The following is a 119,292-nucleotide window of genomic DNA, read 5'->3' as shown; positions in this document are numbered from 1 at the left end:
TGCTTCCATAGACACTCTCTTAAGGGTCTTCTTTTAGGCTGACTCCAGCCAGTCCACGCACAGAGAAATAAATCACAGAAGAAGATTTATAACTTTGGGAAAAATCACATGGTCTTTCTCAGACACTGTAGAGGCCATTATGATGGCAGAGCCAACAAAGTGACAGCTGGACTCTATAGGTCTCTACATCGCAGTTCAAAGTTCATCCTTTCATCTCCTTGCTAAGTAGTGATCCTGTGTCGCTAGTTTTCTTTGAGCCTCTTTGAGTAAGAGACACATACATCAGGAAATCTGTCGGGGCATTGTTATCCTACAATGCCACGCTGAATTAATCATGTCATTCTATTTACACATGTAATTCCCTTTGACCAGAAATTGAAATTGCTTTTCTTATTTGCTACTGCTCAACGTGGACCTCTCATTTCATAACTGCTGTGACCTGTGTAGCGAAAGACTCCATGTGCCTTGGATGTGTTTTGTTTGATCTGTTACACCAACAATGTTTAAAAGAGCAGTTTAACTTGTAGGTGTTATACTTAGGTACAATACAAGTACCATGAAGTAGCATGAAGTTCTTTCATCCTACCTATCTCTGGCGTTTATTTTAAATGCACACCTTCTGCAGATATTTGGTTTGTGACCCTTACCCTAAAGTGTTAAGATCAACAACGAAAGCACATACGTAATACAAAAGTAGGCTAACAGAGGAAAAGATGAGCTAACGCGTGGTGGGCATGGGAAGGAGGAATAGTTTATCAAAACCTCCCTACATTTTACAGAACAAAAATGAATTTGCCATTTTTCCAGGTAGACCTGGCAGAGGAAAGTACACAATAAAAGGCATAACATGAATGAATGAAGCATTTTCAAGGATGTATAGGTAGTAAGGTGTTAATGGTATAAAATGTTTGCAGGCAGTAAAGAAGCACCCTGAATGCCATGGTAAGGGTTTTGGGATTTCCTTAGACAGAAGGGAGTGAGGAAAGTATTTGATGCCACAGAAGAAAATGATCATTCCTTTTAAAAAGAGCTCCTTGGCAGCATTATAGATCATGGATTTGAAGGAAGTAAAGCCAGAAGAACTATTAGGTCATTTTCCATGGCATTCATGTCGACACAGATTCGAAATCTACGCTACTAGTGAAACCTTGATCTCTGAAATCATTTACTATAACTGCCTGCTCTTTAAGTCTCCCAGTAAACACACCCTCATTATTTTTTAGGACTAATAGCCCCTTAATCTTTCTTCCTTGTCTAAGCCTATTCTCCCTTCTTGGCTTCACTCCTATCCCTATTCAGCCTGCAATGTAGGGATCAACGTTTTTGTCTGCACTCTCACCAACACTTCTGATTCCTTTCGCCCCTCGACCTGAGCCCAACATTTACCTTCCAGTCCTCTTACTCACTCTTAGTTAACTTCCTCTCTCTGTGGTTTCTAGTTTCCCACAGCTGGAAGCTAGAAAAATCTCTCTAGACACCTGTTAAAAATTTTAGAACCTCAACCCAGGCCCAGAGAAACAATCGCCAATGAAAACTGGCTTTTAAAATAATATTCTAGTTGATTCTTTTAATCTGGTAAGTTTAGAAAACAATGCATAGATAAGTCCATAATTCCCCAGTAGCAACTCCTCTGAATTTATTCCAGAGCCTTAAAGCTGCAGCTCAGCTCTCCTCCCTAATTTGCCTAAATTTAATGCCGAAAGAATGAAACAACTTAATTATTCTTTATTCTCTTGCAAGGATTCTTTACCCTTCCTGTCCCTCTTATTTCACAGCCTAACCCATCTGTTATAAACTGAACGTTTGTGTTCCTCCCCCCACGTCCCATCCCCCAATCCATATGTTGAAGCCCTAGCTACCAATGTGACTGTATCTGGAGACATGACCTTTATAAATGTAATTAAGGTTAAATGAGGTCATAAGGCTGAGTCCCTGATCTGTTAAAATTAATGTTTTCCTAAGAAGAGACATCAGAGAGGGATCTCTGAATCTCTGAGAGACTCCCCTCACCCCGACCCTGGCTTCTGTCTCTTTCCAAAGAAAGGCCAAGTGAGCACACAGCAAGATGGCAACTGCCTACAAGCCTGAAAAAGAGCTCTTACCAGAACCTGACCATACTGGCACCCTGAGCTCAGACTTCCAGCCTCCAGAACTGTGAGAAAGTAAATTTCTGCTGTCTAAGGCCTCCAGTCTTTGTACTCTGTTATGGCAACCTGAGCAGTCTCATAGACCATCCTTTCCTTATTTATGACCCAGGCCCCTCTTATCTCCTCTGAGACAAGCATCTATTTAATTCCTACTAAGTGCACAGCAAGATAAATTTGGTTCTTGTCCTCATGAAGCTGAGCCTGGGTGGAGAGGATAAGATATTACAAGGTTAACTCTTCCTTTTAGTACTTCTCTTTCTCTCTCTCTCTTTCCTATATTTAATCTCTCTCCCTCCATCTGTCTTCCTTCTCCTCTCTCTCTCTCTCACTCCTCCATGCACAACTCCCTCTTTTTTGGTAGTACTCCCTTCTCCTTGATCCCTGGGCCCTCTCTCTCTCTCCCTTTGAACTCATTCTCAGAAAAAAAAAAGAATAAAAAGGAAAAAGAATCTCTCCCTCTTTTTAACCTCTCAAGTTACTTGTCGATTCCCTTCTTCCTACAATATTCAGGATACTAAAAGAATTAGTGATCCTATCTTAATATAATCATGTATTTATATTGTAATTTTGCAAATATTTTCAGTAAAATAAACATTTATCTGAGCTGTACACACACACACAGAAAGAATAGTCTTCAAAATACATTCACCTTCCTCACTGGCTCTGTCATAAAGAAAGATCTTATACTCTTATTGTTTTTGTCTTGTTTCATAACCTATTGAAATGTTGACCTCTCCCCACTTGGGTTCATTTCCCTCAGTTCTGATCACTACTCTCCACTCCCTACCAGATAAAGTCTCAAGTCGGACTCCAATTGGCACCTTCCACCATTTCTATCTCAAACCAAGGAATTCACTGTCATCTTTCATACTGTCTGCTTTCCTTTGACCTGACATGCTTTTCCCACCTCTGTTTCCACATGAAAAAGAAACTCTTGCTAACCTATAAGACCAAGCTGACAAATCACCCTTTTGGAGAAGCCTTACTTGGCCCTTCCATGGCTTATCTCCTCTTGGGTTCCCAAAACACTGGAAATAATTGTAATGACATGTTTATAGGTTTAGTAGACAGGCAGTCCCCTGGTTTTTATATTCCTAGTTCCAGGTACTTATTTAATATTTACTAAATATCTAATGAATGAATAAATTAAAACAAGCTACCTTTTCAGTTCTATCTTGTACCATATAATCCTGTGTTCCATTCAAATCAAACTAGCATTAACGTTTTTTTCTTAATACTTTCCCAAATTCATCCTGGAACATACTGACCCCCTCCCCCACCCTGAGACTTGCTTGCCTAACTCCAAAGGCAGCACCGTCTTTACCTATTAAATGAAATTTAAAATGAATATTTTTGCTGTGACAGATAATGCTGTTTTACTGAACCTAAATCACCAGTGCTGGATTTAAAGGTAGAAGTGGTAGAAAGATGTAAAATCAGAATTAAAATGTGTCTACATTTCAACTTCAACACTACTGTTGAACAACAACAATTTTTTTGAACCATTAGTATAACACCAAACACTATTATAACTGTTTTTCATGTGTCACTAATTTCATCTTCAAAAAAACTCTATGAAGTAGAAATTATTATCATTTTACAGATCAGGAAATTAAGAGACAGATGCTCAATAACTTGTGTAGTAAAATGATCTAGGCTCTTGAAAACTAAGATTTGGATCCAGACATCCTAATTCTAGAGCCTGAGTTTTTGACCAGGAAGATTTATTCCATCACCATTTGCTCAGTCTGTATAATCAAATTTCATACATAATCAAACTGCCCTCAAGCAATATAAAATGTTAATTTAATGAGATGTCATCTGATAACTGTAAGACAGGACTGTCTTATTCACTTAAAGATCAGTATTATGGCGAATATTAAATGCATTGAAATATAGTATCTTATCTGATGATTGCTGGGATAGAGAACATAAAAATTATTTTTTGCCACATTACTTATAGGTGAAGTAATTCTGCAAGATGTTTACAGAGCATGATGGAGGAAAAATATAGATGGTTTCCTGAAATGAGTTGTTTTGCACAAAGAAGTGGCTACAAACCAACAAATTACCAATTACAATAAAAATAGAGTCTGATTGCCATGGAGTCTGTCCTACCATGTGTTCTGTAATGACTCAATTATCCTCCCACTTTTCTTTACTTGAACTACAGTAAGTCCCCTACATACGGACCTTCAAGGTGCAAACTTTCAAAGATGCGATCGTGAGTTCACATGTCCAATCACGTAAGTTAGTTCACGTGTCTGGCATACATTGTCACGTTCGTGCATCCTCTACAAGTGGTTGTACTTTTGTGTACTTTACTGTGCAGTACTGCATAGAGTACAATATCTTTATTTCGAGCCCAGGATGTCCGGAAGCAAGCATAAAAGCAGCGGTGATGTATTTGGTACTGCTAAGGAGTGCCAAGCAACAACAACGAAAACAAAAGCGAAGATAATTGAGAGGGTAGAACGAGGTGAAAAAGAGGTAGATGTCACTCGTTCATATAACATGAATCATTCAACCATCGGCATAGTTCTAAAGAACAAGGACAAGATCATGGAACATGTGAAGTCTGCTGTGCCAATGATGTCGACAATAAAACTGAAGAAGCATGGAAAAGTGATGAAGGAGATGGAGAAACTTCTCAGTGTGTGGATGCAAGATCAGCATCAGCGTCAGGTTCCGCTCAACTTAATGCTGATTCAAGAGAAAGGTAAAAGCCTTTATGAAGACCTGAAGTAGAAACACGGTGAAGAATCAGAGGGCGCATCTTTTAATGCCAGCCATGGCTGGTTTAATCAGATCAAGGCTAGAGCCAACCTTCACAATGTAAAAGTAAGTGGTGAGGCAGTGAGTACAAATAAGGTAGCTGCCTGGGAATTTCCTGAAATGCATTGAGAAATTATTGATGCAGGTGCCTATTTACCCTAGCAGGGTTTTAATGTGGATGAGACAGGATTGTACTGGAAGAGGATGCCAGACTGAAGTTATATCAGTAAAGAGGAAAAGTTGATGCCAGGCTATAAAGCAACAAATGATAGCCTAACTCTGTTGTTTTGTGGCAATGCTTCCAGCGATATGAAGCTGAAGCCTCTCTTAGTTGATCATCCAGAGAACCCAAGAGCCCTTATAAATGTAACCAAGGGCTCTTCCTGTTGTGTGGAAGAGTAACCCCAAAGCCTGGGTTACACAGGCCATTTTCCAGGACTGGTTTTTCCACCACTTTATCCCTGAGGTACAGAAATACTGCTTAGAGAAGGATGTCCCATTCAACATTCTTTTGCTGCTCGACAGTGCTCCGGGCCACCCTCCATTCATGGACAACTTTCATCCCAACGTCAAAGTACTGCATCTACCACCGAATACTAATGTCGCCCATCCAACCTATGGACCAGGGAGTTATAGTGATTTTCAAGAAATATTATTTATGTCACACTTTTCATCAGGCAGTAAAGGTGAGTGACGAATCTGGAACAACCTTGTGACAATTTTGGAAGCACTATAACATCTACGAGGCCATAAAAAACGTTGACTTTGCTTGGCGTGAAGTTACGGCCATCGTCATGAATAGGGTTTGGAAGAACTTTTGCCCGCAGTTTGTTCACGATTTTCATGGATTTGAGAAGGTGGAAGAGGAGTCCAAAGAGGTCTTCAGCAACTTAGTGACCCTCAGCGAGAAGCTGAAGCTAGACCTGCAAGAAGACGACTTCATTGAACTTCTTGCTGTGCAACACGAGGAGCTGACTAATGAAGACCTGATAGAATTGGAGGCCCAGAGACAGGATGAAGAGAGACAAGAGGAAGAAGAAGTAACTGAAGAAGTGAAGAGATTCATGACGCAGGAAATGACAAGGGGATTTTCTTTATTTGAGGAGACACTGTTAGTTTTTGAGGCAAAGGACCTGAAGGTAGAACCGTACACGAGGGTTGCAGCAGCCGTTCAGAATGCAATCCAGTGCTACCATGTCATCTATGATGAGAAAAAAGAGCTACTACCCAGACATCACTGGATCGTTTTTCCAAGAGGGTAGATAGAATTGAATCCAGCAAGGAACCAGAACCTGTGCCATCCACGTCAGGTGTGAGTGAAACTGCAGCTTGCCCTCCGTCTCCTGTTGCTGACGATCCTTCAGTTCTACCATCTCCCACGTCTTCTCCCTCCTCCAGTCAGTAACTCTTCTTGCCTGTTCACTCAGTGCCAGCCCCTGTATGCCAGCTGTTGTACTGTCCTACTATACTTTTCAAGGTACTGTACTGTAAGATTAAACATGTTCTGTTTATTTTTCGTGTTTGTTTTTTATGTATTATTTGTGTGAAAAATATTATAAACCTATTACAGTACAGTACTATAGAGCCAATTATGTTAGTTGGGTACCTAGGCTAACTCTGTTGTACTTACAAACAAATTGGACTTATGAACGTGCTCTTGGAACAGAACTCATTTGTATGTAGGGGACTTACTGTACTGCAAAACTTTCCTTCCTATAGCATCCTGTGCTGTTATTTGGGCTTTATTTGATGAGAACACACCTCTGAACACAGCAGAAATGTGAGCACTAGGATAAAAGGTTGTCTTCCAAAAGCTACACAATGCACTCAAATTAATTTTAGTTTCTCACAGAGAATTCTAGGATGCCAAAGAATACATACCAGTTGGAGAGATTCTGGCCTAAATGAAAAACAGGCCATTTCCAGGAACACATACCCTGTTCATGAGATCTTACCATCACAGAGGCTACAGTAGAAGATGAGCAGAAATAAGGAAACAAGGGTCAAAAGAAAGTGAAATCTCCTTAAAGACTAGAACACAGCTTAATAAATTGCTCATGTATTTATCTTCCTGACTCAGGCCTTGCTCTTACCCCTAAAAGACTCAAGGGAATGGAAAGATAGAAAACCTATTGAAAGGGCACAACACAAAGACTTTTAAAGCCTTCTGAATCACAGCCAAAGCTCCATCCTCCTAGCAGACTAGTGTTTGTTTTTTTACTCTTCAGAGGTGAAGGAGAAGGAGTGTTAGATCCCCCCTAAATTACTAGAGTTTAGACTGCTTGTCTAAAGGTGAGTTAGGAAACACAATGTGGGGGGCAGTTAAGAGTCCTGGGCTTCAATTCGGGAGGCATGGAAACCAGGCATTAACTCCTGGTGTTGACTGGAGGCAAATTATTTCATTTCTTTGTTCATCATTTTCCTTTTCTTTCAAACTTGGCAGTTGGACTAGACCAGAGGTCTCTGTTGTCTAGTTCAGATTTGAGGTCTTATGATTCTGTGAGATGGTTGCAGAACATGATGGAGGAAATCACAGTCAGGATTTCATGGGACGTCCCTGTGGCGCAGTGGTTAAGAATCCGCCTGCCAATGCAGGGAACACGGGTTCGAGCCCTGGTCCAGGAAGATCCCACATGCCACGGAGCAACTAAGCCCGTGCACCACAACTACTGAGCCTGTGCTCTAGAGCCCGCATACCACAACTACTGAGCCCGTGAGCCACAACTACTGAAGCCCCCGTGCCTAGAGCCCATGCTCCACAACAAGAGAAGCCACCACAATGAGAAGCCCATGCACCGCAACAAAGAGTAGCCCCCGCTCGCCACAACTAGAGAAAGCCCGCACGCAGCAACGAAGACCCAACGCAGCCAAAAATAAATAAATAAATAAAATAAATTTATTAAAAAAAAAAAAGATTTCATCGACTCAAGCCACAGTGCTACCCTGATGTCTGAGTTGTAGGATATCGTTGAGGTATTTTAATAAGTAACCTTCTGCCCTCTTGGGTACAGTTTAAGACATACCCTCTGGTCTGCTGTACTCAGTGGGACATACATTGTGTTTCAGTTTAAGTTTTTGGAAGGTGGGTGGAATCTTTTCTTCTTGGGCGCAAGTTGTTCCACTTTGACGTCTAAAGGGCTTCGTGGAAATGAATGTTAAGTTTAAATCAGGAAAAGCAATTTTAACACCACACCCTAAAAAAAAAAAATCATCTTTCAGGGAGGTAATGTTTCATCACGTTAGTCAAAAAGCAAATCTTATTAAGATAATAACTTGTCATCTGTGTGTTTAGTCCTTATTTCACAATATGAGGGTAAAAATGCTACAGTGTGTGTGTGTGTGTGTGTGTGTGTGTGTGTGTGTGCATTTAATGCAGTTGTCAGTGAAAACTAAAAGTAGGCATTTTGACCCAGGAAATGTCAGAATCATCAATCCCAAATTATTGTCATTCAAGATGCTCATCTGAAGTTCTACAAACCTGCCTGATGATTAGGGAACTTTGGGGAACTTTGTGAAGCAGATCATTCCTGGCTTTGTCTCCTAGGGCAGTCTTTCCCAACTTCTCATGCTCTGCAGAAGCACCTGGGGAACATTTAAAGCTCCAGATATCCAGGCCATGTGATAAAATCTCTAGGGCTTGGCCTGGGTGTGAGTATTTTTTTGTACTTATTTCTGAAATATAATTGACATATAACATTATATTAGTTTCAGGTGTACAATGTAATGGTTCGGTATTTGTATATACTGTGACTTGATAACCACAGTAGGTCTAGTTAACAACCATCACCATGCATGGTTAACAAATGATGTTTTTCTTGTGAGGAGAACTTGTAAGATCTACGCTCTCAGCAGCTTTCAAACATACAATAGAGTACTAGTAACCATAGACACCATGCTCTATGTTACATTCCCATGACTTATTTTATAACTGGAAGTTTGTACCTTTTGACCTGCTTCACCTATTTCGCCTCACCCCCTACCCTCGCCTCTGACCTCAGGCAACCACCAATCTGTTCTTTATAGCTATGAGCTCTTTTGTGTTTGTTTGTCGTTTAGATTCCACATATAAGTGACATCATATGGCATTTGCCTTTTTCTGTCTGACTTATTTCAAGGGCATGAGTATTTTTTAAAGCTCCCCAGTGATTTCGATGTGCAGCCAAGGTTGGAGTGATTAGAGAATGATCCCAGAAATCAAGGGTCAAAGTCCTGACCAAGAATCAGTATTTTTAGCAATAGCTTACAGGTAATTCTTATGAACACAAAGTTTGGAAGTTATTAAATTTGATATACAAGGATATATTTCAAGTTATTTAAAGAAATAACTATCCACATTTGACTAACTTTAAAATATATAGTTCGTAATATATATAATATAAAGTTTCTCTTATTTGGGATAAGAGATGTTTTCAGAACCCATGTGGGGTTTAATTGACATTATGTTCCGGATCCTGACCCCATATCACACCTGTCTTCTGGTTCACTCTCACTCTGGTGCACCTAATTAATATTCTAAGCAATGATTCTGTTACATCAGAGCTTCCCAACTGGCAGTTGTTCTTGAAAATGCAGTGAGCCACACCCTAGACCTTTTGAGTGGGAATCTCTGAAGGTGGTGTTCAAAAATGTGCATTTCTAACCATTCAGAAATTTGTATTTCTAAGCCTCCTGGGTGGTACCTGGGTACAGCAAAAGTTACAGACTACGAGAGCCAGAGAAGACAATGAATGGTGCGAGCACAGGAGGCAGATGCTAATATCCTGCTCTCACTTCCTCCAGGCAGGGCACCTTTCATAGAGGCAAACTAAGCCACTCTGTGGTAACACTAAAGGAAGCTTTTGAAAGTGTTTGGCTTGTGGACCATGAGCACTGTACATATGAAAGGTAAATATGACTCACAAGTCAATGAAATCGCACCTTGTTACTCCACAAACATACTTAACTCTGTGTAGACATTTAAGTGGGAACATGGCCTAAAATTAGGGCAAGTAGGGTTATCAATACACACTCACTTTGTAGCTCCTTGTTCTTGCGAGGTTTCTGTGTAGCGCAGACTTGAGATAATAAATTCATTTTCTAGAAAAAAAATCTTAAAATTTTGATTATCATCATCCGGTTGTATATTGTGGTATTTTCTTATGTTCACCAAAGATGCCCCCCCAAAAAAAAACCCCTCAGGAATAAGTGACCTAAAGTTAAATACTTTTTATAAAATACCCACTTGTTTAACATGTCTACCCCCCTAGAATGTGAGGCAGTGCAGGAACTGTATATTCTGTCTTGTGTGCCATTGTGTAACTAGCCCTTGGCGCTCTACCTAGCGTATACGTGATTAAAAGATTTGATTATTTGAAGAGCAAATGAAGGCTATATATATCACTTGTTGAAAATTCTCCAAATAAGACAAGTTTGTAAAAAATTTTCACTTAAACTTATAACTAGAATGGTGTGGAAAACAATAACAGCAGCAGCAGTGACAATCTAGTAACTTTAAACTTGGAAATACAAAGTAAACTCACAGATTTCCTTATGGTATATATTCTGGATAGGAAGTACAGACATTCTAATTATCTATTTTAGATGGGAAAAGTGATGATTCTTAACTCCCTCAGCAAACATCTCAAAGCCCAAATTAGGAGTTGGACTAGTTGCTATTTTTATCTTTATATTAGCTATGTAAGTAATATTAGTTTTTTGTTTTTGTTTTTTGTGGTACGTGGGCCTCTCACTTGTTGTGGCCTCTTCTGTTGCGGAGCACAGGCTCCAGACGCGCAGGCTCAGCGGCCATGGCTCATGGGCCCAGCCGCTTCGCAGCATGTGGGATCTTCCCGGACCGGGGCACAAACCCGTGTCCCCTGCAACTGATGCAAGAAGCATAGTGATAAGTGTTGCATGGTAGATAAGAGGAGACTGGTAGGTTGCCCTAATTTAGTTCCGGACCTCATCACTTAATAGCTATGTGATCTTTGGTTACTTATACTTGATAAAATTAATTTGCCCTAGATATAAAATAGGAAGAGTGTTAACATCTTGGAGTTGTTGTGAGAAGTGAATTCAATAATGAGGTAAACTGCTTATCATACAGGCACAGATGAGTGTGTGGCAAATGTGAGCTAGTATAAATTTTATTTGCATTATATAGCAAGATAGTACCTTGATATATTTTGAGTAAAAACTGCTGACTTACATAACAGATCAGTGGTTTTCAACTTATGAGTCTTCAGTACCTGGGAAGGCTTGGATTTATAGTAACATTCCTGGAAATTAATATGTATATTTCAAGCAGTAAGATTCTGAAAGTATAACTACAGTCATTCATTAATTCGTAATCTTCCCATTATGTTCTGTGTCCCTGTCATTGTAGCATTTACAGTTTAGCAGAAGATAGAGACAACGGAACAATTACAATAAAGTAGTATAAAGGCCAGGATAGGGAAAGTATAGGGGTATAACAGAGATGGGCAACCAGCCTCGACAAGGGCTCATAGGACATTTTCCAAGGAAGAGAAGCTTGAGACCCGAGTAGCCTAGCCAGGCAAAGTTTGCAGAGAACACAGGCACTCCACATACTTTATAAAATTAAAAATAAAGAATTTATAAGCAAAAGGTTTTGCACCACTAGTGACAATGGAAAAGCTAGCATTCAAGGAACATATTAAGATCTTCAGATTGTACAGTGAGAATGTTTAATCCTATTTCTTGAAAGGTTTAAGACAATGTCATATAATATCTTCAATCCTTCTAGAGAATTCAGTGGAGTGCTGAGTAGATAAAGCTCAATAGATATTTGTTGGAAAGTACAGGTCTATAGTTTTGTACTGTTATGGCTCAGGGTCTGTCTGGTGAGATTGGTATCCATCATACACTGGGGTTATCAGCTGAGTGCCCTGACATTTTAGAACAGAGATTACAAAGTGGGGAAGGAAGTGAATTGTGTTCTATTAATCCATTTAATAATAATCCAGTTTATATACCATATATACATAATTTCAGAATTTTATATATATATATATGAATAGCTCTGAACTCTTAACACACAACAGTAGTGGGGTGATGTTTCCAAGGCTGTTGCATCACATTTTTTCCCCTCTTTGTCCCTGGTTTTGATTGTACATCCATGTGTTATAGAGATCAAAGAATTATTGCTGCGAACATCTTGGTGGAGTTATTGTTTCAGTGTGAAATGACTCTAGATGTTCCTGACGTCTTTTTATCGTTGAAATAACAACTTGACTATACAAGATAATTTTTTGTATTCAGTTTTCATATATGACGTTATTTGTTGTACAATACCATTGGCCAGAAAACCTAGATGTCTCAATTCAGTTGCAGATCTGCCTTTAATGATCTCTTATTCTCTGAGCTAATAAGTCATACCTTGCGTTAGACCATTATTTCTTTGTAAAATACATGTGATATTTATCACCAGCCTACCTCCAAGAATTCTACAAATGATTAGTGAGACAATAATTTCAAAGCTGTCTGGTGTTCTCTGGGGAAAATACATTGCATGAAATTAGCATTAAATAGAAGAGTGCATCGATATACAAATGAGAAATAATGATAATCCTTTACCTTTTATGTACTCTTAAACCTTATTAAGAAGTCAACTGACTATTTTTATAATGTTCTCTATCGAGAGGGAAAAAATGATGAAATAGAAATGTGTCTACATATGTGTGTATATATGTTTTGAGCAGAAACTAGCTTGGGGGAGAATAATTGGAAAACACAGAGATTCTTGACGCCTTAATTTCTGTAGAGACAGTACACACATGCAAAGTGGGACTAATCATAGGATACACAGAATAACCATAAATTGTTCGGTAATCAAATGAGGAAAAAGACTCAGAAAGGGAAAGTTATTTTTCCAAAGTCACACAAATAGAGAGATGGCCAAGAGAGGATACTTTGCTCCCCTTCCACATTAAATCAGTAAATAATAAGCACGTGCCAAGCATCCTTTTCGGGAAATGTAGGAGTGAGGTACAGTTCCTCAGGAATATACAGTTTAGTATGGTTTCCAGCTCTTCATACATTTATATTGTATTAAGAGAAGCAATTTGAAGAAAGGCATGAATGAACTGGGGGTCCTTGTGATAAAAATACATCATTTTGAGACATCCAGAGTGATGTGTTTTATATATTAATATACATATTATATATATTATGTATATAATATATAATATTCCTATATAAATTGGAAAGTTAACTCTTTTGGGAGAACAAAGTAGGGAAATGCAACAGGTTAAAGGTGAACAAAATCTGTTGTGAAGAATTTTTGCACTAAGAATAAATATTCATCAAATTAATACAAGCACAGTACACCAAGATACCATGTCAGTTACACTTTCAAAACAACTGACCATCTTTCACTATTCTATATTTGTCTGCTTTTACAATGTACTAAGTTAAAGATAGGAGTAGCTCTGCATCTAGAGGGCACACTCACCTATACTAATATATCCCTTTCTTTGTGGACTAAATTTCCCTTTTCACAGGTGTAGTTAAAATTAAGCCCAGTCATTTTGTTAGATAAACTAGTTACTGCTACTTCCAGGTAATTTCCATAAAGTACTGGTAAGACATAATTCGATACCTAAAGTTCTAAATGACTTAGTGGTCTAATTGCTTATCTTAGTGCTTAAGACATCTACAGGGGAGAGCAAAGCCTTTAAACCATTAGGGCTGTGTCAACTACTTTACTCACTTATTTTGTAATGTTTTAATGGTTGCGATCTCTATTACAGGCCAAATCCACGGTCAGATTTGCAATCCTGATCTATGTAATCTCTATTGCTTCTAAAACCCTAGGCACTTATTCTATATTACGAAGCTTCTCTCACAGGAATGTGTTTTTAAATATGAAAGTAGTAGGCAGAATGAAAAATATAGGTTCTATTATGATACAGTTAAGTAAGCTATTCTTCTATAAGCTCACTTTCTAAATACTCTGTGTCAATAGTAAGACTACGTTTACTACCAGATAATAATCACAAAATCATAATTTAAAAAACTACCATTTCCAAATGGTAGTTTCCAAACAGATTTGGCTAAAATTGAAAGAGGGTTCAGGAGAAGAGAAAAAGTCAGGGTCTTATACAGACAAAAGCCACACGATTAAGGTTGTCTGGCAAGAATTGTGATCGACTCTGACCACGAGTCAGGAAATATTTCTCCTTAAGGCATCATGAGGAATTTTAGGATAAGGATCTGAAAGTATCTCGAGTTTCTGGCAGATGTTCTGGATGCCTTCATTAGGAAAATAAGTGGTCAAAAGTCAGATTCTGAGATGTGCGTAAGTCACCCTTTCTCAGTGGCCTCCCGACTCCATTTTAAGAGAACTCTCCTAGCAATACCAACTTCATTTTGATTTTCCCTTTACATAAGAAGTTTCTTAGTAGTCATGTTATTTTTTATTTTTTACCGAAATATGACTTTACCATCTTGACTTGACCCAGTTCACCAGGTTTGCTTGGCTCAGAATAGCATTTATTTCCAACAAGCAAATTCATTCACAAAAGACAAAGATTTCTCATCATTGAAAATGCTCCTGAGAATTGTGCCACAGGCCCTGATGGCAACTTTTCAAGATTAGTTCTAGCTTTCCTTGACTAATGGCTACTGTAGACAGTTTCCCAAGGTAAGGGCTTGGTAGGAAATGATTTATTTGGATGTCTAAGTTCTGGTATTTTTGTTTAAACAACCTGTTTCATTAATTTATGTTACTTGATTAGGCATTGTGAGTTAATGATTTTCTCTGCTATTTATGGTTATTTACAGATCTTATAAACTAACACAGCTCTTATTGCCACTTCACTCCAGCTTTGAAGGGATCATTTGAAACTCAATAATGAAGCATTAAAGGATTTTCAGGTATTTTTATTAATTAATGAAAACCAAGGCTAACAAATATCTCGTACCTATGTCTTAATGATCTTGGGTGATATTACAGACACTAATGGTTTCCTTTGCAAGAGTTAGTTAATGGTCTTATGCCTTTATTAACAGAATCCCTCTCTTCTATGAAACGACCAGAAAGTGGGTGTGAAGAAAGGTGGAATACTTTAAGGAAATACTTAAGGGTAGGAGACTAAAAGAGAAAAGAGGACGCAAGAAAGAATTTCTTATTGTTTTAAGAATGCATGCTTCTCATTAACTTTATGTACACTGCATGAATGCTAGCATGGTGCAGGAAAAAATATTTCCGGAACAAACTTTAATACTATTAATGGGAGCTGATTCTGCAGTCCATTCCATTTTTCATTACCATTTTAATGGTTTTAAAAATAAGCATTTGTTTCATTTGAATAATTCTGAAGGCTCTGGGGCAAAGGACCTGTCCCTACTTGTTACCCTGGGGAGAGTAGGCCTGGTGCATAGTGACAAGGGAATGTGGGAGCCTGATAACAGAAGTGGGCATAATTTGTCCTTAATCAGCTGCTCAGGAATGAAAACTGACCAGACTCTAGCCAGGACCTCCAAACTGGGTCAAGGCTATGCTTTAAAAATTTTAAATATAATTTTAATTATATTACAGTAGTAGATGCTTAATACATATTTATTGAATGAGTTGTTTAAAGTTGAATATTATTTACGGTGCATTTTTGAAATTGAACATTTTTTCATGTTTTATATGTTCTAGGACATAAATACAGCTTTATACATATGATTAGATTGAACATCGGCACAACTCTGTACAATACACTTACAGGTTATTGGATATTCTCCTATGTCCACTCTTTCTGATGGACTTTAAAATAATTTTCTTGAGTACCAACAGTCCTAAAAAAAAATAAGCATTTGTTGTAATTAGCTACAATTATTATATGGCTATTTTTCAGTTATAACTACAGAATCCAAATCAGGGTTAATTCTAAGATATTTCAAAGAAACCTGTAATCATAATTTACACCAATCATAATTTTAACACTTCTATTATCTCTAAAAATTATTAGAACTACACAAATGCTTACAATCAAATTGCCTCAGTTTTCTCACCTATAATATAAAAGAGTAAAACAATTGATTAATTCTGAAATCTGGCTGATCAAAATAAAATTGGGAGCTTTTATTTTTAATGATTTTTTAAATTTTTGAATAATTTTAGACTTACAAAAAACTTGCTAAAATAGTACATCGAGGTTTCGTACACCGCACATCCATTTTTCCATAGTATTAACATCTCATATTAATATGGTACATTTGTTACAAATAATGAACCAATACTAATACATGATTATTAACTAAAGTCCATGCTTTATTCAGATTTTCTTATTTTTTATCTAATGTCCTTTTTCTGTTTCAGGACCCCATCCAGCATACATTACATTTAGTCATTATGTCTCCATAGGCTCCTGTCTGCTGTAGTAGTTTCTTAGACTTTATTTTTCCAAGACCTTTACGCTTTTGAGAAATACCAAGTACTTTGTAGAAGGTCCCTCTATTGGAGGTTACCTGATGCTTTTTTCATGATTAGACTAGGGTTATAAGCTTTGAAGAAGAATACTGGAGATTTTTAAAAATATACATTTCTGTATTTCTAATTTTGTGGATCTAGGATGGGGCCTGAGAATTTAAAATTTTTCAAAGTCTCCTCAGGGTTCAATCATTACTTCTGGTGGGTGCTATTTGCTCTGTCTAGTAACAACCAGACAGTTAAGGATTAAGATCTGAGAATCTAATCTTTCTTCAGTTCTGAAAAATTCTCAGCTATCAAAATTTCTTTTGATATTTCATCCTTTTCTTCTGAAACTCCAGTTACATGTATAATTGAGGTAATGCATTCTCTAGGTCTCTTAATGTTGGTGCGCACGTATATGTGTATGTTTTTCTCTCCTCCATCCTGAATGAATTTCTCAGAACAATCTTCAGAGCTACTAATTTCTCTTCACAGATGTATAGAATTTATTCTTTACAATGAATTTTTAAGATTTCTATTTCCTTTTGCATGTCCAAACTTTTCTTGAGATGTTTTTGCCTTATAAATTCAGAATGAATTTTTAATTTTGGTTTTTAATAGATGCTGTTTCTTTACTAAGTGTATTTTAAAGTCATTGTCAAATGATTCCATAAATTAATATAATTTACAAAGAATTCATGCTTGGAGCAAAGCAGTTTTTGTTTGCCTTTTTTTAACCTTAGAGTTCTTCGTTTGTCTTTGGATTTTAGTATAAATTTTATCCTGACTGGAGAGGGACAACTTTTTTCTCCTGGTCTGGCCTTTCTCATCTAATAGTTTTCAGGTGCCTGTGATTGCCTTCACCTGGCACTCCTGAGCCACCAATTCAGAACCAAGTTTTATAACGGCATTTTAAGTCTCCTGCTCTGGGGAGATATTGAAGACACCAAAGGTCCGTGCAACTAGAGTCGGCTAGCAACTTGATTTGATTCCTAGTTTTCGGTCCTCACCCCCCCTGTAACCACTGTTTTCTATGTAGCTAGGTTTCTAGCCTTTTTATTCAGACTCCATTCACATTTGTGGGAGTTCTGGTCCAGCCCTTAGTTCCTCTTCCTGTATGGAGTACTGAATTAGTTATCTATTGCTATATCACACATTACCACAAACCCAGCAGACTGAAACAAGACACATTTATCATCTCACAGTCATGGGTCAGGAATATGAGCATCGGTTACCTGGGTCTTATAACCAGGGATTCTCAAGGCTACATGCCAGGTGTTGGCCAGGTTGCCTTTTGACTGGGGAAGAATATACTTTAAAGCTCATTCAGTTGTTTGCAGAATTCATTCCCCTGCAGCTGTATGACTCAGGACCCCAACTTCTTGCTGGCTGTTGCTCGGAAGCCACTCTTAGGGCCTAGAAGCTGCTCTCAGTTCTTTGCCACGAGGACTTACCCCACATGGCCGCTTATTTCCTCAAGCCTGCAAGGAGAGTTTCTCTTCTCAAGAAGGACCCTCTTCTTTTAAGGGCTTTCACCTGATACCCTTAAAGTCCTACCCACACAGAATAATTTACCTTTTGATTAATCCTACATTACCTGATTTGGGGCCTTAACTACATAAAGGCCATATTCTAGTGGCCAGAAGCAAGTCAAGGTCCCCCACACACACAAAGGGAGGGAATTACAGAGAGCATGATGTCAGGAGGTGAGAATCATGGGGTTACCCTGGGGTCTGTCTGCTACAAGCACCTTTAGTCCCCAAACCACCATCGATGCATCAGTATCTAGTCCCAGAAGACACAACTCTTGGCCCCAGCTTGGCCTCCTGCTTTGCATTTCTGTTCTATTACTAGTTCAGGAAGATGTTTACCTTGTTTCTCACTTCCTCTATGTCTATCTAATTGGTGTGTTTTAGCCTTTTATATTTTATCAGGCATAAATTTGTGTTTGAAACAGAAAGGTTTTGTAAAAGCATGAACATATGAAGCCATCTTACTCCATCAAAAAATTTCTACCTTATCAGGATTAGGACAAGTTTCTGAAACCCTGGGTATGTTTTAATGGTAAAGAAGTATTTATCCAAATGGTTTGGGGAAGATGGATTGGTAGAGAGGATTATTTTTGGTGTGAAAGGATAGGGAATTGGTCAATATAACTGAGGCACTTAAAAATTAGCCACCACATTTTAAAAAACAATTGTAAAAGTAGTCTACATCTGCTTTACAGCAAGAACCTCAACTTCTAATTATACCCTGGAAAGACCCACTCAATCTTGATGTCCTCACACTACAGAAATAGTGCTGTCACTGACTAGGTTTTTTCCTACCTGGCTTGCCCTTTGTATGGGATATTCCATCAGACAGTTCTTTATGACACAAAAGTAAGGGAGCCAGTGAATGAAAAACAAGGCAAGAAAAGAGATACTCAAAACAGGATTCCAACCATAAAATCAAATACACACAGGTAACATAATGATGTGAACACTAGGGTCAAAGTCCTTAGTGTTTATTGTTTTTCACTGATACAGAAACCTACTTTCTTTGCACACCTTGGGAGGGTCAGGCTTAGGCCTGACACTTATGAACAGAAATATACTTAATAGTTTCATCTGGGAGTTAAAGCCTGACCTGAGAAAGTGACTATTTAAGCACCATGATTTTAAGATAACCATATGAAATGAGTCACAAAATATTGCTAATACCAATCTGCCAGGGCAAGTCCTTTATTTCTTTTCTGAAAATAATACAATTAGTTCTTTATGTTAAAAGGCAGAGTGTATAATTCTAAAAAAAAATGTGGATTCTGGGGGTCTTCTTTAACTTTCCGAATAAATGCAAGTTGACTAGGCAGATAAATTAACATTTACTTAGGGAAGCACACAGACCATGATACCAGGGGGATGTAATCTAGGTCATAAAGTTTTGATATTTTAGAATTATGTTCAGTGGATCTTAGAGCCACTGTACAAGGGCGATTAATTAAAAAAATGGATGAAGATTAGTATCTATGAAAGTATAAAGCAGATATGGTAAACATGACCTCATTCACCTAGTGCTGGAATATTAGAATTAGTTGGTATTGCCTTGAGTTTGCAGGGTATTAAGGGCAAATAAATTATGATGCTATAATTGTAATATATTATGAAGCTCTTTATTCCCAGGAAGCACCACAGGCTGAACACAGAAAGGCTGTACTATGTAACACCCACGAAATGGGTGGGAAAGGAAGCTGTTGCGGACCCAGGCTTAGCTATGTATGATGTCATGTAGTACCACTTGTTCTCTTTTAAAATCTTGGCTGTTATCACTGACAGAGACTCAACATAGGGCTACATAAGAATCCAGGATAGCAAACTTTCCAGTTCTAAAAGGCCAAAGGCCTTAAGACAGATATTCTATCTCCATAGTTTCCCACAACTAACTCTGAGCAGGGTTCATCATGAAGTTTTAGAAATTATTTTAAAAGATTTAACTTACTGGGTACTAGATTCGAGAGTAAAGTTTTATTGATGACATTTTCTAATCATGAAAAGAAATATTGCTTTAGAAGGACATATAGAATAAGCTAGTGATGTCTAAGCTAGTGATGTCTATAATCATGTAACCAAAATTATTAAAAGTACAAGTGTTTTTTTTTTTTTGGCTTGCCCTTTATATCAGGTATTCCTTTAGACAATTCAAAAAATGTATCTTTTGATGAGAATCGAGTAGTTATCCATCACTTCCACAATTCTAGAAATCCCTCTTTGTTTCTCCAATCCTTCTGTTACAATTTGATCCATAGATCAACATTTTCTAAAGAAATCTATAATGCATAATAAAACAGAATTAAGATGAAAAATGAAAAAAACTGCATATATTAAAACTTATGAAAATATTTGCACGTATTAAAAAAACGGGATATGGCACTAAGTAGAGTGTATAGTTGAAACTGAAAGCAAGAAGCTGATGTCTGCAAGAAAATAAGAGATGATGGAAAAGGAAAAAGAGCCAAAAGGAGAAGGTGAAGAGGAAGTGAAGGTGAAGGTGAAGATAATCTGCCTGTTTTTATCTTATGGATTTTGTGTATGATTTTCATTCTGTTTGCCCTCAGGTTTGGTGTTCTTACAGTAAGTCAGAGTCTATAGGAAACAGGAATTAAACAAAATAATTGCAACAATTTTAAACTGGATACACAGAAAATTAAGCCCCTCTCATCACTGTGACTTGCCTATTTAGCAGCTGTTCTGGGGGGTAAAAGAGGAGACACAGCAAGGCAGACTGGGTTTATGTGCTTTTTGAATTCCAAGGGTTCCCCAAATAGTCAGGGTGGATTTATGTACTTCAACATTTTCTCTGACCAAGACTTGAACTCCACTAGTCTGGGTGGACTAGTGGATCTAGTCTGAATAGACTAGTGGCTCAGGGTGTGATCTTTGACTCAGAATTCAATTCAGTTCCCAGTTTTGCCACTTTCCAGTTTGACTCCACAAACTTCTGCTACTCTGTCTTCAACAGGAAAAAATAATAGTACCTACCTACCTCCAGGATGTTTAGGAAGATTAAATGAGATCACTCATTAACTTAGCATTGTGCCTGGAATTACACTTTGAAAACTCAAGTAGGAGCTGTAATAATCATTATTATTATTATGGAGAGCAGCATCAAATTAGGCCTAAAGACTTTTTGTGAGCATTTAGACTCTCTATGCTCCTCAGAGGTCCAAAGTAGATAATCACATTTCTTGGGAACTAAGCAGAGCTCAAAGGCCTAGTTTGTGAAGCCAGTGATGTTTCCAGTCATAAGGTACCGCACTGCAATATATTCAGATATTTGGGACTATTAGCAAAAGGGTATTGGAATGTACAGCCACCCATATTTCTCCCCATGATTAAACTTAAATTCATTCCGCTGTATTCTATACTATATGGTCTATATTACAAGGCAAATGATATAAAACTGTACCATTTATAACTGATTAAAGTCCCAGAGTCCATGGTTAATAATCACCAGGCTGAGCTAGTATTTCTCATAAGTCATTGTTATCTCCCGATAAAATCATATGGGCCCAAACTGACTAAAGAACCAAAAGCATTTTTTTTAATTAAACATTTTTAAATTAATTTTTTTAAATTAAAAATTTAAAAATTATCAGTATACTGATACACTTGGTCTACCGAAATAATGAGGGAATTTTAATATCACATTTCACATTGGCTAGGAACTTCCTTACTACAGATATGCTGTTCAATTCAACATTCTATAAACTAAAGCTGATAGGCAGAATTCTGTGTGAATCTGGATGGGAGCTTGGAAGATGGATTAAATATGAAAAATACACACTCTACCTTCAAGAGAAGGAGGAAATGCTTTCATTATTTACTTTATCCAGCCATTCAGTCAATAATATGAAGTGCTAAGTGCTGGTAGATTTTTTAAAAAAGAGAGAGACACTCACCAATTTTCTTTATACTTTCAAGCTCCCAAAATGCAATTCAACTATTTATACAATAACTGACTTAACTTGTTTTAAATTATGCGGTGTCCTCTGTGTGCAGAGCTGTGAGAACTCGATAATCATTATATAAAGAAAGTGGGAGACAACAGAGAAACCAAAGAAACAACAGACATGGACATATCCACACATAATAGAGCAATGCATTTTCTTCCCAAAAGTCTGCCAAAATCTTATACAATGGTCAGTTTACATGGCTTTATAAGCAAAGAAATGTGACACAGATTTTTAAAAATTTTTCACACAATAAAATTTAACGTTTTCACTTAATTTCTAGTAATCTTTTTTGACCATGAATTTACAAATGCATTATGCAACAAACAGCTTGCAATTGCTTGAACAAGTGCTTGAAGCTTGACACTTGAGAGAACAGAGCTTTCAAAGTAAATGCTTAAATTCTCTTATGTCAGATTGTTACCTATGTTCACATTTTAGGTTTTTCTAATGAAATTAAAAAATAGAGGACAGTAATCTCCTTGGATTAGGTACAAAGGCTGAAAAAATATCCCCTGTGCTTTTCACAATATTTCAAATTTCTGATCTGCAAAGAAAGTAAGCACATTCTTTTCTGAAATCCACATCTGGAAGTCTATCGGTGAACATTCTTTAGTATATGGACTTCGGACCCTGCACTTATTAAACACAGAGTCATAAGTAAAATGAGAATAACAGTGTATGTTAGATTTTTCCCCCATTTAACATTAAGTAATACTATACACAATAAAACATAATTTCCGTTTCCTTTTCTAGGAGTACAAAGTCCCAATCTACTTTTGAAATTCGGTTTGGAGCAAGAAAAGGATGGTCTGACGGCATTTTTCCCAATTCCAATGATTAAACGTATAACGTTCACGTGCAGTGGCAGCATCTTAGCTTCTGGAGCTTACACCCGACATGATTTTTGCTTTTCTTAAAGTTATGTCGTATATATATTTATCGAATACATTACCAATCATGCTCAAAGGAAAAGCCAACAACACTATTCGATTTTCCTGGTTTCCAGGAAGCTCGCACCCTAGGGTCGGACTCTTCAAGGCGCTTGGGCTCTCGGGTCCGAGGCGCCACGGGAAGGGTCGCTCCAGCAGGCCTGGGTACGCAAAGGTGCTTCCTGGCTGGGACGCCAACTTGGCAAGGATCTGCTGTTGGCAAACACAGATTAGTCAGGATAAAGTCGCCACAGACTCAACCAAGCAAAGCATAAATGGCCCTTTCAGCACAAGCCTGCGAGGAGGGATGTTACCGAGCGCAGCAACCCAATTTCTTTTCTCCGGGATCCCCAAACTCGTGTTTTCGAACGCTTTCCGATTCACGAGGCAGGTGGCTTGATCACCTAAGTGCCCCTCACCCCCTTTCCTTCGCGTATTTCCTCCACCTCCTAGCCCAAGTTTGACTTTTTAATGGATTCGGGAGGACTGAGGCAGACTAGGAGGCTGGGAAGGGAGAGAAAGCGCACTACCACCACACCACGCGGATTCGCGCGGTGCTGGTGCGATGAAAAAAGGCGGGCACGGGGACCAGACGGGAGGTTTAAGAGAGGGCACAGGGCACGCCTCGCTGGGGGAACAGGGGGCGGGGCCACGTGCCAGTTCCAGGGTTCCGAGCTCGAGCACCGGAGGGCTCGCAAGCGTCCCAGCCTGTCCGCCGACCGCCGCTCCGCCCGCGAGCATCCCAGTCCCAGGACTCTTAAGCCCTCGCTCAGCCCGCGAGCGCGTGGCACGAAGGCGCGTCCGCATCCATGCCCCAGCCGAAGGAGCAGGAGGTGCTCGCAGCCCCAGGCGTCTGATGCGAGGCTGAGCACGTGGCTGCCCGCGTCGTGCCCCGCTGAGCCAGGCGCGACAGGAGAGGGGCGCGCTCCAGCTCTGCTAGCCGCGCGCTAGGCGAGGCGGGGCGGGGCGGGGCGGGGCCGGGGGGGCGCGGCCGCCCGCGGAGAGCCGCGGAAGAGCAGGCGCGCCGCGGCCGTGAGGGAGGACACGGTTCAAGCTTTGCAGTCAACTGTGAGTCCCGAGAGCCAGTCCTAAGCTAACACACTAACTCTGCAGCCTTCCTCACGACCCCAAGCCACCGAAGGCGGCGACACCTGATCCAGCACACAAACGGGTCCCTTCTGTCCCCGGATACAATTTCGCGGCGGAGACGCACTCAAACTCACGCGCAGCTGCCAAGAGCGGAGGTAAGCGGACGGACCACGCCGCTCCAGCGGGCGGAAGCGGGGCGGGGCGGCAAGAGGAGAGGGGCGTTGTTTGCTCCCTGAGGTGAGTGCCGGGCGGATGGCTGCGACCCAGGGGTGGGGGGTAGGGATCCGAAAGTGCAGATGGGGTTGGACTGAGGGGGTAAGGGGTTGGGGGTGGGTAGGGTGTGGGGCGGAGGTGTGTAAAGGAGATCTTTCCTTGCTGCCTCGCTCGCGCCCGTGCTCCTTTCCCGGCCGTATGGCGCCCGTTTGAGGGTCCTCTCGCGTTTCGTGCGTGCAGGCTGAGAGAGGGGATCACCCGGCGTGGATCTGGCCAAGGACCTTGCACTTGACCCCGGAGCTATGGGCACCGCGGAGCCCCCGCCGCCAGCCAGGGATGGGGGCCCGGGAGGTGCTTGGGAAACTCTGCAACTCTCCTCTACTTCGTCCTCTCCCTGAGGGGGAACTAGACCTGGGTGCATTGGGGGTAGCGCGTGTCTTGGGGCTACACACACAGACGCACAGAAACAGGGACCTTTCAGTGCCCGCAAGCCTGTGCGACCCCCGGAAATGGACAGTGGTCGCAGGGTCTCCGCGCGGATGCGGGAGCCATATGGCGTGCCCTTGCTTTAGAGAAGCGTGTGCGGGTTAGGAGGCGAGAGAAGGACGCGCTGCAGGAAGTAGGGCGCCTTCCACGGGCTAGAGGAGCGGCGAGGGGGCCTGGGATGCGTGGTTTGGAGTTGTACGAGGCAAACCGCATCGGAGTGCGACAGGGCAAAAGGACAGTCACGCGTGGCGAGGGGGTTACTCAATCGGTATGTGTAAATTCGCTGGTTTAATGGAGGGTTTATGAAGTTGAGTACGGGGAACGTGCCGCTCTGCAGCACTTCCGTAGGGAAAGTACCACCTCTGTACCTGTACCTCTGGTTCCCATCGCCGAAAAGCAACCCCAAGGGGGTGGGGTGGGGGGTGGTGAGGAGGGGAGAAAGTGAAAGAACTTCTGAAAGTACTGGAACTCGGAATACTAGATTGTGTTAACTAGTCATTATCACGGGGGAGAGGGCGTATCGCAAGGGGGAGGAGTGGGTAGCATTCGAGTCACCTGCATTATGAACCAGTGTTAGCAATAGAGGCAGCCTTTTATTTCAAGTGGGTTCCACCCATAAACGATAGGAAAAACACTACTCTAAAAACCTTCGATTTCCCTTGGGCTGTCATCTCGTACAATGAGTTTTTTAAGATTAATGACATGAAGGTGTGGTTGTTTGGCTAGATGCCAAGTGTGCTGTTGTTTCTATTTATGATAATTTCATGTTCAAAGAAAAAATAAGTCTGCACTCAGAATTGGTGTAATTGGTGTGCTTTATTTCCACTTACTCCCAGAAAAAAATGCCACTTGAAGGAAGGCTAGGAAGTGCTTTTTAATTGGTATGTTAATAGTGTTAGGAGTAATCACATTTTATTCCCTGGAGAGTTTTAAATTAATGGAAGAGTCATGCACATCAATATTGTATAGTGAGGGAATCCGAACTTTGCATTAATTGAATTAGATCATAAACCAGACTATTTTTTCTGTCTCAGAGAGAAACAGTGGACTAGCTTTCTCTTATGGAAACTATCTCCAGGCAGTTTGAGATAATTGCTTTTGGACTGTTTCTGTTCGGCAACTATTCTAGATAATTCTAGAGGGAAACACTCAAGTGCTATTTGATTTGCCTGTCACCCACAAGGTAAGGTTGACATCTTGTGTGATTTAGAGCTATAGCAGTGTTTAAAAACTACAATGAAGCATACTTCCGTGACATTTAGTAATAGCTTGATAGTATATTAGTAGCTCGGGCATAACTGAGTAAAAACTGTACTTGTGACTTTCTTGTGATAATACTACTGTAGAGATTCAAACTCTTTTTAAGTCTAAAAGTTCCAGAGCTTTATGCTTGTTGTACTAATGCCTGGTGTGCATATTAGAATAAGTAAACCAATGGAGTAAAAAATATTTGTAAAAAAATTTATTTTTTGTAAAATCTTTTTGTGTGTAAAGAGTTTGAAAGTTCACATTTGATTTGAATTACTTAAAACATTTCATGGTACCTTATGAATAACTATCAGCTTAATTACCATGTAAATATTGATGGCAAAGGAAGAAAATAACCACACTCTCAATTGTCAGACTCCTTTTCGAAGTTATTTATGTGCTTGTTTATAAGATAATATTGACTTGATGCTGTTTAATTCACATTAGATTTCCAAAGTACACCAGGAGAGTAAGAACTTTTGATTGTTTTTGCAATATGTCATAATATCTCATTTATTTGACATTATCTGGGCTATTACTTATTTACATAAGCACATTTTCAAAATAGCTGACCCCTCACACCGTTAATTACTGACACTTTAAAAAGTTAGCTATTCAAACAAGTAATTTCTAAATATTACACTCTTACTTGCTCCCCAGGATGTAAGTTATTTTTTTTTTGTTGGACTGTCTTTATGAACATGAATTCATAAAGAATTGAATAGTGCTATTCCTTGAGGTGTATAGAGCTGTTTTTGTTTATAGTAAATGGCCTCAGCCTGCCTGGTTGAAATACTAGATTGGGGACAGAAGTACTATTCTTTTTTTTTTATGGTTTTTCTGGGTCCTCTTTCTGTTATCAGCTATCACTTTCTGCTGCTGTCAGGCTGTGAGCGGGCCCTGCTGCTCTATTATCTGTTGTCTTTTTTTTTTTTCTTTTTTTTTCCTGAAATGATGTGGGCTATTGCTCGAGTATAAAGCCTGCGTAATTTGTGACAGGTACTTGCTGTTCTCATCCTTTGTTTCTGGGCTAGATAGTGAGCTCAATGGCTGAGGTTCCTAGAAGGGTAACTTCTATATAAATGATTTTAACGTGTTTTTTTAATAGAAAATTTTGTATATGAGATCTTTAGAAGGGTGTCTTGATTTCAGACATTCAGTCTTCTGGAAGATCTTTGCTTTTCCAAGAAATTGAAGCAGGCTTTAAAAAAAGTTTCCTTTTCTATGGTAGGCCCAGATTGTCTTTGTTTAGGAATATGTGTCCGATGATACTTTACATCCTGCTTTCAGCCATTGAAATTGACTAGCTGTATGTAATGTTGGCACTATTTCTCTACTCTGGAAGCTAGGAATAAGAAGTGTGATTTGATAAGCCTGGTGCCCATACTTGAAGCTAGGTGAATCATTTCAGTATTACTTTGCATACCCACACATGGGGTTACATAATCAGATGAGTTTGAATAAAGTTGTTTAATTTAGTGTTGAAAGCGGTGATAATTATATCTTCCTAATCTAAAGCATTTCACAAACATCCTTCTTTTTTTCAACACATACTTATGAAAAGCATACTATGCATTGGGCACTATGGTCCTGTACACTGGGGATATGCAGACACATAAGACCATGGGAGAACTCTGGGTTTAAGAGGATTAGATAGAAAACAAGTTGGCTTCAATAAGTACAAAATAATGTTATATGTTCTTGAGTGCTTTGATAGAGAAATGCAGAGTGCCCTGAACAGGCATTTGGAAGTGGCCAGTTCTACATGGGAACAGAGACTAAAGAGGCTTCATAGAGAAGGTGACAACAGAGGAGTCAGTGTAGACAAGGGCAAGATCATGGAGGACTGTTTGCCATCCTACGGTGTGTGGACCATTTTCTCTTCAAGGTTGTTTTAAACAAAGGAGTGGTGAAAACACAGCTCTCACAGCAGTCTAGAAGGATGGATCTGAGGTGTGAGACAGGAATAACAGGTTAGAAGGTATTGGGGTGATCTTGCTAAGAGAAGTTGAGGAACTTACATCAAAGTTGTGGCAGTGAGATGAAGAAGAGACTTTGGTCACGCAGATGTTAAGGTGGTAGAAGCTCTCACATTAGGTGACTGGTTAGATGGTGGGTGGTATGGGAGGATGGGATAGGGACTTTAAAGGAGAAGCCGATCTGAGGACCAAGGATGATAGAGTTCAGCTTTGGACATGTAGAATATGAAGTGCTTATAGAAAATCCAGCTGGAGATGAGTGTCTGATGGATCATTGCACAGAACTTCTGAGCAGAGAGGTCTGGGCTAGATAGGTAGGTAGATAAGTGGATAGATTAACGGATGGGTGGATAGACTGACTGCTTTAACCATTTTCAACATATAGGTGGTTGCAAAAAAAAAACACGGAAGTCAGTAGATCTTCTAGGGCAGGTTCAGAGAGTAAGATGAAAAAAGAGGCCTGGGGAGATTCTAAAATCAAATTGTTGGCTATAGATATAGGGAGCAGTAAAGAAGAAAAAGGTACAGAGTGAAAGTCGGGAGGAAAATTAGGGGAGAGTAACTTTTAGTAGCTGAAGGAGGAAAGAATTTCAAGAAATGAGGGTCTAAGTACTAAAATGAGGGGTATCAGACAGTCCTGGTTCTGCCCCTGACTAGCTATGTGACCTTAAACTCAGAATTTAGTTCCCTTTCCTCATTTACATAATGAAGATCAAAGTGTGACCTCCCAGGGCCACTGTGAGGATCAAATGAGATAACGTCTATCAAGCTCAGTGACTGCAAGTTATCTGGTTTGTGTTCAGTAAGTGCTAGCTGTTTTTATGGAAAACAGGACTTGGATTTGGTGATAGGGAGGTCTGTAGAGACTGCTGCTTTCAGCAGTACTCGCTCTCAGGGTTTAGGGAGGGTGATTAAAAGATATGTTTCAGATGGAAACTTGATCATATTTATAGCCTTTGAGGAGGAAGCCAGTACAATAGGGGCACTTGAAAATTTTGAAGGGAAAAGAGAGCCATTGGAACATGTTCCTTGACTGGGGGGCAGGGTTGGCTCAAGAGCTCTGGGAGATGTTAGCTTCCTCAGGACAAGCCATGCTTCCACCAGCCTGGAGGGTCCACAGCATCTTTGTTGCTTTTTAAAAGCATCTGGTAATCAAATCATAGACATTTTTAACGTCTTCTTTAAGGTTTCTTGGTATTTAAGTGAGTTTAAGTGAGTTCTAGTTTCTCAGATAATATAATAAGGACAAAGATTATTCATTTTAAAAGACTCTGAAAACAAAAACAAGATAGGTGATATTAAAACTGAACACAGTGTAATTTAATGTTTAATTCAGAAGGCATTTCCATGTCTAAGGCATGGAAGGCATTTCCATAGGGTCTTAAAAATCAACACCATGGAAATCAGGTATTAACCTGTGTAATAGGGGAAGGACTGATTTGTAAATTTCTTAAAAAATTGAGCTGACCATAGTAATATTTAAAAATATCTACTTTTGGGGCTTCCCTGGGGCGCAGTGATTAAGAATCCGCCTGCCAATGCAGGGGACACGGGTTCGAGCCCTGGTCCAGGAAGATCCCACATGCCACGGAGCAACTAAGCCCGTGCACCACAACTACTGAGCCTGCGCTCTAGAGCCCGCGAGCCACAGCTACTGAGCCCACGTGCTGCAACTACTGAAGCCCGTGCGCCTAGGGCCTGTGCTCCGCAACAAGAGAAGCCACCGCAATGAGAAGCCTGCGCACCACAATGAAGAGTAGCCCCCCGCAACTAGAGAAAAGCCCACGTGCAGCAACGAAGACCCAAGGCACACAAAAATAAAAATAAAGTAAAATAAAATAAAATCTACTTTTTTCCTTAGGATTTTCTCTAGTTGGATGAAGTAATGCTTTATATTAGAGATAAACATCTAAAATTAGATTTCTATTTTAATATGTATATATTTTTTACCCTGTAATTAATGGGTATTTTGAAAAAAATTTACATATGTGAATTGGTTTGGGAACCACTCAACAATTGAACATGGTGCATGATGTTTACTAGTTGGTTTTTTGTGATTAACTGGTTATAAATATTCCATTTTAGTTCAAATTAGTAAGTCTGTTTCAATACATGCTTATTAATATTCACTACTTATCATTTGTTTTTATATATATGTATATCTATTATATATATATATATACACATACATATATATATATATAATTTTTTTTTTTTTTTGGCTGTGCAGTGTGGCATGCGGGATCTTAGTTCCCTGACCAGGGATCAAACCCGTGCCCCCTGCAGTGGAAGTGTGGAGTCTTAACCACTGGACTGCCAGGGAAGTCCCTCATTTGTTTATATAACGTGTAGCATAGTACATAGTTTTTAGGACATCCAATAAATGTTTTCTGAGTAAAATGAAATTAGATGTTCAGTATTTTTAAGGTGAACTGAAGTCCATTATGTGTGTGGTTTTTAACCTTTGATGACGTTCTTTCCCTGAAATTCTCTAGCTACATTTTTTGTTATCAGGACCTCTCTGTTTTGGAGTTGAGTTTCCGTCTGTTGTGCTAACTCCCTCACAGTGTATGGTCCCACTCTTGCAAAACGTAGTGGGCTGTGCCGGTGATTTTCAATTTAGGACTTCTGACAGTTCCATGTTACATATTCACCAACTCAGTTTTGGACTCTATACTGTCCTGCTCAGGACTCCCTTACAGAGATGACAAGTGCCACATTGAAATTAACTTAGACGTGAGGTCAGCATTTAGGAGTGCAGAGCCCCAACAAAGACGGAACCTTTGGGTTTGTGAATGGCACGGTATGTAGGACAGCCTAGGTCAGTTCCTACTCTGGTTGGAAATTTATGTAAGTATTAAAACATTTGGATTAGATAGAAAGAATGTGTAGTTAGGAACATTTCAGAGATACTGTGTATTTTGCTAATAGCTTTGTGCTATTTGTCTGAATTATTAATAATGGAAACAGTCACTATATTGGAGGTGTAATTTCCCTTGACTTGATTTAGAGAACAGAAATGAACCTTTTGGGATTCTAGTCCACTAAATAAATTTACATTGTAACTGATTTGGTAAATATTTGCTTGATTTGGGAATATTATGAATACAAACATGTGTACAATTATTTTGCACTTTTCAATTCTATTTCGAAGAAATTTGATACTTGACACATTTTCAAGAGTTATACTATTTTAGCTATTACATTGGCTATAACTTGCTTTAACAATAACCATGGGGCTGATTTTCCTTCAAGTGGGATGTTTTAGTGTAAACAAAATGTTCCCATGGATTTAAAAACTTTTTAAAAAGTAGAATCAAGTGTACGAATATGCTGTATATTTTTATAATATGTTCCTGAAAAGTAGTATAAAATTTGGTTTTTATAAATTGAATATTTATAGAATTTAAAATTTTCAAAACACTTGAAAGTAAGGCAAAATTTTAACTCTTAAAATATAGGTGACGGGTATACAGATGTTTTCTATATTAATCTTTATACTTTTCCATAGGTTTGAAATAGTCGACAGTCCAAAATATATGAACAGTGATTTTAAAGCATATCCTATTTTAAAGGTACCCAGAGACTTTGCTTATTTAAAGCAATCTCGAAGTACACCTCTCTATAAAAGGAATCCCATTTTGGTTAATCTGTTTTGCAAATTCAAACTTTCCTAATGGACTTACACAACAACAACAACAAAACTTAGGGACACCTCTGTACCACATTGTAAATATACTCACATACACCATCTTAAGCTTGTAACATACAGGCTTAATCTGATTCTAGACCTCATCCTCACCTTAATATCCCTTATTCAGAAGAGAAGGCATTGACAGGAAGAATTTTTTTTTTTTTTTTTAACTAGCAATGGAATAAGCCATCCACTGGTGTTGCCTTCCTGCTTTGAGAGAGCTGCCCTGAGACTGGGCGGATGACACAGGCCCTGCAGTCCCTTGGCTGTGGCTTCTCCTTCTGAGGAAGGCCATGTGCTTTACATAGACTTTGCATGTGTGCTGCTGTACCTGTGGTTCATCTGTACTCGTCAGCCAATCAGGAGAGTGGGGCTTAGAGGAAAACTAGTCAAACAGGTTTGCCTGTCTACTTGGGGGGGGGGGAGGGAGCAGTGAAATTTGTGGATAAGGTCAAGGGTGAAACTATTTTAAGGAATATTAATGCTAATCACTGACTCTGTTTTTTCCTGGTTTTGAAAATACTTCAGGGGCATTTGTGAGAATATATCTTAATGGAGCTAAAGCGAGAGTAAGGAAAACTGGAAGGAGAAATAAATAAGAAACAGGGAATTAGAGCAAGATGGAGAGTGGACAAGGAAAGACAGTAGTGGAGGGGAAGGAAAAAAAAAGAGGAAAAGGACAAGTGTCTCGGTGGCATATGTGGGCTTTGTGTGAACCTGGAGCATCATAGCAGGAAACCATAGTATTGATCTGAGCATGAGTTTAATTAAAACCAATAGCTGTGATCCTCAATATCCCAAAGAAGGAACAGCCTACTGGCTTAGGGCTGAGGTTTACTAGGAACGTTGGTGGGAAAATGTAGTTACCATCTCAGACACTACCTTTATGTGGGAAATTCTCAGTTCCTTTGAACAACAGTCAGATGTTACATTCATACAGCTTTTTTGCACTTTGCAAATTGCTGACTCATACATTCTGTCATTTTATCCTCATTCTGCCCCTGAGCGTTGTCCGGTAGGTAGTCACATCTTACAAACCATGACCTGGGGGTGCAGAGCTCTGAAATCACCAGGACAGTCTGCAGGGGATTTGATGTTGGAACCCAGGCTCCTGGCTACTCATTTTCCCATGGGAATCCTGGCTTTCAGGGCTCTCTCTCGTCCGGCTGCCTTCTGATCACCCTTGTTTACTTCCTCCTGTGCCCAGCACGTTCCATTTATTGGGTTCATTTCTCTCTTTAAGCGTTTGCTTTAGGACACCCCACACCTGAACTGTTCTTTTTTTTTCGTCTGTGCTTTCAAATTCTCATCCTTCGTGGTTTCTACACTCAGTCCCACCTCAGACTGTTGCTTCCCAGTTTCTTTTGCTTTTGACTTTCCTGTCTACATTTGTCCATGATATTTGAACACTTAGTTACATTCATTCTCCCTCTAAGAAGAGTATGCGCAGTTAGAGTGTGGACTTTCACTCTTAGTTTCCCCATAAGACCTTGGACAAACATACTAATCAGAGGTAACATATTTAAACGTAATTGAATGATACCTTCAGTGACTCATAAAGCAGGCAAGGAGGTAAATTCTCTAAAATGCTGTATGTATATTGATGCTTTTTTCCTTTTGTTTATTTTCAAAACCACATATTCAAACTTGAAATGTTCCCTTCCTTTTTTTTTTTCAAGTATGGAGTATTAACTCTTTTTTAAAAATTACTTTACTTTTATTTTGCATCTTCATTGGAGTATAATTGGTTTACAATGGTGTGTTAGTTTCTGCTTTATAACAAAGTAAATCAGTTATACATATACACATGTTCCCATATCTCTTCCCTGTTGCGTCTCCCTCCCTTCCACCCTCCCTATCCCACCCCTCTAGGTGGTCACAAAGCACCAAGCTGATCTCGCTGTGCTATGCAGCTGCTTCCCTCTAGCTATCTATTTTACGTTTGGTAGCGTATATATGTCCATGCCACTCTCTCACTTTGTCACAGCTTATACCCTTCCCCCTCCCCATATCCTCAAGTCCATTCTCTAGTAGGTCTGTGTCTTTATTCCTGTCTTACCCCTAGGTTCTTCATGATATTTTTTTTTTCTTAAATTCCATATATATGTGTTAGCATACGGTATTGTCTTTCTCTTTCTGACTTACTTCACTCTGTATGACAGACTCTAGGTCCATCCACCTCATTACAAATGGCTCAATTTCGTTTCGTTTTATGGCTGAGTAATATTCCATTGTATATATGTGCCACATCTTCTTTATCCATTCATCGGATGATGGACACTTAGGTTGTTTCCATCTCCTGGCTATTGTAAATAGAGCTGCGATGAACATTTTGGTACATGACTCTTTTTGAATTATGGTTTTCTCAGGGTATATGTCCAGTAGTGGGATTGCTGGGTCATATGGTAGTTCTATTTGTAGTTTTTTAAGGAACCTCCATACTGTTCTCCATAGTGGCTGTACCAATTCACATTCCCACGACCAGTGCAAGAGTGTTCCATTTTCTCCACACCCTCTCCAGCATTTATTGTTTCTAGATTTTTTGATGATGGCCATTCTGACTGGTGTGAGATGATATCTCATTGTAGTTTTGATTTGCATTTCGCTAATGATTAATGATATTGAGCATTCTTTCATGTGTTTGTTGGCAATCTTTATATCTTCTTTGGAGAAATGTCTATTTATGTCTTCTGCCCATTTTTGGATTGGGTTGTTTATTTTTTTGTTATTGAGCTGCATGAGCTGCTTGTAAATTTTGGAGATTAATCCTTTGTCAGTTGCTTCACTTGCAAATATTTTCTCCCATTCTGAGGGTTGTCTTTTGGTTTTGATTATGGTTTCCTTTGCTGTGCAAAAGGTTTGAAGTTTCATTAGGTCCCATTTGTTTATTTTTGTTTTTATTTCCATTTCTCTAGGAGGTGGGTCAAAAAGAATCTTGCTGTGATTTGTGTCATAGAGTGTTCTGCCTATGTTTTCCTCTAAGAGTTTGATAGTTTCTGGCCTTACATTTAGGTCTTTAATCCATTTTGAGCTTATTTTTGTGTATGGTGTTAGGGAGTGATCTAATCTCATACTTTTACATGTACCTGTCCAGTTTTCCCAGCACCACTTATTTAAGAGGCTCTCCTTTCTTCACTGCACATTCCTGCCTCCTTTATCAAAGATAAAGTGATCATATATGTGTGGGTTTATCTCTGGAATTTCTGTCCTGTTCCATTGATCTATTTTTCTGTTTTTGTGCCAGTACCATAATGTCTTGATTACTGTAACCTTGTAGTATAGTCTGAAGTCAGGGAGCCTGATTCCTCCAGCTCCGTTTTTCGTTCTCAAGATTGCTTTGGCTATTCAGGGTCTTTTGTGTTTCCATACAAATTGTGAAATTTTTTGTGCTAGTTCTGTGAAAAATGCCAGTGGTAGTTTGACAAGGATTGCATTGAATCTGTAGATTGTTTTGGGTAGTAGAGTCATTTTCACAATGTTGATTATATCTCTCCATCTATTTGTATCATCTTAATTTCTTTCATCAGTGTCTTATAATTTTCTGCACACAGGTCTTTTGTCTCCTTAGGTAGGTTTATTCCTAGATATTTTATTCTTTTTGTTGCAGTGGTAAATGGGAGTGTTTTCTTGATTTCACTTTCAGATTTTTCATCATTAGTGTATAGGAATGCCAGAGATTTCTGTGCATTAATTTTCTATCCTGCTACTTTACCAAATTCATTGATTAGCTCTAGTAGTTTTCTGGTGGCATCTTTAGGACTCTCTATGTATAGTATCATGTCATCTGCAAACAGTGACAGCTTTACTTTTTCTTTTCCGATTTGGATTCCTTTTATTTCTTTTTCTTCTCTGATTGCTGTGGCTAAAACTTCCAAAACTATGTTGAATAAGAGTGGTGAGAGTGGGCAACCTTGTCTTGTTCCTGATCTTAGTGGAAATGCTTTCAGTTTTTCACCATTGAGGACGGTATTGGCTGTGGGTTTGTCATATATGGCCTTTATTATGTTGAGGAAAGTTCCCTCTATGCCTACGTTCTGCAGGGTTTTTACCATAAATGGGTGTTGAATTTTGTCGAAAGCTTTCTCTGCATCTATTGAGATGACCATATGGTTTTTCTCCTTCAATTTGTTAATATGGTGTATCTCATTGATTGATTTGTTTATATTGAAGAATCCTTGCATTCCTGGAATTAACCCCACTTGATGATGGTGTATGATCCTTTTAATGTGCTGTTGGATTCTGTTTGCTAGTATTTTGTTGAGGATTTTTGCATCTATTTTCATCAGTGATGTTGGCCTCTATTTTTCTTTCTTTGTGACATCCTTGTCTGGTTTTGGTATCAGGGTGATGGTGGCCTCGTATAAGGAATTCGGGAGTGTTCCTCCCTCTGCTATATTTTGGAAGAGTTTGAGAAGGATAGGTGTTAGCTCTTCTCTAAATGTTTGATAGAATTTGCCTGTGAAGCCATCTGGTCCTGGGCTTTTGCTTGTTGGAAGATTTTTAATCACAGTTTCAATTTCAGTGCTTGTGACTGGTCTGTTCATATTTTCTATTTCTTCCTGATTCAGTCTTAGCAGGTTGTGCATTTCTAAGAATTTGTCCATTTCTTCCAGGTTGTCCATTTTATTGGCATAGACTTGCTTGTAGTAAGCTCTCATGATCTTTTGTATTTCTGCAGTGTCAGTTGTTACTTCTCCTTTTTCATTTCTAATTCTATTGATTTGAGTCTTCTCCCTTTTTTTCTTGATGAGTCTGGCTAATGGTTTATCAATTTTGTTTATCTTCTCAAAGAACCAACTTTTAGTTTTATTGATCTTTGCTATCGTTTCCTTCATTTCTTTTTCATTTATTTCTGATCTGATCTTTATGATTTCTTTCCTTCTGCTAACTTTAGGGTTTTTTTGTTCTTCTTTCTCTAATTGCTTTAGGTGCAAGGTTAGGTTGTTTATTCGAGATGTTTCCTGTTTCTTAAGGTAGGATTGTATTGCTATAAACTTCGCTCTTAGAAGTGCTTTTGCTGCATCCCATAGGTTTTGGGTCGTCATGTCTCCATTGTCATTTGTTTCTAGGTATTTTTTGATTTCCTCTTTGATTTCTTCAGTGATCACTTCATTATTAAGCAGTGTATTGTTTCACCTCCATGTGTTTGTATTTTTTACAGATCTTTTCCTGTAATTGATATCTAGTCTCATAACGTTGTGGTCAGAAAAGATACTTGATACAATTTCAATTTTCTTAAATTTACCAGGGCTTGATTTGTGACCCAAGATATGATCTATCCTGGAGAATGTTCCATGAGCACTTGAGAAAAATTCATATTCTGTTGTTTTTGGATGGAATGTCCTATGAATATCAATTAAGTCCATCTTGTTTAATGTGTAATGTAAAGCTTGTATTTTCTTATTTATTTTCATTTTGGATGATCTGTCCATTGGTGAAAGTGGGGTGTTAAAGTCCCCTACTATGAATGTGTTACTGTCGATTTCCCCTTTTATGGCTGTTAGTATTTGCCTTATGTATTGAGGTGCTCCTATGTTGGATGCATAAATATTTACAATTGTTATATCTTTTTCTTGGATCGATCCCTTGATCATTATGTAGTGTCCTTCTTTGTCTCTTGTAATAGTCTTTATTTGAAAGTCTATTTTGTCTGATATGAGAATTGCTACTCCAGCTTTCTTTTGATTTCCATTTGCATGGAATATCTTTTTCCATCCCCTCACTTTCAGTCTGTATGTGTCTCTAGGTCTGAAGTGGGTCTCTTGTAGACAGCATATATATGGGTCTTGTGTTTGTATCCATTCAGCCAGTCTGTGTCTTTTGGTGGGAGCATTTAGTCCATTTACATTTAAGGTAATTATCGATATGTATGTTCCTGTTCCCATTTTCTTAATTGTTTTGGGGTTGTTGTTATAGGTCTTTTCCTTCTCTTGTGTTTCTTGCCTCGAGAAGATCCTCAAGCATTTGTTGTAAAGCTGGTTTGGTGGTGCTGAACTCTCTCAGCTTTTGCTTGTCTGTAAAGGTTTTAATTTCTCCATCAAATCTGAATGAGATCCTTGCTGGGTAGAGTAATCTTGGTTGTAGATTTTTCTCCTTCATCACTTTAAATATGTCCTGCCAGTCCCTTCTGGCTTGCAGACTTTCTGCTGAAAGATCAGCTGTTAACCTTATGGGGATTTCCTTGTGTGTTATTTGTTGTTTTTTCCCTTGCTGCTTTAAATATGTTTTCTTTGTATTTAATTTTTGACAGTTTGATTAATATTTGTCTTGGCATGTTTTTCCTTGGATATATCCTGTATGGGACTCTCTGTGCTTCCTGGACTTGGTTAACTATTTCCTTTCCCATATTAGGGAAGTTTTCAACTATAATCTCTTCAAATATTTTCTCAGTCCCTTTCTTTTTCTCTTCTTCTTCTGGAACCCCTATAATTTAAATGTTGGTGCGTTTAATGTTGTCCTAGAGGTCTCTGAGACTGTCCTCAGTTTTTTTTCATTCTTTTTTCTTTAGAAAAAGAATGCAGTTGTTACTTCCACTATTTTATCTCCCAGGTCACTTATCCATTCCTTTGCCTCAGTTATTCTGCTATTGATCCCTTTTAGAGTATTTTTAATTTCATTTATTGTGTTGTTCGTCATTGCTTGTTTCATCTTTAGTTCTTCTAGGTCCTTGCTAAATGTTTCCTGCATTTCCTCTATTCTATTTCCAAGATTTTGGATCATCTTTACTATCATTATTCTGAATTCTTTTTCAGGTAGACTGCCTATTTCCTCTTCATTTGTTAGGTCTGGTGGGTTTTTATCTTGCTCCTGCATCTGCTGTGTGTTTTTCTGTCTTCTCATTTTGCTTATCTTTCTGTGTTTGGGGTCTCCTTTTTGCAGGCTGCACGTTCGTAGTTCCCATTGTTTTTGGTGTCTGTCCCCAGTGGCTAAGGTTGGTTCAGTGGGTTGTGTATGCTTCCTGGTGGAGGGGACTGGTGCCTGTGTTCTTGTGGATGAGGCTGGATCTTGTCTTTCTGGTGGGCAGGTCCACGTCTGGTGGTGTGTTTTGGGGTGTCTGTGGACTTATTATGATTTTCAGGAGCCTCTCTTTTAATGGGTGGGGTTGTGTTCCTGTCTTGCTAGTTGTTTGGCATAGGGTGTCTAGCACTGTAGCTTGCTGGTCGTTGAGTGACGCTGGGTGTTGGTGTTGAGATGGAGATCTCTGCAAGATTTTCACCGTTTGATACTATGTGGAGCTGGGAGGTCTCTTGTGGACCAGTGTCCTAAAGTTGTGTCTCCCACCTCAGAGGCAGAGCAGTGAGTCCTGGCTGCAGCAACAAGAGCCTTTCATCCACACAGCTCAGAATAAAAGGGAGGAAAAAGTAGAAAGAAAGAGAGAGAGAGAGAGGGAGGGAGGAAAGAATGAGGAAGGAAGGAAAAGAAAGAAAGGAAGAAAGAGGATGAAATAAAATAAAGTATGGTAAAATAAAATAAAGTTATTAAAATAAAAAAAATTTATTAAGAAAAAAAAATTTTTTTAAGTTAAAAAACACATCAGACGGATAGAACCCTAGTACAAATGGTGAAAGCAAAGCTATACAGACAAAATTTCACACAGAAGCATACACATACATACTCACAAAAAGAGGAAAAGGAAAAAATAATAAATCTTGCTTTGAACCTCCTCAATTTGGGATGATTCGTTGTCTTTTCAGGTATACCACAGATGCAGGGTACATCAAGTTGATTGTGGAGATTTAATCTGCTGCTCCTGAGGCTGCTGGGAGAGATTTCCTTTTCTCTTCTTTGTTCGCCCAGCTCCCGGGTTTCGGCTTTGGATTTGGCCCCGCCTCTGCGTGTAGGCCGCTGGGGGGCGTCTGTTCTTTGCTCGGACAGGACAGGGTTAAAGGAGCCGCTGATTCAGGGACTCTGGCTCACTCAGGCCAGGGGGAGGGAGGAGCACGGATGCGGGGCGAGACTTCGGCGGCAGAGGCCGGCGTGACGTTGCACCAGCCTGAGGCACACCGTGCATTCTCCCGGGGAAGTTGTCCCTGGATCCCGGAACCCTGGCAGTGGCGGGCTGCACAGGCTCCCCGGAAGGGAGGTGTGGATAGTGACCTGTGCTCGCACACAGGCTTCCTGGTGGTGGCAGCAGCAGCCTTAGCGTCTCATTCCCGTCGCTGCGGTCCGCGCTGTTAGCCGCGGCTCGCGCCTGTCTGTGGAGCTCCTTTAAGCAGCGCTCTGAATCCCCTCTCCTCGCGCACCTGGAAACAAAGAGGGAAGAAAAAGTCTCTTGTCTCTTCGGCAGGTCCAGACTTTTTCCCGGACTCCCTCCCGGCCAGCCGTGGCGCACTAAGCCCTGCAGGCTGTGTTCACGCCGCCAGTCCTCTCCCTGCGCTCCACTGGAAGCCCGAGCCTCAGCTCCCAGCCCCGCCCGCCCCGGCGGGTGAGCGGACAAGCCTCTCGGACTGGTGAGTGCTGGTCGGCCCTGATCCTCTGTGCGGGAATCTCTCCGCTTTGCCCTCCGCACCCCTGTTGCTGCGCTCTCCTCCGTGGCTCCGAAGCTTCCGCCCTCCGCCACCCGCAGTCTCCGCCCGCGAAGGGGCTCCTAGTGTGTGGAAACTTTTCCTCCTTCACGGCTCCCTCCCACTGGTGCAGGTCCCGTCCCTATTCTTTTGTCTCTGTTTATTCTTTTTTCTTTTGCCCTACCCAGGTACGTGGGGAGTTTCTTGCCTTTTGGGAGGTCTGAGGTCTTCTGCCAGCGTTCAGTAGGTGTTCTGTAGGAGTGGTTCCACGTGTAGATGTATTTCTGGTGTATCTGTGGGGAGGAAGGTGATCTGCGCGTCTGACTCTTCCGCCATCTTACCCCTCTCACCCTTCCTTTGTTTTTAAATGAAATGTTCTGTATAAACTGCTGTATCATTTAGTTAAAACAGAAGAAAAAAGTTGGTCTGTAGAAAGGTTATATATAGTTCTTTGAACTCATCATTATAAAATTAATAATTGTTTAGTAGATTTTTCTTTTAAAATTTACCTGGGGCTTCTAATGGATGGAAGTGTATTCACAGCTAATTCTAAGAAAGGCTAATAAGAGGAAATAATGACAGAGATAATTGTTATTTAGTTTCGGGTTTTTTTTTTTTTTTTTTTTTTTTTTTTTGTGGTACGTGGGCCTCTCACTGTTGTGGCCTTTCCTGTTGCGGAGCACAGGCTCCGGACGCACAGGCTCAGCGGCCATGGCTTACGGGCCTAGCCGCTCCACGGCATGTGGGATCCTCCCGGACCGGGGCACGAACCCATGTCCTCTGCATCGGCAGGCGGACTCTCAACCACTGCGCCACCAGGGAAGCCCTATTTAGTTTTTAATTTGGATTTATATTTGAATATAAATATGGCTGATGTCAAGGAATAGTAGTTGGAAAAGAGAATGATTACACATATTAGGAAGCTGTGACTTCAGAAGCATTTAAATGCTCCCTTCTCCCCCCACCCCCCAGTTAAGACGTTTTATAGCGATTAGCCAGAAGCACAGGCTGAGTTCTTTTCCCTCTTACCAAAGTTCTCTGGTTCAGAATGTCTCCTCTTCCATCTCTTCTGGGCAGGGCAGTAGGAGTAGGAATAGGAATAAGAATAGATTTCAAGAAATCTCTTCAAAGAAAGGAAATCAATGGGTTAGGAAAGAATATTATTAATAAGAAGTGATGCCTGACTCTTATTTGCCAGTTTTAAATAATTCTTGAGAGCACTGAGAGGTGATTGTTATTTTGACTAGCATATGCTTTAGAGTATACTTTTTGTTCACATTTCTAAACAATGCTAAATATGCAGAAACAAGAGCCTCTGGCTGTCCTGCTCCCTCTTTTTGCTCTCTCACTGTTTCATTTGTCTGCCTTTCTGGAGATAATGTCCTTGCCTTTGGTGGGGAGTTCAGAAGAGAAATCCCAGTGAATGGCTTGCAAATTGTCAGTAGGAATGTGGGTAGAGGTGTGTTTGGGGGGCTGGGGGAGGGTGGTAGAGTCTGCCCATCAGTAGAGTAGGATCTAGTCATTTTATTCAGATCGTCCTGTATAGTAGTTGTCCAGCCTCTATACGAGCCCAACTGCTTTATGCTTTCTCATCATTATTTTTACCAGTAAAAGTAATTTAGCTTATCATTTTGATACTACATAAATGCAGTACTACTCTTATTCCTACTCTGCTCACAAGGCATGGAAGGGGAGACACTTTGAACCAGACATGTTGAATTCCTGGAGGTTTGTCTAGTGAGCATCTGTAACATATAAGGATTAATCCAGGGACTTCCCTGGTGGCACAGCGGTTAAGAATCCGCCTGCCAATGCAGGGGACGTGGGTTGGATCCCTGATCCGGGAAGATCCCACATGCCACGGAGTATCTAAGCCCGTGCACTATAACTACTGAGCCTGCTCTCTAGAGCCCGTGAGCCACAACTACTGAGACTGTGCTCTAGAGCCTGCAGGCCACAACTACTGAGCCCATGTGCCACAACTACTGAAGCCCGCGAGCCTAGAGCACATGCTCCGCAACGAGAGAAGCCACTGCAATGAGAAGCCCGCACACCGCAACAAAGAGTAGCCCCCACTCGCCACAACTAGAGAAAGCCTGTGTGCAGCAACAAAGACCCAACACAGCCAAAAAAAAAAAAATGAAAGAATTAATCCAACCATTCGTTCACAGGCAGCCTATTATATGATAGAAGTCTTCTGCCATAGAGCCAAAATACATGGTGACTTTTCAAATTTAGTATAAAATTGAAAGGTTTTTATGTATAAAAGTGTAAGAAGGTCATTAGTAAGCCTTTTCAAAGACTGCTGATTTGCTTTGTGGATCCCAGAATTCAAGAAAAAGCCTGTTATCTGGCATGTGGCGGTGGCAACTTTGGAGAGTCTTTATGTGGTATAGATAAGAGATACTGGATTAGGACCCAGGAAACCTGAGTGCTAGTTCCGACTCTGCCAATGAGTAACTATGAACTAGCCAAATGATGCTTGGCAACCACCCGCTGGAGACCTTGTCCCTTTCTCTACAAATGAGAGGGCTTGGACTCAGTTATCTTTAGCTTTTAAATTGGGACTGATTTATTGCATAAAATATGAAAATACATATTTTAACATATAGTTGGCATCATTTCATAACAAGCATATTAATATTATGTTTGCAAGACTGTTAACAATGGCAGTGATATACAAAATACTTCCTTAGACTTGCCTCATTGTGTTGACTATCAAGTCTAATCCTAGATGCTTAGAAGCCACAAAACTACATTTTTACTTGTTTGTAAGGGAGTATCAGAGAAATGCATTCTCAGCCTACCAAAATCTTCCTCTTCTGGAGAACAATATAAGGTTGCTGTTTTATCTGATCCTCCATAACAACCTTCTCTTTGTGATTTGACTAGCATTTTATGAGACAGCAGTGGGGAAGTTTGCTATTTGTTCACTCTACAGGACTTGCAAGGAACTGAATAGGGAAATATCCAGAATTATTTTAAGTTTGTTTTTTGGTTATATTTGGCCAGACATTTTGGGTCCCAAAACATGTTTAAGTTATCACATGGGGATGTATTTTGTGACTCTTATAATGTTAATGTAGATAATGTTAAAAATTCGCTTAAACTAGTGATATTAAACAAAGGATATTATTAATAATAAGAGAAACAATCCCATGATCTTTTGTGATCCTAGTACATTTTCGAAGCCTTAAGATTCTCTAAGAAATGGTGTATTGAAAAGCTGTTTCCCACACATGTGATTTTGTCCCATTGTGGGAGAAGATAATTTGATCTGCATTTCCTCCACATTCATTGTGGTATTCTGCTAATTAAATCCCAATGAAAGAGTTATAAAAAGTCCTAATGAAACATTTTAAAACATTAATCAAACATCAGTTTTTTTTTAAGAAAGCATATACCTATGAGAACCTAAAGCCTCATACAAACTCAGTTGTACGATTTATGAAAATTTTCTCATTTGTTTAAGGATGAGATCAGAATCAAAACAAAGAATTTCCTTATTGTTTGCTGAATGTTGATCACATGATGCAGAAGCATGGAGATAACTGGTACCAAGCTGGTCTTAAGGAGGTGCAGAAAAAGAAATCCACACTGTATCTGTGGATATGGGTATCTATAAAATTGTGGTTTTTAAAATTGCAAACTTTTTTCTCTATCAGTGATTCTCAAAATGGTCCCTGGACCAGCAGCATCAACATCCCTTGGGAATTTGTTAGATATGCAGATTCTTGGACCCCTCCCAGATCTACAGAATCAGAAACTGAGGACAGGCCTAAAAGTCTGTTATAACAAACTCTTCAGGTGATTCTGATGCATACTAAAGTTTGAGAACCACTGATCTATGATACTAAATATAACGAGTTCCAGTTTTCTCATGTGATGAAAAAATTTCTAATCATTTTAGGGACAAAAGAAAAATCTAGTATAAATTTCAAAATGTTTTCCTGGTTAACAGTTTTCCTGGTTAGTTTTTATAACCTAAATTCATGATACTGTATATTATTTACTAATTGGTTGTTTAGGGGTATTCAAGTATTCTTAGTTTTGCCAACACACACACACACACACACACAAGCTCCTCAATTTATTAAAAGACAACAAAGTGGGTTGGATTAGTGTACTTTTGTGTATTTTGCTATGACTTTGTGAAAGTGTAGCTCACTGGTTCTCAATATCATAATCCCTTGGGGAGCATCAAAAAGAAAACAAAAAACTCTAAGACCTAGGTAGGCCTCACCTCCAGAAATTCTGATTTTTAATTGATCTAGGTTGGGAGCGGCAGGTTTTCAGGCGTCTCTAGTTTTCACGGGCTCCCCAGATGATTATAATGAGCAGTCAGAGTTGAGAGCCACTGGAGTGGAGCTGTTTGTTGGAAGATTGGCTCACCTACCAGATATCAGTTCCTTAAAAAAATTGCATATTAAGTCCATTAAGTCCTTTCGTTATTTTAAGCAAATTGTCTTTTGTTTATGTGTGATTGAAAAACAATTTGTTTTCCAGTAGGTTATTGGTATTGTTGACTGGTTGACCTCATTATTGATCATGTTTTATTACTCTTCGTTCTACCTCTCGGCTTGACTCTAAATCTTTGCTTACTCACAGTGCGGTGTGCACACCTACAGCGTCTCGTGTCACCAGAGAGCTCGTCAGAAAGAAATCATTTGGGGCCCCATACCAGACATACTGAATCAGAATTGCATTTTAAAAGCATCCCTATGAAATGTGTCTTCACAGTAAAGATTCTCTAGAACATAAAGTTTAAAATCAGGGTGAATTTCATTTTTCTTCATTTTTTTTCCTCAGCATCCATTGATCTGGTCTTAACTACTTTTGTGAGCCAAATCATATCAGTCTCATTAAACTTATTCTTAATCCCATTTTTCAGTAAGCTTTAGAATTGTAAGCGATGTTCCAGACCATCTAATTTAATATCTTCACCTGGCAGGTGAAGCGAATTAGGTGCAGAGAAATTTAATAACTTGGCCTAAATTACAAAGGCTGTGGATTTGGGCGTCCATAGATGCATGCCATATATATATTTATTTTTTTCCTTTAATTATAGGGACTTCATGATAGGGTCACTTAAAATGATTTTATTATCATAATATAAACAACTTGAGATGTGAGCTACCTGAAAAGACAGTCTTAGGTTACCTAAATATGACACAGATCCAAAACACCAAAATTTTAAATACACGTTGACATTGATTTAAATTATCCAAAGGGACATTGCTAATACTTTACTAATACACTAATATTTCAAATTCTCTTATAATTTGTATAATTTAGTGATAATGGTAAAGTAGAATATGTGATATTAAACTGAATGAAAATTGAAAGGTACCACATGTCTTTATAAATTACTAAAACTGTATTCACACGCTCCTGAGAGATTGCAGGCACTTTGTCACAGGACATTTAAAAATACTTGGGGAGTGTTTATTTGTTTATTTTGGGTTCCTCGGGATCTGTGGTTGGGCATTGTCATTTTCTGAAGCCCCAGGACAGTTGAGCTTTATCAGGTCTTTAAATTTCAGATCCACACGTCCACTGCATCACTTGTATTTCTCTTATTGCACATAAGGATTAAGTATGAGATCCCTGTCTCTCAATCTGGTGGTTGAATTGCATCAAGATCTCCAGCTGCTTCTTACAATTGCAGGTTTGGGGATTTGTCCCCAGACTTCATAATAGCCTGTGTGTTGAAAAGACCCTGGAATCTGCATTTTTAGTTAGCACCGTGGGTGTTTCTTTTGGATGTGAACATTTCAGAATCGTTTCATTAGGCGATTAAATTTGTGTTTAATATAGTTAAATTTAATCGCCATCATTGAGCATTAATTGGATACATATAATTTACTGAGTACTGAGTGCAATGTCGGTTGGTATCCATATGATCCTATTTTTCTTTTCTCTCTTATTTTCTTGTTTTTTATCTTACCTTCCCACCTGATGATTTCAGAGAAGGATCCCAAGTGGGCCTGGGCCAGCTATCACTGTTAAGCGAATAGAATCGAGTTTCTCATTACAGCTTCACTGCCTGTACTATAGATGTCTGGGAAGAGGTAATTGCAGATACTGGCAGTGTAGACAAGTGGTAAGTACAGCTAACCTGGAGTGTTACAACAGCAACAGCAACAGTAAATGACAACAAAAACATTCCCTACAACTTCTCCTTCAAAAGGAGGCTTTTCCTGTACCCCTTGGCACTCATCAGAGGACCAAGTGCGGAAATGAATTTTTTGAACTTTATTGCTAATGGTTTATTTCCTTCAGTAGTTTGCATTTCTCTTAAGCTGTGCACTTCCAAACAAATAAACGTCTTGAATTTTTCTGAATGAATCAAAACCATTAATTTAATAAAGTGGCAAATTTTGAAAATCTGTTCTCTCTTTTTATTAACTGCCAATAGCCAACCGAATGTAGGGTTTTTACCCAGATTGCCCTCTTGATTAATTAAAGGTGCCAGACCACAGCTTTTTTTTTTTGGTGGGAATCATTAGCCGACAGCAGGTGGCCTTAATTTCCTGAATTATCTCTCCCCATCACCCACCCCAAGTCAAGGTGTTCCCACTTCACAGTGTGATTTTAGGGGACTCCTTGCTTTCATAGTTTAATTGCAAATAGATGGTCATAATTAACTTCAGAACACAAGATATTGTTTACTTATGAAAGATGAATGTTGAAACCTGGGCCGTTTAACAACTCTAGCAATAAAGCTGAGTTTTCCCCCAGTTTGACCACAGTTACAATATGTTTTTTCAGCTTTGTTTTCTTCCTCTCTTTGCATGGTGGGATGAAAGTGGATTAAAAATGGATATGAAGCTCTGCAATATACTAGATAATTTCTTATCTCAGTCTTACTCTCAATCATATTCTCATCTATAAATGGGAACAACTATTTTTGTCTTTATCTCAGTATAAAATGAGATAATACTCATAAAGTCTGTGACGCAGGGAAGGTACATTGTACAGCTCTTTTTACAAGCTGCTGTTTATTGGTAGTTTTATGTTAGGATATAGATTTCAAGCTATGGGGTGACCAGCTCCTTCTGGTTTGCCCAAGACGTTCCCAGATTTAGTGCTGAAACTCTGCATCCTGGAAATGCTGTCAGTTCTAGGATGGTTGATCACCCTAGTGCTGGAAACTGTCAAAATAACAATGACTCTAAGAAGGTAGTTGAGTTGTCTCGCAGATGATGGTTACAATGGGCAGAAGCAGGCAGAGCTGATACTCTGGTTCCACAGTGTCAGGTGTCTTTGTTGTTACACCTTTCCTGGTTTGTACTTCTGTCTCGTGGTCCAGGATGTTAATCATTATTACGTCCTCATTCCAGCCAGCAGGAAGGTGAAAAGGGAAATCTCTAGGTGTATAAATTAGAATTGCACATATCACTATGCTTCCATCCCATGCCCATTTACTAGAACTTACTCATTGTGGCTAAAACTAGCCCCTAGAGAGGTTGGCAAATGTCCTTAGTCTTTTTGGCTATGAGCCAAGCTAAAGTAGAGGATTCCATTACTAGAAAAGAGAAGGAAAATATATGCCACAGCTGTCTCTTACATGCCCATACATGGCATCCAACGAATTCCAGTTTCCTTTCATATTCTATTGTTATTTAATAAGTGGTAATTTTCTTGGCCATTCACAACATTGCTGTGAATGTGTAGGAAGTTAACAAATAAGATGAAAAAAGACCCGTAGACTTAAGGAAAAGCTGTAATGAATCTGTGCTTTCACTTGATAACTTTCTCCAACTGCATTATCCATTACCCCAGAAATTTTCTCCATGATTGAGATGTGTAACTAACTCCAATGCCTCAAGCCAACCAAAGCTTTTGATTTAGAATTTTATTCAGAAGTAAAGCAATAGATATAATTATAAATTCATTCATTTAAAATTAAAGGACAAAAATGAGGCCATTAGTGGAGGTGCCTGGGGTCCAGCTACGTATCCTGGTTCAGAATCACAATCGCAGTCATTCATTCAGTAAATCTTTATTGAGCACTATGTGGTTAGGCAATGGGAATAAAACAGTCATCAACTTTTACTACAGTTTCTACCCTTTCGGAGCTTAAATTGTGCTGAGAAAAATAGATTTTTAAAATAAAATTTACATTTATTTAAAAATACTAGTAATGGTGCCCAATTAGTTTTTACTTTGCTGGATTTATTTTTATTTTACTAGATGGCATTTTCCAAGGCTTTACTTGTAGAAGGTGCTTTGAAGAGAGATGAAATTACTCAACAATATTTCATATAGTACCAAGGTCAACCTGTGGTGGCAGTTGTGACTGATACATTTTCTCTTATTGCAGTCCACATAATACTAAATGCCAAGGAAACTTAAAAGCACAAAGAAATTCCATTGTTCAGCTTGCTAGACTACATAATCCGCTTTGAGGGCCAAGTCACTCACTTCATTTTTCTAAATAGCCCAATTCACCACGTACAGACATGATCTTAAATTTCCCATTAGCTCTTGTTTTTCCTTTAATGTGAAAACACTTTGATTACTTCTTGTTTAAAATGATAGACTGTGAATCGCTGAGCTGCTGGGATGGTAGGCTGTCAAAACCTAAGTTCTTTCCTTTGGTTTATGTGCTTGTCATTTTTTCTTCCTATATAGTTCATCCTCATGTATGCTCAATTCAGAGTTATTAACGATCCAACTTCAAATAGAAAAAAACAGAGAAATGATTCTTTCAAATGGTGGCCAAAGGTGATGCCCCCACTTTTTTTAAAAAAATAAGTAGATGGAAATAGTAAGGTTGCCAGAGGTCTAGTATGGTGTTAGGCTCTGGTGTTTGCGAAAATGGGAGCAATATGGATTCATGAAGTCTATTTCTCATCTTTAAAAATCTCAGTGGTATGTTGGGGTGTTCCTGTGTTAAATGTTAGCGTATGTGAACCATTGTTGCTTAGGAGCAGGAACAATATATAGCTAATCTGATTTGTTTCTGGTGCTCTTAAGGGTTTACAACAATTCTGGGGGGCCTTGGAGGGATAACTTTTGCAAATGAGTGTTTTGCACATGCAACATTTAGGTACACCCCGATATCCGTGTTGTTTTGCCCCAATTAATTCACTCTTCAATGTTGAATGGCTTCCATATGGTGAGGGGTGGGCACACTTACTAAACTTGGCATGGTTTCTTGTCTTGAATGCAGGCCTAGGAATAATTTTTATGTAAAGAAGAAAGGGCGGACTGATGTGCAAAATGAAATTTGTTTAGAGTCTTTGCATTGTGGATTTTCTTCAGTTTTCTGGCAGTGAGGTACCGTCAAGGAGCAGTAGCATCTCAGAAGCCAAGAGAGAATTTGGAGCAGGTAGAGGATCAGTAGTATTTAGGGTGGGAGAGAAGTCCAATCAGATAAGTGCCGGGAAAAAAAGGGCATTTGTGTGAAAGTTAGGAGATATTTAGTGCCCTCGGCAATGAGTGTGCAGGCCGAGTTGCGGAGCAGCCAATGGCAGGCTGTAATCATTTGGAGCGTAAGTAGGGCCCAGCAAGCAGAGACTGATGTTTTCCGACACTCGACTCCAAAGGGAGAGTGAGTGTAAGGCATGCTCAAGGGGCGTGTAAGTTGAAGGAATGTGTCATAAATATTATATATTTTTGGTAGAAAACTTCAGAGATCTGGAAATATATAAATAGGAAACTAAAACAATATCACTCAATCTGACAATCGAAATTTACTATTGATAACTGTTTGATATTTACTTTGTTGTCATTATAATCATTTTATGTATGCATATATCGAGTATATGTATGTAAAATTTTGTTTTCTTGCTTCCTTATTATGTTATAGGCATTTTCTCACAGTAAAACTGTTTTACAAATCATGGTTTTTGATGGTTCTATGGTTTTCCATTGTAAGATATACCATACTTTGATCAATCCTTTACTGCTGGATTCTTAGGAGTTTCTGCCTGTTTGCTGTCGGAAGTGAATGCAGGGAATGTCTTCGTACATACATGTTGGTAATTCTGATTCGGGATAGCTTCATAAATGTAAAATAATGTGCCAGTTGTTTTTCAGAACACTCGTGCCGATTTACATTTTCACCAACTGCGTAAGACTGCTATAGCCTTGGCAAGGACTGAGCCTTATCACTAAAAATCACATCCTTGCTGATTTCATGAAAGAAGAAATCTCGTTTGTTCATTTGTTCAGTCATTCAGCAAGTTTTAAGCTCCTTGGACTAACTGGGAGGTTGAGTTCGGACTGCGTGTGGAGGGGTGACGTGCCCAGTGCCACCTGTAGGGTGCACGGGTGAGGAGCCATCTGCCACCTCCCATACGCCAACATTAGGAGGGTTTTAGCCCGAGTTATCAGCTCTCACTGCTCGTTAGGCAGGTTATCCACTTTTTCTAGAGAACGGATCTTCATTTTTACTTCTGGGGGTAAATGCAGCAGCCCCTGCTTTGCCTCTTCGGGAGTGAAGGGGAGATATGATGGATGGGAAGCGCGTTCAGTCCCTCTTGAGAGAGCGCCTCCCCTTCATTTCTTGCTCTTCCCCCCCTGCGCTTGCTCTTCCAGTGTCCTCTCAAGCTCTCAGCCATTCTGGAAGCAGTTTTCATCCTTGCTGCAGGCTTTCCCTCTGTGTGTTCTGGGCCATGACTTCCTGCATTCTTTTCTCTCAACAAGCTATTTGTCAAATTTTTGACACAAACGGTGTCACAACTCCATTCCGCTGATGACTGTAGTTTTGCCCATACCTCACCTGCTCATGTCAATTCTCAGAGGTATTAGGTATTTATTCCCTTTTATATTCTTTACTTAACTCCAAAGGAGCTTTGGGAGGAAAGGAGTAGAAACACTTGGGTTCGGTCAGCCGTCCTGGACTGGAAACCTTTGCACTAGATGTTTTAAACATTCTAAAAATATTGAATGATTATGTAATAGAATCGAATAATAGTGATTTTTTTCCTTTGCTTTATGCTCAGAATTATCTTTCACTTTCCAGAGATCATTTAAAGCTCAACACTCTTAACGGCTTTATTAGAAAAAAAAAATTTGACATTATTCTGTCTGATTTACTTTGGGGAAACTCTAAGGTAAAAAATGTAGTGATTTTGTTTTGCAAATATAAAGCCAGTTTTTCACATTTCATATTGAGTGAGTTGTTCTTTCTTCGTTTACTTGTACTTCCTTCATCTCATATTATGTTCATATCAGGAAATTCTTACAGGCTGCCTACTGTGATCCATTGATTTGACTCAGGATTCTTGGGCTACTTCCGTAGTGTTTTTATTTTGTTTTTTTAATTGAAGTATAGTTGATATACAATGTGTTAATTTCTGCTGTACAGCAAAGTGATTTAGTTCTCTCTTTCTCTCTTTCTATATATATATATGCACATCCTTTTTCATATTCTTTTCCATTATGATTTATCTCAGAATATTGAATATAGTTCTCTGTGCTATACAGTAGGACCTTCTTGTTTATGCATTCCATATATAATAGCTCGCATCTGCTAACTCCACCCTCCCACTCCATCCTTCCCCCACTCCCCCTCCTCCTTGGTAGCTGCAAGTCTGTTCTCTATGTCTGTGAATTTGTTTCTGTTTTGTAAATAGGTTCATTTGTGTCGTATTTTAGATTCCACATATAAGTGATATCATATGGTATTTGTCTTTCTCTTTTTGATTTACTTCACTTAGTGTGATGATCTCTAGTTGCATCTGTGTTTCTGCAAATGGCATTATTTCATTCTTTTTTATGGCTGACTAGTATTCCATTGTATATATGCGCCACACATATACATAGAGTGTTTTAATTACAAAATGTATTTTAATGTTTACCTTTCTGTCCCAAGTCATTACTGTTTCTTTTTCAAAAGTGTATTCTCTCTTCTTGCCTATTCTAACCAAGAAACATGGCTATAGTTTGGACAAATTCTTAACAAAACAAAGCCATCCAGTGGAATTTTGAGAGGAATTTATTCAGTCCATTTATAATATGGGAAGGATTAGCTTTTTTAGAATATCGTATTCCATTATAGTATTTCTATACACTTAGTATTATTTCCATGTATATCTTCAGGGAAAGACTTGCCATACTTAGTATAGCCAAAATACATATATCCTTTTAAATTAATTTTAAAGGTATTTTATATACTTTATTGTTACTGTGAATGAGATCTTTTTTCATCACATATTATTTAAAAAAATACTTATCATTATTTTTATTAAGAAAAGAGTAACACGTGTCCAACGTAGAAAAAGTTAAATTACAATCCCTTACAATTCATACTATCCAGAAAAAAACCACTGCCCTTTGGTGTTTAGCATTCCTATGTATATATACGTATATATCTTTTACAGAGTGCTACATGCTATAAGCATGTTTAGTAACCTAATCTTGAATATCTTTCCATGCCATTAAATGTTCTTTCACAGGGTTGTTTCGGGGCTGCATTGTATGCATGAACGACAATTTATTTAACCAGTCTCCAGTTGTTGGGAATCTAACATATCTCGAAATGTTTGCAATTAGTAACAGTCTTCTCCTGCCCTAAATAATGGCTTCATGAAAATGCTTATAGAAGTTAAATGTCTATTATGTATATTGCAGGCTGTTTTTCTAGGATATCATGTTTCATTTAATTTTGTTTATAGTGCATTTAATACATCCACATCCTTTTTTTTATCATCTAGTTTATTTTCTTTTCATTATTTTATTTCAGGTTGCTTTAAAATTTTTTCTTAAACTAGTAAACTTTACTTTTTAGAGCAGTTCTAAGTTCACAGCAAAATTGAGCAGAAAATACATAGAGTTTCCATATCCTCCCTCCCCCTGCACATGCACACCTCCCTCCGCTATCAACATCTTGCACCACAGGTACATTTGTTTTGATCAGTGAATGTTGCCACATCGTTATCTCCCGAAGTCCATACTTTACAGGGTTCATTGTTGGTGTTGTGTAGTCTGTGGGTTTGGGTAAATGTATAATGACATGTATCCACCATTGTAACATCTCACAGAACAGTTTCACTACTCTAAAAATCCTCTGTGCCTCCACGTGTTCATCCCTCCCTTCCTTGCAGCCCTTGGCAACCACCAATCTCTTTAGAGATTGCCTAAATCTCCACAGAGATTTGCCTTTGCCAGAAGCTTATGTAATTGGAATCATACAGTATGTAGGCTTTTCAGATTGGCTTCTTTCATTTAATAAATATACATTTTAATTTCCTCCCTGCCTTTCCATGGCTTGGTAGCTTATTTCTTTTTAGTGTTGAGTAATATTCCATTATATAGGTGAACCACAGTTTATTTATTCACTTAACCTAAGGTGGTGTACTTGGTTACTCCCAAGTTCTGGCAATTGTAAATAAAGCTGTTATAAACGTTCCTGTGTAGGTTTTTGTGCAGACATCTGTTTTCATCTCCTTTGTGTAAATACCAAGGAGCACAATTGCTGGATCGTATGGTAAGAGTATGTTTAGTTTTGTAAGAAACCGCCAATTTGTCTTCCAAAGACTGTGTTGCATCCCCACCAGCAATGTATGAAAGTTCCTGTTGTTCCACATCCTCTCCAGTATTTGGTGTTGTCAGTGGATTTTGACCATTTTAATAGATGTGTAGTGGTTTCCCATTATGTTTTAATTTGCATTTTCCTAATGACATATGATATGGAACATCTTCTCTTACGTTTATTTGCCATATGTGTTTTCTTTGGTGAGGTGTCTATTGAGGTCTTTGGCCCCTTTTTAAGTCAGGTTGCTTGTTTTCTTATTGTTGAGTTTTAAGAGTTCCTTCCTTACGTATCTTGGATAACAGTCCTTTTATCAAATATGTCTTTTGCAAATATTTCTCCCAGTCTATTGCTTATCTTCTCATTCTCTTGACCTTATCTTTCTCAGAGGAGAAATTTTAATATTAATGAAGTCCAGCTTATCAATAGACACATTCTGATACTTCTGGACTAGCAAGTATCTCACCGTTTGTTGGTAGTTGCGTTAGTCATTCTGTTATCCATGAAAGAGATAGTTCTGAGGTTAAAGTGCTGTTGTAATCCTTCATAATGAACTTTGTATTTGAACAGCGAATAACACGCTTGTGCAAATGATGCTTCTTTGTTGGTGATGTCTTTTTTCATGAAGACATATGCAGGCCTAGTAGACATTATTTTTAGAAGATATTTTATCACATGAATATTGGTATTTCTGAATAGTTACTTTTAGAATTTTTATGTACAGAATCTATGTCCTTTTTCTAACCTTATTTTGGTACAGTAGCCACTAGTAGTAATTTAAGGTCAGTTCCTCAGTCACACTAATCATATTTTAGCTGCTCCCTAGAGGCTACCATATTGGACAGTAAGGAGATAGAATATTTTCATCATCACAGATCATTCTATTAGATAGTGCTGTTCTAGAATGTAAGCAATTGTGCATTAAATCGTCATTTTGTGCAATTTCTTTTTACTTTGCAGTAGGTACTAAAATAAAATAAAAAAGGGAAAAAAATAAGAAACATGGTAAAAGGATTTGTTTCCCTACTATTATTTTTTTGTTTTGTTTCTTAGTGATTTATGATAAAGTAATAGTTTTAACTGCAGCTGAAGGAACTGAGTCTGCTCAGCTAAATGCAAAACACAGTCAGCAGAGCAGTTGCCTACCATTGGTCCATCATCCTGTGTGTCTTCTTGGACATGCATGTAGTAACAGGCACTATTAATCACAGCAGTGGACAGTTCTGCTGTAATAGCTGTTTCTACATAAATCTCACTCCTAAAACTAATAACATGTCTACTTAAAATTCCTAATTTTTCCTCCTTGGCATGGGAAGGAGGCTACACCAGAGAGACACATTGGAGAGACAACACAGGAGAATAAAGACCTGGAAAGTTTTCTCCAAGATTGGTTGCTTAATTTTCTTCCTTCAGTGACCTTGTAATTATAGAATAAACTTACTTTATTGCTACATAAACAGTGTTTTCTCCAAATTTATTTTTTAAAGCCCTCACGTTAATTCAGGCAACATTTAGCATAGACTTTTATATGTTTATAAAGCATATTACTTCTGTTTACTCTTAATGATGTAGTATCATTTAGAAATGGTTTGAAAATTTCCTTGTAATGAGAGAGGGGAAAAAGCACCTGGAAATATTTATAGTTTAATCTTGGTATTGGAAGAATCTATCATTGCCTGCTATTGATTTCTTCTTTTTTTTTTTTTAGGTTGCTTGCAGTGTTTGAATGTTGAGAAGGTATAGTTGTTTAAACTGCATTTATGTGGTGGGAATTTGTACAAGTAGGATGATTAATATATGATAATGAGTAAAAATAGATATTGATTTGGTGATTGCATATAAATGTATTTTGAGTTGTTCCTTGAAGTAAAAGTGTCCAATTCTCATGGGTGACTATTGTTCATATCTTTCCCTATTTGGAGGCTAATTTAGAGTCTAAGAAAAAAATATTTTGGATAGGTAGGGGGAGTTTGCATACTCTATGGCCCCCATAGGTATTATTTCTAAAAAATGATAGAGGATGAATCTAACTATTGTATATACTCCATTAACACAAAAGCATAGAAGAAGCATTAGCCATCAAGGATACAGCCATCATCTGACTTGCCTTTTGCACCTGAGTTACAGGTACAACACAGGAAGTGTAGTCAAGGACATAGTCACTCATCAGTCACTTCTTTCACAAACATTTACTGAGATGCAGTTAACTTTCTTGAACTTTTCTATTAAAAGTTTCTCTTCTAGATAATGTCCTGAAATGAATCAGCAAATTGATATAAATTACATAAACAGAGTCTGCCAGAATGCTTAAGGGTATTTAGATAAAGGAGAAAGTCACATTCAAGGTCATTTTTTTCCTGTGGAAAAGTGTATTTTCTATAGAATTACTACTTGAAATAATTATTTTCTAAAACATAATCTTTTTTTGATATGCTTTAGTCATAACTGGGAAGGTTACTGCTGTGATAAAAAGCTTTAAAAAGAGACATACATGCTGATATACCTGGAAATAATAAGTCTTGGCTCTAATTCCTGGGATTAACATTGATGTTCAATTAAAAGATAAACAGATGTTTCATAGATACCTCATAGCTATTATTCAAAGAAGAGAGATCTTTTGTCATTCAATCTTATAGGTTTCGTTTCAAATTTAAAAAAAAATTAGTTCTCCATTATTGATGCAATTGTGTGTTCCAAAACTGATACATTTTAAATATATTTCAGTCTATGCCAGTTTTGCTGTCAATTCTATACTTTGAAAAATACCTTTCAAAAATAAAGAGGCAACTAGAACAAACATTGGGATAATTTTTAAAAGTGATCCTTAGGCAAAGTACTGGATCATCAAATACTTTGAAAAAGTGTCTTTGTGGTTGTTTTGAATGATAAGGGTTGCATTCTGGTTTCAGTAGTTTTCTGGTTGTCATTTCAGCTATGAAGTCTTACACTCCGTATTTCATGCTCCTGTGGAGTGCTGTTGGGATAGCGAAGGCCGCCAAAATCATCATCGTGCCGCCAATTATGTTCGAAAGCCATATGTACATTTTCAAGACACTAGCCTCTGCCTTGCACGAGAGTGGGCACCACACAGTGTTCCTCCTCTCTGAAGGTAGAGACATCACGCCATCTAATCATTACAGCCTCCAGCGCTACCCAGGGATCTTTAACAGTACCACCTCGGATGCTTTCCTGCAGTCCAAAATGAGGAATATTTTCTCTGGGAGATTGACAGCAATCGAACTGTTTGACATACTGGATCACTATACCAAGAACTGTGATATGATGGTTGGCAACCGTGCCCTGATTCAGGGTCTAAAAAAGGAAAAGTTTGACCTGCTGCTGGTGGACCCTAATGACATGTGTGGATTTGTGATAGCTCATCTTTTAGGGGTTAAATATGCTGTATTTTCAACTGGCCTTTGGTATCCTGCCGAAGTGGGCGCTCCTGCCCCATTAGCTTACGTCCCGGAGTTTAACTCACTCCTCACAGACCACATGAACCTGCTGCAAAGGATGAAAAACACCGGCGTTTACCTCATTTCCAGATTAGGGGTCAGCTTTCTGGTTCTTCCCAAATATGAGAGGATAATGCAGAAGTACAACCTGCTGCCAGAGAAGTCCATGTATGACTTGGTCCATGGGTCCAGCCTGTGGATGCTGTGTACAGATGTAGCACTGGAGTTTCCGAGACCCACTCTGCCTAATGTTGTTTATGTAGGAGGGATCCTCACCAAACCAGCCAGCCCACTACCAGAAGTAAGGTTTGCTGAGCTCCTTGGGAATCTTTTCTAAATATAAATGTCAGTTTGTCAGCTTTGAGTTTTGAAGAGATAGAGCTGGGCATTGTCGGGTAACAAATGCTATTCTAAAAAGTGGTTAAGACACAGAGCCTACCAAGGTCCCTTTATCTGTGGGTGCCTCACTCCCCTGGAACGCATTCCTACGTCAGAGGAGCATTTCGGTAATCCCGAGAGGCCACTCTGCCATATGGTCAGTAGACTGGAAAGTAGATTTTTGATTAAGTTATCACTGTAGTATAACAGAGAATGTAGTTAGATAGTTCGTTTTAATGAGTGTGAGTGATTTTGCTTTTAATTAAACACAGAGATCCTTCTATCTCCCCCAGAAAGCACAAACACAGTTGTCTGCATCTAGGTTAGGTCCCGTGAACTCAAATAAGTAGGATGACGTGAATAGTGGTTCTTCTTTCAGCAGTCCTGACCACTAGAAAGTTTATGTCCAACATTGAAAATGAGGTAGTAACTTCCATTCGCCTAGGAAGCTAACTAATTTTAAGTTAGTAAGCAAATGTAACTGTTTAAAGAAATCATGCCCCATTGTGATTTCATTTCAAAGATGGAATTAATTATGTCTTAACAAAACCCTTCTACTCTGAGTCAAACCTGAACTCTTTTTGCTGGCTGAGCTGTCAGCACATACCCTTGTGTTCTGTTCTCCATCCTAGTTTGTTTTTTTATTAGGTATCTCAAACTGGCAGGAGCCGTATTGCATATCAGTTGTTGTAGGGGATTTTCTAACCTCAGGTTGACGCTGGATTTAATCGCAACATCTAATGGCATTTACCAGAAGTGTAGGGCCTGTTCTATGATTTTTGCTATTGCAACCATTTCTACTCTTAAAATTCTTAAAGTAGCCACTCACGACAACTGTTAAATTGTTCATCCCTAACTCTGGTCACTACATTTAAGAAAAAATCTGCCAGGGCCTTGATGAAGAGTAAATCTAGTTTTTCTCCTATAGTTATCAGGTAAGCACAATCACTAGGCAGAATTTTCTCGTGGGGACATAAGGTGATTGGAATATACAGCCTGTAGACTTCTTTAACACCTCCATTAGAAGCATATTTAATAAATAATACTTTGATATATTTCATGTAACATGGAGAAATAGAACTTGCCAGATCTTTGGCCCATAAGCCCTAGATGCCGCTGGTAGAGGCTGTGAGAGTGAGCTCAGGCCTTCTCTCTGACACCAGCTGTGAAGGATAGGGGTTAGTCTCAGCATGTCTCAGCCATTTGTGAATTTACTTAAGCCCACTTCGAATCCCACATAGTCTCTGCCAGAGTCACTGTGTGATGTTTTATCCCTTTCCTAAAGGTAACTAAAATCAAACTTCAGAAGCAGCTTCCAAGAGACCTGGAAGCAAGTCTGTCTCTGCTTTAACTGAGTCGTTCGTAATGTCAGGCACATCAGCCGTACTCCCTCAAATCTTCATCTTTTCCCAAACAGGGTACTGCCCTTCTGCTTGCTCCTTTGGGTTTTTGTTCGAATGCTATCTCCCTTCTTCAGGTTGAAGAAGGAACCAATGATAAGGAATCTTCTGGTTGCCTTTTTGTTTCTTCCATCCCTGTACCTTTTTCTTGAGTTGTAGCGGCTTGAACTATATAAGTACAGAGTACTATTGTATGCTTAGTCGAGTAGCATGGGTCCTTACGCCTGTCAGTTTCACTGTGGTAGTCCCCCCTTATCTGCAGCTTCAGTCATCCTCGGTCACCCACGGTCTGAAAATATTAAAATTCCATAAATAAGCAGTTCATAAGTTTTAAATTGCACATAATTTTGAGTAGCTTGATGAAATCTCACATAGCCTAGCTCTGTCCCGCCCAGAATACCCAGCCATCCACATGGTCTGCTCCTGACATCCAGCCATTGCCATCGTAATGGCTCCATGATCCAGCATCGCTTGGAGCAGATGATCCTCCTTCTGATGTATCATCAGAAGGTCAACAGTAGCCTAACTCTGTGTCACGGTGCCTGCGTCATTCACCTCACTTCATCTGATCACGTAGGCATTTTATCATGCCTGCGTCATTCACCTCACTTCATCTGATCACATAGGCATTTTATCATCTCGTGTCATCACAAGAAGGGTGAGTAGAGCACAATAAGATATTGAGAGAGAGAGAAACCACATTCACATAATTTCTATTACAGTATATTATGATCTATTTTATATTAGTTATTGTTGTTAATCTCCTACTGTGCCTAATTTATAAGTTAAACTTCATCGTAGGTATGGATGTATAGGAAAGTAAAGGTATGTATAGGGTTCAGTACTATTCAAGATTTCAAGCACTCACTGGAGGTTTGGAACATATACTCTGTGGATAAAGGGGGGGCTACTCTACCTTGTTTTACTTTAAAGGCATCTTTTATGTGGTTTTTGGAGCCTCATATAAGGTTATTACCCAAAATGTTTTCTGATTTGCCATGATTTCTAGTTTGACGCTGGCTTGACCTACTTTGTGTTCTTTTTTCCTCTTTGGGCTTTTTGTAATGATTCTTTTGAAAACGTGCTCTTTATTTACAATTATTGCTTTAGCTGTGACAGTTAGGTGTCACACTCAGATACATACACATCTGGCATGTGCATGTGTTACGTATGTGGACCAGATAAGTATATTATTATCATGGAAAATCTGTTAGGTTGTAAGTGTGAAGGGCCTTTTTCACTTCAGTGTGCCATTTACAAAGTTCTTCAATAGGGAGTATTTTGAAGAATGATGTGTCTTATCCTTTCATATAGTCCTCACACGAGTGAGGCTTTATATGTGTAGGAACACGTGTGTTCCTATTGCGATTTCTCTAGTAGATTTGTCTGATACAGTAAACTGTACCTCAGGTTTCTGAAAGTTAATGAGTTTCTCAAATGCCGGTATTACTTACAGGTCATGGTTGTGACACTAAAATAATAGAGCCCAGCAAGTGGCCTCCTAGAACATATGATTCACTAATAACAGCTTAATTGTTAACTGCCTTGGTATCTTACACTGGCAATGGATTAAATTTTCCAGATGTCTGGAAATGATTTGACAGTGGGATTTCATTTCACAACCTGGGATGAAAAGATAGAGAAAATGTCTAAAAGACATTTTCCAGGAGCTTTCATAATGTTTGAGCCCAAAGAAACTCTAGAGAGCATCTAGTTCAGCTCTATTTTTCCTCCTCAAAATACAAAAATTCGTTTGTCACACAGGAGATGAAAAGAATTTGAGTGTCTCGTCCAGGCCAGAGTTTGTGGCACAGCCAAATGAATTGTTTTGCTATTAAACAAAGCCAAGTGGATTGTTTTGCTATTAGTTAGATATTTTGTCAAGCTGTCTGCATCTCTTGTCACTCATTTTACTCATTTACACATTTAGAGTGTATACAAAACTATGCAGAGACAATTTTGCTGATCTTTATTTGCTATCTCAGAGATTGTGAGGACTTAATATGAGAGTCACATTACACCATTTGGACTCTTCCTTGTGCTTTACAGACGTAATGATAGAAATCAGGCAGAACCCAAATGCTTTTGATTACAAAATGTTGCATTGGTGTAGAGTGAAGAAATTGTCTGCCTTGATAATAGAATCATTTCTAAACGCATGCGCCTAACTTATCATACTATTTACTACCGGGCTGCCTACAGTAGGAGGCCTTAAAATGTCCTTAAGGGGAAGAGGTTTAGGTTGGATTATATTCATATAGTGGCTTATCTCTATCTTTACAGGGTGGTAGAGAACATGGAAACAAATTAAAAAAATAAAAAGCTTTACTTAGGTCAGGAAGGAGGTCTGTAAATAGATCCCTATTTGATTAGGTCCTTCAAGTATTAAATGTAAATGAAATAATAACATCTTATAGAGGGTGACTGTAGCTTTTAGTGGTTTGATTAGGGGGTAATAACAATAATACTACCAAAGAATAGTACATTTACTTAGGGAGTCTTTTGATGATTAAAATTCACGTTTCAGGTGATAATTTTTAGATGATTTCCCATTGGTGGGAAGTGGTCTAGCCCTGTCAAGCAGTTGACCTCAGCCACTTTTCAGCTTCTATAGCCCTGAACCGTAATTGCACCTAATGGATTGTACCTTAATTATTGGTTTTTCACACGGCTTTCTCCCTAGCTAGGGTGTGGATGCCATAAAGGGTGGACACCAAGGTGGGTAACCTCTGTACCCTGAGTGCCTGGAAAATGGTAGCCACTCAATGAATGTTTAAATGAATTGCATCAAAGAGAAATAGTTGCCAAAAAATAGGTGATTGAACTAGTACAACAGTGTTGTTAATATTATAACCATTATTTGTTTATTCCAAGTTATGTCCAGATGCCATTGCAGCCATTAAGTAACCAAACTTTCCAGGTTAAGTTATTTTAATAAATTAGAATAGCCACTTAATGATACTGATATTGAGAAAAGGAGATCATCATACATTACCCAACTGGTGAGCTAAATGGTCTCTACTGTGTTCCAAACATACATGTGAACAGGGCTAGTAATGCAAGTCAGGCCAGCTGTTGCTGTGTCAAAGATGATTTGGGGTGGTATGGCACTCATTTGGTGGACCTCAGAGGTGCTTTATGGCCAGGCTAGGAGTATGAAAGGCATTTTCATTTCACCATTTGTAGAGACATTCTTAATTTAGGGAAACACAGTCCTGGGGAAAGATACAGATAAGAGATAAACAGATAAGAAAGAGCAAGAGGCCAAGGACAGTGTCATGAGATACTCACTGTTTGTCATTTTGTAGTTTGCCTGAACTCCCTCACAGAGAAAGGTTTGGGGGCAAAAAAGGGACATTGTGCAATGGATTCATTAGATTAACCCACTTGTGAGAAGATCAGGTCATGAGAAGAAGAATAAAACCAAGAAGCGAGACAGTGGCTTTTTTATTTAGTTTTCATTGAGTCACCTAGAAGCCATTACTTATTATTACATATGGAAATGGAAAGCTGGCTCCCCAAGAGTGAATGGATGTCTAAGCTGAGTTATGGGACCAGAGTCCTTGGGGCTAACAGTTTGATCCAGGGTTGCACGGCAGATGTGGAAAATTAAGGCCATTTTAATAGTATGTTGCATATAAGTTATCTCTTGAAATATAAAGCTAGAGATAAAATTATAACCATTGTATCATATTGATTAAAATGTCCCCTTTTAAATAAGTATCATTTAATCAAAATATATATCTTTTATAGTAAGTTCCTTATGTTGGATACCATCACTCACAAATAATTTTTTAGGATGTCTTCATCCATGCAGTACTACTGTGCTATATTGGTAGCTGTGCAGGAATCGGAAAATTGAGAACTCTAATATTTGGAAGAGATGAATGATTTAATTCCAATTACTGATTCTTAGCTTAAATATTCACCACAACATGATAGTTGGGCATAAATAATAGATTCCCTGTGGGAACTCAGTAATGTAAATGTTGTTGCAGATATTTCTTGCAAAGGTTTTGTAGGTTGATTGTATATTTTTGTCTTTATTGTAGTAAGAAACCAGATTACCTGGCTAAGTGAATCTATCCAAGAAGTAAATCAGGCACTGTTGCAAACATCAATAAGTTACTGTTTAGTTCACTGATAGTGGTAATTTTCTAAGAAGCACTGTAGTTTTAAATAGCTTATCAGTTGCTTCTGTAAGCATCATAGGCTTAAAAGGGTTTCCTGATACATTAGGAGACCCGAATATAATTGAAATTGCAGAGTCTGACATGATTTTTAAACACCTTCCTCCCTCTGCTGTTAAGTGTTTAAGCTTTAAGATGCCCTGCAGAATTGTTTGTTTAGATATTAATTCAAACGCTGGCGATGTCAAAGGAAATATTTTTAACTGATCATTTTCTACAAATGATAGTTCTCATAATTAAATTGCTTTGGCACCAGTTTTTAGAATGATATTCTTCACAAATAATCTCATTCCAAGCCAAACAGTTAAATTGCTACTGTCAATGAGTTTGTCAGATCTATTCCTGAGTGCAGATTTTGACAGAGAGGATGGAGTGAGCACGAGCTTCTGAAGAAGCAGTGGCACTGGAGACAAGCTACCTATTTCATAGTTTGTTTACGGAATTTTTTTATACCAACTTTCCAGGGGCTGCGGCAAAGTAGCAAAGTGGAAAAACATGGGCCTTTTCAGCCAAATGGTCCTGGCTTTTAGTCCTGGCCTTCATAAGACTCTTTCGGACAAGGGAGGGAGTCAGCCTCGTTAAAATGAGGACAGCAGTGCTTACCTCCGAGGGTTTCCATAAATGAGCGCAATGGCAATAACTAGTGGTGGTAGTTGTTGCTCTTATTATTGTTGTGATAACTCGTTATTTAAGATGCGCTGTAGTTACTGAATCACTATCACTTGCTGTCGTCCACCTGGCAGATAGAAGAATGGTTTCAGAGGCGTAGGGAGTACGTGGAGGAAGTGTCTATGGTGTCACGTCTACTCATTTTAGGGGTTGGCACTTGGTACTTCTACTTCCATCTTGAGGATGTTTATTTCCCTTTCTTTCATTGTCTTTCTCACTGAAGTAGAATGAAAATGACAAGTGAGATAGGTGCCCCTTAGACCGTCTGAGTGTCTTAAGAAATGAGCAGAAGCTGACAGGTATGTGTTGTAAGGGCAGGAGAATTAAGGAAGTAGCCCTCTGGTACTTTCGAATGCTGGCTTCTTCAGGTTCAGCGATCCTATCTGTGGTTTTTCAGTCCTTTAAGTGGAGGAGCAGGGATTCTGCTCCTGTTCTGCCGCCTCCAGGCTTGTTCCTTCTCCTTCTGGGCTTCCCATTCCTGAGGGACCTTGGGGGAAGCTCCAGACAAGTAAATACCTGCCTTCTAGACAGAGATTCTACCCAGATTCTCCTCCACACTCAGGCCCTGCTGAATTAGCTTATTAGATGAGGTAACCCATAACCCTCAAAAAAAAAAAAAAAAAGTTTGAGATTTTCTTCTAAGATCTAGAGTGCAGACTGCAGTCAGCCTCGGTGTTTATCCTTACTTCTTCCTGTATCTCTATAGCCTGCCCAAGTTGTAGCTTTTGTATACTGTAATTCCTTCTCACTCCGCAGTATTGTTTAGATCAGAATCTCATCACGTTCATTCTTGTTAAAACATGGATTGTAGGGCCAGTTAGGAGATCTGGGATGGGTGTACTAATCTGTAACGAGTTCCTAGGTGATGTTGATGCTGCTGGTTTAAGGACTAACCACATTTACATTCAGACAATAAGTGTGAACTGTACATTTAATTACATTATGTAATATATTTTGTATGAGAATCATTTTTTTCCTGATCATTATAGATTTTTTCTCTTCTAGAAAATTATTTTCAGTATAAATTGTACCACCAGAAATGTATATACATATCTAGATTCCCCTTGCTTTAGGAAGCAGATCTACATAGAACATCCATGTGCAGCCATGTTAATAATAGGTAAGGTCTTCAGTACTAAAGTCCTTTAACTTTTCTCCCTATTTTCCTTTATCTCTATCACTGTTTTCTTTTTAACATCCTTATTGCAGTATAATTGCTTTACATTGTTGTCTGAGTTGCTGCTGTATAACAAAGTGAATCAGCTATACATGTACATATATCCCCATATCCCCTCCCTCTTGTGTCTCCCTCCCACCCTCCCTATCCCACCCCTCCAGGTGGTCACAGAGCACTGAGCTGATCTCCCTGTGCTGTGAGGCTGCTTCCCACTAGTTATCTGTTTTACATTTGGTAGTGTATATGTGTCCATGGCACTCTCTCACTTCATCCCAGTTTACCCTTCCCCCTCCCTGTGTCAAGTACATTCTCTACATCTGCGTCTTTATTCCTGTCCTGCGCTAGGTTCTTCAGAACCTTTTTTTTTTTTTTGCATTGCATATATATGTGTTAGCATATGGTATTTGTTTTCCTCATTCTGACTTACTTCACTCTGTATGACAGACTCTAGGTCCATCCACCTCCCTACAAATAACTCAATTTCATTCCTTTTTATGGCTGAGTAATATTCCATTGTATATATGTGCCACATCATCTTTATCCATTCATCTGTCGATGGACACTTAGGTTGCTTCCATGTCCGGGCTATTGTAAATAGTGCTGCAGTGAACATTGTTGTACATGACTCTTTGAATTATGGTTTTCTCAGGGTATATTCCCAGTAGTGTGATTGCTGGGTCGTATGGTAGTTCTATTTGTAGGTCTTTTTTTTTTTTTCCGGTACGCGGGCCTCTCACTGTTGTGGCCTCTCCTGTTGTGGAGCACAGGCTCCGGACGCGCAGGCTCAGCGGCCATGGCTCACGGGCCCAGCCACTCCGCGGCATATGGGATCTTCCTGGACCGGGGCATGAACCCGTGTCCCCTGCATCGGCGGGCAGACTCTCAACCACTGCGCCACCAGGGAAGCCCTATTTTTAGTTTTTTGAGGAACCTCCATACTGTTCTCCATAGTGGCTGTATCAATTTACATTCCCACCAACAGTGCAAGAGGGTTCCCTTTTCTCCACACCCTCTCCAGCATTTATTGTTTCTAGATTTTTTGATGATGGCATTCTGACTGGTGAGAGGTGATACCTCATTGTAGTTTTGATTTGCATTTCTCTAATGATTAATGATGTTGAGCATTCTTTCATGTGTTTGTTGGCAGTCTGTATATCTTCTTTGGAGAAATGTCTATTTAGGTCTTCTGCCCATTTTTTGATTGGGTTGTTTGTTTTTTTGTTATTGAGCTGCATGAGCTCCTTGTAAATTTTGGAGATTAATCCTCTGTCAGTTGCTTCGTTTGCAAGTATGTTCTCCCATTCTGAGGGCTGTCTTTTCATCTTGTTTATGGTTTCCTTTGCTGTGCAACAGCTTTGAAGTTTCATTAGGTCCCATTTGTTTATTTTTTTTTTAATTTCTATTTCTCTAGAGGGTGGGTCAAAAAGCATCTTGCTGTGATTTATGTCATAGAGCGTTCTGCCTATGTTTTCCTCTAAGAGTTTGATAGTGTCTGGCCTTACATTTAGGTCTTTAATCCATTTTGAGTTTATTTTTGTGTATGGTGTTAGGGAGTGTTCTAATTTCATTCTTTTCCGTGTAGCTGTCCGGTTTTCCCAGCACCACTTATTGAAGAGGCTGTCTTTTCTCCATTGTATATTCTTTCCTCCTTAATCAAAGAGAAGTTGACATATGTGTGTGGGTTTATCTCTGGGCTTTCTATCCTGTTCCATTGATCATGATTTCTTATTTTGTGCCAGTACCATACTGTCTTCATTACTGTAGCTTTGTAGTATAGTCTGAAGTCAGGGAGCCTGATTCCTCCAGCTCCGTTTTTCGTTCTCAAGATTGCTTTGGCTATTTGGGGTCTTTTGTGTTTCCATACAAATTGAGAAAATTTTTGTTCTAGTTTTGTGAAAAATGCCAGTGGTAGTTTGATAGGGATTGCATTGAAACTGTAGTTTGCTTTGGGTAGTAGAGTCATTTTCACAATAATGATTCTTCCATTCCAAGGACATGGTATATCTCTCCATCTGTTTGTATCATCTTTAATTTCTTCATCAGTGTCTTATACTTTTCTGCATACAGGTCTTTTGTCTCCTTAGGTAGGTTTATTCCTATGTATTTTATTCTTTTTGTTGCAATGGTAAATAGGAGTGTTTCCTTAATTTCTCTTTCAGATTTTTCATCATTAGTGTATAGGAATGCAAGAGGTTTCTGTGCATTAATTTTGTATCCTACTACTTTACCAAATCATTGATTAGCTCTAGTAGTTTTCTGGTAGCATCTTCAGGATTCTCTATGTATAGTATCGTGTCATCTGCAAACAGTGACAGCTTTACTTCTTCTTTTCTGATTTGGATTCCTTTTATTTCTTTTTCTTCTCTGATGTGGCTAAAACTTCCAAAACTATGTTGAATAATAGTCATGAGAGTGGATAACCTTGTCTTGTTCTTGATCTTAGAGGAAATGGTTTTAGTTTTTCACCATTGAGAATAATGTTGGCTGTGGGTTTGTCATATATGGCCTTTATTATGTTGAGGTAAGTTTGCTCTATGCCTGATTTCTGGAGAGTATTTATCATAAATGGGTGTTGAATTTTGTCAAAAGCTTTTTCTGCATGTATTGAGAGGATCATATGGTTTTTCTCCTCAATTTGTTAATATGATTTATCACATTGATTGATTTGCATATTCAAGAATCTTTGTATTCCTGGGATAAACCCCACTTGATCATGGTGTATGATCCTTTTAATGTGCTGTTGGATTCTGTTTGCTAGTATTTTGTTGAGGATTTTCGCATGTATGTTCATCAGTGATAATGGCCTGTAGTTTTCTTTCTTTTGGCATCTTTGTCTGGATTTGGAATCAGGATGATGGTGGCTTCATAGAATGAGTTTGGGAGTGTTCCACCCTCTACTCTATTTTGGAAGAGTTCGAGAAGGATAGGTGTTAAGTCTTCTCTTAATGTTTGATAGACTTCGTCTGTGAAGCCATCTGGTCCAGGGCTTTTGTTTGCTGGAAGATTGTTAATCACAGTCTCAATTTCAGTGCTTGTGACTGGTCTGTTTATACTTTCTGTTTCTTCTTGGTTCAGTCTTGGAAGGTTGTGCTTTTTCTAAGAATTTGTCCATTTCTTCGTGGTTGTCCATTTAATTAGCATATAGTTGCTTTTAGTATTCTCTCATGATTTCTGCAGTGTCAGTTGTTACTTCTCCTTTTTCATTTCTAATTCTATTGATTTGAGTCTTCTCCCTTTTTTTCGTGATGAGTCGGGCTAATGGTTTATCAATTTTGTTTATCTTCTCCAAGAACCAGCTTTTAATTTTATAGATCTTTGCTATCATTTCCTTCATTTCTTTTTCATTTATTTCTAATCTGATCTTTATGATTTCTTTCCTTCTGCTAACTTTTGGGGGTTTTTGTTCTTTCTCTAATTGCTTTAGGTGTGAGGTTAGGCTGTTTATTTGAGATGTTTGATGTTTCTTGTTTCTTGAGGTAGGATGGTATTGCTATAAACTTCCCTCTTAGAACTGCTTTTGCTGCATCCCATACGTTTTGGATCATCGTATTTTCGTTGTCATATGTCTCTAGGTATTTTTTGATTTCCTCTTTGATTTCTTCAGTGATCGCTTGGTTATTTAGTAGTGTATGGTTTAACCTCCATGTGTTTGTGTTTTTTACATTTTTTCCCCTGTAGTTTATTTCTAATCTCATAGCTTTGTGGTTGCAAAAGATGCTTAATGCAATTTCAGTTTTATTAAATTTACCAAGGCTTGATTCGTGACCCAAAATATGATCTCTCCTGGACAGTGTTCCATGAGCACTTGAGAAGAAAGTGTATTCTGTACTTTTTGGATGGCATGTCCTATAAATATCAATTAAGTCCATCTTATTTAATGTATCATTTAAAGCTTGTGTTTCCTTATTTATTTTCATTTTGGATGATCTGTCCATTGGTGAAAGTGGGGTGTTAAAGTCCCCTACTATTATTGTGTTACTGTCGATTTCCTCTTTTATGGCTATTAGCATTTGCCTTATGTATTGAGGTGCTCCTATGTTGGGTGCATAAATATTTACAATTGTTATATCTTCTTCTTGTATTGATGCCTTGATCATTATGTAGTGTCCTTCTTTGTGTTTTGTAACAGTCTGTATTTTAAAGTTTATTTTGTCTGATATGAGAACTGCTACTCCGGCTTTCTCTTGATTTCCATTTGCATGGACTGTCTTTTTCTATCCCCTCACTTTCAGTCTGTATGTGTCCTTAGGTCTGAAGTTGGTCTCTTGTAGACAGCATATATACAGGTCTTATTTTTGTATCCATTCAGCCAGTCTGTGTCTTCTGGTTGGAGCATTTAACCCATTTACATTTAAGGTAATTATCAATATGTATGTTTCCTTTACCATTTGCTTAATTGTTTTGGGTTTGTTTTTGTAGGTCTTTTCCTTCTCTTATGTTTCCTGCCTAGAGAAGTTCCTTTAGCATTTGTTGTGAAGCTGGTTTGCTGGTGCTGAATTTTCTTAGCTTTTGCTTGTCTGTAAAGGTTTTAATTTCTCTGTTGAATCTGAATGAGATCCTTGCTGGGTAGAGTAACCTTGGTTGTAGGTTTTTCCCTTTAATCACTTAAAGTATGTCTTGCCACTCCCTTCTGGCTTGCAGAGTTTCTGCTGAAAAATCAGCTGTTAACCTTATGGGGATTCCCTTGTGTGTTATTTGTTGCTTTCCCCTTGCTGCTTTTAATATTTTTTTCTTTTTATTTAATTTTTGATTGGTTAATCCATGTCTTGGCATGTTTCTCCTTGGATTTATCCTATATGGGACTCACTGCGGTTCCTGGACTTGATTGACTATTTCCTTTCCCGTATTAGGGAAGTTTTCAACTATAATCTCTTCAAATATTTTCTCAATCCCTGTCTTTTTCTCTTCTTCTGGGACCCCTATAATTCGAATGTTGGTGCATTTAATTTTGTCCCAGTGTTCTCTGAGACTGTCCTCAATTCTTTTCTTTCCGTTTTCTTTATTCTGCTCTGTGGTAGTTATTTCCACTATTTTATCTTCCAGGTCACTTATCTGTTCTTCTGCCTCAGTTATTCTGCTATTGATTCCTTCTGTAGAATTTTTAATTTCATTTGTTGTGTTGTTCATCATTGTTTGTTTGCTCTTTAGTTCTTCTAGGGCCTTGTTATACATTTCTTGTATTTTCTTCCTACTATTTCCAAGATTTTGGATCATCTTTACTATCATTACCCTGAATTCTTTATCAGGTGGACTGCCTATTTCCTCTTCATTTGTTTGGTCTGGTGGGTTTTTACTTTGCTCCTTCATCTGCTGCATATTTCTCTGTCTTCTCATTTTCCTTAACTGACTGTTTGGTGTCTCGTTTTTGCAGGCTGCAGGTTCGTAGTTCCCATTGTTTTTGGTGTCTGTCCCCAGTGGGTAAGGTTGGTTCAGGAAGGTGTGTAGGCTTCCTGGTGGAGGGGACTAGTGCCTGTGTTCTGGTGGATGAGGCTGGATCTTGGCTTTCTGGTGGGCAGGACTGTGTCTGGTGGTATGTTTTTGGGTGTCTCTGAACTTACTAGCCAGCCTCTCTGCTAATGGGTGGGGTTGTGTTCCTAACTTCCTAGTTGTTTGGCACAGGTTGTCCAGCACTGGAGCTTGCTTGTCGCTGAGGGGAGCTGGGTCTTAGTGTTGAGATGGAGATCTCTGGGAGAGCTCTCGCCGATTGATAATACATGGAGTGGGGAGGTCTCTCATGGTCCAGTATCCTCACCTTGGCTCCTCCACCTCAGAGGCTCATGCCTGACACTGGCTGGAGCACCAAGACCCTGTCAGCCACATGACCAGGTATGTGGGGAGTTTCTTTCCTTTTGGGAAGTCTGAGGTCCTCTGCCAGCGTTCAGTAGGTGTTCTGTAGGAGTTGTTCCATGTGTAGATGTATTTCTGATGTATTTGTGGAGAGGAAGGTGATCGCCACATCTTACTCCTCCACCATCTTGAAAGTCGATCCTCTAGGGACTGTAACATTTGTTATTATGGTTTTTATTTTTTAATCTTCCAATCTTTTTGCTCATGAAGGGAAGACCCACACAGGACCTTAAGTATGCTGAAGAAATGGCAAGATTTAGGTATTGCCAACTTTGGGGGACTATCCTTCTGGAGAAGATGAAACTATCACTTTTTTTTACAACGTTCTAAAAATATTTTATCTCAGGTTAATATATAGCACTGGATCAAAACAGGCTATGATTTTAAAGTCATATTACAGAAATGCCTGTTTCTAAAATCCTAAGAAGTTATATGCTGAAATTGTTTTTGTTCTTATGTACAATTTTATATCCAAAATCTAGTAGCAAGCAGAATGTCATTTACTTTATGTAGCATTTTGTAAATGCTCACTACCCATTAACATTTCTTTGTATTTATAATATATCAATATTATAAATATAACAAAATGAGAAAGGGTTTGTTTTTTAGTGTCCAATCTTTACATTAGCTTGCTTACTCAGAAAATACAGTTGACCCTTGAACAACACAGGGGTTAGGGACGTTGACCCTCCTTCCTCTCAAAAATCCACGTGTAGGGCCTCCCTGGTGGCGCAGTGGTTAAGAGTCTGCCTGCCGATGCAGGGGACACGGGTTCATGCCCCGGTCCGGGAGGATCCCACATGCCGCGTGAGCCATGGCCGCTGAGCCTGCGTGTCCGGAGCCTGTGCTCCGCAACGGGAGAGGCCACAACAGTGAGAGGCCCGTGTACGGCAAAAACAGAAAACAAAGAAAAAATCCACGTGTAATTTACAGTTGGCTCTGTATACACATTTCCTCTTTATTTGTAGTTCCTCATTCACGGATTCAAGCAACCACGGATCATGTGATACTGTAGTATGTACTATTGAAAAAAATCCATGTGTTTGTGGATCCATGTAGTTCAGACCCATGTTGTTCAAGGGTCACGTGTATTTTTACACTGCGACAACCACTTTTATGTGTTTACTTTGAAGGCATCTCTCTTGCAAGTTAACAAACCCTGAGCATGCACGTAAGGCAAACAGTGGCCCCTGCCTGATAAACCCAGTATTGTCCTGGAGCTGAGAGTTGCTTTGTAATGGGTATTTTTGTAGCAAGAAAACAGGACAGATAGCCAGAGGGAAATAGGCATTGAAGTAGTGGGATGGAATTTTTCAGGTACTTCTTAATCCAGAATGTATTCTAATTCCATCTGAAATCATGGAGTATAGAAAATTCCTCCTCACACAGTGTAGAGGGTGGCAGGACACTCACAATGCCTGCACTCAGTAATAGGAATTGGCACCAAAATGAAAATGATAAAAGTATGCAGACCAGAACCCTGAGTATTTGTGGTGGAAGGCCTGTTCCTTAAACCCTGATCACAAAGCAACTGTGGGATACACATACCTCCACCATTTTCTTTTGGCTTTATATCAAGGTATATTTTTGTAAAGCAACATTTATTGCTGTTTTAGGAATCACTTTTAGTAGGAGATTTAAGAATTCTGATTCTATCAGTATAAATGTAGTCAGTTAATTAGTCTCTTAACAGAGCATTCATTCTAGAAAGTACTGTGAGAGGGAGGCATGTCTTCTTTTTTCCTAAAAAAGTTTGTCTACTTCTGAGAAGAGTGCCTGTTAAAGTTAATACTTAGATTATTTCACATGGGTGGCTTTTTGTCAGGGTGGCCTTTGGGAAAATTGGTGCTCAGACGCAAGAAGGGAAAACTTAATGCCATGTTCAGGATATTATTTATTTTCCCTCGATTTGCTTCTCCTCTTTTCCCCTAGATATATGATAATAGTAAAAATAAACCTGTCAAAGTAAGCTGACCTCATTTTATACATCTTTGAATATAGCAACTACTTAATAATTGTCTGTTGCTTTGAATTGTTTTATGCTCAGTTAGATCTAGAGAAAAGTCCTTTTGATAGGAACTGAAAAGATTTCATCTGCGTAGATCTTTAAGAAAGTCACTAGGCTCTGAAAAACTGAAGACCTTTCAGAAAGAGTAATGGAAGAAACTCTTTGACAGCAGTGCTATCGGCTCAGTCATCTTTTATATCCCACCCACTTTCATACCTAGTATTGCAGCACTTTGCGAAGTATAGGCCCTCGTACATACATTTTGAATTAATATAATTTCGAGTTGTAAAAGCTGATGCGTTTGCCCAATTTATTTTGCAAAAGTGGGATAAAATTGTTTTTATATTGTAAATTGCCAGAGTTTTTGTTGGTGAAAAGCAGCTCAAATGTCTTGATAAATATTATTAAAACCTTGAGGCTAATAACTAAGTTCCCTGCCTACCCTTGTCAGTCCAGTGTGAGGAACAGCTAAACCAGCTTGATGTTTTCTTTTTCACTGCAAAGTCCTTTGAGAACTTTTCCCTGTGTGTGGCAAGGAAAAGGTTTTGCAAAACACAAAGGGATGGCCACTCATAAAAAGGATAGATAGCTATTTAGTTATATATTCAGTGCATGTTTATTGAGTTCCTAGTATGTGCCTGGCACCGGGCTAGTAATGTTAAGTGCAAGTTAGTTTCTTTGTGCTGCTTATAGTCTAATGGGAGAAATGACTAGTAGAGATGTAGACAGATTAATAAGATGTGTAATTTCGATGCTGAAGTGCTGGGAAGGAAACCAACAGGGTGCAATGATAGAGAACAAGGAGACAGGGTAGGGCCTTAGCAGAAGGTGAAGCCAAGGGGAGGAAAGCTTTCCAGACAAAGGACATACCCATCCTCAGGGTGGAAGGCACTTGCACTTTGAAGACCCCAGAAAAATCAGTGAGGGTGAAGGCGTGAGGCTAGGGCAGGTGGCTCAGCTGGGTTTGGAGAGGTGAGCAAAGATCCTGCCACTAAAAGGGGTTTGGATTTCACTAGATGAGTTTAAATGTGATTGGATTTGTGTTTAGAAAGACTCGCTCTGGTTGCTTTGTGGAGAAAGTATTATAAGAGGGGAAGAGAGAAGACAGGAGGACCGAATGAGTGCATGTTGCTTTTTTTAGCTCAGGAAAGAGGTGGGTTGATGGATGCGGAGGTGGTGAGCAGAGGGATGATTCCAAGTATACTGGGAGGTAGAATTAACTGGGATCAAATTTGGGGAGTGGGGATACTTCAAAAACAGGCAGGTTTCCTGCTTAAATAACCAGTAGGTGTCATTTCCTGGATGGGAAAGAGTGGGGGATGAACAGATTTTTGAGGGAAAATGGATTGTTCAGGTCGGGACATACTGAATTTGAGAAACCTGTGGATGTCTGAGTGCAGATGTTCAGTTGACCTTTGAACATGTGAGCATGTAGTTGATAGGAAAGGCCAGGGCTGTGTATTCAAAGGTGGGGGTGATCTTCCAGAAGACAGTACTAAAGTGGTGGGAATAAATGAAATCACTTACAGAGAAGTGTAGAGAAAGAGGAGGACTTAGGTTTGAGCCCCTGATACTCTATCATGTAGCAGCTGGGTAAACTCAGAGGAGCTTCCAAGAACTCTGAGAAGTCAAGTGGTGTTTTAGAATCCAAGGAGTGGGTGCTTCAGGAAGGGACAGTCCATCAGTTATCATTGCCACCAAATCAGATGTTTCCATGTGTTAGTTGGGGACATATACATGTGGTTGTATGTCACCAGACAACTTTAATTGTTGCTAAGTAGATAATAGCAACAAAGGACTTTAAAGTCATGCTCACCTTTAAGAATCAGCCTTGCATCTGCTGCATCAGTCCGTTGGTAAAGTTGAAAGAGCACCCACTGGGAACCGGACAAATATATACAGTTGACCCTTGAACAACAGGGGTTTGAACTGCGTGGGTCCATTTATGTGCCGATACAGAGGAACCATAGATACAGAGGGCCGACTGTAAATTACACTGGGCTTATTGACTGCGGGGAGGGTTGGCACCCCTATCCCCCAAGTTGTTCAGGGGTCAGCTGCGTATTCAGAGTCTCTGGCTAGGTCCTGGAGAGATCGATTTCTCTTTGTGGGCTCCTGTTTCTTTATCACTAAGCCGTGGGTGGGTGAGTGGATGGGGATTAAACTGGTTTTTAAAGGTTTTTCCACTTCAGTGATGGTGTGAAATCGAACATATTGAGCACCATACATACATTAAAATCCAGACTTATATTCTTAAATTAAAACATTTTTACTTTTGGTGCAATTAATGTTGACAGAATCAAAGTCCAGCAGACCTCTCTGTAGGTGTGTTTTAAGTCCTAGTTCATAGAAGTGGAGGCTTGCAGAGAGTGGACAAGGGATAGGTATGAAAGAGGATTGATTTTGCAATTTACATATGGTGAAGCTTTTGTTGTCTGGTAAATCATAAAGAATAATTAGAAATAGTATTAAGAGAAATAATTTTTGCTTTTTAAAAAGCTGATTAACATTCAGTTCATCGTTTGGTTTTATTTTGCACAATACACAAAATGCATCTTTTTCAGGGAATATAATTGAATTACCACTTTTATTGAAGGATATTTTCCTGAAGTGTAATCTTAAAGAGAATTTTAAAACACATCAAGTCATACACATAACGTGGTTTCTTCTCACCTGAAAGATTATATCTTTTAGTTTTTAATGAAAATTTGTGAATGGATTTTGTAAAATATTCTTCTCAAAGGCAAAAATTGAAATGATAGGAAAATGCTTAAAGCCTTTGCAAATTTGATTTCATTTTGGTAAAGTTCATACTTAGTTGAACATTATGTAGAGCAGTAAAAAAAGGAAGGAATTTGCCCACTACGTTGCCAAAGCTTAGATGCGTGAAAACTTGTGTTAGTTATACGTAGAAAATATACATAGAAATACGTATAAGATTGAGAACTATCATACATCTGAGGCACGAAACAGAAACCTGTTTTCTGTTAACAAAGCCTTACCAGATAAGGTATTTTTTTTCTCTTTACAACTTATTTCAATTGAGTTTTAAGTAACTTGCTTCATAAATAAAACTTCAAACGAGGTTTATTTACTGGATCTTTACAGATTTAAAGGGTAGAAATTTATGCTGACACGTAATTTGGATCACTTTTCTATTATGAAGATAGAAAAGTCGCCATTGTTTTAAACTATTTAGAAGTGTTAGGTGTTATAAGGACTAAAGTTAGGTAAAGATAAAAAGTGGAGTTATTTATCTACTAGTTTATTATGTACAACTTATTTTCAGTTGAATGTAGAAAAATTCATTTTATTCAAAAAAGTATATAGGTTTCCTATAATAATGTTTGAATATAGGTTATCCCTCTAGACTTGCTTAGTAATTGTCTTTTTAAAACTATGATGATTTAATGGCAATCATATGTAATATGTTATTTATGTGAGTTAAACGAAACCAGCTACTTAGATTAGGCTAATTTTGTTCCTAGTCCAAATAATTTTTCAACAGAGATGAAAAATACGACATAGCTGTTAGCTTTATGCACACATTGTACATAATCTGTGCTTATATTGATAACTTTACTTCTTTCAGCTGAATAGGGCCTCTAAAGTTTTATATCCAGTATTTGAGTACTTTTGTTTTTCTCTTTAAAAAGTCAGTATTAGGCACTACTGGTTACTACCAGCTGAAGCCTCACACAGCTGTGTATTTAGCATTTAATCATGCTAAGAATTGCTAATTAGAACATCGAACTGGACAAAGCATACCCAGTGGAGTCGAGACAATGCCATTTTTGTTTGAGAAACATAAATAAATAATCTTTACGCAGTAGTGGTTTCATTAATAAGCTTTTGTGCCGAGTATGGAAAGTAGGCAATCTTTAGCAAAATGTTTTAACCCGCTGGGAATACTTTATCAATATCATCCTTTCACAGAAATCTATAATCCCTCTAAAATGTGGCCAGCCTTAGTCAGAACTGTCAAGTTTACATGTGGCTTATCGACTTCTCTTTCTATTCTTCACTTTCCTTATTCTGTTCCCTTTCAGTAACACCCCCCAACCTGACAGCCACCCACCACTAAACACACACAGACTTTCTACTGCTCTCCTCTCCTCTGCTGTGTTTTACCTCTGATTTGAACCCCGCTGTAGCCCCTTCAGTCAGCCTTACTGTGGCTCAGGCTGCCCAGTGCTCCCAAATCAATCCCCTTCTCCTTTTCTTTTTGTTAAAAAAAACACCTTGTTTCCAAACCTGAGATGCAGTTAGCTAGCTGTAGTGTAGATGAGAACTAAGAAGTTTATTCAGTGCTGTGTTAATGGCTGATAGCAATGTTAACGTATTACCTTTCTAGGAGTAGTGAATATTTTATACTGAAATCGGAGGTCTCGTGTCAGTAAGACATCAAGTCAGATGAATCAATACCAGCAGCATAACTAGTCTGGTTAGGAAAAGGGAAAGATAATGGCTCCAGAGAATGAGGGGCACTTGCTGGGTGTCCCTAATATCAGTTCTTTTTACCCACTCACGTTATACGCTTAAAAGTTCTAACTTACTCTGGGAACGCAGCCATTTTAGCTCTTTACAGCACCGGATCTCACAGTTCTCGTGAGTTTTAGTGGTAATAGGAGGGTTACGGGGCCTGATGTGGTGCTAATACAATGGGTGCTTAACACTCTTGTAGATTTCACAGATTAAATAAGCCAGACAAATACTATGTTGAGAAGCAAAGATGTGCAGAAAATATTTAAATGCATTGAAAATGTTTAAATGGCACAGATTTTGTTGAAAATATTTCCTGTTAGAAGGATGCATTCGGGGAAGTACTGAAGTTATGATTGTCTGAAATTCAACAAATACATACTTCTTAGTTTTTTCTGTTGTTGTTTGTTTTTAGCCTTTGTAGACTAGCTCTGCTCCACTAATTCGTATTATTAAACCTATGTCCTTGTAAGTGGCAGAAGAGTTCTGGAATTCGAGAGACTGAAGTGTCCCATGACTGCCACTTGCTAGCTTTGTCACCTGAGCTTTCCACGTCCAGTTATTTGTAAAAGGAGGGGGATAATAACATTTTTGTCTACGTCAGAAATGTTCATTGAAGAATGAAATGGTATTTGTATCTATAAATTGCAGAGCATTATATAAAAGTAGAGGATTATTGAGCCATTTCATGGGAACTATACATTATGGATTTTAAAAGATATATATTAAGATGAGCTGCATTTTTAGGAGAACATTTAGTGGAGAACCAGAGGTCTGAGTTTTAGTGCCATGTCCCCCACTAACTTCAATAACAAACAGGCTTTTTCTGGCAGTTTTGCTTATCTGGATGAAAACGAAGAGCTAAAATCTAAATCGAAAAGACATTTGGGAAGCCAAAATGTCCGGGAACTAAAATTCATACACTCGACTCACAGTAGATACCCTTAGACCTTCTTCCCCCAGAGTTAATTCACTCTAATTACATACCTGTAAAACAGCTGGGTTATTTTATTTCTAAGACTATGGAAGATTAAAAAAGCAAATAAATTTTTCATGTTGGCATGCTGAAAATAGTGAAAAATAACAATTGAATAATCTGGCAGAAAAAGGAGACCCCTTCCGAAACAACTAGAAGAAGAATAGAAGTAACTGAAAGAACATAGCCCTCTTGGGCCATTTAGTGTTACAGACGCTAAGGACATCGCTCTGTTACAGTGACACAAAAACAAAATTAAGTTCATATGTTATATATTCCCTGCATAATCAAAGAATGAAGTGTGCATAGCACCATTATTAGTCCATCCATCAATAATAGGCGCTAGCTATCATGTAAACTAAAGTACCCAGAAAGATGCAAATTCACAACAGGCTTCAGATAGATTGTATTTGTACTTAGGTTAAGGGATCCAGAACTACTTCATCAAGATAGGCCCAATTTATTCATTTGCAAAACGAAGAGCTTGGGCTAAACTAACCTTTAGAATTACAAGCTAAATATGTAACCTCATCTATCTCTTCTACCAGAATAATATTGTATACTTTAAAACTCAGCCACATTTCTTGAAATCAATTCTTACATAAACTATATATATATATATATATATATGATAAAGACGGAATAGCATGCAGTACTTGCTTTTCACTTAAAAACACAAAAAAAGCCTTTCATCTTTAAGATCAGACCATAAAGTAACACTTAGAACTTTTTAAGTTATTTATTCATTTATTTAACAACTATACATGAAGCACTTTCTTAAATCCATAGACTGTGTTAGCTCCTGGGAATAAAAGAAAACTTAAGTGTGGTGGAAGAGACAGATATTAAACTTCTAATCACATTAAGTGATATTTGGAAATGCTATGAAGGAAAACATAGGTACCTAAAGAATGTGGCATTAGAACCTAGGAATAACAAATAGTGTCCATTAGGAGCTTTTAGCTGGGAGTCCCAAGTCTACTGCAGTTTTTCTATCCCTGGGTTCTGGATCTGTGCTATGAAATGCTTACAGGATAAGACCACCGCCTTATAATAAGACCCTCTGGGGAATGCAGAACTAAAGCTCCTTCAAAGGAGTAATAAGGAAAACGTCAGGCTGGGCAGATTTGGGGGCATTCATTTCTCCTTCCCTCCCTCCCTCCTTCCTTCTGTCCCTCTTTTCCTTCTCTGCCATTCTTTCCATAATAATTTATTGAAGGTCACCATGTGTGAGGCACATTTTAAAACTCATCTCCTTTGACAGGAGCAAGGTCCTCCTTCTGCCACCACCGTGGCTGACATTTTAGGTCGCTCTGACGTTTGATTCATGCTGAATGTTCTCTATTTATGGGAAAGTTACTCCTTCCCACTAGCTGCTTGTTTGTCATTTTTCAATTTCATTAAGTTTAACAGGTTGGCTGTCACCAGCCATGCTTAGGTCCAGCATCATTTTTAGACATCTCTTACTGCAGAAGGTCTTCCTGAGCTTCCATCCCAAGCTCACTGAGGATCTCTAAGGCTCATAGACTTTCCTACTCTGATGGGGATCTCACCTGAGGACATTATTAATCCTTATAAAAGAAAATGCCCAGTCCTTCATACCTATATCCTTGTTTATTCACTCACTCACTTATTGAGCAGTATTTGTTGAGCCCCTTCCTTGTGCAGGATACTCCATTAGATGCTGAGGATTCAGAGTAAAACATCATAGTCTCTACACCTCCAGAGGGTCTTACATGTATGTAGTCTGTTAGTTTTATAGCCCATTGGGATTTCCATGCTGGTTCCACTTGTGAAAGAAAACCCCGAGTGGAAGTGAAGGACAGCAATCTCTAGCTCTCTGTCACCTTCTTTATAGACTCCATTCACTTATATCATTCGTTCATCAGTTCTGTTAGCAAATATTTATTGAGGGTTAGACGTTATTCTGAATGCCATGGCCAAGTAGTATATGAACCATGCCCTCCATTAAAGGAACTGGAAGAGGCTGCCATCCCCAGACCTGACCTTATAGACATTCTGATGTCCCAGCTCTCTTGCTGAACAAGGATTTTCATATCCCCATTATGCCTAGGCACACAGTTAAGGCAAAGAGTAGGATTGGGTTTATGCACTCAGAAACTGATGCCAGGAAAGGCAGCCTCCTGTTAATATGGAATGAAGAATCTCTGCCCTGTAATCTTTACCATCTGTTTGCTTTGCCTTTTTTTCTTTTATTGTCCCTTGACTTTTCCCATGAGATCCAAGTACCATTCCATTTGGAAACCATCTTTGTTGGAACTGATGTAAGGAGGCCTCCTGCTACTAGAATGGACTCAGGCTTTCAGGCCAGGCACTATGTTTTAATCATGGTTTCCCTGTTATTAGTTTTAGGTTATTGGACAAGTTATTTAATTTCTCTGAACCTCAACTTTTTTAATCCATGAAATAAGAAAAATAATTCCATTGTACAGATAAACATGATAAGTTGTAAGTGCCTGGCACATGTAGACTTATTTTTCCTTGGCTGCCTAGCGTTGTCTCCCAGAAATAGAGCTGATAGGAGGAAAAGGGGATCACAGGTAAGCACTGAACTGGAACGGAGATGACAGATGCTTTATTGGATTCATTGTTGACTTTACTTTCGTGTGGCACTTACTCCACTTTGGTTTTCACTGTTTTGATCTCATAGATTGATCATTTTCATGTATAGAGATATTAGAAAAGTTTTTAAGAATTTTCCTTAGAAGAGAAACATTCCTCAGGTTCCTACATCTATAATATTCTTCAGGATGAATACATTTATAGCTGTTGACTCCAGTAGCTGCTCACTGCCATCTAAAATAAATAAGAAAGTGTTTAAAAAAATAGTGTTAAAGTAAATATATATATATATATATATATATAATGTTCTAGAACCATATATTGCTGGATTATATTTAATTTGAAGATGTAGCCTAGAAAATACCACCAAAAAGACGGGATAGTCTCACCTTAAAAGTGAAGCCCTAATTTTTCTGGCACTTTAATCATTACTGTTAATCTTAGAGTAATTTCTGTCGAGAAATTCTGGTAAACTTTTGATTGTCACTGTGTTCAAACATGACAGGCAAAATCTAAATTTAAAAGCTAAATTAATAGCCTTTAGGAGGGCTGAGGATGAAGTTTGAACTAAAAATTTGCAGTGAATCTTTGTCAACTAATAATCAGTTGCTAAAAAAGGGATCACAAAAGCCCTACTGTTGGTGGCATTGTTACCTTCATAAGTAATAATGTTACTTTAAAATACAGCATCATTTTTAGTTTATTCCTTCCTTTTCTTCCAGCCGTGTAAGAAATCTGTCCCTCTTTGCTCAACCTCATTTTGTTTCCATTACTAGAAACAAAGCAGTACTTGACTTTGGATTATATTAAATTTTGGTCTGGTGACAGTTCTCAATGAGCCAGTCATAGATTCCAATTCATATGAGTGATGAGAAAGCTATGTCTTACGTAAAATATTTGGTCTAGAAATTTTTCATAATGTTAGTTAAAAAGAAGAAAAGAATATTTGATGTCTCTAAACCTCAGTGGATGTTAGCTACAGCTTTATTCATATACATTTATATGACTGGTGTTACGAGATTAAGACCCCGAGTGTTTTGACAATATTTACTGATTCATAAAATGAGAGATTAACCATTGAAGTAAATTGATAGCAAAATGAGAGAGGAGGGTGGAGAAAAAAATTATTAAATTTTTCAGACTTAATTTTTAAGAGCAGTTTTAGGTTCACAGCAAAATTGAGATTTCCCATATACCCTTGCTTTCCCATTTTCAACACCCGCCTCCAGAGTAGTACGTTTATAACAATTGATGAACCTTGTGTCGCATCATTACATCATAACCCCACAAAGTTCATAGTCTACATTAGGGTTTACTCTTGTTGTTGCACATTCTGTGGGTTTTGACAGACGTATAACGACATGCATTCATCATTATAGTGTCACACAGAATAGTTTCACTGCCCTAAAGTGCTATGAACTCCACCTATTCATCCCCCCCGCCACCAACTCCTAGCCACCACTGATTTTTTTTTTACTGTCTCTATAATTTTGCCTTTTCCAGAATGGCATAGAGTTGGAATCATGTAGTATGTAGCCTTTTCAGATTGGCTTCTTTCACTTGAGAATATGCATTTAAGGTTCCTTTATGTCTTTTCATGGCTTGACAGCTCGTTTCTTTTTAGTACTGAGTAATGTTCCATTGTCTGGATGGACCACAGTTTGTTTATCCACTTACCTACTGAAGGACAACTTGGCTGCTTCCAAGTTTGGGAATTATGATTAAGCTATAAGTACTTATATGCAGGTTTTTGTATGGTTATAAGTTTTCGACTCTTTTGGGTAAATACCAAGAGTAATTGCTGGATCAGATAGTAAGAATATTTTTAGTTTTGTAAGAAACTGCCAGACTGTCTTCCAAAGTGGCTGTATTATATTTGCATTCTCACCAGCGATGAATGAGAGTTCCTGTTGTTCCACATCCTCGTCAGTACTTGGTATTGTCAAGTGTCTGGATTTTGGCCATTCTGATAGGTGTGTGGTGGTATCTCATTGTTTTAATTTGTGTTTCCTTGACAATATAGAATGTGGAGCATCTTTTCATATGCTTCTTTGCCATCTATATATCTCCTTTAGTGAGGTGTCTGTTCAGGTCTTTGTCCCATTTTAAAATCAGGTTCATTTTATTATTGAGTTTTAAGAGTTCTTTGTATATTTTGGATAACAGTCCTTTATCAGATGTGTCTTTTGCATTTTCTCTTAGTTTGCAGCTTATCTTCTCATTCTCTTGAAATTATTTTTTATAGAGCAGTAAGATATTAATTTTAATCAAGTCCAGCTTATCAGTTCTTTCTTTCATGGATCATACCTTTGTCATTTTATCTAAGCAGTCATTGATATACCCAAGGTCATCTAGGTTTTCTCCTATGTAATCTTCTAGGGGTTTTATATTTTGTCTTTTACATTTACATTTGTGATCCATTTTGAATTAATTTTTGTGAATGGTGTGAGGTCTGTGTCTAGATTCATTTTTTTTGTATGTGGATATCCAGCTGCTCCAGCACCATTTGTTGAAGAGACTGTCTTTGCTGCATTGTATGCCTTTGCTCCTTTGTCAAAGAGCAGTTTGTGTGTCTATTTCTGGGTTGTCTGTTCTGTCACATTGACCTATTGGTCTATTCTTTTGATAATGCCATAGTGTCTTGATTACTATAGCTGTAAAGTAAGTCTTGAAGTTGGGAAGCATCAGGTTTCCAATTTTGTTTCTCTTCTTAATATTATGTTGGCTATTCTGGGTCTTTTACCTCTTTATATAAACTTTAGAATCAGTTGATATCCACAAGATAACTTGCTGGAATTTTGATGGAATTGCATTGAATCTATAGATTAAGTTGGGAAGAGCTAACATCTTGGCAATATTGAGTCTTCCTGTCTGTGAACATGCAATATCTCCTATTTATTTAGTTCTTTGATTTCATTCATCAGAGTTGTATACTTTTTCTCACATAGACTTCATACATATTTTGTTAAATTTATACCAAAACATTTCATTTTTGGAGATGCTAATTTAAATAATATTGTTTAATTTCAAATTCCGTTTGTTCATTGCTGGTATGTATATGGGAAAGTGATTGACTTTTGTATATTAACCTTGTATCCTGAAACCTTGATATAGTCACTTATTAGTTCCAGGAGATTCTTTTGGCCTTTCTAATCATCATGTCATCTGTGAACAAAGACAGTTTTATTTCTTCCTTCCCAATCGATATAATTTTTATTTCCTTTTCTTATCTTAATGTATTGCATCCCCATACAGTGTCAAAAAGGAGTGGTGAGAGGGGACATCCTTCCTTTGTTCCTGATCTTAGTTGGAACGCTTCTAGTTTATTTCATTTAAGTATGGTGTTAGCTCTACAGTTTTTTGTAGATGTTCTTTATCCAGTTGAGAAGGTACTTCTCTATTTCTAATTTACTAGCAGTTCTTAATCATGAATGGGTGTTAGATTATGTCAAATGCTTTTACTGTATATATTGATATGATCATGTGATTTTTTGCTGTTTTAGCCTGTTGATGTGATAGATTAATTTATTTTTGAATGTTAAACCAGCCTGGCATGGCTGGGATTTTATTAGATTTTTAGAACCTAAACTAGATGCAGTTAAACTTGAAGAAATTACAGGGTCTAGATTTCTCCATTGCCTGAATTAGTCTTCTCATCTTCATTTGCAATTTGACAGAAAAAGGAAAAATATATAGTCATTATTTTTCCATCCATCTGTGCATATTACAACATGATGGATAGTTTAAAAAGTTAATTTGAAATGTTACAAGATGAAATTTAATAGTTTTTAAGCATGTGGAAATTTCTTTTAAAGGGAAAGAGATAAACATCAATAAGAGGAGGAAATGGGCTCATTATGTTTTGTAAGGGAGTATACATGGGAGTTAGTGCTACCATCAAGCTGAGTAACAGCCTCCTCTTGTTAAAATTGGTAACTTGACCCCCAGGTATTTAACAGAATTGTGAGGTCAGATGCACTAATGGCTGGCAGAAAGCTCACGAGCTTTTCCAACTTACATTAACCTTGGTGGAAATTTTTTTTTTTTTTGCAGTACGCGGGCCTCTCACTGTTGTGGCCTCTCCCGTTGCGGAGCACAGCCTCCGGACGTGCAGGCTCAGCAGCCATGGCTCACGGGCCCAGCCGCTCCAAGGCATGTGGGATCTTCCCGGACCGGGGCACGAACCCGTGTCCCCTGCATCGGCAGGAGGACTCTCAACCACTGGGCCACCAGGGAAGCCCTTGGTGGAACTTTTTTAAGCCATTTATATCTTTGAGATACTGGCACTTGGAGCCTGCAGGTTTTTCATCTGTATTAAGGGGAAACTAGCTACCTTATAGTGGTATTTTGCAGTTTAAATAGGATAGTAGAGTAAGTAAAGCACATTGTTTCATGCCATGCCCAGCATATACTAGGCATGCAATAATCAATAGCAATTAGCTTAAAGCAAGAAAAACATACTGTTATAATATTTTAGTTCAAATTTTATTGATGTATACTTTTCAATATGAGATTCTTTAGCTAAACCTGTTCTTTACCAACTTACTGGGCTATGAATATTTTGCTTCCTGAATTCACTTCTCCATTTTCACTTGAATGAGCAGCTGTAATGAATCACCCAGTATGGACAGCTGAATAAACTAGCACTCAACGATTCAGTAAATAAAACATCATTTTATTTTTTTTCTCTTTTCTCTCTCATCTGCTTTAGTTTGTAAGCAACAGGATTTAAGTTTGCAGTTTGACTTTCTGTTGGTATGAGAAAAATGTATTTATTTAAAAAATGTTGTTTTAAAGTCCCGTAAAAAGATAACTTATAGAAAACTTAGTAGGGTAGAATTGTCTAAAGACACTATTTTCCTCTTGCATTTAGAGAAATTCCTTTTCTTTAAAAATTTTTTTTAATTAATTTATTTTTGGCTGCGTTGGGTTGTTGTTGCTGCGCACAGGCTTTCTCTAGTTGCGGCAAGCGGGGGCTATTCTTCGTTGTGGTGCATGGGTTTCTCATTGTGGTGGCTTCTCTTGTTGCGGAGCACAGGCTCTAAGCGCGTGGGCTTCAGTAGTTGTGGCACATGGGCTTCAGTGGTTGTGGCACGGCGGGCTCTAGAGCGCAGGCTCCGTAGTTGTGGTGCACGGGCTTAGTTGCTTCATGGCACGTGGGATCTTCCCGGACCAGGGATCAAACCCGTGTCCCCTGCATTGGCAGGCGGATTCTTAACCTCTGCGCCACCAGGGAAGTCCAAGAAATTCTTTTTAATGCAGAATATGGTGTTGTCTTTTGTGTATATTACCGGTGGCCCTCTGAGATAAGATGTGATCTCTGATATGTATCACACTTTAATCAGAACAAAATTAGAAAGAGCTGACCCTTTAAAAGGTTGTTTTTCTCCAAAATGGGAAATCATTTTTGGGGGGGCCTAAAAGAAAAACAAAGAAGCTTGCTTTTTGTTCTTGTTATTTTAATGGTGTTTTAGTTTGTAAAATTGTGGCTTAAGGTCCAAGGTAAAAGCTGTGAAATGGCGGGGCCCAGTACTTAAGATGCACAGTCACATTCTCTCTGACTTTTTGTTTAAACATTAAGTTATAAAACCAATTCTGGATGCAAGATGATGGCAGTGGCATTGAAAGCAGCTTCTAGGCCATTAGGCACTTACGTTCAGAAGGATGGAAAGAAATACTATAACCGTTAAGTTTAAATTTTAATAGTTACACAGTATTGGTGAATGATAAAGCACCTAAATAAGGTGGATGACACCTAACTACAGTTGAGACAATTAGTTGGGAAAATCCTTGGGGGCAAAAAAAGTCCTGAACCATAAAATAACAGGTAGAAGTAGTTATGTATTTTGTGGTATTCCATTTGGTACTGATAAAAGGGCCCTTGTGGGGCTTAGAATAAACGTTATCACGTATTCCCGAGTGAGGTTAGTATTACTTGACTTTTAAATAGCTTCTTCCTGCCATTACTGTAGAGTAAGGTACTATTTCACAGATAAATCATTCAAATTTATTTCCTTCTGACAGTGCTGAGCTCGGTATTTGGCATATACATAGTAGGTCCTCAGTGGATCTCTGTTGGATGCATGAACGCACTTGTAACTTTTATGTTAGTTGCTTAGGTGGAAACAAAGACTTTAAGTATAGTACATATGGAGTTATAGAAAGGGAATCACTTTGGCTAACTTAGGCATTCTTTTTCTTTGTTTTTTTTTTTCTTTTTTTTTGGTTTTCAACCAGATGTTGTATTAGAAATATACACCAAACTAAATCTTGCACAATAGCCAACCAACCACATGCATTCCTTTTTAATATTCTATTGAAAGCCATGACACATCAAAAGTGAAATAACATATTTCTTAAACTACTTCAATGCATCTTTCTTCCTGGTTTCAGCAAATACTGGTGGTTCTTCCCTGGATATGTTTTCTGTCCCTTTCTGTTCCATTTTATTTTTCCATTCCCATTTTCTGCAAATTGTAATGACCTCATGTGTGACAATTACAAAGGCTGCTCACCTTTTTCCCAGACTCACCCTTCAGTCACAGTGTCCTTCTTCCCTGAACCTAATCTACCCTAAAAACAATGACTAATTAATCTTCAAACAGTACAGCACTGGTATTTCTCTCTTGATAAATTCTGTGTGGTTCCCATACATAAATGATTAAGTTCAAAAACCTGATACTTGCAGTCAGGACTACCTGCTTACCTTTCTAATTTTATTTCTCACAATTCACTCACAACTGATCTGGTCCCCATTTTTAACATCACTTCATTTGAAAGACTTCCTGAACCCTTAGATACTTTTATCAGAATTCCATAGTCTATGTTAGCACATCATATTGAATTTGCAAGGATTTATTTACTCATCTTTCCCTCACTGGACTACGAGTGTCCTGAGGTAGACGTCTTGTTTCATCATTTTGGTGTCCTTGGAGTTGGAATATTATAGGCCTTTCATAAACATGCACCAAAAGAACGAGTTAATGCAACTTATAATTTGTGGTCTATGCATTTTTAAATCTTTCCCTGCCTAAGATGTCCTGTCCTTGCTTTATGCCTATTAAAATCCCGTATCTCCTTCTTTCCTTTGTTCAGTTAAAGCTTACTGAGTGTTAAGTATCTGCAAGATACTCTACTGGGTACTGAGTATGCAGTGGTGAACATGCCTCTCTGCCTGGTCCCTCTATAGCTGAAAGCAGTGTGCTTGCCTCTTCCATTAACAATTTGATGTGCCCCTTTACTGGGGCTCGTCACATCGCTAGTTATTTATTTGGGTCTTAATATTGCTAACGTGCTCTTAGCTCATTAAAGTCACGTCAGCTTCTACTATAATTAACTATTCATAAAACACCTACTACATACAAGGCTCAGAGATACAGACTTCCTAACCATCATCAGGAACTGAAAGTAAATAAGGATGCTTTGTGGAAGGAATTCAGACTGTATTTATAGAAGAAAAAATTTAATGAGCAATTAACAAGTCTAAGAATTGGTCAGAATTGTTAGGAAAGCCGTTGTAGAATTCCTTGAATGGGAATAAGCATCAAGAATTTCACTACCAAGGGTCGTTGAAAATAATACTGGTGGATGTCCTTTGGTGTGGGCTCACCATGAAGAGGCAGGACGTTGAGTGATTTACAGGCACCGTTTCATTTCATCCTCCTGCTTATTACAGGACAAATCTGTGGAAGACCGGTGAACACAAGCAGATATCCCAGCTCATGTATAGCATAGTATTCTTGCTTATTATTATAGTTATGTCAATTAAGTGTCATTTGTTTGCCAACTGGGGAAGTTTTCTACCATAAAGAATCTGAACTGTAATGAATTTAGCTTTTCTTCCAAAGTCCTTTGCCTATTCAGTACCTGGGCATATAGAACAGAACACTTCTTGGTTTGATTCCCTTTATTTATCTTCATTATGTAAGATGGAATGTCACTCCAGCATATTGAGCTCACTCTCAGCAGATCAGTACGTGGTGACGCTTATGTGCTTTACTAACATTCGGAAGCATATGAAGAGTATGCACTTCTTACCTGTGGTGCGGAAGGAGGATTGTGTCATGAACATGTATGCTCAGTAGCATCACTTATATGTGTCTTCAGATACACAGATGACCTATTTTGTATTCTTTATATTTTTTCAGTCAAATCAAATCCAGGGTACTATTTAGGCTGTATGTCACGGTTTTGGAGAAAGGCCTTTTAAAAAAATCCTTCCATTATGACACAAGAATGAGATTTGACATAGGTGGACTTTTAGTCCAATTTTGTCATGTATCATAATTAAATAAAAATACATTTATGAAGAAGAAGCAGTTGGCACATTTTTAAAAACTCCATTGGCTGTGCTTCAGGTGGATTAATACATATGCACTAAAGCAAAAAAAAAAAAAAAAAGAGAAAATAAGAAACACAGTGTTTACCAGTAACAAAATAAGTTAAGTTTTTTTTCCCATGAATATCACTGTTTTTCACTGCCTTCCAGTGCACTGCAAAGGGGAAGGTAAAATGTAGGCTTGGAGGATATAATGCAACATAGTATCTTTTCATTGATGAAGTAAAAAAAATTCTTTGTGGATTACTTGGATTAATATCTTCAATTTACATAACATTATTCTTCTGAGGAATTTAAAATAGTCTGAACTGTCTCATAGACTATATGGCCATACCACCATTTCATAACAGAGGGCACTAGAACTTAGGACTGGAACTCAGTTCTAGCTCCACTTCTGATTTCCTGGTTTCAGTTTATGTCTTTCTTCAGTTTCTTCAATTGTAAAATAAATTAGTAGGACTGTCATGAGTTTTAGCTCTTCAGACTTTGTGATGCTGGCGTGAGGTTGGATTTTCAGGTGCAACTCCTAGTCACCAGGGTATTAGAGATTGATGATATAGTATGGGTAGAGTATTCTAGCTTTAAATCAACCCAAATGATCCAGAAATTAGCATTCTTATTAATAATTTGCAATGCGGTACTTCTTAAACCTACACCACAGAGTAATGAATTTGTTCACCTGGGTGATACCGGGAAAACCATATGCAGTCAGCCATAAACATGGACATTTATTTGAAGTCTCCTATTTTGCATTCTTCTTCATAATTGCATTACTTAGGAATTATGTTTAACACAAAAAACAGAAAACAAATAAATAGTCGTGCACAATGGAAGTGTATTTTTGTGTCACAAAAAGGAATTTCTGGGCTTCCCTGGTGGCGCAGTGGTTGAGAGTCCGCCTGCCGATGCAGGGGACACGGGTTCGTGCCCCGGTCCGGGAAGATCCCACATGCCGCGGAGCGGCTGGGCCCGTGAGCCATGGCTGCTGAGCCTGCACGTCCGGAGGCTGTGCTCCGCAACGGGAGAGGCCACAACAGTGAGAGGCCCGCGTACCGCAAAAAAAAAAAAAAAAAAAAGGAATTTCTAAGGTTGGCAGTCCAGGGTGGTATGGCAACTTTGAGACGTCAGCAGGGATCCAGCTCTCTGTTCTGCCATCCTGGAGTGCAGCTCTGGTCCTCATAGCCAAGATGGCTGCTGTGTTCCAGCCATTGTCAGGCCCAATTACTTCCTCTTAACATCTCATTGTCCAGAACATTGGCTGCTCACCTTTTCATGCTCAGCTTCAGCTAAGGCTGGAAAATGTCCTCTTTGCCTGGGCTGCAATGAGCCTAGCTAAAAGCTGGGAGTTGTTACTAAGGAAGTAGAGAAAATAGATATTGCTAGGCAACTAGCACTCTCTCCTACAATCTTATACCTTCGTTTTAATTATTTTAAAAAAAGGATTTTAACATTATTTGTAGATTAAAATTAACATTCCAGGATGTATTTATTTTATGGCTTTGTGGTGTGGGCATTCCCTCCTACACCTGGGTGTTTCCTCACTTTGAGAAGTACAGATTTATATGTGATTGTTTAAATTCAGTAAACACTGACTAAAATGGTATGTGAACTGTTAATTAAAAGCAGCAGTGTTTTGGACCAGTGGATTTTGAGTTTTGTGTTGTTGTTGTTGTTTTTACCACACTGGATTGGTATGCAGAGATTTTTCCCAAGCTGAGCTGGAGATTCTGCATTTGCCCTGAGGACCTGTTGTGCCTAGGGATCACTGGTTCCTCTTTTCCCAGGTGCTAAATTCTTTACTGTGATTCCAGCTGTGTGGTCACATTCGTTGCCTTTTGAGTTGCATTATTTCAAAATGACTGGCAATTGACCAGCCTTGGAACCCTTTTTCGTATCACTTTATTTGCATGTTCTCCTCTTGGAGCAGATTACAGTATTACAAATAGCACTTGTAGGGTAATTTTCCCACATTCACATTTCTCTTATGTATGAGCTATTTTTTTAAGGATTGTATGCTTAGAAGCCATCTGTGTACAGCTACTACTTACAAATATATTAAAGCTAATTTGTCCATTTTTACTTTAAATTAATATATGTACATTCTTACTTTTTTTGCAATACTTAGTCTAATATTGTGACTATGATTTCTAATTCCATGAAAATAATTTCTTTCTTGGTGTTGTTTTTGACTTTTTGTTGTTGGTTTTTCATCTACTTTGAGGATTATTCAGTTTGTCAGAATCAACTGTCAGGTAACAGGAATCCAAGATGAACTCACAAAATTGGGGTGGGGGGGCGGTTTGTTTGTTTTTTTAACCTTTGAGCCCTCTGGCACATGTTCTTTAACTGACCATGTTCATTTCTTGCTTTTCCATAGAAAGGCTTTTTCTCCTGTAGATGTGCAAACTCACCTCTCTTCAAAAACTCTTTACTTGATCGATCCTTGAAACATCTGATCTCTGTTCTTCGCAGTATTTCTTCTGTACTTTTGTTCTCAGTTTGCCTAGTCTCAGACATATTTTTAGAACTAGGTGAGATAGTTGAGATTTTTGCCCGCAAACTTCCTTGTAGCTGTTAATTTAGAGGGAAAATTGGTTTCCCCATTTTTCCAATTTTCATTTTAGTGGATGATCATCATAGAAATTTTCCTTTGGAGCCACATAGTGAAATAAATCACGTATATCAGGAAAATATGTGAACAATTGGACTTAAGATTTGGCAAGTCTTTATTCTTTCCATTTTTCCTCAATTGAGACTACTTGAAGACTCCTCTTCTAAGAGAAGTATTACTTAAGCCCTTTTCTTTAGCCATGTTTCTCTTTTATAAGATAAAATTCTCACATCTTTTAATTTTATGTGAAATTTAAGACAATTTCAAGACTAAAAACAAATACTGGCTGGTTTTCCATACATACATCACTTCTGCTCTCTTGCTGTAATGCTCTGTTAGGGGCTTCCTTCATGTCTCTTTTACAAACATATTTCAGATTCATAAACTCTTTAAGTTGCTTACATTTAAAGATATGCAGAGAGATGCTTTATTTTTAACAGATGCAGCAAGTCCATCCATCACTAATGCCCAGGAATAGGAGTAGAGAAGGTGAATTTGTTGTCCCAAAGTTCCCATTGGTACAATGTTATCCATCACAGCTAGGTTCTTACGGCATCTCCTACATGACCTTTAAGTTAATTATTTATCCATAATATCTTTGAAGTACTGAAGTCAACTTCAGTTATCCTGAGGTACCACGTATAACAATAACATTTTGTGAAAATGCACATAGATTTCAGAAAAAGATTTACAAATGAACCTTAAGAATAAACCTGTTTATAGGTTGATGGCTGTTTGCATGGGTTGGGTTTAGTAAAACAATAATGAAAACTTAATGTAACCCATCGGATAGATATATATCCAATGAATATTTATTGAGTGTAGATGAGTCATGGGCCATACACTCCTTTAGGTGCTTTGGTATTCAAGGAAGTTATAGTCTGCTAAAGGAGATGATATATGTATGCAAATAATTTTATAACAAGTTCAGATGTGGACAGTACCTAATGGAGATGTAAAGTACTATCAAGAGAAATATAGAATAAATTCTTAAACTTGGCAAGAGCAAAGATTGATGTAGAAGGTGGTGTTTGTTCTGACCTTGAGGGGCCTGTTGAATTTGGATAGCTAGGAGTACCATGATGCAGGGGAAACAGAGAACCCAGTTACCAGGGAGAGCAGGATGGGATAGGCTAAGAGAATGTGGAATGATCTGGTGTGGTTCAGGGTCAGAAGTGAGAAACAGACTGACCTTGCATCGTCAATGACAATTTTAAGATTTTTCTCATGGATAAAGTTAAGAGAAATTGAGTACTCAAGCACCGAGTGGAGAGTACTTGAATAAGACTTTTAAAATACACTGGTTCAGGTTGGGCAGTAAACTTTTGAGAGGGCCCAGGCATTAGGACAAAAAGCAGATAGGTGAGAAAGGAAATTTGGGGTTTCTTGTTCAAAGATAGACTTCTACTGCAAGCTTCTCTAGGAGCACAGTGGTTAATTGTGTTGATGGAAGGAAGTCATGATAATGGTGAAATAGAAGAACAGATCAATCCAAGTTGTAGTTCCACAGAATTGACTTGAGAGTATGAAGATGCTGAGGGAGTGCTCCTGGCAGAGCATGCCTGGAGAGAGACCGGGAGGCATAACAACCCACACAGTCTTCTGATGATTATCCTCCATTGGTATAGCCTTTGCTGGGCCCAGCTAGGATTTTCATCTTATTCTGAGCTTCCCTTTCTCTATCCAAGCAGAGAGTGAGATTTGTTTCATAATACGTAGGGTAGTGCATGGAAGGTTACACAGTCTAGCTGGCACTGTTACCCTGGCTCTGCATGTTTCTGCCCCAGGGAGAAATGCTTTCCCTGAGATGACTCACCTACTCATCCCAGGATCAATGAGCCATTGCCCAGACTTTTCTGGGTCATTGGCTTTTTTTTTTTTGCCGTACGTGGGCCTCTCACTGTTGTGGCCTCTCCCGTTGCGGAGCACAGGCTCCGGACGTGCAGGCTCAGTGGCCATGGCTCACGGGCCCAGCCGCCCCACGGCATGTGGGATCTTCCCAGACCGGGGCACGAATCCGTGTCCCCTGCATCATTAGACGGACTCTCAACCACTGCGCCACCAGGGAAGCCCTGGGTCATTGGCTTTGTTGCATAGGAGGAGTCGTACTTCCTGAAGAGTTGTAGAAATAGATTATCTAAAGGCGGAGTGAGATGGAGGGGAAGAGGTGGGTCAGTTCCTAGTTTTCTAGTCTGTATAGCCTCTTACCCCAAGCTGACAGCCAGAGGAAACCAAAGACTTCTGCCTTCTTCACAGCCATGTGCACCACTCATGTTCAACATGGAAAGACACAAGACTTAATAGAAATATCCATTAGGTCCTAGGATTCAGTCTCATTGCATATTTTGGTATTTGTCTAGCTTTTTATGTATGTATTTAGGCATTTGGGAGAAGCTGACTCAGGTGCGTTCTGATGCTGTCATTGACCTGCAAGGATCTAATTGAATGATTTACCCCGGAAGTGATACGAACTAGACTAGTTTTTGCCAGTTTTTGCATTTACTATTTTTTTTATAGGTTTAGAATCTAGAAAGAGCAATATCTGTATTATAATATCAGAAAAAGGGAGATTTTCTTTGATTTATGAAGGGATTCTTTAGTTGCCAAGGAAATTTTTTTTGACATTTTATTTAATTGAACTATCAATGTGTTTCCAATTGGTTTTGGAACTGTTAGCATACAAATTTGCATTGCTTGTTGCCACACTCTTCCATTGGAAATTCAACTCTGAAATCAAGAATGAATTTACAGGGCTTCCCTGGTGGCGCAGTGGTTGCGAGTCCACCTGCCGATGCAGGGGACATGGGTTCGTGCCCCGGTCCGGGAAGATCCCACATGCCTTGGAGCAGCTGGGCCCGTGAGCCATGGCTGCTGAGCCTGCGCCTCCGGAGCCTGTGCTCCACAACGGGAGAGGCCACAATGGTGAGAGGCCCGCATACTGCAGAAACAACACAAACAAACAAAGAATGAATTTACAGAAATTTAATGTAAATGCGTATTTTGAAATTATTTATTCCTAGAGTCTCCCATTTCCCCAGCATAGAGGGAAGAAATGGGGCAAAGGCAGTATTTATGCGATGCTGATAGTGACACTTGTGCATCTGACCTGGACTGTGACATTCTGGGCAGGGAACCATGTCTTGCTCTTTTGTATTCCTGGCCCCTGTTACGTGGAGCAAAGAAAGTGACCAGTACAGTTTAACTGTTGCTGAATTATTGATGACATGAATATGACTGCAGATTAATTAAGGGCACTGTACTCAGTCCCTGTTGCTAATATCAGTACACATCAAAAAGGGAATGTGGCTATAAGAATTATTTTGGAAAAATACCAGGTAAATATTACATTTTTCTCTATTGAAGTATTGACGAGGGCCACAGGTCCATGGCTCAGAATTAGGTTATTTTGTATTATTGGGCCTCACCTTTATTCATCATCTTATTTTCTTAGAAGAAATAATTTAGATAGGTTGAAAGTCACAGAATAGGTATTCAGTGACTGTCAGTTACCTCCTATTCTCCCAGTCTTTTCTGAGAAAAAAAATGCTATGCTAGGGACTTCATGTGGATCTCTTAGCCCTGTTTTTAGAGTCCAGCTGTGACTCTTGAGAAACTAACCAAATGAAGATCTATTGAGATATTCCAGTTACTAGAGCTGTAAGGACAACTTCAGTGGCATTTAAACAACCATTTCTCTGGCCCACAGAGTCTGTAGCTGAGGAATTCAGGCAGGACTCAGTGGGAAGGGCTTTCTCGTGTTCCCCATTTATCTGCAGCCTTAGCTGGACAACTTGAGAACTAGAAGCTGGAATCATCTGTAGGTTCATTCAGTCACATGTTTGGCTGTTGATATTGGCTGGTGGCTGAGACTTTGGTTTTGGCTGTTAGTTAGAACACCTACTTGTGGCCTCTCCATGTGTGGTTTGGATTTGCACATAGTATGGTGATTGGGCATCAACAGTGCATGTTCCAAGAGAGAGAAGCAGTTGGCATCTGTAGCCTTTTTTATGACCTCGCCTTGAATGTCACGTAACGTTACTTCTACTATATCAATTGATCAGGAAAGTCACAGGCCTTCCCAGGTTCAAGGGGTGTGGACACAGCCCCATTGTGGGAGGGAGCAGCAAGGTTCTGAAAGCATGTGCAAGACTGGAACTAATGCTTGAATTATTGCTGGGAAAATACACAATATACTTCCCACGTCTTTTGCTGTAATTTTCACATATGATTAATAATTTGCATCTTTCGAGGTTGTTTTTACCTAATAGCCTACTTACCGATTCCCTGTATCTAGTTGTTTGTTTGTTTTTTTAATAACTTGCTGTTAAATGTGTTGATCACATGCTGAAATTGATGGAGGGAAGTTTAAATCAAAAAATAAAAATTAATAGATTATCTAGAATTTTTGATTTGTATTTCCCAGTGAGGCAATTATAGGTTTGTTAATACTTTGGAGAGCAAATAGTTAGGATTTATAATCAAATTAGATTGTAAAAGGAATAAAATGACTTCATCCTTCTTTTGCACAAGTAAATAATGAATACTCACCTTCTAGGTAATTTTTTCCAGTTTCTTCTTGCTGTGTGCTCTTTCGCTCTTCTCTTGCCTTTAATTTTAATCAAAGGCATCTTAATTCAGACATATAGCAAAGACGTACTTATCAGTGAACTACCATGTCCATTTTTTATGTTACTAAGCTATATTTTGTGATAGGACAGGGAGTTATACAGATATCTTATACAGGAATTTCTCAGTGGAAAATAGTTCTAAGAAAAATAAAAATTGGTATGGACTCCCTTTCTCAAACTTGCTTATTGTGTTTTATATCACCTTCTTTTAGGCCAGGTGCTAGTTTTGCTAGTCAGGAAGTCATTGTCTTTTCTGCCTGAATAGCACTGAATTCAGCGAGTTAGACTCCAGAGAAAAGCTCAGCTTCTCTCAGCTTGAAGGGTGTCTGGAGAGCCCAGCAGGGGACTCCACGGAATTAAAGCCATCAGATTAAGTAGGACTCTTTCTGGAATCAGAGTAACTGATGGTCATTTCGTGGTTTTGATTTGCTTTGGGGTCCTCCCTGAAGGAACTGGATTGAGTATGGGGCCCACTCAACCCTTTGTGGGGTTCCCTGGGCTACAGCTGCAGGCGGGTGCCATGGGTCCTCTGCACTCCTACTTACTGAACTAGGGGACCATGTTCTAACTAGTGCTCTGAGCAGAAATGTAACTAATTTATTCTGTTAGGTATTCTAGACCCAGAATCTCTTTTTCTCACTTCTCCTTAAAGAGTCCACTGTGTCGCCGGTTGTCCATAACACTCATGTGTTTCCTCTTGATGTATTTGAGAGCTCTAAAAAACTGTATCTGCAGCCCAATTTTCCCTCCCAAGTTTTCTGGTTCCCACTGCTTTCTAAGTAGTTCCACTTGGATATTACACAGAAATCTCAATTCATTACGTTCAAATATAAACTCTTCTTCTTCCCCCCTCCTCAGACCTGCTTCTCCTTGTAGGGTTCTTCTCTTGGTTAATTACAGAATTATTCCAAGCCAGAAACCTGAAAATCATGGTAGCCCCATCCTCTCCCAACCCCTCACTGTCTTTGGTTCTAACAAACACCCACCTGCACCCACTCCTTCCTCTTCTCAGCCTTAGAGCCTCACCTTATCTCCCCTGGTCTCCTCCTGCACCCGTCTCACTCTACTACAGCCATTTCCCTTGTCCGCCTTCACACTAGACATGAATTTTGCCTCCTTCATCGTGTCTTTCTGGCATAATATTGTGATTATCACAAAGAAACTTTCATTTTGCTTTTCCTGGAAGGAAAGAAGGCAGACGGGTGGACTGGCTGGCAAACCTACCTTTATTTTCTCCAGGCAGGCCATGTAGTTAAACTCTAATTTTAAAATGCCCAACGTTCTCTTCGTTAGTTCAAATTCTAGGGAAGAGACGGTGTTACTTATCTAAGAAACTGGATGAAAAAATAAAACAATGCATTTATTGTTTATTTTTTAAGGATGTAGATTACTACTGCCTTTCTTGATTTATGAAAAGAAATAAGTAGTGAGCACCTACGATTTCTCACAACCCAGGAAGAGAGAAAATCCTGTGCCTAAACTCACACACCACAAGGTATGTGATGTGTGTCCTCTGAGAGAGCACATCTCACAGAGAGTTAGTATCCTTTGTGAGAACTTTGATAAATAACTATGAGGTGAAGAGGATATGCCAGGCACCGAGGGGCAGGCTATATTTGAAGAAGGAAGAGTAGATGAGGGGTGGAAACCTGATGGGAGGTGGGGGTAGAAAGTTAGGTTGTGGCTACATTGTTAAGAATGTAAACTCTCTGGGGACAGGAATTTTTGGTGATAAATTTCTTCTTTGGTATGTCTCAAGTGCTTAGAAGAATGCCAGGTATGGTACACGGCAGGTAGTCAATAGTATTTGCTGAATTAATGAATGGACTCCTCACTTGCCGAGGCACTATTTGATAAAGAAGTATTTGTTAGCCATGGTCTTTTTTTTTTTTTTTTGCGGTACGCGGGCCTCTCACTGTTGTGGCCTCTCCCGTTGCGGGGCACAGGCTCCGGACGCGCAGGCTCAGCGGCCACGGCTCACGGGCCCAGCCGCTCTGCGGCATGTGGGATCTTCCCGGACCGGGGCACAAACCCGTGTCCCCTGCATCGGCAGGCGGACTCTCAACCACTGCGCCACCAGGGAAGCCCCATGGTCTTTTTTTTTCCTGCAGGAATGTGAACTTTTAGAGTTGACAGCAGATTGTTTTGGAATGTTCCAGGATCACAGATCTGTATACTACACTCACATGTGCCAAGACAACATACGCCTACTGTTTCTGCATCTTTATCCCTCCCTTTCATACCCCTGTCCTCCTTGTCTGTTACAAATCCTCATGCTCAGATCTCTCTCATCCTCCCCAAACCTCTGGATTCTTAATTTCCTTTTGTAACATAAGAAAGATTTAGCTGTCACTTTTTGCATTGATTTTTTTTTTCCTGGTGAGATTTTCATCTTTTTACACCCAGTGGTTACTTTCCATAGTGCCTGGGTACCTTGCCATGATCATATCCTTGGGACATCCTGACTGTGTGCAGTTTCTTGAAGGTCTTAAGAACCTTGAAAATTTAACTGTCTTCAAAGTCAAATCAGGGTTTCAAATTTTGCTTACTTCTTTTAATTGTAAGTGTAATGGCAACAATTAAAAGCCTTATGAGAAAGAAAAAAGATACTGCAGAATCTCAGTGGAAATGAATACACCCTTCTAGGTACTTATTACATCCTCCTGAAAATGTTCACTGTGTTAATGAAGGCATCTTCTGAGATTTTTTTTTTTAATAGAACCATCACCTTGACATTGATCACTCTCTTGCTTCTTCAGGTTAGTTGTGGCTTAACTCCTTTGGATAATCTTAGAAATTACTTGACTGTTCTGAAAAACTGACAACTATATTTGATACTGCATATAAAACATTTTTTGTACTTTTTCTCATTTATGTATTTGTTTTAACTGGCTTTATTCTGAAGGATCAAAAACATGGCGAAGAGAGTATGTATAATTCAGAGAAAATGTCTTGGTGCAGAATAACTTTATTTTTTTCCTTTTCTCAGTGTGGCTATCATTTTAGTCCATCATCTGTGTGTTGCTTCTCAGACTTCCTGCCCTGGGAAAATAACACCATAATTTTTATGTTTCAAAGCACTTTTATATATTTGATCCCATTTAATCTTCACAGTGCCCCTGTGAAGTATTATCAGCATCTTTTAAGAAGAGAAAGCTGGGCCTCAGAGAGAATAGGCACTTGATGGAGATAGCACAGCAATCTGTGGAATTGGGGTTTAAACCACATTCTTTGCCAATTAACTCAGTAAAAACAATTAGTTGGTCCGTTTTCGTTTTGAATGGTAACTTTTATATTTTCAATGGTATTTTTAATTATTGTTTGTTTACTAAGTCTTGGTTAACTATCTCAGCAGTAAAGATCACGTTTGATGTCCCGCGGTGTTTTTAAAACATTTTATATCAAAAATGTTCATTATTATCTTATCTACTAGATTTTGCAGAATGAATATTTCAGTTCTGTGCAGCCCACCTGACCAAATTGGAGCATTCTTTGTATCAGGCCCTTTAAAATGGGAAAAGAGGCCTATTGATATTGGTGTTGGGAACAAGAACAGAGGTCCCAACACCCACCCCCCTTCTCCCATCACCATCTCTGTGTAGGATTCTCTCACAGTCCAGGCATTCTTTGCCTCAGAATGGATGGGGCTGACAAAGGATGCAGTGTTATTGGTGTCTCCACTGCACTGGCCCCCTCTCAAGGCTCTATTTTGTGGGGAGAAAGGAGTAGGTTTGGGTCACAGGCTGCCGTCAGGACAGATCTGGTGCTAACCTCCGCAGCGCAGTCTGTCCCCAGGCTCTGAGCTGTTAAAGATTTCCTTAGGGGTCTGTCCACATCCTGATGTCCTCAGAATTAAGCCTAGACAGGATAGAGGGGGGCCTGTACCATCCACCTTTTCATTAGATATTCTTTCATTGATTCTGAAGTGATGATCTTTTAAAAGTCTACGTTTACATTTCTGGAATTGGGATGTGTTTTACATTTGTACAATTAAGAGGAAGTTTTGGTTTTGGATAGGAGGCTTAAGTGTATAAAAAAGGAGAAAGGAGTCGCCCAATGATTGTCTTCTCTGAAAGTCTCAGAATCTGCTCTCTCCTCCTTCTTAGAATATTTTTTCACTATCCTCCATGTCTCGACATTCACCATGTCAAAATATTACCTGAAGTTATTGGAAGTTTTAAACTCTGGGGGCGTTTGCTGCCCCAGTCTAGCTCTGGTACATCTCTTGGGTCCTGTTCCACCCCCATCTGCTGTCTCACAGGGCCAGGTTACCTTGCCCACTCATCCTGAACCGCGCTCCAGGGAGGGAAGTGGGGGAGGGGGAAGATGGTATACTTTTCATTGCCTTATTCTTCCAACAACCAAGTCAAGGCATTTGGTGTATAATTACTGTAGGGAAAGGAATCTGGCCATACCAGGAAACGCATCATGTGGACCAGGTCACAATTGTTAAAAAAAAAAAAAAAAATATGTTAATATATAGTATTTGCTTATGATAAATATGTTATCCATATTTCCTTATTATGCTACTTTTTTCCACAAAGGGCATAAGACGCCTTCCCTATTTAACTCTACAAGAAGATAAAATGATTATTCTTATTGCAAGGTTGTCTTTTCAAAAGCTATGTATATAAAATTATAGCAAAGTGTAGGTAAGTATCTAAATTGGTTACTTTAATTGCATAGAAATGGAAGTAGTCATGGTAATAAAGTGAGAGAAGCACCTATGACTATTGCTGCTTTCCTGCTCAGTACTTGTTCTATTCCTGTGACGATTTTGCTTTTACTTACATTGTGGAAATGACAGAGTTTTTCCCCTGGAGAATGAGCAGGAAAAACCGTAGAGACAGGCTCTGGGTTTGGGCCTGTGATGATGGCTGAGAGCCTGGGAAACTCAGCAGAGCCCGGACATCCATGCTCTGTTCCTGCCCTGCCATCTAGTGGAGCAGCGAGCATGCAGTGCTGGCCAATTAAGTACAAAGGACTGAATGCAATTACTAAACTCGTGCGGTACATGATGTGAGGTGTGTATTCTGTACATATATGCACAAATATCCATAACATACATAAGAAAAAGTGGTACTGCTAACAAATGGCAGTTGATGTGTTTTAAAAAACAAAGTCCTTAAATGAAAAGTATTGAGAAATCTATCACTGCAAATATTAAAATCTATTATAAAAGAGCAGTAAGTAAAACTTTGACACGGACACAGGAATGGATGGATAGATCAGTGGAAGAGAATAGAATTTAGAAATTGACTGAGAGGGTGGCATTTCAAATAAATGAGGACAAGATGAAATAATACTCTGTAGTGTTGAGAAGGCTGGCTGTTTGGTTAAAATTAAAGATGGATCCCAGTTTCATTCTTTACTCCAAAAAAAGTGGTGAGGAAAGGTTAAAACTTAAAGAAATGAAACTATGTAAAATTACTAAAAAAAAAAGGTAGAGCTATTTAAAAGATAATCTTAAAGTGGGAAAAGCTTGCTAAATAATTGGAAAATAAACCCAGAGTCCACTTAGGAAAAGGCATTTTATCCTTCTAGCAAAACAAAATAGTTGACAGAAAATTATAAAACAGTAATACTTAAAGGGAAATACTACAGTCAATTCTTAAGTTAAAATCAATTAAGTAATAGTATGTTGACAGCATCTAGTAGAGTACTATACAGACTACCGAGAGAACAAGAGATGAAAACAATTTGAATTTACGTTTCTCTGATTATCCATCTGAGGCTAAGCATCTTTCCATGTTTTATGCCGAATGCTCTCCTTCTGTGAAAGAGGTGTTTTCTCATGTTGTTTGCGGGGTTTTTTTCCCCTCATTATTTTGTTTTAGATATTAATTCTTTGTTTTGTGTGTTACAAATACTTCTGCATCTATTTATTATTCTTTTGCTTTGTAAAATGTCTTCCATACCCTAGAAGATTTTTGTTGTTCTACAGTCAGATCTGTCAGTCTTTTCCTTATGACTTCTGGAGTCTGTGACTGGCCCAGGAAGACCTTCCCCACCCAAATACACGAACATTATCTTTGGGGGTTTTCTTCAAGTACTTCATATATTTTAATTCAATTTAACTTTTTAATCCTTCTGTAATTTGTGTTAGTGGAGGGATCTAACTCACTATTTTTTCTGAATCAGTAGCTGGAGGCCTCCTTTCCCCGCTGATGAAAATGCTGACTTCCTATCTTCCTTCTCCTAATAATGAAGACATGCATTGTGATGGTTCTAGATTCTAGAGTACATTTTAATATCTTGAAGGGTAAACTCTGTTCTTTTTCAAAAATTTCTTGGCCTCTCTTGTACATTTTCTTTTCTAAATGAATTTTAGGCTCAGCTTTTCAAGTTCCATAACAATCCTTTTGGAATGTAGGCTGAGGATGCATTGAACTTAATTTTATAAAAAATCAGCATCTTCATAACTTTGATGTTTCCTTCCCAGCCCACGTTACATCTCTCCATTTGAATAGATTTTCTTTTTTGTCCTTCGGTAAAATTGTCTTGTTTTCTTTATGTGCATCCTTAGGTTTACTCTAGTCTTAAATATGTATTATTTTTGTTGATACTGTGAGGGTTTTTTTTTTTTCAGTCCAATTTTTTAAGTTGGTATTTGCCCCAGGACAGGGGGTTTCTAAAGTACCTATATTTTTAACAGTGGTAAATTTCTGGAATTGGGATTTTTTTTTTTAACATTAATTACATTTATTATGAAGGGGGCGGTTTAGTGAAGAGTTGTTATTAAATCAGTTTATATTTTATAACTGATGGGGTCTTAAATTCCAGAAAATACAGTACATATATATAGAGTTGAGATGCCACCTGGCCTTCCAGCCCTTTGGAGACCTAAGCACACTTTTTGTGAAGTTCTGGTTCCAAAGTCTTCACTATAAGTTGAGCAAATTCTAGATCCCTTCGGCCTCTGGCTCTATGCTACCAGAAGGTCACTGTATCAGCCAAACCCCAAACCCAGCCCCTTCTATGTTCTCATAAAACATGAGTCACACCAGACATTTTCTGAGTTGAGGCTGCAGATTGGCGATCACAGATCACGGGGAGGGGTTACATCCCCAAGCGGCCCAGTGGCCTCTGCCCCTCACTCTCTCTACTCCGACCTCTCACTCCCCTGTTCCATCTCCAGCTAAGGACATGGCAGTGGGGATATCACCTTGGGGCCTCACTCTCCCCTCTAAGCCAAGTGCAGTGTTATCTTCTAAAAATGCTGAGTACTTTCCCTGGAGGGAACCATGATGAATAAAATTTTCTCTATTCCCTTCCATACAAATAAAGATTATATACTTGAATGTATTCTTGTTACGGCTAATGACTATGGTAGGAAAAAAGCTGGAAAAATAGGTTTATGGATTTCATATTATATCATGCAAAACAAAGAACAAACATGTATACAAAGAGTCAGTTGAAACTCAAAGACCTTTTAAGTCCTCGGGAAACAAAATTTAAATGTTATTCCCATAACGCTTAGTATTTCTGAATGTAAACATTTTGCAAATGGCATCGACCCTGAAATTTTTCTCTTTAGAGAATTGGATAGTAGGTGATAAATTATTTGAAGACAAACCATAGGGAGAAAACACCATATGAATTCAGATTATTCTACTGTGCAGCATTTATATTTGTTCTAAGTATATCTGGCTTAAGACTATATATAAATTGAAAATTCTAAATTGTTTTGTTTTGTTTCTTACTTTGAATCTACAAGTTACGCTGTTAAATTTTCAGCACGTGATAGTCTTGGTAAATGTGGTAGAATATAAGTTAAAAGCTTTAATCCACAGTTGATATCTTCTCGATTTCTTTTATATGTTCATAAACAAATAGAGTTTCCTGGAAAATGAGGTGTTTTGATAAGGTTTTCTTCCCTCCCAAATAATTATAGCCTATTTTACTCACTCAGTAGCTGGAAGGATGTACCTCCTTTCCATCATCACTCTTGGTCATATAATGACACTATTCACTAATTCATTTGAGGCATAAAATGTGGTCCCCTCTTTCCTGCTAAGAATATAAGTGTGATAGAGCCAGTTAACACAGATCTCATTAAGTGAGAAAAGGAAAAGAAAAGGGAAAGAAAGCAAAGAAAATAAAGACATAAAGAGGGCTAACATTCCATATAAATACTTAGTATTGAGCTATGTGGTGATGCTATTGCGATGATACTACTTACTGTACTGCTTTTTTTTTTTTTTTTGCGGTACGTGGGCCTCTCACTGCTGTGGCCTCTCCCATTGCGGAGCACAGGCTCCGGATGCGCAGGCTCAGTGGCCATGGCTCACGGGCCCAGCCGCTCCGCAACATGTGGGATCTTCCCGGACCGGGGCATGAACCCGTGTCCCCTGCATTGGCAGGCGGACTCTCAACTATTGCACCACCAGGGAAGCCCCTTACTGTACTTCTTACCTCCCAGCTGCAAATCAGATTATGCCAGAAAGTGGTGTGAAATGCAAAGAGCACGGGCGACACAGTCATCTTGGTAACTTCATCCTGAACAAGAGACCTACCGGGTCTGCGAGATATAACAGTGACAGCTCACGCTGCACATTATGAATACACAGTGCGTTTGTCCCGTTTCCATGACTATATTATGGCATAGGTGTTGCCAGTAGACAGCATGTTTGTTTTCCTTACAACAGAATTATGTATTCTTCAAAGTGCTGTGGCTTTATTCATTTTTATATGGGAAACTGAAGCTCAGTGTCTTTGACAAAGACTTATTCAAAGGGATAACTTACCATAAAAAAAGCTGGTGCCTACAGAATAAAATAAAGCAAGGGTGGCATCCCTTAAAACGAACTTCTTTCACCTTCAGTTAAATCAATAATACTGGTAGAAGTGTGTTAATGTGTCTTCCTCTGAAATGAGTATTCCTGAAATTTGACAGTTGTCCCTATTTAACATCAGATATGCCATGGCCCCTTATCTATTAGCTGTAGATGGACATGTTTGAGAATTCAGCATTTTCCCACAAAATGAGAGAAAGCTTCTGCTCAGAGATTTCCAGAACCCCTGGATGCCTCACTATACAGTATGCATGATTTCTATTCTGTGTGAGTTGAAGAGATAATTAGAGAAATAGTAAAACTTGTTAGGCCTATGGATGTTTGGAATTATTAGCTAATTCCTTCTCTTTCTCAGTCATTAATACAGTATGCTCTTCAGAAATGAAAATTATCAAACTTAGACCAAGATAAAATCAGCCCACTCCTAAAATAAAAGTCTCCCTGGGTGGGTGTGGGGGGGTGGTAGTTAATGTCTTTGTCATGTGTCTAATCTTTCACTTACGTCCTCATACAAATTTATCTCTGACCGTATTTTAAACATGAGTTTCAATTTTTTGTTTTTTACTTCTGTCTGAGCTCTTAGGTCATTAATTACTGATTTTTTGTTGTTGTTTTTTGATCTTAACCAAATTAACTACCTGCCCTCCTTATTTTAGTTAGCATTATTCAGTGAAATATTTTTTTACAAAAGCAGTTATCTAAAGGAAAATATTATATTATCTTCACTATTTAATTGTTTAAGAAAATTATCTGAAGGCTTTTTAAAAACTGAGCTGTGATGACACTGATTCTGAGCTGTGTTACTCCTTCATAAAATTAACTGCCACATTTTGATTTTCAGGATCTCCAAAGGTGGGTCAATGGTGCTAATCAACATGGCTTTGTCCTGGTATCTTTCGGAGCTGGTGTCAAGTATCTGTCAGAAGACATTGCTAACAAACTGGCAGGAGCTCTGGGGAGACTGCCCCAAAAAGTGATTTGGAGGTAAGGTAATAATATAGGTTGTTTCTTCACTCTTGATTTCCATATCCTCTTACTTAGCCCGCAGGTCTGAGTAAAGCACAGCCCATTGATTCCCTGGCAATATTAGCAGGATGCCTTTGACTTTTCATTTTGTTTCTTAGTGTATCGAAATCTAGGGATTAACTTATATAATACTCTGTGATGGTTAAAAAGACATCTAGCCCATAGCATAAAAAGAAGATCTGATGCACAATGATGTATTCTTGTGATGGGTGCATTTTTATGTTACCCTCATTTACCCTTCTATTATTTATTATCACTTAAAAATGTGTAATTGCATGCATTTCTGTATACTCCTTCAAGTCAGTGTTGGAATGAGGAAAAAATGATGGATGAATGATTAAATTGGTAAAATATTTCATGGAACCTTTTGGGCTCCCACTTTGTCTATAAATACTTCCGATTTCCTTTATCCAAGAGACCAGGCCTTTAAAAATACAGTAACTTGGGCTTCCCTGGTGGCGCAGTGATTGAGAGTCCACCTGCTGATGCAGGGGACACGGGTTCGTGCCCCGGTCTGGGAAGATCCCACATGCTGCGGAGCAGCCGGGCCCGTGAGCCATGGCCGCTGAGCCTGCGCGTCTGGAGCCTGTGCTCCGCAACGGAAGAGGCCACAGAATTGAGAGCCCTGCGTACCGCAAATAAATAAATAAATAAATAAATACAGTAACTTGCCAGTTAATGCTAGTCAAAACAGACCCCACTTCTTCTTGGAGGCACTGCCAACATGTGTCTGTCTCTGGAGTTTCTAACGCAGTGTCTAAACTTGGATCTGGACACTTATTGTGTATTTACTTAGTACCTGTCCCCACCACTGGGCTCTAGGGATACAGCAGTGATCAAGGTCAGCCCCAGTGTCAAGCCATTACAAGTAGGCTCTGAGTAATAGGGGTTTTTCCTTTGTAACAACTGTGGGAGGATTAGCTCCTCCTTATCCTGGCTAAGCTATGAAATGGATACATATTTTATTCCAATGGTTTAAGTCTTCTCCCTTTGGATTCCAGTCCTATTGGATTTCTTCTATTAGGCTTAACCCAGAAAGTGCCCCTTCTACTTTATTTGGAACAGTTTTGTATCTGCTTATTTCAAACTCTTGCCATTCTCTCAGTTGATAAGCACTATATGGTTTATCTTTCAAAGATCAAGGCAGGAAACAGCCTAATTATGTCCTTTTGCCCCACAGAACTGTCTCTGGGGCCCAGCTAGAGAAGAGTACTTCCTGCTTTCTTCCAATTCTCAAGCCTTCCCTCAGTTTCGGGGTGTCCAGATGGGAGCTATTGACTGCCCAGTGGTGGCCCTTGCTGGTCGTTCCTGTTTCACCTTCTAGCTGGTAGAAAATGACTTTCTAGCATAGGGTCATTTGGTTGCTATGTCCCCCATCTCTGTGGATAGGGGAGGAGAGCTGAAGGAAAATAGATCTCAGTATAATCAGAGTGTTTCTTATTTATCCCTCAGTCAATGAAAATGTGAAAAAGAAACTGAAATTTTTGTTGTTACTAAAACATTTCTTCCCTCTTAAGAATGTCAACGAAAGATCATGTAACATTTATTTTAAATCCAAAAATTTAACCAGAGAGTTCACACAAGGAGTAAAGTGTGATTTTTTGGAAGATTCATAGTCTGGTGTAAATTTCAGGTTTTCTGGAACCAAACCAAAGAATCTGGGAAACAACACCAAGCTCATAGAATGGTTACCACAAAATGACCTGCTTGGTAAGTCACTGACATGTGGGTGCTTACTTGGCTTTTAGATTTTAATTGTGTAAATGTGAGTTTTACACTCGAGTGGCTTATACAATACATGTATGGTGTATGATAGAATCATTATGTTATCTAGTGCGTTAAGTCCTGGATTTCAGACCAACAAGTCAAACCTTTAGTTATTGGCAAATAATTTTAAAGTATAATCATTTAGGCCTATAAATTAAAATTTTTAGACCAGTCACAAATTTTAATTTTCTGAAAAATATACTTAATACTATATAAGCTAGTGGTGAGTAAAGTTATACCTAGTTATGTCGATCAGCTAAAAGTAGTAAAATTAAAACAGTGAAAACTTAGATTTATGTTATAGTTTTACTACAGATGTATCCAAGAACCCAGAGAAATTTGAAATTATTCATTTGTTTGAAACCACAGAGAAGCAGAAAGCCAAAATAACAGTCAACTTACTTTAACTTTACTTGGATTATCTGCCTAGATTTTACCCTAAATCACTGGGCACTTTTGAACACATTATTTCTTTTGATTTATTTATTTCTTGGGGTTCTGATCCTCAACTCAAAATTAAAATACCAATTATATGCATATCTTTTAAGATATCTGAATCTGAATCTAATTCTGTTTAATAAGCACAGATAGTAAAATGTAAATTGTTTTATTCATTAAATCTCTAGGAAAATATAAGGCCATATTATTCTTTAAGATATTACTTATTAAGGAAATTATAAAAATGTTACTGATTTTGGCAATATCGACCATCATTTGTTCAATAATACTAATCTAACAGATTATGTAAAAGTAGCTTTAAGTTATATTCTTAAAAATAGACTTTTAAAGAATATCTTTTAGAAGCTAAATTGACCCCCTAAAAACCTGCAAATTGAATTTTGTAACTAAAAAACAGTAAGTATATAGATAAATAATTCCTTTTGTTTAGTTTATTATGTTATTCTATAAATGGTAAAACTGAGAAAAAAATAACAAGACAGTTTACCTTTTTTGATGTTTGTATTTTTTTTCTTTTTTATGTCTTTACTATTATGACTTCAGATTCCATAGAAGGTAGGAAGGAAGCAGTAAATTTAAATAAGATATCTTGACCATCAGCCATCTCATTTCAGCAGGGGCACAGCTGTCTGGGAGCATCTAAATTGGTCTTATGGGTTTTTTTCTGCGAGGCTCTACAGCGAGGTGTAGCTACACCCAGAGGCCCTCCTCAAGTTCACATCTCTTCTGGGTTCCTCAGAATCTCAGCTCTCTGCGTTTTCTGACATTAGCATCCTTTTTAACTCTAGCCATGACCTTTGTGGGTCCTCTGTTGGTTTCTAACTATGCTCAGAAGATTCCTCCAGGATGAAAAGCAGGAACCAAGTCAGTGTCTCTCCCCTCCCCTCCTCTCATGACACTCCCCCCTGCTCTCCATACACCAGCTCTGCATTATTTTTCACTGCTGGGCTTGGTGATAATAAAGTTTTGTTTAAAGAAAAAGGGTTGGTTCTACTACTGAAAAGAAAGTTTGAAATCCACTGCGAGGGTAGATCCCTTAGTTGGGCTGAGTTGAGAAGCCGCTTGTGGGTCAGAGCAAGAGACACTGAGTGACCAGCCTGCTAGATGTTGAGGTGGGAGAGTCCTGGAGCCCCATTGAGACCCAGGTTCACACACAGAGTTCGTTTTTTTACTTGATGTATGTTTATCTTAAATGTTTGTGTTTTTGCAAGCTATAATTCCTTTCTGGCCATGGAGCACCTATCCTGAGTGCAGTGTTTCTTTGTCTTACACTTTTTATGCAAAACTTTCTGCTCAGAAGGAGATCTGGATTTTTAAATACCTCATTAATTTTGATGAATTATCTCTTTTATCTCCATGACAGCTAGATGTTACGTGATGTCCCATCTCTTACAACTAACTTTTGTAACTGTCTGTCCCTACATGTTTTTATACCTAAAATATAAAATCAGACCCTAAGATTGTGTAGCACAGGTGCTGATATGACTTGAATGTTGTAAATGCTAAGCACCATACAATGTTCCTCTTTGGGTGAGCACAGAAACTCTTCATGGACATCTGGAATCCAGCCCCACATTTTTACATATGTTTTTTTGCAAAGTGTGTTAGACTTTAATATAGATAAATGCTTGAGTAGCCAGAAAGTGAGTGTCTGTGTTTAGTAGAATGTGATTGCCCCCTGGTACTTTTTGTCATTTCTTGCTTTCATTGATATCCTGTTAATTATTGGCCATTTGAATGCAGTTGATATTTGTGTTTTGGGAGAAGATATTATGATATAATTTTTAAAGGTATAAATATTAGCTTAAAAATGGCTTTTAACTGATATATGTAAATCAGATAATTATGTATATAACAAGCATTGTAATTGGTATAGAGCAGTAATCTGTGAAACTGTGCCTTTAAAAATCCTATATCTGAAATGCATGTTTATTATAATATCAGCTTTTAAGAAATTTCTGGAAAATCTCTTCCTAGAACAATACACAATATTCTAAGTTGTTTTCTTTTTTAATCCTTCTTTAGGGCATTCAAATATTAAAGCCTTCCTGAGCCATGGTGGTTTGAATAGTATTTTTGAAACTATGTATCATGGTGTTCCTGTAGTGGGAATCCCACTCTTTGGAGACCATTATGATACTATGACCCGGGTACAGGCAAAAGGTATGGGGATACTGCTAGAATGGAAGACAGTTACTGAAGGAGAGCTGTATGAAGCACTAGTGAAAGTTATCAATAATCCCAGGTAAGGTTTCAATTAATATTAAAGCAGATGAAATATATATACCACAGCACATTGTCAATAGCTGATTATTGCCAGTAGGTTGTCAATAAACCAATTATAGAAATATCCTTTAGATTCCTGTGTATAATGCCTTGTGCATGTTTCTGTCATTTGGAAAATAGAAATAGCAATCATTTGGCCAGCCTTGTATGACCTTGAATAATATTCTACCAAGGTTTGACAAACTAAGGAAAAACTACCATGGGAACCATTGGGTCCCTACTGTGTGTCCATTTTTGTGTCCTTTGTCTCATTTTGATGCTCATAAAACTATATATCACCGTTCTCCTTATTCATATTATAGAGATGAGGCACTTGAAACTCAGAGAGCTTATGTAATTTGCCCATAGTTACAAAGCTATTAGAGTAGGAATTTGAACCAGACTGTCTGATTCCAAAGCTGGTGCTCTTGATACTGCCTGGTGCTGGGTTTCCCTAGTGCGGGGCGTCAATGAAATGCCAAGATTTTTTTACTCAGGTGAATGACTAGTCAGAATCTTTATTTTATTTTTTTTCTTAAATTCTTGATGTGTCTTGAGTTAACCCAGTTCACAACTGAGCCTGAAAGAGTAGAGAGTTGGCCTGTGTAGTTTTAAAACAAAGCAACAATATTTCCCATTTTTACGTGACATTTAATTGATCTTGCCTTTCAAATGGCATTAATGTCTGAAGAGTGTGAGCTTCTTCTGTTTATACCCAGGGTAGATGGCATAACAGTAGACTGAGAAACACTGCCATATTCTAAGAAACAACCAACAATAAGAACAATTCTTTCATATAAAGCGATGTAGCTTTTAGGTAAAAGGCTGGGTTCAAGTGCACTGCAGTTCATTATGCTGTCTTATGTGGGCTTGGAGGTGGCCTTTGTGTGCTGACCCCTTAGAGGATCCAGTGTCTTGGTCACAGCTCTTGGCACTTGGATCAGTATGTTTGCTGATCTGAGGTACCTGACTGTGAGATCCCTTCATCTGTGTTCTGTAGCCTTTCTTTTAAAAGTCTAGTGTTTTTCAAAATGTGATGTTCTTATGGAAGATGGTATGTATCATACAGGCTTTTTTTTTTTTTTTTTTTTTTCCTGCGGTACACGGGCCTGTCACTATTGTGGCCTCTCCCGTTGCCGAGCACAGGCTCCGGACGCGCAGGCTCACTGGCCATCGCTCACGGGCCCAGCCACTCGGCGGCATGTGGGATCTTCCCGGACCAGGGCACGAACCCATGTCCCCTGCACTGGCAGGCGGACTCTCAACCACTGCGCCACCAGGGAAGCCCCATTTTTTTTTTTTTTTTCATACAGGCTTTTAAAGGAAGATTTGTACAATGCAGCCCTCAAGTAGAGTTTGTAGAGAGATAGTGGCAGAGCTGCCGAGATTGGGTCGGTTATGCAGAAAAAGCAAAAGTCTGGATCATCCACACAAAATCAGTCTGGCTGTGTTCTGTAAAAGGGGCCACATCAGAGACCAGGCTATAGTCTTAGGTCACACTGCGATTAAATCCCAGCTATGCCATCTTCAAGTATACATATGTGCTTGATTTCAAACTAGGTTTTATTTTGTTTAGTGAATAAATTTATATTCTTCCACAAAGTATCCATATAAGATAAATAATTAGTTATTTGCATATAACCCTTGAAAAGTTTAAATATTTAACTAAAGCCTTTTGCACATTCAGGGTAGGAAGATGTCTTTATTCATTGTAAAAATGACAATGATTCAGGTAGTATGTTCTTTGCTAAAAGTAATTATATGTAAACTTAAGGCATTTATCTTTTTTGTTTCAAATACATGATAATGTTCCATATTTAACATGCCATAATTATTGAAAAGGCTGATTTGATTCACTAATATTGTGTCCAAGATATTCTAGTTTAAACCAATAGTGCTAAAGAAGTATCACTTATTTCTTTTTTACTCAACTTGAACCATGTCTTCCTTCTTCCCATACTAGTTTGGGTTTATTTACTGAAAGCTATTGCTTTTGTTCTTTGGAAGGAATTCTTTTGAATCTGGAGATTTTATTAAAGCAAGTTGTAGAGAAAGATGGGTAGTTAATCCTTATGAACTTAACACACATCCAGCCCTTGGTTATTACTTTTTTTTTTTTTTTTTTTTTTTTTTTGCGGTACACGGGCCTCTCACTGCTGTGGCCTCTCCCGTTGCGGAGCACAGGCTCCGGACGCGCAGGCTCAGCAGCCATGGCTCACGGGCCCAGCCGCTCCGTGGCATGTGGGATCTTCCCGGACCAGGGCACGAACCCGCGTCCCCTGCATCGGCAGGTGGACTCTCAACCACTGCGCCACCAGGGAAGCCCAGTTATTACTTTTGATAGGAGACACTTCCCCTTTTGTAAAATAAAATGTGCAAGTCACATGAGCCCCTTACAAGGTAATTTGTTTTATTAAAAGTAATTTTATCCAAGACATTCATAAGGAGAGTTTAGAAGTGGCCTTAAGTGACCATTTTAATCACACTGTTCTTTTTTTTTTCCCCGCAAACTTTATATTCCTACTGGTAGAAATTTTGGGTTGTCAAGCAAACTATGCTGAAAGGACAATGCCACTTGCTACCTCTGAAAGGGGGAATCTTGGAAAATTGGGCCGGGCAGTGACTTAATGAGTCTGCTCTTGGGGAGAAGTAAAGGTCTGAGCGATGAGGCCCTACTCCATACTCACGTAAGCTGAGGCAGGTAAGGACTGGTTCTGGACCAGTGAGCCTATTGGAATTTCATAGGTGGCAATGAAGCCAGAGTCCCTGCAGAAGGATCTTTGTCACATGCAGTCTGTTTAATCATCTCTAGAGAATGGGCCATAGTCTCATGACATTAAGGTACCTGAGGACCAAGATTGTTTTTAATCCTCCTTCTTCTATGTTAAAATAGAAGGTTGAATTTCATTTTCTAAGATACCATGTTTCACTTCCGTATTATAAAGATGCCCTTTTATCCTGTAAGAATTTTCTCACAAAACAGAGTAATCAAAAGTTTCTAATTTACCTTTTGCCATTGATTAGAAATAATGATAGATTACAAAGCAAGGCCTCTTAATAGTACAAGGAATATTACAGGGATGGCCTCTTAATATTTGGGTGAGGTTTTACACTTTTAAACCAACTGGGTTTATTATATAACAGTAATTTTGTTGTAAGGCTAGGATGACACAGAAAATGGGCTTTTTCTTTTAAAAAATTTACTTATATAAGTATTCAAAATACAAGAAAACAATTAACAACAGTTTACAGTGTTCTGTAGTTTTTTCACAAACTTTTCAACACATGGTAGACAGTATGGCTTAGGAGAAAGATCATGGACCCTGGGAGGCAGGAAATTATGGCCATGAGGGCAGTCTTTTGTTTTTGTATTTGTTTTTTTGTGGTACGCGGGCCTCTCACTGCTGTGGCCTCTCCCGTTGCGGAGCACAGGCTCCGGACTCGCAGGCTCAGCGGCCATGGCTCACGGGCCCAGCCGCTCCGCGGCATGTGGGATCTTCCCGGACCGGGGCACGAACCCGTGTCCCCTGGATCGGCAGGCGGACTCTTAACCACTGCGCCACCAGGGAAGCCCGAGGGCAGTCTTTTGGATGATCTTCCCACCATCAGTCTCTTCCTTTCTTTAATCCTATCCCTGAAGCTCTGGTTTAAAGCCAGTCTCTCTGATTTAATGGTCTTTGATTCTAAGAACAGGGCTGCATATCTGTCATTCTGAACACACGTGAAGGAGACTCACGTTCCAGTCTAATTTCCAGCCAAACACCCCTGTGCTACATACTCTTTCCAAATAAGTTTGTTCTGGGCATACTCTTGCCCTTCCACCTTTATTACTTAGTTCACACTCTTCTCTTGGCCTAGCACGTTTTCACATGTCCAAACTTTTGTTCCTGTATAAGGCACAGCTCGAGGGCCACACCCTCCATGATGTGTTTTGTAATCCTTCCATGTGGAAACTATTTCTTACGTTTGAACAATGTAATCTCTAATCAGAGATCCATGCTCAAAGGGGCTTTGTGCCAAAGATTGGCATAGAAATGTACAGTTAAATATTTTTGATCCTCTTATCAATCATTTAAGAGTGTTCTCTTTATATGTATGTATATACATATACATATATGTATCTCTACTGCATATAATGTCACTCACATATGGCTTCATAGTGTTTGTCAATTCCTTTTCATCTGTTTACTAAATATAATAATCTCACTCTGTCAGCTAGTGCTGTTTTAAATCAGAACAGAATTAAATGTCACTACTAAAAGGAAAAGGTGTTGGGACAAAATTCTGCATTTTTTTCCACCGTCCCTCTGTTTTAGAATCTAATAAATTCACTCCTCTTCCTGGTTGAGACTCATTGATTAATAGTATTTAAAAGCATATGAAGAGAAGGATTACGTGTATATAAGAGGCATGGTCTAGTGTAGAAGGAGCATGGGATTTGGAGTCAGAAAAACTTGAATTTGAATCTCAAATTTGTAATCATGGTCAGGTCACTTGGTCTCTCTGATTTTCATTTTCCTTATCTGTGTAAAATTTATTTTACTGTGTTAGTATAAGGTAATGTGTTGAAAGCACTTATCACAGTGCCTGGCACATACTGGGTACTTAATACAGGATAGCTATTTTTATTATTTTCCCCATTTTTAACTTTAGGGAGTTATGATCCTGAGCCTTGTAGCTACATGATCATTCTGTGTCTTACCTCCACCTCATAGCTACCGTCAGAGGGCTCAGAAGCTTTCAGAAATCCACAAGGATCAACCTGGGCACCCTGTCAATCGGACTGTCTATTGGATCGATTACATTCTGCGTCACAATGGAGCCCATCACCTACGTGCCGCTGTCCATCAAATCTCTTTCTGTCAGTATTTTTTACTGGATGTTGCCTTTGTGCTTTTGCTTGGTGCTGCCTTGTTTTACTTCCTCTTGTCCTGGGTCACAAAATTTATCTACAGTAAAATCAAAAGTTTGTGGTCTAGAAATAAGCATAGCACAGTTAATGGACATTACCATAATGGAATCCCCAATGGCAAGTATAAAAGAAATGGCCACATTAAACATGAAAAGAAGGTGAAATGAGCCAACAGCCCCACCTGATAGTAACAAATCTGTTCAGTCATTGAATTTTTATTGCTATAATTTAGTCTAACAACTACTAAAAGGAAAACATCAGTAAACAATTCTAACACTCCCTTATCTGATCTTACTAATGAAATTCTGTGGAATTAAGATGGCTGTAAAAAGCACAGACCTAAAATGCAAAAATGTATTTTATGCGAATACTGATGCAGAGAGTTTTGGCACTGAACCTTTTAGAAGCCTTAATTATTTAAATCAATTAAGTGACCGTGTCAGACTTTAGTTTTAAGTCTTGATATATGTGTGTCCCAGATAAGGAATGGTTTCTTTTCTCTTAAAAAAGATTTGTTTGTATATGTATGTGTGTGTGTATGTTTCCTAATTAAGATTATTTCAGCCAGCTGCTTGTTACATTTGTTGACGGTACAACACATTCAAGAATGAAATAGAAAGAGGGTTAGGATCCAGACGTTTCTCTTCTAGAATTTCATATATGGGGGCTCAGAACACTACCATGAAAGAACACTTTTCCCTCAAAACTGAATGCAGAGGAAGAAAATGAAAAGATAGATGACACCGGTTTTTGTACTTTTAGGGTTTTTTTGTTTATTCATTTTAGGTTTTTTGTTTTTAGTTTTACTTTTCTTACAGACTGTGGATACTTCTGGGGGAAAAAACATACAATTAAGTAAATGTATAAATTGGTTGTCACGTTTTACTTCTATTTTCTCCCTACCAATAATTTGCCTCTGGGAGAATTTTATAGTTTTCTTCTATTTCATTTTAATGAATAACAGTATGTTAAATGTATAATTAAAACAAAGCAACAAAGCTCTGACTTTTGTTCAGAGTACTGAAGATTACTGCTTCTATGGCATCTTTAAACAGGGTTGTTATTTGAATGTTTTGTAACTGTTTGATGGCTTTTCTGTAATGTAATTTTTGAATGTTCAGGTGTGGTATTTCCAAAGTTTTTAACTTTAACAAAACAACTCCTTCATCCTATTTTGTTGTCTGGGCCACACAGTCTGTTACATAGGTGCCAACATTTAATTCTTTTCATTGGAACATTTGCTTTTCTCCATATTGGTACCTGCTTTGTCTGAGAGGTTTGAGATCTGGTTACCAAGTCAAACTTTACATGTTATACAGAAGTGACAGAGAAATTGTACTACTTGTTTGTGAAAATGAGTTCCCACTCCCCTCCTCACTGCCTTCACCCTCACTTCAATCCATTGTGGCTGACATGGGACAGGAATAGTATTCATTTGAGGATAGGGGTGCAAGTCACAGACATCACAAAATCAGGGCCTCCCAACTGAACCATTCACTTGCTGGCAACTACGAGTTTATTCCCTGTCATTCTGTTTACTTAGCATTTGCACTACACATGTTGAGTGTATGCTTTATTTATTTGTAGTTTGACATCTTATGTCTGACAGCTGACAGTAGAAAAATACAGCATCTACCTAATGACGTTCGCTAACATGGGAAGAGTTGTGAAAATTCTAGAATGCTTAAATCCTTATCATACACTATGACATACAACTTCATCACACTCCCACCAGGAGCCACTCTCCTGTACTTAGAAATAATGTCACAAGTAGTTTTCTAGTGTACAATGCAGGCAAATATATTGCTGTCTGAATACTTGAAGAAATGGTATTACACATATAAGCCTATTAGTTATACCTTTTCACAATCTTATAATATTGCCGTTAAAAGGGAAAAAAGACACAGGCAATGAATGGTGGGATGGCAACAGGACTTAGAGTGTATGAATGAGTTGATTTTGCTTTTTTGGAATTGGATAAAGGTGACAGTAGGCATTCACTGGATGATTAAGCATAAATTAATCTCCACTGTGATAAAAACTTAAACAATAAACATTATTTAAAAATAGAGAAATGTTGTTGGAATAAAATTTTTATTCAGATTTTATTTCACAATATTATGTAAATCCATTATAAACATGTTTCTGAGACAGGTCTCCCAACCTTTATATGTGTATATGAGTGTGAAAACAGTGTTACATGTGAGAATTTTTTTAAATTATTATTAAACAGAGGTATTTACCTTACAAGTACATCAACATGGATCTTAAAATTGTCCCATAATTAAGAATGTTAAGTGTAGGTATTTACTGATCATTGTTGTTTTTTTTTGTTTTTTTTTAGTAAGCTTATTGTTAGCCAGTTTTGGTAAATAGAGTGATTTTAAATTTTCCACGCTTGGGCTAGATTCTCTAATAAAGTAAAGTTTTCAAGAAGGTATTTATTCATTTATTTTTTAAAAAGAACCTCTGCAAGTATTTCTGTCGCTGGTCATCATATCAAATGCAAATGAGAATTAAGACATCAATCGTTTTTCCTCTAGAGCCATAAATTTTAATATCCCTCCACATAGACGTAGAGGCAGAATTTGAATGTCCGGGATTGAAGGGGAGTGGTGTTTAGGTTAAAGTTGGAGAAAGCTAGAGATTCTCTCTTGAGGATGTAGACACTTTGTATTACAATCTGGGGACATTCTCAGACTCCCAAATACAACATTGATATCTTCTGGCAAAGTCTCTGGTGGTGTTTATCAACTTAGGTTTGGGAGTACTGTCCTTAATGAATCGCCTCTGAACCTTACCTATCCAACAACTTATTGACCACATCTCCCGCTAGATTGTGATACACAACACCCCTCTCCAACTGCTGAAATCCACCACGCTAGATCCACAGAGGACTCCAATTCAGAAAAACCTATTCAGGTGATCTGCTATCTGCCCCTGTCCTCCTTCCCTTCTAGGAACCAGTAGTGGTGAGGCACTGCTGAGACAAGACGTAGCATCCTGTTTTTTTCCCACCCATTTCCTGTTTCCACCAAAACTACAAGAACATTTATGCTCAGATGACCTGTCTCAATGTCATGCTCCCAGCTTTGCCTTGTAATTAGGCAGATTAGACATTATAATTGGACACTGTGGGGCATAAAACTTGTGATGAAATTAACATGAAAGAAGTTCAGTTTGTTGTTGTGAAACATTTTGTGGACCATTGTTATTTATAAACGGTAAGAACCTTCTTTGAAATACACAACTGTAGTGAATTGAAGAGAGAATATTTATTTATAAGCAAGAACTCAGGAACTGCCATGGAGGGGTGGGGAGTGGAAGTGACTTGACGTTCAGTGGATGCCTGTCCCATTGCAGACAGTATGCTGGATACCAGGGGAGTTTACAGATGATAAGGACAGTCTCTCCTTCAAGGAGCTTGTGATCTAGTGGGAGACATGGACCCAGAAGTAACTATAATGTAAAGTGCTGGGGCCCATGGCAGATGTATGTGCAGGGTACTGTGGGAACACCTGGGAGGCAAGAATACATGTCAAAGAAGCCTCTCTGTGTGCACCAGAGAATCCACACTCACTACTGGCTTGTCTTGTAACACAATGTCCATGCCGTTAATTGCTTCATCAGGAACATCCTCATGAATTTATTTTTTGAATCAGGTATTGAATTCAAGCTCTGATTGTCTGAGGGTCCTGACTTTGAAGGCTTACCCCAACATTTACTAATCCTTAACTTTTGAATTTCTTGTTTGTATGATGATGGTTACCTCATGGGCTTTTCTTGAATACATATACACACACCACACACACATACACACACACACGCACACATACACTGTGCTGGCCATTATACTGAATGTTTAATACAGTGTGTGTGTGCGT

General features: G+C 38.7%; 2 protein-coding genes across 6 annotated transcripts; both read left to right on the top strand.

Annotated features, from left to right (window-relative positions):
- Positions 1-4,517: 4,517 nt before the first annotated feature.
- On the top strand, positions 4,518-4,895 carry LOC137222978 (putative CENPB DNA-binding domain-containing protein 1). Its single transcript, XM_067734613.1, has one exon. The coding sequence runs from the start codon at positions 4,518-4,520 to the stop codon at positions 4,893-4,895; it is 378 nt and encodes a 125-aa protein (XP_067590714.1).
- An 18,861-nt stretch (positions 4,896-23,756) lies between these two features.
- Positions 23,757-117,848, top strand: UGT8 (UDP glycosyltransferase 8). 5 transcript variants are annotated; one of them, XM_067735210.1, is made up of 8 exons: positions 23,757-23,987; positions 39,740-39,902; positions 55,151-55,179; positions 56,375-57,198; positions 105,821-105,963; positions 107,639-107,715; positions 110,257-110,476; positions 115,212-117,848. In XM_067735210.1, the coding sequence occupies exons 4-8, from the start codon at positions 56,377-56,379 to the stop codon at positions 115,573-115,575; spliced, it is 1,626 nt and encodes a 541-aa protein (XP_067591311.1). In that variant the 5' UTR covers positions 23,757-23,987; positions 39,740-39,902; positions 55,151-55,179; positions 56,375-56,376; the 3' UTR covers positions 115,576-117,848. The 5 variants fall into 5 exon arrangements, with proteins under 5 accessions (XP_067591311.1, XP_067591314.1, XP_067591316.1 ...); XM_067735213.1 differs by lacking the exon at positions 39,740-39,902; XM_067735211.1 differs by lacking the exon at positions 23,757-23,987 and having other exon boundaries at positions 39,381-39,902.
- The last annotated feature ends 1,444 nt before the right edge of the window (positions 117,849-119,292 follow it).

The sequence above is a fragment of the Pseudorca crassidens genome, chromosome 4 (assembly GCF_039906515.1).
Source record: "Pseudorca crassidens isolate mPseCra1 chromosome 4, mPseCra1.hap1, whole genome shotgun sequence".
Lineage (NCBI taxonomy): Eukaryota > Metazoa > Chordata > Mammalia > Artiodactyla > Delphinidae > Pseudorca > Pseudorca crassidens.
The sequence above is the reverse complement of the archived record's forward strand: the minus strand, read 5'-3'. Positions and strand labels throughout refer to the sequence as shown.

Coding starts and splice junctions, on each gene's coding strand:
- UGT8 (XM_067735215.1), top strand. CDS start 56,377: ATGAAGTCTTACACTCCGTATTTCATGCTCCTGTGGAGTGCTGTTGGG. Junction 105,964..107,638: donor CCCCAAAAAGTGATTTGGAG/GTAAGGTAATAA, acceptor TGTAAATTTCAG/GTTTTCTGGAACCAAACCAA. Junction 107,716..110,256: donor ACCACAAAATGACCTGCTTG/GTAAGTCACTGA, acceptor ATCCTTCTTTAG/GGCATTCAAATATTAAAGCC.
- LOC137222978 (XM_067734613.1), top strand. CDS start 4,518: ATGTCCGGAAGCAAGCATAAAAGCAGCGGTGATGTATTTGGTACTGCT.